Source organism: Diabrotica virgifera, chromosome 9 (genome assembly GCF_917563875.1).
Source record: "Diabrotica virgifera virgifera chromosome 9, PGI_DIABVI_V3a".
Lineage (NCBI taxonomy): Eukaryota > Metazoa > Arthropoda > Insecta > Coleoptera > Chrysomelidae > Diabrotica > Diabrotica virgifera.
Genome location: NC_065451.1, coordinates 189,560,905 through 189,705,083, shown reverse-complemented (window position 1 = coordinate 189,705,083; position 144,179 = coordinate 189,560,905). Strand labels below are relative to the sequence as shown.

At 33.6% G+C, this 144,179-nt stretch overlaps 3 protein-coding genes across 4 annotated transcripts; 2 read left to right on the top strand and 1 right to left on the bottom strand.

Moving 5' to 3' along the window:
• Window positions 1-2,242: 2,242 nt before the first annotated feature.
• On the bottom strand, window positions 2,243-5,165 carry LOC126892889 (uncharacterized). Of its 2 annotated transcripts, none has more exons than XR_007701035.1 (2): window positions 4,535-5,165; window positions 2,243-2,407 (listed from the first exon to the last, which is right to left on the bottom strand). XR_007701035.1 is itself a non-coding variant. In XM_050662708.1 (2 exons), the coding sequence occupies exons 1-2, from the start codon at window positions 3,460-3,462 to the stop codon at window positions 2,289-2,291; spliced, it is 606 nt and encodes a 201-aa protein (XP_050518665.1). In that variant the 5' UTR covers window positions 3,463-3,595; the 3' UTR covers window positions 2,243-2,288. The 2 variants fall into 2 exon arrangements, 1 of the variants encoding a protein (XP_050518665.1); XM_050662708.1 differs by lacking the exon at window positions 4,535-5,165 and adding an exon at window positions 2,976-3,595.
• Window positions 5,166-23,113: 17,948 nt separating this feature from the next.
• LOC114329004 (delta-latroinsectotoxin-Lt1a-like) lies at window positions 23,114-36,655 on the top strand. Its single transcript, XM_028278015.2, has 2 exons — window positions 23,114-23,388; window positions 30,748-36,655. Exon 2 carries the CDS (start codon window positions 30,806-30,808, stop codon window positions 35,195-35,197), a length of 4,392 nt encoding a protein of 1,463 aa, XP_028133816.2. The 5' UTR covers window positions 23,114-23,388; window positions 30,748-30,805; the 3' UTR covers window positions 35,198-36,655.
• Window positions 36,656-52,754: 16,099 nt separating this feature from the next.
• Window positions 52,755-130,478, top strand: LOC114329005 (serologically defined colon cancer antigen 8 homolog). The gene is made up of 12 exons (XM_028278016.2): window positions 52,755-52,991; window positions 72,912-73,223; window positions 80,189-80,294; window positions 84,195-84,344; window positions 86,008-86,234; window positions 88,089-88,305; window positions 92,614-92,830; window positions 105,732-105,970; window positions 106,076-106,232; window positions 116,929-117,046; window positions 124,731-124,816; window positions 128,502-130,478. Exons 1-12 carry the CDS (start codon window positions 52,846-52,848, stop codon window positions 129,134-129,136), a joined length of 2,610 nt encoding a protein of 869 aa, XP_028133817.2. The 5' UTR covers window positions 52,755-52,845; the 3' UTR covers window positions 129,137-130,478.
• Window positions 130,479-144,179: the final 13,701 nt, after the last annotated feature.

The window sequence follows — 144,179 nt, the reverse complement described above, 5'->3', positions numbered from 1 at the left end:
ACTGCCTTATCGAAAAAATACCAAGAGGTAAAAAAGTTTCAAAAATATTTAATTTAACTAATGGCATCAGAATAATAATTTATTTGAAACGGACACAAAAGTTTGGGGGGGTTTAAGGGAACAAAACCCCCATAAAATTTTTATGGGGTGCACAAATTTCACTATAATTTTTCTTTAAGATGTTCTTGCCATAAGAATGTTACATGTCCATTTTCAACAAAAAATCTCTAATAGTTTTCGATATATTCGAAAAAATCGATTTTCATTTTGTAACTTCAAAGGGCTGTAACTTTTTTTGTGTGCATATTTGTACTAAGGTTAGTTAGGTTCATTCGAACTATTTTTGGTCCCAGAATATGTGGTTTAATTTATGACCTGTATTTTTGTTACACCCTGTATAATAAAATATACCTTCTGTTATATGTAATTAGTTATTCAGTTTTTCCAAATTACATTATAAAAAGTTGTTTGTATTAATTAAAAATATATGTTTTCTTTTCTTTAAACTTATAGATACTTAATATTAGTTTGAAAATCGGCAAAAAATCGTTGCTTCAACCTCTATTTGTAATATTTATTTAGATATTAAGTCGTCATTTTGTTTACTTATTAACTATTTGTATGTTATATACAAGTATACATGAAGATGACATTCACTGAACCAAAAAAGTACGTAAATATAATGAAAAAAACATTGATTCAAAAACGGGGTACATTAATTTTCGTCCAAAGATCAGCATCATTGGTCCAATGTAAGTAGATACATTAACTAATGCTCAAAAACATTAACTTCTATGAATTAGTACGTTCATTCAATGTACTTTCTAGTTAAGAATTGATGTACCGATACATTGATTTAATGTTCCGATCCATTGATTCAATGTAACGATGCATTGATTCAATGTACCGATGCATTAATTCAATGTACCAATACATGGATTCTTAACTAGAAAGTACATTGAATCAACGTACTAATTCATAGAAATTAATGTTTTTGGGCATTAGTTAATGTATCTACTTACATTGGACCAATGATACTGATCATTGGACGAAAAGTAATGCTCCCCGTTTTTGAATCAATGTTTTTTTCATTATATTTACGTACTTTTTTGGTTCAGTGTATCGCAGCAGCTACAAGCTGAAGAATTTGACTTAGCAGTCGCCGTGCATTAAAAAGTACCAAAAGTACCAAAGTATAATAAAAGTATAATAAAAGTACCAAAGAAGAACTTAAGAACTCAAGAACTAACGACACATACCGAGAGGTTTTAGATAAGGCTAAATCTTTGACAGACAGTAGTGGTGTTGTATATGACGAACAAAAAAAAACGAAGAATGTTCCTTATAGACTCGCTGCAAGTATCTATTGTAGTGTCGACAACTGGCAATAATAATATACCGAAACAAAAGCCGTGTATGTACTTCGAAGTTATACTCGTGGAATTCAATCGTCGCTTCTCAGAAAATGAAGGTCTTTTCTCAGTAACGGATGCTCTTAAGAAAGAAAATCAAGCATTCATAATGGAAAAGAAATTAAAGCCATTCCCAGTAAGCACAAGTACGTACATAAGACATACTAAGTACGTACTGATGGGACATAAAGTACGTACAATGTACGTACTTTGCTGTACGAAGTACGTACTTAATACGTACATAAGACGTACATTTTCCAAATTATGGTACGTACCTAGTACGTACTGAAGGTACGTACCTAATACGTACTGACGGTACGTACCTAGTACGTACTGACGGTACGTACCTAGTAGATACATATTGAAGGTATGTACGTAGTACATACTATACAGTGATGAGCGCACTAATAACCGACAAAATAACGCAAAAGATGGAAAACATAGTAAGTTGTGAGATAAAAAGAGATTAACCTAGTGAAGGTGTTAAATTTAGCGATAGTAACTTGTAGATTGACATTATATTGATTGTTTCCCACCTTTAGACGTATCGGACGATTTTGAGAAATGCCACTGTCACAGTGACAGTTTTAGTTGACATACTCCTCTGATACGTCTAAAGGTGGGAAACAATCAATATAATATCAATGTATATGTTACTATCGCTAATTTTAACAACTCTACTAGTTTTATTTCTTTTTATCTCACAATTTAATATGTTTTCCATCTTTTGTGCTATGTTGCCGGTTATTAGCGCGCTCATCACTGTATATACATAATATTATGTACATACTATACACACTTATGATGATTTATGTAAATAAAAGTAAATATAGGTGAATATATCTTTATTATTTAAAAAATAAATAAATTCAATTTTTATTCTGATTCCTTTTCCTTGAAAGTTTTTAAGCGATCCCCGGCTCTCCTCAACCATCGTCCAATTTCTTGCTCCGCCACCTTCTTATCACTACATTTTTCACTTTTTATTGCAGCTTCTATAAAGAAAGAATATCAAATTATAAAACTGGATACTTTTGATAAAGAATATTTTATCACAACCATCATCAACTGAAGCATTAATTAACCCATGGAAATACACCCATATAAATAAATAATACTGCTAAATGTATGTCTGCCTTGTGTGTCTCCGAAAATCAATTCATTTTTGCAACTGCTCTAAATATTTAGAAATTTAGAAGTGGGTTGTTTTTTACAATAATTTAAAAAAATTTGTTTTAAGACTGATGTCCCTCTAGTACGATTAAATGCTTTATTTTAAGCCCAATAAATTATAGTTCACTGTATAGTACATATCTTTGTTACATAATGCATTTAATTACAGTCAAATGTAGTTTAAATACAGTCAAATTTATGCAGTGCGCAAATGAAAATTCTTCGTGTCAGGAAAACAAATCCTATTAGTGTAAACCCCTTCAATGTCACATTTACTGCAAGACATGCAACCAGAATGACCTTTAGTACATGTAATGTATGCTTTAGCAGGAGCATCACAAATAAAACCTTTAATTTTAATAAAATAAGTTCTACTTTCATATTTCACACCATTATTAATTATTTCTATGGCATCTTCTACAAATTTTTCTAAAAATAAATTAGAATCTTTGGGTTTCTCATAACCGTGATATATACCAACTATATCAACTGGCCCCTGTTTCGGATATAAACTGCATAAAATTGGATACACTTGACTGGATGAACTTTTTGAAAGTGGAAGACCATCTATATTAATTAAAATTTCTACAGTATCAAGACACTCTTCTCCAGAATACTGAGACAGTAGTTTTTGCAAACAATTTCTCAATCCAAAATGAATATAGTGACCTGAGTTTATTGGTTGTAGAATAGTTTTCCTTGGAGTGTGTAACAGAGTTCTAGCATCTCGGGGTAATTCAGGATGATATGGTTTTAAAATATTTAACAGGTCATTAATAGCCACATGTATAATATTATGTTTACAGCACCATTCTGATAAGCTACTGGTAAGACTTTTATGTAGTATCCTCCGTAGTATCACTAATACATTTTTCATCTTCTAATAATATATTCTCATATTCAAAACAGAGTGTGTCTGAAAGAGAGTGTGGTAATGGATGATGTTCTAAATTTTCAAAAACATCCATTGAATTATCATTAGTGTCGGTCATATCCATAGTTTTATTATCTAAATAGGTCTGGATCCCGCGTATGAAAAAAAAGTTGATTAATAGCAAGCTGAAAATTTGTTAATAGCTTAAGGGTGTCTAGTCGAATAAACTTTGATATGTGTGAACACTGGAACAGGGGTAGTTTTAATTGTGGAACAGGTTAAAAATTTGGAACGGTCACAGCACGAAAACGGCACATTTATTTTGTCCGACAGAACAGACTTAAACTCTTCGAACAGAGATTAAACTCTCATGCAAAAATCAGACTGCTATTTATCACCAAATGGGCGTTTTAATGAGTGGAACATGTAGAATATGTCAAATGACAGGAATTATGACAGGTAATAAATAGCAGTCTGATTTTTTCATGAGAGTTTAATCTCTGTTCGGAGAGTTTAAGTCTGTTCTGTCGGACAAAATAAATGTGCCGTTTTCGTGCTGTGACCGTTCCAAATTTTTAACCTGTTCCACAATTAAAACTACCCCTGTTTCAGTGTTCCCATATATCAAAGTTTATTCGACTAGACACCCTTAAGCTATTAACAAATTTTCAGCTTGCTATTAATCAACTTTTTTTTCATACGCGGGATCCAGACCTAAAACTAGTATTTCACTTTTCACTGAAATATTAAAACTAGATATTTTTTGCACATTCATGTGCTTAAATCGTTTCAATTGCTTTGTAGCATTTTTGTAATGTTTACTATTTGATGACATGTCTAAAATTTAAAATAGATACCTACCTAAATGATGAATTAATTGTTAAAATTACCTTTTTATTCACCAATATGAAAAAAAATTCATTTGAAGTATAAAAACAAGCAAAACTTATGACTCTTAAAGTTTGCCAAATGGTTTTGTTTTAAATATACTTATTTTTTATTTAATTTTATTTATCTAACTTCCTCGCCCACAAAATACATTTTTAAGTATGACTCTAAGTTAAAAAACACTCACCTCAATAAGATAACAGGAAACCACACTAAGCTCCAACACCAAAAATAAGTAAAAAAAAATCTAAATGAAACTGTCTTGCAATGAATTATCACATCAAAACTGTACTCGAGCTGGAAGGAAAGTTCCTAACCAAATAAATTAGGTTAGGTTAACATAACCTGACATAATAAATATGCCTTAGCCATAGATATATAATACTCTAGATTGCGCCTTACGATCTTAAAATGGGTGACGGTTGCGACAGAGATAAATGAGCCTATTTGGTCGGTAGTCTCTTTCTAATTCAAGGGGAGTATCGACGACGTCACTATCCTACTCTGTCGTCGAGTATTTTAGATGGTTTGACAGTTCGAGCGGATGGCGACGAGAACTGGTCGTTTGTCTTCGGACGTGGATAATCCTGGTTCGAATCCCGTACCAATCTTTACTTTTTTTATTTTTTATTTAATCAATATTTCGTTTATTAGATATTATTACATCTCTAAAGTAAATCTATCCAAAGAAATATATAACAAATAAGAAAAACTGTGTAGGTACCTATAGATTTTTAAAAATATAAAAGCCAATGTTATTTTTTTAATACTTAAGTTAATTGTAGAATAGTATAAAGTAATTGTTAAAAATATTCGTAAAAAATTACCAATAATTAATATCAACATAATACATAGGCGCCCATACACACGGGCAGGGGGGGGCCGTGGCCCCCCCTAGCTTTTCGGGAAAAAACAAAAATTAAATTTATATTACATAAACGTATTTTTGTCAAAAAATTATTGGATAATTTTGAGAGATAAATTGGAAACAACATAGGTATTTATTAATAAAAAAAATTCACATATTGGGTAGTTATTAATAGTTTAACAGAAAATCTTTGTGTCTGCGACAGTGGTGTATATGGAATGTGCATAATACACATTTCCCACAATCACGGTATGCTATTAACGAAAACACTGAAAGAGATTAGAGGCGTGGGAAACATATATACACTGTAATCGACACCCAAAATTATCAATTAAATGAATCATTTATAATACTTAAAAAAAAACCATATCAGCAAGAAATCCGATCTCTGACCGATAATCACTAATGAGGCATTTGTCTTTGAGAACTGGTATAAAGTAATTATATTTTATATTTTGATATAAATTCATACTGAAAAATAATTTTTAAAATTTATTGAACATAGTCAAATTTTAGTTTGCAAAAGTATTTTTTTAGTAAGTAGATTATTTTTAAAGTGTGCATTATTATGATGAACAGAACAATTTTATTTAAATGAAAAACAGGTGATCTTTCATGATGAATGAGTGTTATATACAGGGTGTCCCAAAAGTAGCGGAAAGGTCGAATAATTCGCGAAATGAACATCGGATCGAAAAACTGAAAAATACGTGTTCAATAATTTTCAAAAATCTATGCGTTGACACTAAACAAGTCCACCACTTCAACCCCTGGGTGTGGAGCGGGGGGTAACTTTAAAATTTTAAATGGAACCCCTAATTTTTGTTGCAGATTTGGATTTTCCTTGTAAAAATAAAACAAATTTTATTCGAGCCATTTTGCGAATTATGGATAGATAGCGCTATAATCCAAAAAAACGGTATATCGTGATACCATAGCAAAATTATAGAAACGGTCTAATACTAATATCTCGAGAAATATACTTCCAAATAAAAACTAAAAAACACGTGTTTAATATTTTTCAAAAATCTATAGAATGACACCAAACAGGATTTTTATTCCACACACTCTGGAGGTGGGGTGAGAGTTAACTTTAAAATCTTAAATAGGAACCCCCGTTTTTTCTTGCAGATTGAGTTTCCTCCTCGAAAAATAAGTAAAATGTATTCGAACTTTTTTAGAATTGTTGACGGATGGCGCTATATTCGGAAAATGTGATTTATTTGCGCCACCTATCAACGATTCTAAAAATGTTTGGAATATGTGTGCCTTATTTTTCATAAAGATTCTAAATCTGCAAAAATAAAGGGGGCTCCTTTTTAAGATTTTAAAGTAAAAACTTGGTTAGACACATACTCATGGTTAGTCTGCTCGCCAAAGTTGAAGGGAACGCTTTGCAAGCATTGTATTCTTTTCAAACGGGTTTTAAAGAGACATTTCCATTTAAAAACTTGGTCTAGTGTTTAAATGTATGAATAATTTCTCACAACAGGGTTCAAACTAGGTTTTTTATGTGGTTTAAACTACAGTAGACTCCCTCTATAACGAGAACTGAAATGGTGGATTAATTATCTCGTTATAAGCGGATCTCGTTATATCAAACAATAATAATATTGAAATGTTTTGATGCCTCTTACGTAGTTTATTAGGTATCGATGGTCAACCTGAACAGTGAACAATATGAGACTTCGCCGAAATAAATTGTAAATTTCATATAGTATTCAATATCGGTCGATAAACAGGCAGTTGTTTATTACAGGTGGCCGAGTTTATTACAGCACTGGCCTCGATAATAAGACAGATGTTGGGCACTTCTATGTACAGGTAGTTGGGGCATTTATTTATTTATGACCATTACAACGCTAAAAACAAGTAAAGACAAGTATTCTTCGATTTAAATTTTCCTCGTTATAACCAAATATGCCTCGTTATAGAGCGTTATAGTTCAATAGGAATTTCATGGGACACCTAATGTACCTCGTTATAAGCGAAACCTCGTTATATCCGTGTTCGTTATAGAGAGAGTCTACTGTATATATTGTCATCCGAAATATACAAAATGTAATGTGCAACATCTTCACGTTTGGCCCCCCCCTAAAAATTTTTATATGGGCGCCCTTGACATAATATACCATCGATTTATTAATTGAATCGGTCATTTCAAAACCAACATGAGTCACATATTCCTAATTTTACAGAAGAGCAAAGAAAACTAACTATTAATAGTCGAAAGATTGATGAAATGGATGACATCCAGAGTTATATTGTAGTTTTGTTGCTAATGTTTTTACTGGACTGGTGTCGTTTTTGCACACAACGTTTATCTTAAAGGAGTCTATTCCTCTCAAAAAGTTAGTTTCTGAAAATTGTGGACTTTGCTGTTTTTGAAATGACCGATTCAATTATAAGTAATTAGACATTATTTTTATTTATGAAACTATTGTTACAATTTTTTAAAAAAGTAGAAGCAAAACAAACATTCACATCATTCGAATAAGGACGAATTTATATTAATAACGAATGACTTTTATTTTACTATGCAGTTCACAAATTATGTATTCCAATATTAACTTACTATACATACATTTATTATCTGCTAGATTTACTTAGGTCCATTTTTCAGATGTAAAAATATCTAATAAACGCAATATTGATTAAATAAAAATAAAAAAAGTAAAGTTGGTATGGGATTCGAACCACGATTACCCACCTCCGAAGACCAAAGACCATTTCCCGTCACCACCCGCTCCAACTGTCAACACATATTACTCGATAAAGTGGGATATTCACGTCGTCGATATTCCCCTTAAATTAAAAAGAGACTACCGACCAAATAGGCTCATTTATCTCTGTCGCAACCGTCACCCATTTTACGATCTCAGGGCGCAATCTAGAGTATTATATATCTATGGCCTTAGCTCTTCTTTGTCATGGTACATACTTGGACGTAATAGTACGTACTTAGTACGTACTCTTCTGTACGTACTGGTATGTACCCCAGTGTACGTACTTAAAACGTACATTTTACATCATGTACGTACAGTACCAAAATTGTACGTACTCAAAACGTACTGTGCTGTTTGGGTTAATAAAAGACAATATAATTGTAAGTAATAATAATATTATATTAGTAATAGAATTGATGTACCTTTTTTGTAAATTCCAATATTATCGGGGGGCAAATGCCCCCTCCTGCCCCTATCAAATGACGCCCTTGAGATGGAACCTTGAAAAGAAAATGCTGTTAATTCGTTCAGTGCCCACGACGACAGTGTGTACGAGGACGAGGGTTTCATTAAAGGTGAGGACGATACACGAGTGTCAGCGGTAGTACTGCATTACGTAATGAACCATACTTAGTGTGACCAACTAGCCCGAAAAATCCGGGACATGGCCGGAATTACGAAGTCGTGTCCCGGCGTCCCGGACAAGGCTTCCGGGCCATCCGAATTTTCAACATTCTGGTAAAATTCCATTTTGAAGATTTTTCTTCTAAGAATTCACATCAAGTTGAATTGATAGGACGAAAAAAAAAGCCTACAATTTCTAGATTGTTATACTAATACCACATTCGAAACGCATGCATTTTATATTGTCGTATTATATAGTTCTACGAAAACTCAAACTCTAGACTTTTTCCGGTTTCTGTTTTTTTAATTATCGTCTTCTGAAAAGATGATTTAAAAAGATGAATATCAAATAATGATAATTATATAAACCCAACGCTCAATTTACAATGAAATTCAACATTAGTTGATTTTCCAATCTTTCGTTTTTAGAGAACGATTTTCGGATTGGATATCGAAACGTCAAAAACTAAGAAAAATGTAATTATCATTACAACCCATTCCATCAAAAACATTTTTGTCAACATAAAAATATTAAATAATAATCCATAAAATGATGATAATCAAGTTTTATATTAAATATTAAATATTTATTTAAATTTAAAAAAAATGGCCCGATTTTCATTGAAATGTCCCGGATTTTAGGTAGTTTTTTCAGGATTGTCCCGGATTTGACTAAATTGGAGTTGGTCACACTAACCATACTACCCATGCGGCGTTTGTTCAAGATGGGCACCGAACGAGTTTAAAGAAAAATAATAGCATTTTTGAAAAGCTCTAAATTGACCGTCTTACACCATGGTTAGGGTAAAATGACCCCGTCCATGAGGTAAAATGGACTCTATAGTTCTTTTATTCAGAAAAAGTAAAAAAACATTTCTATTTACCAAAATCGCAAATATCCAATTTCTGTTTTCCAGTTACACCCGCACAGAATAAATAATGAAACCGTTTATTGCACAAATTGCACTTAATCCAAACCAGGCTGCGATTTATCTGAATAACTCCGAGCAAAATATACAGGCGGCGTAGTCTTCATCATCAATTTTTTTTTCTAAACAACTTTCTAATTACAGCTTATCTAGCTATTTGTGATGTTGGCGCTATTATTTTTTTGTTTTTCTTTCATCAAAAGATGATTTTTGTTGAGCAGGTGATTATTGTTTAGGTTTTGAACCCCTTGCCTGAGGAGATGAATGAGTTACTGAAAATATATCATATGGAGTTACGAAGTTCCTCGACAAAAAAGTAAAATCTAGTGATGCATTGCAATCTCCAACGTTTTAAAACAGGACGGCAGAAAAGTGTCTCCCAAATTAAAATGCTTACTTTGGAAGACGCCCCCTGCCTTAGCGAAAAACAATTATTCTTCTTCTTAGCCTTCTATCGTTCACATTTGAACATAGGCCTCTCCCAACTCCTTCCATTGGTCTCTATCTTCTTCTTCATGTACCATGTCCTTTCAGAACGTTGGTTACCATCATAGCTATCTTCATTTTATTCACTGCCCCCTAAATAGCATGCTTGTATCAACACCATATACCAATCTCGCAAGTTCTTCAACCATAAGATTCTTCTTCCTCTTGGACTGCGTTTGCCTGCTATTTTTCCATGCCTAATATTCTGTAGCAACCTATATTTGGGACCTCTCATTACATGTCCGAAGTACTCCAGATTTCTCTGCTTGATGCTTTTTATGATCTCAGTAGTCTTGCTGAGACGTTTGAGTATTGTGGAGTTTCGAATCTTCTCCACCCAGAAAACTTTTAAAATTCTTCTATAGCACCACATTTCGAAAGCCTCAAGGCGATTTAGATCGATTTTATTCACAGTCCAGGACTCGACACCATAAAGTAAGACCGAGAACACGTAGCAGCGAAGTAGGCGGATCTTCAATGCCAATTTTAGGTCTCTGTTACATAACACCTTGGACATCCTTCTAAAAGCGGTTCTAGCCTGCTCTATCCTAGATCTAATTTCACCGTGACTTTCTGCGTTACAATTTAGTTGCTGTCCAAGGTAAATGATTTTATCAACTTGCTCAAGTTTGGTATTATTTACATATATAGACGGTTTTATATGCTGCTGTTTACTTATTACGAGTATTTTGGTTTTCCGTATGTTCAGATCCAGACCTGCCTCCCTACAACTCTCAACGACACTATCAAGTAGTGTTTGCAGGTCTTCTTGACTAGAAGCTAGGAGTACTGTATCGTCCGCATATCGCAAATTATTGATGACTTCACCGTTCACAAGTATTCTTGTTTTTCAGAAAGAGCTTTTCTGAAAGTTCTTTCGGAGTAAACGTTGAAAAGCAGTGGTGACAAGAGGCATCCCTGCCGTACTCCTCTTTTAATATTAAGGGCATGTGATTCCACACCATCTACTAAAACTGATGTTGTTTGATTCCAATATAAATTTGCAAGTATTCGAAGATTTCTGCCGTCCAAGCCTATGTTTTTAGAGCTTCGATCAATATAGAGTGCTTAACACGATCAAATGCCTTTTAGAAGTCAATAAAACAACAGTATATGTCTACAGATATATCTCGACATCTTTGAGCAAGTACGTTCATTCCAAACAATGCCTCTCTCGTTCCAAACCCGTTACGGAAACCAAACTGTGTGTCATCCAGGTATTCCTCGCATTTATTGTAGATACGACCATGTATTACCTTCAGAAAAATTTTCAATAAATGGTTTAACAAACTGATGGTTCTATAATCAGCACAGGTTTTTATTAGAATTAGATCAGCCATTAGGAAGTTGTCCGCTGGTATAAATGGTATTGAAAAACGAAGTTATAGCCTCTAAAATCTAAAACATTGCTATCATTTATAAGCTTGTATATTTCAGTTGGAATTTCATCAGGACCAGTCGCTTTGCCATCTTTTGATGATTGTATGGCTTTTATATTACCTCAGAGCGTGTTATTAGGGGTCCGTCGCAGTTAGTAATATCGGGAGGTGAACTACTCCTATCGTCTTCGAATAGGTTCGTAACGTAATTTCCCCATTCTTTAAGTTTGTCCTCTACTTCAAATATTACTTTACCATGTTCATCTTGTAGTAATGCAGTTTGTTTGTCTCTATCCTGAGCAACATCTTTCCAATTTGTTCCGGCTACTCTTTTAATATCGTCAACCATCTCATCTGTGGCAAGGGCGGATCCAGGGAGGGGGCCATGGGGGCCATGGCCCCCTCCGAGAATGTAAAAAATAGAAATTTAAATATTTGCCGTTCAAATGTTTTTAGTTTCAAACACATATTATATAATATTATGTAAAAAAAAGGGGATAAATATGTCTTCTGAACTAGAATTGAACAAAAGCAATAACGGAAGCTTCAAGAATGACATAGGATGGTTTGTAAATCAAAATGTTGATAATTTTACAAAGTGCCAATTGTTAGAGCGACCTTGGCAGCCATCAAAATCGTATGAATTTGCATATTCTGTACACAAAAATAATAAAAAAGAAATAAAGAGTTACACTTGGGTCACCAGCACTTAGAATAAAGTTGGTTAGTACTTTCGCACATTCAAATGGGATTGTTTTGCAAGTATTGCGTTTTATTTTTCTAATGAAAAATATGGTCACAATAAAGGGATGACAGGCCACAGCCTTGTCACAAAACCTTTAACATTTTTCGCCAAACTCATGGGCAAAGACGAAGCCATACAAACCCATGAAAAAACATCATACCACAAGGAGTGCGTTCAGGTTGGGCTGGATTTTCTACAAAGTTATCTCAACCCGCAAAAGTCAGTCATTAACCGGATAGACTCTCACAAGTCTACACAGATACTAGAAAATAGAGAAAGACTACGACCAATAGTAGAGTCTATAGTATAGTGTTCTTAGGTCGACAAAATATTCCTCTAAAGGCCATCGTGATGATGGCCTTCTACTTCTGGACGAAGATGCTGGACCTAGCAATGAGGGGAGGTTGAGGGGAGATTTAAAATCGTATCAGGAGATAAGACTCCTAAACAACACCTATTCACAGCATCTTTATATATATCCACAGCAACATAATATATTAATAGTACCAGTCAAAATCAATTGATAACATGTTGTGGGGAAGAAATAATTGAATAAATGAATGAAATAGAGTCAAAGTGCAAATTATCACTCTGCCATATTTGATGAAACGACCGACGTATCCCACGTGGAATAGGTTTTTCTAAATTTGAGATACATACACAATAACAACATTCATGAAGAATTTGTCAAGTTCATTGACGCTTATGAGAATAAAAAAATAATTAGTGAAAATCAATAAAGAGGGAAACCATGCCTGACAGGAGAAGCATTGGGAAAAATAGTATTAAATGTGTTGAAAGAACTGCACTTGGATCCGAAGGAATGTGTAGGAATCGGTACTGACTTTAATAGCGATAAGTTTTAAATGTCTTTATGGCATTCAAAAGTATGTGAAAAGTACCTTAAAACTCACTATTGTAACCCTAATTTTTAAAAATTACCCCCAGACCCCCTGGTACCCCTCCCCAAAAAAAGTTCATGGCCCCTCCCGAAAATCGGTCCTGGATCCGTCCTTGATCTGTGGTCTTCCTCTTGATGGTTTTCTTTCGTAAGGTCTCCAGTGTTGTATTGTTGCATTCCAACGTTGTTTTTTTTTTTTGTCTAAGAGTATGACCTGCGAAGCTCAATTTATGTCTGGCAACTTTTGTTTTTACGTCATCGACTTTTTGTTGTTTTTGATCTTACCCAGATTGATCTTACCTCTTTTTATCTGACAGTCGTATACCCAATATTGCTCTTTCCATTGTCATTTCTGTTGTGGCCAGTTTATTTATATTTACCTTTGTTAGTGTCCAAGTTGGTCCAGGTATCCATATGTCATGATAGGAAGGCATTGACATGCACTGGTTGAATACTTTGCTCCTCAAGTATTGGGGTACAGTTCACCAAAAATAGGTGAAAGTCTGAAATTCTAACTGCCTGCGCGAACAATGAAGTGAGAACGCATTCGGAAGGAAAAAGATAGCCTGTACGCGCGGGTGAACTCTTAAATATAGGTACAATCGGAGACACAAATATAGAAACGTAAAGTTTGAATAGTTTCTAATAGGTCCCGTACACAATTATTATTACTGTCATTACTTTTTTTCAGTATATTTTTTGGTATTTGTTCTACAAAGTGAGATGTAATAAAATATATCCAACAAAAACAGCTTGTGTTGCTATAAATTATGGCATTATAAACCAAAAATTATATTTATATATTGATCATTTATACTTTATATTACCATTATATTGACCAAAAGGTTTCGGAGAAAAAGGTCGTAAGCAGTAGGGTAATAAAGTAGTAATAAAATCCTCTAATGCCATACTAATAAAAATTAGATGTTCGGTTCCGGTGAAGCATAAATTAATATGGTGTCTTTGTATCAGTACCTTTTGTTAAAAGCGGCCTTTATCTTTGAATATTTACCCAAAGTATGAAAAAAGTGTAAACTATGAGAACAGGCCAATTTACAGAGAACTGTGTACATATTTAAAAATACGAAAATAGAATGGTAAAAAATGAGATATTTATAATATAACCTTTCTCGTTAGAACCTTGTTTGAACTATCAGACCAGCTCTTTTGGTAGGTATGAGATGAATGGACGTATGTTTCATCCATGTATATAATTGGGCGATTTGCGTTCCTGTATCGTTTCATACTACGTAAGAAATTCGGTCTAAGATGTTGAATATTGGGCTTTTCCATTAATAATTTTCTATTAGTTCTGGTTTTTCGCCAACGAAATCCCATCTTTCTAATTACTGTTCGTAGGCTTTCTATGGAACCTGAGTAGTTGTACTCCTCTGTAAATGTTTTGTGTATGCGTCTCACAGTTGGCACTTGTTTTTGTGTTATACAAAAATCCATTATATTATAACGTCGAAGACGCTCTATATCAAAATCGTCAAGCACGTTTTTGAAGCGCTTTTTTTCCTCTTTTTGTTTGGAGTTACAAATGAGGAACATTCGCCGTCTTCAATTAATTGCATTTTCCGAGCAATTTTTTGAACGCTGTTTAAACTAACACCTGTTGCCAATATTACACGCTCCTGCACTTTTTTCAAATCTCTACACGGTTCATTGTTTTTGGCTTCAGTTCTCATAAACATAAAATGAATCACATTTGCTATCACTTCCCGTGTCTGATTATTTAAAACTTTTCCCTTCAGATTCGATTTAAACTCCGTGTTTAATATAGATACACAACACAGATTTGCAAATTTGGAATTGACTCTCCTTTGCGGTTCGTAATTACAAAAAATGTTTCGCAGACTGTACCGACTTGTTCACGTCACAAACGGTTGATTGGGTGCGTTCGGACGACCATAGCGGCTGACTCTCAGCAGAAATCGGCTGAGTGGTTGTATCCAGCCGTGATAGGGAAAGCTTAGTAAATCTCTCAGCGGCTGACTTCCAGCGGTGACGTCTGACAGCTACTGCTGGCTCAGCTGTCCAGCTGCTGTGGTCGTCCGAACGCACCCATTAAGTGGACGCTCAGTGCTCCGTTGGATGACGAATGCGCATCATGGGCGTGGTTATTTTCAGACTTTCAGCTATATTTGGTGAACTGTACTTTGCGATTCTTAAGTATCCAACTAATTTTCCAAATCCTGCCCAAGCTAGTCTTGCTCTTCTCGTGATTCCCGCCCTTTGATTATCTTTGTCAAGTTTCAGGATTTGGCCAATGTAGATATATTCCTGGACTTGATCTATCTCACTGCCATTTATAATTATGCGTCTGGGGTCATCTGTGTTTGTCATTATTTTTGTTTTTCTCATATTCATTTTTAGGCCGACGTATTGGGAACTGCCTGAGAGTTCCTCCACCATAATTTGTAGTTCCTCAAATATGCTCGCTATAATCACAACGTCGTCTGCGAATCTGAGGTGGTTTAATTTGTTCCCATTAACCTTAATGCCCTACGTTGACCAGATTGTAGTTTTGAAGACGTCTTCTAGAGCTAGGTTGAAAAGCGTTGACGATATTACGTCTCCTTGTCTCACTCCTCTCTTAATGGGGATGGGATTTGTATTTTCGAATTTTCGGAAAACAATTAAAAGTGCCGAATAAATGTTTTATATACCTCAAACCTTCTTAACAATGTATAAAAAAATTATAACCATAAATGTATAATAGTTTTTTTTAATATTTAAAAAAATCTTTTTTTAATATTTAAAAAAATCTTTTTTTAAATTTAGAAAGTAAAAGTCACATTAAAAATCACAGGGACAAACCGCCGGACAAAATTTTAAAATACAGTGAGTAGAACCATGTCAAAAAAATAAAGCAAATTAAATCATTAATAAAAATATAAAAGAATCAAATGCAGAACAAAATCTGGTTATCAAAAAGACCTAGGCAGAAAAGCGTAAAAAACTATTTTTTAAATTATTCTTTAATTTTTAGTGTAGGTACGTCCCTGAGCACTACAAAAAATCCCCTTATTAACAATGGTTAAAATACGCAATAAAATTTTTTATTATAATAAATAAAAACAAATTCCATAATTTCTGTATTCAGTCTGCGAACACAACTAGATAAGATTTTATCTAAATAATCCATAATATTTGTAACAAAGTGATTGTCAAGAATTTGTTTAAGTAGGCATGATTGCACATTTTTCTTGATAGTACATTCTTTCACGGTTTTTGCTGTAAATTTTAAAGAACCGCTTGTAGTCCGTTCTTTAACAGTAAAATATTGCAAAATCTCTAAATTTTAAAGAACCTCTTGGATTGACATAAAATTTGGCATACACATAGCTAACAAGTCAAAGAAAAAAAGTGATATTGTGCCGATATGTGCTTTTGCCCTGGGGTGGTTTTCACCCCCTCTTGGGGGTGAAAAAATATTCGTCCAAAGAAAGTCAGGAAATGGATAAACAGGCTAATTTTAAGTAACTTTTGTTCTATAGAGTTTTTTCATTAAGTCAATACTTTTCGAGTTATTTGGCAGTGAATATGCTCATTTTTTCAACAAAATAACCACGCTTTTAGACGGTTTTTCGCAAATAACTCAAATAGTAAGTATTTTGTCGAAAAAACGTTTTTAGCAAAAATATAGCCTGTAAATTTTTTTAAAAATGGTGTATATGTCACGTCTCTACACCTAGTAGAAGCAGAGTTATAGCTAATAAAACATAGGTTAATATTCGTCAAATTCCAGATGGAATATTTAACGTGAAATAACCAAAAATGAAGTACATTTCGGGGAAAACTCATTACAACTTATTTAAAGTGTTTAGAAAAATCTTTATTTTTGTTTTATAAAAAAAATTTCTAGCATCAAAATTAAACAAGTTACGCTCAAAATAAAGTTAGTCTCTTTTGGTTTTGGTAAAAAAATCGGGAAAATCACCCCCTAATTTTATTAGTATCTTAAATGAACTTAATCGTTACGACTTCACAAGTTTCTTGACTCGTGTATATATTGTTTATATGATCTGTAAGTTTCATCGGTTCAAAGTCCTTATTATTGTAAGCATGAATGTATGCAAATTTAGAAACACCAAATCTTAATCAATTTTTGTCTAACAGAAAAACAAAAAAATACCTGATATTCAGAAAAGCAAATCTGACTTTTTTGTTTTTCGAGATTTTTGGTATCTCTAACAATTTTTAAGTTATTTTGAAAAAAAGCATATTTTTCAAAATTTAAATTTTAATAAATTTTACTTTGAAACCAGATTTTTTCAAAAATAAGCACTTTGAATCGATGAAACTTACAGATCATATAAACACAACATAAGTAAAATAATTTGTGGAGCGGTAACGATTAATTTCATTTAAGTTGCTAATTAGAGGGTGGTCTTCCCGATTTTTTTCTGAAAAAACAAAAGGGACCAACTTTATTTTGAGCGTAACTTGCTTAACTTTAATGCTAGAAACTTTTTGTAAAAACAAAAATAAAGCTTTTTTTAAACACTATAAAAAGGTTATAATGGGTTTTCCCCAAAAACTGCTTAATTTTTTGGATATTGCACGTCGAAATGTTCTATTTGAAATTTGGTGAATATGAATCTGTTTTTCATTGGCTATAACTCCGGTTCTACGAGATCCAGAGACCTAACGCGTACACCATTTTTTTTTACTTTTTTATAAGCTATATTTTTGCTAAGAACGTTTTTTTCGACAAAATACTTACTTGCGAAAAAGCGTCTAAAAATGTGGTTATTTTGTTGAAAAATGAACATATTCACTCGCAAATAACTAGAAAAGTGTTGACTTGGCGAAAAAGCTCTATAGAACAAAAGTTACTTAAAATTAGTCAGTTTACCCATTTCCGGACTTATTTTGGACATATATATTTTCACCCCCAATAGGGGGTGAAAGTCACCCCCAGGGCAAAAGCACACATCGGCACAATATTACTTTTTTTCTTTGACATGTAAGCTATACGTATGCCAAATTTCATGTCAATCCAAGAGGTTCTTTAAAATTTAGAGCAAAAACCGTGAAAGAGTGGACTATTGGATTGACATGAAATTTGGCATACGCATAGCTGACATGTTAAAGAAAAAAAGTGATATTGTGCCGATGTGTGCTTTTGCCCAGAGGGTGAGTTCCACACCCTTCTTTTGGGTGAAAAAATATGTCCAAAATAAGCCCGGAAATGGATAAACTGACTAATTTTAAGCAACTTTTGTTGTATAGTTTTTCACTAAGTTAACCTTCCGATGACCAACCGTTTTTTGTTACACAGATGACCATGGGGGGGGGGGGAACTGACCCCATCAAAAATGTCAAAAATGACAATTAACAAAAAAAATGAAGTTTTTTTTACGGCATGGACTTTATGTCATTCAGCCAGTCACAACATGAGTATTAGTGTCATGTGTAGTGTGTATGTTGAGTAAGTGTCTTGTTACTTTGCAAAGTCGACGGCATTAGCGTAAAACTACTTGGAATTACACATAATAGACGGTATTTTACTAAACATCAACTTCAGAATATATTTTTTATTCGTAAAATATAGGGAATTTTTTTTATTTCAAAATATGAGGATATCTAGAATTAGAATGATATTAAAGTCAAATAAAAAAATAATGAGTTAAAAATTGAAAATACTTTTGAATTTATTAAATAAAAACATACGCTGGGGTAAAAATTTCCCCCGCTTGGTCATCCGAAGGTTAATACTTTTTGAGTTATTTGCGAGTAACTATGTTCATTTTTCAAAAAAAATCCACGTTTTTAGAGTTTTTCGCAAATAATTCAAAAAGTAAATATTTTATCGAAAAAAACATTCTTAGCAAAAATATAGCCTGTGTAAAACAAATGGTGTACGCATGAGGTATCTACACCTAGTAGAATTTACCAGAGTTATAGCTAATGAAAAATTGATTCATGTTCGCAAAATTGCAAGTGGAATATTTCAACGTGAAATATCCAAAAAACTACGCACTTTTTGGGGAAAACTCATTAGAACTTTTTTAAAGTATTTTAAAAAAGATCTATTTCTGTTTACATAAAAAGTTTCTAGCATCAAATGTAAGCAAGTTACGCTCAAAATAAAGTTGGTCAATTTTGTTTTGGCATAACAAATTCGGAAAGATCAACCCCTAATTAGCAACTTAAATGAAATTAATCATTAGCGCTTCACAAGTTACTTTTGTTATATTGTGTTTATTTGATCTGTAAGTTTCATCGACTCAAAGTGCTTATTTTTAAAGAAAATTGGTTTTAAAATAAAATTTTTAAAATTATTAATTTTGAAAAAAATTTTGTTTTTTGAAAATAACTTAAAAATTGATACAGAGGTACCAAAAATCTCAAACAATAAGAAAAGTCGGCTTTGCTTTTCTGAATATTTTGTATTTTTTTGTTTTTCTGTAAGACAAAAATTAGTTAAGATTTGATGTTTCTAAATGTGCATCCACTCGTGATTAGAGAATCGTTCAAGCCCTTCTAACTACAGCCCTTTCAAAAATAGGGACTTTGAACCGATAAAACTTACAGATCATATAAACAATACATACGCGAATAAAGAAACTTGTGAAGTGGTAACGATTAAGTTAATTTGAGGTGCTAATTAGGGGGTGACTTTCACGATTTTTTTACCAACAAAAACGGACTAACTTTATTTTGAGCGTAACTTGTTTACTTTTGGTGCTAGAAATCTTTTTTATAAAACAAAAACAAAACTTTTTTTAAACACTTTAAGAAAGTTGTAATGAGTTTTCCCCAAATAGTGTTTAATTTTCTGGTTATGTTACGTTAAAATATTCGATTTGGAATTTGACGAATGTGAACCTATATTTCATTAGCTATAACCCGTTGTCCTAGGTGGCGACGGAAAACGACGCGACGCGATGCGATGCGTTGCGATGCGATGCGACCAGTAATTCACGCGACGTGTGGCTTATGTTGCGTCGCATCGCGTCGCTTTCCATCACTCAAACCAGGACAAACGTGACGATGTCAATTATTCATTCCTATTCTTAAGTGTGGGGAAGTACCTATACGGTAGTGTTACTAGAAAATTCATATTTTAAATACTTAGCTAAAAAATTCCATAAACGAAAAAGAAAGACAACAAATGTCATATATTTAGAACGACTAAATTTTGGAGAGTTTAGTCATTTATATCCGAAATTAATGAAATAATCCACGTTGGTTTAAAGAGTATTGTGGCTTATTCATTTCGATTATATCATTGCAGCTCTTAAACTCAGTATTAATAACTGAGCTATCAATAACTATCAATAAGTAATTTTCAAAAACCAAATTCTATTGAGGAGAGGCTGTTACTGACTTTAAGGTATGTTAATGAAAAAACACTGGTACTATATAGTTATTATTAGTTTTTATTTATTTAATAAACTATTGCGTAGCATAATTTGAATTGAAAAAAGCAATGGGGCGTCACACTGTCGTGTCTCGTCGCGAACAAATCAAGTTCGCACTTCGTCGCGTCTTGTCGTAGACTGATTAACCCGAAAACGTAGGCCATACACAAATACAACCATTACTTGATATTTTCGCGTCGCGTCGCGTCGTGTCGCGTTGTCGCGTTTGTCGTTCACCTAGGACAACGGGTTACTCTGGTTCTGCTAGGTGTAGAGAGCTAATATATACACTATTTTTTTCACTTTTTCACAGGCTATATTTTTCTTAAGAATGTTTTTTTTTTCGAAAAAATACTTACTTTTTGAGTTATTTCCGAAAAACCGTCTAAAAACGTGGTTGTTATGTTAAAAAATGAACATGTTCATGCTCAAATAACTCGAAAAGTATTGACTTGTTGAAAAAACTCTTTAGTACAAAAGTTACTTAGAATTAGTCAGTTTATCGATTTCCGGACTTATTTTGGACATATATTTTTTCACCCCTGAAAGGGGATGATAGTCACCCCCAGGGCAAAAGCACACGTCGACTCAATATCACTTTTTTTCTTTGACTTGTTAGCCATGCGTATGCCAAATTCACATGCCAATCCAAGCGGTTCTTTAAAATATAGAGGTTTTGCAATTTTTACCGTTAAAGAACGTACTATGAGTTGTTGTATGCATAAAAAGTTTTAATTTCACGAAAATTGACGTAAACAGATGTAATTAACTGAAGTTAAAAATGAGAGTCACAAAGTTTCACAAAAAAAGCGAATATTTCGCGAAATGAACATCAGATCGAAAAACTAAAAAATCCATTTCAATATTTTTAAAAAATCTATCGAATGACACCAAACACGACTCCCCATAGATGTGGGGTGGCAGGTTAATTTAAAATCTTAAATAGGAACCCGAGACTACAATCTGACCATTAGGCAATAAGCGTTTTTTCTGACAATGAATCTGATGACATGTAGAGTATTATTCCAATGAATAACACAGGTTTACAAAAAAAAAATAAATTGTGGACTATTTGACGTAACCATATGACAAGAGGGTTTTTGGGGTCGCTAATCACGAATCCGGGGTCCGTTTATCTCTATCACATCAGGTAAAGGTCATTTCAAGGTCAAATCAAGATAAATCGACAGTCGCTCTGAAAAAGTATATTAGGGGGTTTTTGGGGTCGCTGATCACGAATCCGCTGTCCGCTGACCTCTCTCACGTCTAGCTCAAGGTCATTTCAAGGTCGAATCAAGATGAATGGACCCAATCGCACTGAAAATGTATATTAGGGGTTTTTTGGGATCGCTGATCACAAAACTTATTTTACCTTGAAATGACCTTTACCTGACGCGGTAATGCTCAACGGACCCCAGTTTTGTGATCAGCGACCCCAAAGACCCCCTAATATACTTGTGCAAAGCGATTGTGTCGATTTATCTTGATTTGACCTTGAAATGACCTTGAGCTAGACGTGAGAGAAGGTAGCGGACCGCGGATTCGTGATCAGCGACCCTAAAAACCCCCTAATATACTTTTTCAGAGCGATTATCGATTTATCTTGATTTGACCTTGAAATGACCTTTACCTGATGTGATAGAGATCAACGGATCCCGGATTCGTGATCAGCGAACCCAAAAACCCCCTTATCATATGGTTTCGTCAAATAGTCGACAGTTTATTTTTTTTATAAACCTGTGTAATCTCTTTTAAATATATCTAAACCTAAGTTAAACATTGTTGGTATGAATTTACAATCATTTGCCTTAAAAAATTAAACTAAAGTCTGTGTGATGTAGATAGATCGGATGTCAGTAGACGCCTACGGAGTTCATTGGCATCGCGCACGTTTAGTTGGGTCCCTAACCCATTTGGGTGCACTGTCACTTTTTTACTATAGTTGACACTAAAACGATGTATGGCATCTTTGATGGATCCTAAGGGGATATCATGCTGAATGATTTCCTTACTGACATAGTTACTGACAAACAATAGTTCGTAGTACAGTGGAACCTCGATAAGTCGGATTAATCGGGACCGCGGCCGATCCGGGTTATCGAAAATCCGGGTTAGCCGGATAATATGGTAAAATTTAATAAAACACATAAATAATAAACAAATACACATTATAATTGCAAAAACATGAAATCGTATACATGGTACATCTAAATTATGTACAGTTGTATACAGTATTGTTTATTTCTTGGTAAAAAACTCAATCAAAGTGAAAAAATGTTTGTTTTGTCTGATAGAAATCGGTCCGAGTTATTCGGACTTCCGGGTTATCGGAGGCCGACTTATCGGCGTTCCACTGTACTTTATTTTGGAACCTCTGCAAAATGGATATGTTGGAGTTGCTAGCAGTTCACCATAACTGGATGCCGTGGCCGTAGGTCCACACAGGTTTTAAGATTGTTTTGTATAATAATATTTTATTGTTTATTGAGAGTTTTGATCTGCGACCGATGAGCCAATACACTTAGAGTTATAGAGTCAAGAAAGAAAAAAAAAGAAGAAGTATTTTTTTTAAATTCGCAATACACCTATGGTAATTGATTGGTACAAAAAACTTTAAGCGTGCCACAGGTTCATTTTTTGCGTTTATTCCCTACGTGTGTGGATACCTTTACTATCGTATTTATAATAACAAAGGTCATAACATTTCATACCAATTGACCAGCTTGTAGATAACATTTATTGAAACAATGAAAGACGAAGTCTCACAAGACATTTTGAATGTTTAATGGACAAAATATAAATATTTTTAAATACATGTTATATGAGTGTACCTACATAATATAACAAAAATAATACAGTTTTAGATTGAAATCATTTACGTTTAGAAAGAACAGATCTTCAGAAAATTTTTTTTCCAAAAGTGAAAGGTATAGCTCATATTTATATTTTACAGAACAAAGAAGGAGTCAGCCAAAACTATTGGGTTATCAACAAATATTAAACACAAGTAAGATATCTTTCAATGTTTTAGGGGAAAAATCAATTTATATTTTTTAATCAATTTGTAGATTGCTGAAGTCATTGACATGACCACAATATTACAAAATATTACATTTCTACATATTAGATACACTCTCAAATAAGGAAATAAGATTTTTCTCGTGACCATAACCCGGTTAGGCAAACAACAGATATTTTAAATGGTATAATACAGGGTGGGGCATTAGGGTGACAAAGTCCAATTACTCGTTTGTCGTAAGAGATACAAAAAAAAGTTATTTAGGTGAAAGTTGGGGCACGGATAGAACCGTAATTTAAAAATATTTTCAGATATACAGGGTCACCCGTATTGACAGGGTGACACAAAGTTATGTTTTTTTAAATGGAACACCCTGTATATTTTTATATTTTTGGATTCTCCTCGATTTCTTCTTTGTCAAAAACAACGTCAACTTTGTCAAAACAACAAAATGTAGGGTTTTGTAATATTATACGTGGTAGATTAAAAGATAATTACGTTTTATTGTTAATTTCTTAGCAACATTCACATACCCTGTAGAATTGTAGTGATTTGACATTAAAGTTTCTATTTATGGTCAAACAATTTTTAATATAGTCTACTATTGTTAAACATTAATAATATAGCGAAAAGTTTAATTTTAATATACAGGGTTGGTCAAAACTCGAAATGAGTATTTTCTGAGTTTTCTTAAATAAAACACCCTGTGTTTTAGTATTCTAATGAAATGATATTTTATGGTACTTTCTTATTTCTTAAGCATTCCCTATACCTAAGTGCTTTAATTTTTGAGTTATTCGTGATTCTTTAATCCAAACATTAATTGCTACAAAAATTACGTGAAATTTTATTAGGTGGCTGTGCAAATATTCAATCAAAAATAATTTTTCAAAAAAAAGTAGATATTAATCTAGACTGATTCTTAATTTATTAATATTGGATGAAATATCCAAATACCTACGTAGTTAAGATTGTTGGTTCGTAAAATATGAATAAAAGCATACAAGATTCTACCTAGTTGGCTATGACGATAAATTTGATAAAACATATGACATTATACTATTTTTATAGCTCCAGTTGCTTTGTTACCATTACTAATATTAATTATTTTAATAAGTAACTGATGAGTAACTGATTAAAATGGTTTTGTGGTAGGAGAGTATAACAAAAATGGACTACTAGCAATAAGAATTTTTCATCAGCAATTCCCTGATAAACGAAAACCAAGAAGAGAAATTTTTGAAAGTATACTAAAACGGATTCAACGGACTGGATACTTAAATTACGAGAAACCTGATCGAATAAAAACTATTGTAAATTAATAAAATTAATTAAATGTAATCCTTAGTGTAACTGAGGATCTGCATATTAGGAAGAACGTTCTTATAATCTAACTATCTAGACCTAGACTGTTCAAATCGTTTTAGTGTACTTCCAAAAGTTTCTCTACTTGGTTTTCGTCTATCGGGGAATTGCTGATGAAAAATTATTATGGCTAGTAGCACATTTTTGTTATACTCCCCTAGCACAAAAACAAAATTGATCAGTTACTCATCAGTTACTCATTAGAAAAATTCATATTAGTAATGGTAACAAAGCATTTGGAACTCTAAAATTAGTATAATGTCAAATGTTTTAGCAAATTTATTGTCATAGCCAACTAGGTAGACTCTAGTATGTGTTAATTAATATTTTACGCACCAACAAACTTAACTAGGTAAGTATTTGGATATTTCATCCAATATTAATACATTAAGGATCAGTCTAGATTAATATCTACTTTTATTGAAAAACTATTTTTGATTGAATATTTGCACAGCCATCTAATAAAATTTCACGTAATTTTTGTTACAATTATTGTTTTAATTAAAAAATCACGAATAACTAAAAAATTAAAGCACTTAGGTATAGGGAATGCTTAAAAAATAAAAAAAGTACCACAAAATATCATTTTATTAGCATACTAAAATACAGGTGTTCTATTTAAGAAAACTCAGAAAATACTCACTCCGAGTTTTGACCAACCCTGTATATTAATATTAAGCTTTTCGCTATATTATTAATGTTTAACAATAGTAGACTATATTAAAAATCGTCTGACCATAAATAGAAACTTTGATGTCAAATCACTACAATTCTACAGGGTGTGAATGTTGCTACGAAATTAACAATAAAACGTAATTATCTTTTAAACTACCTCGTATAATATTACAAAACCCTATATTTTGAGAAAGAAGACATGGATGAGAATCCAAGAATGTAAAAATATACAGGGTGTTCCATTTAAAAAACATAAGTTTGTGCCACCCTGTCAATACGGGTGACCCTGTATATTTGAAAATATTTTATGTTATGGTTCTGTCTGTTCCCCAACCTTTACTTAAATAACTTTTTTTCGTATCTCTTACGACAAACGAGTAATTTGACTTTGTCACACTAATGCCACACGCTGTATATGTTACCGGCCAAACCCGATTTCAGGATAAACTAGTTTGGCCTAGGCCAAACTAGTTTGTCCCAAACGCGTTAGGTTAAACTAGTTTGGCCTAGGCCTGAACGTGATAGGATAAACAAGTTTGGCCTATTCCAAACTAGCTTGTCCTAAACGCGGTAGGATAAACTAGTTTAGCCTAGGCCACAATGTGACGTAATAGTGACAGATGACGTTGACGTTACAGAGCCACTTTGACCGGTAATTTTAAATGGGACCTTATGGCAAGTAATATCTCGTTTGAAAGCTATTGAAAACACCTATTTAATCATACTAATTTTGTTTGGGTTGAAGTTGATTTTGGGTTGATAAATGGAAAATTGAAGTTTTGCGCTTAATTAATAGAGATTCAAACGTCCGCCTACGGTTATTTGTCAGAAAAGTTGACGTTGACGTAAAAACAACTAGAAAAACGTCAACTTTTTGACAAATAACCATAGGCCGAGGGTTGAATCTTTATTAATTGACCTTGATAGTGTGACGTCAAAACGTCAAAAAGGTTTCCAAACAAGCAAAAGTTTGACGTCTGTCAATTGATTATACACGTGATTTGTGTAATCATTTTTAATTTTATTTTGTTTTAACAATTATCTGCACATTTTTTTCTAAAGACACAATCCTTGTTAGTCATATCAATCATCATTGCTTTTAATTTTATAAATGTCCTTACACAAAATTAAGGATTTACACACTACATAGTACTTACTGCGTTTCTTCAGGTTCTTGACCAGTCCTATTTGGAAATATGGTGGGAAATATACTATGAGCATTGATTACAATCACGGGTACCCAACACATTACCATTTTGTAAAAATTAAACATCCTACAAAAATATATTCCAGTTTTATAAACGAAAACAAACACCACGTGTGAATTTTTAATTTGTTTGGCAATTATTCCAGAGTAGCCAACATTGATTTGACGTCACGACTATCACGGTCCATTCAATGCGAAACTACAATTTTATATGTATCTAATTTATTAATTTTAATTTATTTATTTATTTTTTTCGTCTAATACTAAAGCATTTGAAACAAAGGGTCTTGTGGTGTTTAAAATATGCTCACAATTTCAAAGCGATCGATCAAATAGTTTAAAAGACATTTTATTTGTTTTTACTAAACTAAAAATTAAATTTGTTTGCAACCATATAAATAATGAACTTACAGTAATTATGCGAGTATTTTTTGAAAAAAGAAGAAATGAAAAATTATTATGCAAAAACATGTCGATTTTTTGCTTATAACTTTTTAACTATTGCCTGCGAGAAAATGATCGGAAAATCGATCAGGTACATTTCCCTAGAAATCTATTCTACAAAAAACCACTGATGTTTTATTATTGGCCCAAAATTTTATTATAAAAAGATTTGGAAATAGTAGTATGAATAATAGCATAGGTAGTACCATACAATTTAAAAAAAAAACACCTAGAATATGCAAAAAAAAGGCATTGTGCCTATTAGGGATTGCAATCCAGCAGCGTTTTCAGTCCAGCTGGATTTTTGCAAGATTAGCCTGAATCCAGCTGCATCCAGCGCGGATCCAGCAAAATGTGGAATCGAAATAAAAACACGATTTTGGGCGATAAGACGATAGTCTTATCAAATAAACGTACTTCTCACAGAGCTGCACGTATAGGCTACAGAGAAAGCCCTTTCGGCCTCTACGCTGGTCGATTTTAAGGTCATTAAATAGGCATAAACCATGGACAAATGATCGCTTTTCTCTCCTTCGGTCTCATAAACGGTCATTCCTTTTTTAAAATCTTTTCGTAATCTTTTTGAGAACCAGTTTTTTTTTATAAAAATTTTCTCTCTCTCTCTCGTTTCAGATCAATCTCAAGTTCTTGTTCTAAAGTAAAATTCAAGGGCTCCGAATTAGCTGGCCCGTCTTCTACTTCCATTATGGGTGGTTCGCCAAAATAAGCGGCATATTGTGTAACTCGCTTTTTTCTTAAGTCCTTTACATACTGCGTTTCAAATTACGTTGCCAAAGTTAAGTTATACAATAGATGAATTACGCCACTTAACATTAATTTAAAATAAAGTATTTTTACAAGCATTTTATGCAATTTTAATGTCAAAATATCAACTCCGAGGCTGTAACCCACCTTGTTTTTTGATCTGTTTTATAGTATTACACACTGAAAAGTTACAAAAGTGCAGATTAGTTTATCAATAATTAATTAAAAACCCAATGTAATTTAAAACTGTCAAATTAATAACTTTCATTTTTAAAATTAAATCATAAAAATCTACTACTAAAAACTGTAATCAACTTTCTGCATCAACACCGAGGCTTCATGAAAATATATGAAAATTTAGGCCAAACTGCACTATACTGTATGGCAGGCAGCTTGACAAGAGAGGAACGCTTCAGTCTAACCCAAATTGTGGAAGAAAGTGGACGAACATGATATCGTTAAGCGATAGAAAATTTTTCAAGTTGTCTTAAGCTAAGCGTATGTTTTTATACAGTCAACACTGAAGCCTTCGTAAAAACTTAATTTTGCTAATTTTTTTAATATGTTTTTCTTTTAAGTATGCGCTATAAAGTTTTTTGACACCCTATGAATAAAGCAGAATTATTTTTAATATTTGTAGAAAGAAGATTTAAAAATGTATGAAATCATCAACACCGAAGCCATCAACTCCGAAGCCCAGTCGTGCCTCGGAGTTGTTGAAAGTGTGTGAGTGGTCCTTCTTAACCCGCGAGTAGTCGCGCGGTGAGATATAATCTCAATTTTTATCTATTTTCGCGATAACTTGATGAAAAATTTTGCAATTTTGAAAAAATTTCGTAAGTGCCTCGAGGAAGGGTGTAGTAATGCGTAGGAATTGTTTTTTTCTTCTTCTTCTTTTTGTGGAATTTATGGCTTTGGGGAGAGCAAATTAGCTTTAACCCGCGAGTAGTCGCGCCGTTATATAGAATCTCACATTTCATCCTTTTTCGTAATACAGTAAAACCTGTCAGTAACGGCCACTAAAAATGAAAGAACTATTGGCCGATATAGAAAGTTGGCCGCTATTGCCAGTTTTTGTAGTCTACATATAATTGGGAAATTTTTAAACTGGACGCTAGGACAGGTGGCCGATGTTGGCAGGTGGCCGTTAACACAGGTTTTACTGTACAGTAAAATTTGTCAGTAACGGCCACTAAAAATGAAAGAACTATTGGCCGATATAGCCAGTTTTTGTAGTCTACATATAATTGGTTTGGAAAATTTTTAAACTGGCCCTTAGGACAGGTGGCCGATGTTGACAGGTGGCCGTTAACACAGGTTTTTTTAATAAAATTGTTAGAAATATATATTTTCAATATAAAAAGTAGATAAAAATAGTACAAAATAAAAATTTGTTTTAAATTCGTATTTTGAGATAGAATCTCACACGCGACTATCGACGTTACAGAAGTGAGCGCGACTACCCCCGGGTTAAACTAAAAAAATACAATTTAAATTTAGTCTGATATAGGAAAAGGGTTACTGGGTAAGCTCTCAAGATGTTTCGGTCGGTTTGGTAATATTATCTTCTTTTTATAGAAAATGGCTCGTATACACTGGAGTACGACAGAAAAATGAAGGCGAAAACCCCCAAAATCGTTAAATAAAGATTTTATGAAAGAAAGTAATATTTTATGCAGCTATGCTTATTTCTGTAAGAATATACCATTTTGGGTAGTCTTCTCTAATATTGATAAAAGAGACATCTGTCTATGTATGCACATTATGTGAAAACATGTAGCTCATATGTGGAAGCGGATAACAAATCATTATGTTGCGCAGAAAAGACAGAAGAATGTATAGAAAGGAAATGCCAAGATTGTGTTCAAAAGCAGATTAGATTTTTAAAGTTTAATGGAGAATAAACGGCTACACATTGGAAAGTTTTGTTAACACGAAGGCTGGTCTAAATCAACTCCGACGCAATTGATATTTTACCTATTTTTCATGTTTTTCTGTAGTAGTTCATATCAAAATGAAAGTGTTTTGTATAGTTTTATTACATACCAATTTTTATTTAATTGTTACGATCATAAATTTCAATTAAAAGAGAATTACGTCAACACCGTGGACACTTAGTCAACTCCGAAGTCACATTTCCGTTTTTCGGAAAATATTTAAGAATGATCTCTGCTGGTATCATAGGAAAGTTGAATAGCTCATTTTATAAAAAATATTTAAAAATGAACTAATTCTAAACCATGTTTTAAATTAAATTTCTCTACCTCGAAATTGCCGTCTATTTTGGCGAATCACCCTTATGTCCTTTTGCACGGGTTCCACAATAACTTGTTTATTTATAGGACTCAACAAATTTTTCATCTCTCGTCACATTGCATTATTTTTCGGCATGAGGAATTACCAGGATTGTTTAGGTCTTCGTCAAACTTATTTTGATTTTGTAAGAACATTAATATACCTGTAATTTCTGAGAGGCGCCGTTCGGCGATTCTGTTGCGTAGTGCTTCCGATAACTCGGCACTAAGGCTAAAGTTCTGGCTATTTAGTTTGTCTAAGACAATTTTCATGGAGATGTCTGCCCTTATTAAAGTGGGCTCTCTTCTGCAAAAAGCTTCTACAGCCTGTTTCAAGGGTTGAAGAGTGGCGATCAAGTCATTGATTATGGACCAAACGCCAGCAGGGCCACTTGCTAGCAAAGAATTTTATCGCAGAATCAATGTCTATCAACGCTTTATCGATGCAAACTTTTAGGCTGTAGAAACGTTCCAGCCTACTGAGCAAACTGTTCCACCTGATACTGGATCCAGCAATTGCAATCACTAGTACCTATAATCCGTACTTTAGTCATTACTTACTTTACACATGATAGTAATACGATTTATTTTTTGTAGGTGCACAACCAATAACCTAACCATTTTAATAACATTCGAGTAAGAGGTGAGTTAAAAAATGGGGACAAAAGCAATGACTATTGTTCCTAAATTCTTAAAAAATTCAATAGACATTTTAGGAGCAATTGATGATGTATACGACATATTCCAACTGATAGGTATAATCCCAGATGAACACATGGAAAAAATGGAAGAAATTCTTACTGCTGTAGAAAAAAATTACGAGGCTATTGAAAACGTGGGCAAAAAAGTTGACAGAAATTTTGCCGTGACAGTGGCCATTCACAACGTTGTTACTAAGACTCTTTCAGTTCTGGAAAAGATGAGATGGGAAATGCTACAAGGGTTCGAGAAAGTTCTTAATAGCCTAGAGGAATTAAAAACAGAAGACAAAATCTCGAATTTGGTAAACTTCATTGATGACTTTAACAGGAACACTGAGATGCTGATCCCATTATCCCCTGAAGAACGAGTGATGAAGTTAGATGGAAATGATGGAATTTTAAAACAGTTAAACAAAGCAGTGGATACGAAAGGAATTTTAGATAGTAACCTAAATCATATTATTAATGAAAAGCTGGCAATTCCAAAACACCAAAACGATGACAGCGCATTTTCTGCATTGAATATTTTGTACTATGGTGTCCAAACGTACGTTTCAGTGTTATGTTTTAATCTAAAGCAATATTGTTATCTCATAGATTATTATTACAAAAAGGGCAATATCTATAAGTATAATGAGTCTTTTGACCGGTTACAGTCATCTTTCCACCACATTAAACAAAGACTTATAAGTACAACAGGTAAAGTACAATTAATTGATAAAGTTAAAGATATTCTGAAGCAAGTTTCTGAGTTAAGATTTGTCCGGAATCAGGTTAATGATGTATTCAATACTTTAGAGCAACGCATACACTATTTAGATGCAATATCAGATAATGTCAGAAACCTCATATTGCCCATCGATGTTTATCAACCAAATAAGCTGTTATCAAGTCCAAATTTTGAAAACTCTAAAATACAAGCACCTCTAAATAGATGGATTTCCAATAATACAGTCAGTTATGCATTACAGTTTGAGCACAATAATACCTACACCAAAATAAGTGAATGGTCTGAACCGGTAACCATTCAAGATAAGGCTTGTCCACTTCTTAACATTCCAGTGGATTTTAAAAGAAGAACTCGACTCATTTTTAGAAAATTTAATAATGAAATTCCTGTGTTTGTAGGAAAAATTACTCAAAAGTATGAGACGACGTTTAGAGACATTAACAGGGACATTTATAATGCAGCTATGGATTCAAATGAAGAACTAGCTATAGACAGAATTAAACTTCTGATGAAGAATGGAGGTGTTCTAAATGAAACCTTTGAAGATAATAGACAACCGATTCATGCAGCAGCTCAAGTTGGTAATATTGATGTCATTAAATTTTTACTAAATCATCAAAATGTGAGCATTAATAGTCAAGATGATTATGGTTATACGCCCATTTATATAGCTGCCGAAGCTGGGTACCACAATTTGGTCCAATTCTTAATAGCTGCTAATGCTAGCGTTAACGTAAAAACAAAACTTAAAAAATTGACACCTTTACATATAGCTGCTTATAATGGAGATGACAAAACTCTTAAGGTCTTGTTAAAGTCTGAGGAAACAATTATTAATGTAGAGGATCAAGAGGGATTTACCCCTCTTCATAGTGCAGTATTTGGTGGTCCACTTGTGCTAAAATCTTTGATGTCTTGTAATGAAACAATGGTTAATCGTAAATCGAAAGCCAATTTAACAGCTCTACATTTGGCAGCTATTAACGACTATGACGATGTGACAGATATGTTAATTAACAATTCCAACATTCAAGTAAACTGTGAGACTGAGGGAAATTTTACACCTCTACATTTCGCTTCATCTTTGGGAAATTTAAGAACTGTTCAAGTTTTGTTAAAACATAAAAACGTAAATGTTAATGCAAAAACTATCGATAACTTAACTGCGCTACATTTGGCAATTTCATCTAAAAGCAATGATGTAGTTCTAGAACTTTTAAAAAATGAGAAAACCGATGTCAATATAAAATCAAGCACAGGTGTTACAGCTCTTCACCTGGGAGCCATACGTAACGAACATGAGATTGTTGGAACATTAATCAAGAAAGGGGCAATGTTGGAAGACAGGACTCAAAATCATCTAACAGCTATGCAGTTAACTGCGATACATAATATTGAAAATGCTTTCAATATTCTGATCGATAACGGTGCAGATATTAATTCTAAAACAAATGGTTCATCCATCTTGCACTTAGCAGCCCAATATGGCCATGTTAACATTACTAGAATCTTATTTAAGAATTGTGCCAATTTTAGACAGTATGACAATTCAGGATTCTTACCCATTCACGTAGCTGCTTGGAATGGAAAAATTCCTATATTGGACATCATATTAGAAGAATTTCCAGATATTGTTGACATTGTGAGTGGCGATGAAACCAAACGTTCGTCTTCTTTACATCTGGCATCGGAAAAAGGATATATGGATGTTATTAGATATTTAGTAGAGAAAAGGTGGGCCGGTATAAATATACTAAATGCAAACGAGGAGTCGCCAATGATGGTAGCTGCTAATAAGGGATATTTTGATGTTGTTAAATACTTTTTTGATAGAGAAGGAACAAACATTAACCAAAAAAATATATACGGTGAATGTCTTTTGCATTTGGCATGCCTGTCAGGAAATGTAGATTTCGTCGACTACATTATACCAGTATATAACGTAACTTATAATAGAACTTCCTACGAAGACGCTTCTTTGCATTATGCTGCTCTATCCGGGAATTTAGACTTGGTGAAATATATAATTGATAAAGGTGTTAATCCAAATACCGAAAATAGAGGATTTTACACACCGCTGACATATGCAACATGGTACAACCATATGAATATTGTTAAGTACTTGGAAACTAAGAAGACTGAGTATATGACGCCTCGAGCAACTGGGAATATTCTTAAAGCAGCAACATTGTCAGGCGATCTGGAAATGGTGAAATATAGTTTTAACAGATACGGCTTCGATGAATATGCTTTCGCACTTGCTGCTGATTATGGATTTTTAGATATAGTTAAGTTCTACGTACAAAAAAATAGTAGTCTGCAATTTTATTACAACTCTCTTCCAATCCTTCATCGAGCGTCCAAATCAGGAAATCTTGAGCTAGTAAAATACTTAATCGAAGAGAAAAATGTAGCAATAAATAGAGAATTTTCGTTACTCAGATTGACGCCTCTTAGTTTGGCTATTCTATCGGGAAACCTGGATCTTGTTAAATATTTTACAGAAGAGAAGAATGTTACTATTCTCAACCCTTACCGATATACCTTATCTTCACTGAGCTTGGCTGTTGCTTCGGGAAATTTGGAAATGGTTAAATATTTTTTTGAAGAAAAGAAAGTTTCTGCGGAATTTTCACATGGTTGTTCGATTGAAAAGGAAATTAAAAACTTGGGCACATACCATTCAATTAGCTCATACACGGATTCGTCCATTAATGTCTTTGCTGGATTTTTTAATAACGGATTTGGAATGCAAGCTGTTCTAAAGTGTGCTACAGGAAAAGGATATTTAGACATCGTTAAATATTTTCTGGATAAAAGGCACATTTCAGTTGATATTAATGATCTAATGTTTCGAGCATTAGACGGTAAAAGATTGGATATGGTAAAATATTTTGTAAATGAAAAGAATGTTAATATAGACATAAAAAATAAAAATGGAAAGACGTTTCTAGATGTAGGTGTCGACGTTTTTGGAAAATCGATCTTCTATGGCGCATTAGATCGATTTAATACAAACAAATCGAAATCTTGTGCAAAAAAACTAACAAAAGTAGAAGTAATTAAACTGAAGAAGCGCTCAGTTGTTTCTGATATGTCCAATCACCAACAGGTTCGAATAAGCAACAAAGACGTGGACAATTGTTATTTTATTACAAAAATTAACAATGCACTGCAATGCATTACTTCTTTTATTTATCCCAGAATAGAAACAAATACTACCAGCAGTGTACATGCTTCAGAATACAGCAATGATTTTAATAGCAATCTCCTTTTACTGGACCTAGTTATTAGAAAACTGAGTGGAAAAAGATGTATTTTAAAAAATAATATGGAAATTTCAGCAGCTGATGCTGAAGCATGTGCTTTAAACATCATAGATGCAGTTGAAACGATTCTTAATTCGTCTGCTGATGATTTGTTACAGGGTTCAAATTTAGATTTTTTTAAATTGTATATGGACATTAAAAACTCTTTAGTTAGAGGAGAATTGTTTGAAATTCACGACTTCATCTTTTTCAATTTGGACCAATATCTCTCAGACAATACTACAATAAGAAATTTTGTCAATGAAACGATATATAATGAAATTAATAATATAATAAATAAATCTTAAAAATCTTAAACATGTTTCATTATGTTCTGAAAATCTGTGGTCAAACTTATATCACATATACAACTTTTAAAAATGTATATTTTGTATTTTTAGATATAGTTGTTCTACGTACAAAAAATAGTATGCCGCAATTTTATTACAACTCTCTTCCACTACTTCATCGAGCATCTAAATCAGGAAATCTTGAGCTAGTAAAATACCTAATCGAAGAGAAAAATGTGCCAATTAATAAAAAATTTTCGATATTCAGATTGACTCCTCTCAGTTTGGCTATTCTATCGGGAAAACTGGATCTTGTTAAATATTTTACAGAAGAGAAGAATGTTACTATTCACAACCCCCACCGATATACCTTATCTTCATTGAGCATTGGCTGTTGCTTCGGGAAACTTGGAAATGGTTAAATATTTTTTTTTGAAGAAAAGAAAGTTTCTGCGGAATTTTCACATGGTTGTTCGATTGAAAAGCAAATTAAAAACTTGAGCACATACCATTCAATTGGCTCATACACGGATTCGTCCATTAATGTCTTTGCTGGATTTTTTTATAACGGATTTGGAATGCAAGCTGTTCTCTATTGTGCTACAGGAAGAGGATATTTAGACATCGTTAGATATTTTTTGGAGAAAAAACACATTTCAGTTGATTTTAATGACATTATGTTTCGAGCATTAGACAGTAAAAGGTTGAATATGGTAAAATATTTTGTAAATGAAGAAAATGTTGATATAGACATAAAAAATAAAAATCAAAAGACGTTTCTAGATGTCGGTGACGGTGTTTTTGGAAAATCTATCTTCTATGGCGCATTAGATCGGTTTAATACAAACAAATCGAAATCTTGTGCAAAAAAAAACTTGACAAAAATAGAAGTAATTAAACTGAAGAAGCGCTCAGTTGTTTCTGATATGTCCAATCACCAACAGGTTCGAATAAGCAACAAAGACGTGGACAATTGTTATTTTATTAAAATTATTATTTTATTGTTATAAAATTAACAATGCACTGCAATGCATTACTTCTTTTATTTATCCCAGAATAGAAACAAATACTACCAGCAGTGTACATACTTCGGAATACAGCAATGATTTTAATAGCAATCTCCTTTTACTGGACCTATGTATTAGAAAACTGAGTGGAAAAAGATGTATTTTAAAGAATAATATGGAAATTTCAGCAGCTGATGCTGAAGCATCTGCTTTAAACATCATAGATGCAGTTGAAACGATTCTTAATTCGTCTGCTGATGATTTGATACAGGGTGTAAATTTAGATTTTTTTAAATTTGTATATGGAGATTAAAAACTGTTTAGTTAGAGGTGAATTGTTTAAAATTCACGACATCATCTTTTTCAATTTGGAACAATATCTCCCACACAGTACTACTATAAGGAATTTTGTTAATAAAACTATATATAATGAAATTAACAATATAATAAATAAACTTTAAATCTGAAATATGTTTTAAGCTTCGAACACACCATCTATCCCTCGACTCTCTCGATATCGGTATTCATCGTCATCATCCATCAATCAACCAATCGCGTCCACTGCTGGACATACTCCTCCCTCAGTTCTCTACACTTGTTCTCTTATAACCAGTTTCCCACTACACTTTTTACGTCGTCGGTGCATCTAGTCGGTAATCGTCCTCGGCTTTTTTTAGAGTTTATTCCATGATTCGTCTTGTCCATCTTGTGTTTTAGCTGTCCAGTTCCACTTAAGCGTCGTGATTCTTTCGATATGACGTCTTGAAATCCTGATATTTGCCTGATTTGTTGGTTTGTTATGTGATCTCAATCCCGTGGTTTAGAGAGGAAGTTAAGATAAAATGTGAAGAAAAGAAGAAAGCCTTTTTACAATACAGAACGAAACAAACACAACAGGCATACAACCACTACAAACGAATCAGAAACGAAACGAATACTTTAGTGAGGCAAATAAAAAGGGAGAACTGGCCGAGTTTCTCAAAACAGATGGAACACGACTTCTACGGAACATAAAAAGAAGTATGGAGAATGATCAGAGGGCAAAGAAAGGAGTTGAACGAATTAATAAAAGCGAAACACATTCAGAAGGAAACATGGGCAGACTACTTCCGATCTCTATTTGGTAAAGGCGACGATAATGAACCACCAACACCTGAAGTTACAACAAACGAAGAAATAAACATCGAGGAGGGAGAGGTAAAGGAAGCATTAAGAAAATTAAAAAATAGATAATCTCCAGGAGAGGACAGAATATCGAACGAACTCCTAAAGTACGGAGGACAAGATCTAACTAAACAACTATTAAAACTAATAAAAAAAATAATAGAACAAAACAGAATACCACAAGAATGGAGATCAAGCATCCTAATACCTCTCTTCAAAAAAGGAGACAAATCAGACCTGGAGAATTACAGAGGAATTAACTTATTAAACACAACATTAAAATTAACAACAAAAGTGATAACAAACAAATTGAATGAAATTATAACATTAGCAGAAGAACAACAAGGTCGGGAAGGTCATGCACTGACGCTATATTTATAATGAGACAAGTTCAAGAGAAATCGTTGGAATACAACAAACCGGCATATTTATGTTTCGTAGACCTTAAGAAAGCATTTGACAGGGTCACATTAAAGGACGTTATCCATGTGTTATACTCGAGAGAAGTACCTCTAGGAAAAATTAAAACGATCGAAAACATCTACCAGACCAACACAATAAAAGTAAAAGTGGACGATGAATTAACTGACCCAATTGAAGCCGGCAATGGGATAAGACAGGGGGATTCCTTGAGTACATTATTGTTCAACCTGATCATGGACGAAATAATAAAAAAAGTAAGAACTAAAAAAGTATAAATGCGAGAAAAACAACTTAAAATAATCTGCTATGCGGACGATGCAATACTAATTTCTCAAAGTGAAGATGGTTTACAACGTATGCAGCACCAATTCAACATAATCGCCAGAAAATTTAACATGTTAATTTCCTCACATAAGACAAAATGCATGGTTATAACAGCAGATCCAATAAGATGTAAATTGGAGCTGGAAGGTCAGATAATAGAACAAGTGATGGAGTTTAAATACCTAGGCATCACACTATCTAGCTACGGAAGGCTCGAAACAGAATAAAAAATATCGGAATAAAAAATAAATAAAAATATCGGAAAAGAAATGAAAGGCAGAATTTACAAAACAGACATCAGACCAATAATGACATACGCGGCAGAAACACGACTCGACAAAGAGAGGACAAAAAGATTGCTCGAAACAGCGGAGATGAAACCCCTTCGAAAAATTGATGGTAAGACTCTATGGGACAGAGCTATAAGTACAGATATACGACGGAGATGCATGGTGTATAACATTAACAACTGGGTAAGAAACAGAAGAATAGAATGGAATGACCACATAAGCCGAATGACAACAAATATGATAGTCAGGACAGCGAGAGACGGTTCCCCAATAGGAAGATGATCAGTGGGAAGACCACGAAAACGATGGAACGACAACTTATTAGAGGCACATTGAACAAACAGACAGAGTCATGTCTATACAAAAAGAAGAAGAAGAAGAAGAAGAAGAAGTAGAAGAGAAGAAGAAGAAGAAGAAGTTATATGATCTCGAAGACTCACGTCCAGCATTGCACGTTTCATGTCTCGTTGTCTAACTTTAAGTTTATTTCTATTTGCGTCTTCGCTTCACATGCTCAAAATGTGGTTTACTCCTGTAGGTTACTAAAGTCAAAAATTGTTTTGTTTATTACATCGACTATTTCACTAGACTGTTTTTAACTGATAAAACTTCATAGCAACGGATAATTTCCTACTGACAAAACTCCTTAACGACGTGATTTCTCAGCGACAAAATTATGACAGATCCGTCACGAAAGTGTCTGGTAATAACAAATAAATAAAGATTATATTTCGTTGATATTGTGCATTAATTGTCTCGTGAAATAGTCTTGTCGAATATCATTCGAGAGAAAATTATTTACCGGCAAAATTTTCTCCTGGTTTCATTCAAGTTCGTTGCCTTTTGGTAATTTTCGCTTATGAAATTTTGACAAAATCAGTGATTTAAGTCAAAATTTAATTCGCGATAATTGCCAGGCAACAAATTTTCATACCAGTCGAAAATATTGCCGGCAAAATTTTCTCTCTTGTGATATTATATACGATAAATCATTATTTTTTCTATGTAAAGTATTATCATTTCATGTTGAATGAATAATAAATATTTTTTAAATTCTTTTTCCCTGAATGTACACATCATTGCCAACTGTACAGAATGTTTTCATAAAAAAATAAACATTAACGGAATGGTGAAAACTGCTTTTTCCATCAATGAGTGCAACTAAAAATAAAATATATTAAAACCAAGAAGTTAATGCACATTTTTACACTACTAGAGCTCCGTGGTGTGGTTCAACTTTCCCAATTTTCCTCATAAACAAACAGGACTTTCTGAATTTGTGGAAAACTTCGTGCAAGGCCGTGCTTGCCGTGTTTCAGGAATTTTCAGCAGCACGAAGACCAGATGGCGGTATTAGGGAGATACAACACAGAAATAACTACAGAATTTAGAGGGGGGCCCCTTGAATTTATAAATTATGCTTTGGAATGATCACGCGATCTTATTTTTATTAAGACGAGAAAAAATAAAAGTTATCGCTAGCCGAACTTGTCATTCATGTTATTAATGTCAATATCTACGGAGTAACGTAGAAGAATAAAAAACCGGTAAACCCGGTAAAAATGAATGACGCACACAATATTCCAACTACAAAAGAGCTGATATGAATATTACCAATAATCCATCATTTTGATGGAAAATAATATTCTAGTTTTATTTTGAAAGATTTTTCCAAAAAATATGTTCTAAATTTGAAGTAAAACGCGCCACAAAAGATTGCCTTTGCTATAGTTTTAGACGGAGAGCTAGAGCCGAAGAATCATCGTCATAAGTAATATGGAGTTTGGCATGTGAAATGTGTCTATTGTATATTGACAATTATGACCCCTTTCAGGCTGACACCTCAGTGGATACAGGAAGTAGCAATAAGGGATGAAAGGGGAAAGTTAGTGCAGTCATTAAAGGTTTTCACCTCCTATTTTGTTAAACCTTCATCGATTTGCATGAAAATTGGTGACTAGTTAGAGGATACCTCAAGAAATAAAACTGATTTGGGGCCAACTTGCACTTTTACCCTGGTGGTGAATACCACCCCTTCCCGCGGGTGAAAACAATTTTATTAAAAATAACCCCACAAATCGATAGAGGGATAAATGTTAAGTAAAATAAATCAATACTTTGTGAGTTATTAAAGATCAAAAATTTGTCTATTTAAGAGCATATATGCGTGAAGTTACGGATGATAAAAAGAACATATTAATTAATTGTATGTTAGTAAAATATTATTTTTATATTATTTCGATATTTCATTGAATTTTTTCTATCAATATAAATTGAATATTTTCAGAAACTGGGGGTGTCCAATAATGGGTACATTTGACATATTCGAATACACTTTTGCTAAATTTATAATATCGAAATAATATAAAAATAATATTTTAGTAACCTACAATTAATTAATATGTTCTGTTTATCATCCGTAACTTTACGCATGTGCTCTTAAACAGACAAATCTTTAATCTTTAATAACTCAAAAAGTATTGATTTATTTTAATAACATGATATAACAAATGTTACTTATAATTTGTCCCTCTATCGGTTTGTGGGGTTATTTTTAATAAAATAGTTTTAACCCCCAAGAAGGGATGGTATCCACCCCCAGGGTAAAAGTGCAAGTTGGCACAAAATCATTTTTATTTCTTGGGGTATGCTCTAACTAGTCACCAATTTTCATGCAAATCGATGAAGGTTTAACAAAATAGGAGGTGAAAACCTTTAAAGCCTACACTAACTTTCTCCTTTCATCCCTTATGTATCCACTGAGGTGTCAGTCTGAAAGGGGTCATAATTATCAATATACAATATACACATTTCACATGCCAAACTGATACCCCGTCAAAATAGCCCCGTCAAAAAAGCTCCGACAAAATAGCCTGCAGACAAAATAGCCACGGAATAATAGCCCGCCGACAAAATAGCCCCGACAAAATAACCCCGACAAAATAGCTCCGTCAAAAAAGCTCCCTTCAGAATTCATCATGAAATAATTCCTTAAAAATACATTTTTTCGGAAATGGTAATTATCCTCTATTCAGATGTTTATCTTAACCACATTAAATAAAAATGGTCTTTTCAGAGAACTTGAATCCTGTCTTCCCTGCCGCTTGGAAGTTTGAACATTTAAGTTAAGCGAAAATCAATGTTTATTTATGATATATACATTTTTTTCTGTTTTCAGGCAACAGTAAAATGCATTTTAAATTAAATAAATTCAATACATTCTTCCTTTTTGTCAAATAATTTAAATTAAAAAAAAGTTTTTGGGCACCTTGTATAAATAATTATGTAATTCGAAGACGAAGTACTTTTCAATCCTAATAGTAAATTATTAATATTGAAAATATTAAAAATATTACTAAAAGATTTTTAAATTGAAAACTTATTGGTACACTTTCCTGGTGACACCTCCAAGACTTCTACAATTTGCAAGTCAAATGGATGCTGCAGTGAAGACGAGAGGGAAGAAATTCTACACTATGCAATTCACATCCCCCGTCTTCAGCTGGTAAAGTTCCAACGGAAAAATGCACCTAGTTACTCTACGGAGTAATACGACTATAAAATAAAAATGTATACCATTTTTATTCAGTTGCAATGCGAAGGCAAAACAACTTTTACTTTTCAATTAGAATACGGAGTGCAGTCCAGTCCATTGAATCGCGATTTTCGGCTCTTATTGGAGCCTCATCGGAAAGAACGTTCTTTCCGATGAGGCTCCAATAAGAGCCGAAAATCGCGATTCAAGGGACTGGACTGCACTCCGTATTCTAATTGAAAAGTAAGATTGTTTTGCCTTCGCATTGCAACTGAATAAAAATGGTATACATTTTTATTAAATTATGTAATTGTTTATAAGAGGCTATTTTAGCCGGGGCTGTTTTGACCGGGGCTATTTTGTGTGCGATCTATTTTGTCGGGGCTATTTTGTTTGCGGGCTATTTTGTCGAGGCTATTTTGTGTTCGGGCTATTTTGACGGGGCTTTTTTGACGGGGCTGTTTTGACCGGGCTATTTTGACGGATCACGTGCCAAACTCCATATTACTTATGACGATGATTTTTCGGTTCTAGCTCTTAGACTATTTGCAGTTTGAGACTCTTTTGCAGCGCGTTTTACGTTTTTTGGTTTGAACTCGGATTGGCCGATCATGTTTAGCGTCCTAACCACTATTTTAGACTATTTCGGTGATAATGGTTTAGTGGATAAAAATTTTTGTTTTCGATAACTTCTAATCGATTTAACCCATATTGATTACATGCATTTGAAAGGTATTGACAAAAGTAGTGGCTGATCTAGCCAAGATCAAATCTGTAGTGGTAGGGAAAAACTTTTTATGTCCAATTTTTGCCAAAATAAGATTATTTGTGTATTTATACACATACCCACACCCACAAACATTTTCTCCATTTTTTAAATAGAAATTGAGTCAAATTTCTGAGCTCAGTAACCTTTGAATGGTATATGCAATTGTAAAAATTAGACATGTGTTGGAAAGGTATTAAGTAATACTAATAGAAGCCCCAGAGGACCGACGTGAATTTTCAAAATTTTAGGGAGTTTTCGTCGGAAACGGACTCCAATAGGGGATGGCCGTAAAACACACCCTTGGACCAAAATGGATGGTTGACATGTGGAATTGGCGGGTTTTCCCTAAATGTTAAGATATACCAGGGCGGATCTGTTTTGAGGTAGATGTGAGAGGTGGCATTCGGATTTTAGCACATAAAGTTAGGTGACAACTTCAATAATTATAATTGACTTATCTCCTTCTCAAATATGCCCGGAACATTAATAAAAAAAATTTAAATATTTAAAAATTTCGAAAAATATCGATTTTTTTCTACTTTCATTGCTTATAACTTTAAAACGATTCATTTTGGAACAAAGTCGTACAAAAAGAAAATAAAGATAATTTAATTTTGTATAATATAGGACTGGTTTAAAATGTCCTAAATTATTACTCTTTCTGCAAAATAGCAATAAATGGAAAATAAGGGGGCAAAAAAGACTGTTTTTATTCAATGTTTTTTAACCACTTTGGTTGCACCTAAAACCTTCATACTTCGCTTGCAACATACTTAAACCGTCCTCCAAATTTCATTAAAATCGACCTAATAGATTTTGCATAATAATTTTGCATTCCAATTTTAAAGTTTTTTAAAACTTTCTTAGCAAAAAGTAGACCATTTAGAAGTTTGCTAATTTTTTTTACATATAAAGAGGTTCTCTACCTATCTAATACACTTTACAGAATTAAAATCGGATTATTTAAGCGGCCTCATCACTGTTTTAAAGTTATAAACAATGTTTTGGCTTATAAATAAATACAGTGAGGACGTTTGAGTTGGAATAAATTAATTTTCTTGAGAATGGGCGACTCTGGTAATAAATCCCGAAACAGATCGATTTTTATTTTTAAATTATAATTTTTTGGCATAAATATCATACTAGTGACGTCATCCATCTGGGTGTGATGATGTAATCTAAATATTGTAATTATGTATTTTAATTCAAAAAACTTTGTTTAATTCAAACCCTGTATAAATAATTATGTTAATGTTTATATTCATTATGGCATCTACACTAATAGCGGAGTGATTGCCGCACTCTTTGGGCTCTTTTGATTCATTTGTAGCGGTGAATCAATCCGCATTAACATTTTGGTTTTACAATTGGTTGTGTGACTTGGCATCTTCTACAATTTTCCTCCATTCGTTCCTGTTTTTGCTTCTGGTTATTTATATTCGTGAATACAAAATTGAATAGCCTTTCGATTGAGCTATCACACGGCACCTATTCTCTCGTAGATGACGTCACTCGTATGATATATATACCAAAAATTTAGAATTTAAAAATAAAAATCGACCTGTTTCGGGATTTATCTCCAGAGACGCCTATTCTCGAGAAAATGAACTTATGCCAACTCAAACGTCCTCACTGTATTTGTTTATAAGCCAAAAAATTGTTTATAACTTTAAAACAGTGCTGAGTCAGCTTAAATAATCCGATTTTAATTCTGTAAAGTGTATTAGATAGGTAGAGAACCTCTTTATATGTAAAAAAATTAGCAAACTTCTAAATAGTCTAGTTTTTCTTCAGAAAGTTTTTAAAAACTTTGAACTTTTTTAAGAAAAATTAGATTGCAAAATTATTCTGCAAAATCTATCAGCTCGATTTTAATGAAATTTGTACTCCGGTCAACTTACGCATCCGGAGCTACAAAAATTACCATCAAGCTGAAAATTGGCAGGATTGTTCAAAATACCATCATAAATGAAATCTAAAAAGTCCTCATAAATCCGACCCGTGCTAAAAATTTTACGCGGGGTCAAAGGTCACCAAATATGGTTTTTAGCGATTTATTGTACTGGGCGATTAGTGTATTAGGGTATTAGCGATTGTACTGGGTCTACAGACCTCACGCGTACACAATTTTTTTAAATTTTTTATAAGCTATATTTTTACTAAGAATATTTTTTTCGCTAGAGTACTTACTTTTTGAGTTATCTGCGAAAAATCGTCCATAAACATGTTTTTTTTTTGTTAAAAATGAACATATTCACTCGCAAATAACTCGAAAAGTATTGACTTAGTGAAAAAACTCTATAGAACAAAAGTTGTTTAGAATTAGTTATTTTATTAAATTCCGGGCCTATTTTGAACGTATATTTTTTCACTCACGAGAAAATATTTTTCACCCCGTATTTCCCAATTTTTGTAAAATGAAGGGGATGTAGATTTGTAAACTTTTTCGTATATAATAATAGACAATTTCAACTACCTATTTCCCAATTTTCATCCTTCCTTTATTTTTTTGGAGGTTTTCGTAAAATTGTGTGTTCCTTGATCGGGCTAAACGCCATATTTGATTTCAGAGTAGATGAAGTAATTTTGCGCCGGTTTTTTCTGTGGCTTTGAGAATTTCTGCTGTTATTATATCTGGACCTAATACATGGAGTAAGACAAGGAGACGATATTTCACCAAAATTGTTCACGACGGCTCTAGAGTCAATATTTAAGAATGACTACATGGCAAGATATGGGTATCAATGTAGTTGGAGAAAGAATAAATCATCAGAGATTTGCAGGTGACATTATATTAATCGCAGACAACTTACAAGATACAGTTTCTATGATACATTCGCTTAAAAGTCTGTCTGAGACAGCAGTATTAAAAAAAACTTTGAGAATACTAATAATAATAATATGTAAGCACTACGAGCCTAGTAGGCCCATGGCTTGATGTACTATTCTTTTCCACTCCCTTTTGACAGTCGCTTTTCTTTCCCAGTTCCTTACGTTAATTCTTCTCATATCTTCTCTAACTCCATTACTCCATCGTGACCTCGGTCTTCCTCTTCGTCTTTTCCCTGCCAATGCACTAGATAGTACCATTCTGGGAATTCTAGATGGAATCATCCTCTGCACATAGCCCAACCATCTAAGTATTTGCGCCTTAATTACTGCTAGTATGTTAGGATCTTGATAGAGCTCAGTTAGTTCCTTATTTGTTCTTCTTACCCATTGTCCATTTAAGTTTTTCCCACCGAAGATTTTGCGCAGTATTTTTCTCTCCCAAACTAATATCAACTCTTGGTGTTTTTTGTTGTAACCCATGTTTCAGAAGCATACGTTACTATCGGCATTATTACGGTCTTGTAAGTTCTTAGTTTTGCTCTTCGTGATATATTTTTTACTTCTTAACAACCCATTAAGAGCAAATATAGCGCGGTTGTCCGACATAATTCTCTTTTGTACTTCTTCTTCACAGTTAGGATCTCTTGTGAAGACAGTTCCTAAGTACTCAAATCTCTCAACTTTTTCGAATTTATACTGTGTTGCCTTCGCTGTTGTCATTGTTATGTATTGCCCCCGAACGAATTGCTTATTTGTCCATTCCATATACTTTGTTTTTGCTTCATTTATATACAATCCTTTGGTTGCTGCCCTCTCCTCGAGTTGCATGACTGTTTCTATAAGTTATATTTTGCTCCTAGCCAAGATTACCAAATCGTCTGCGAATGCCAAGCACTGATGTTTTTTGTGGTAGATCAGACCTGTTCTATTAATGTTTGCTTCCTGTATAACCTTTTCTAGTAATATGCTAAACATTATAGACGATAATGGATCACCCTGCCGCACTCCTTGTTTGACCTCAAAGCTTTCTGTTATAGTATTGTTTATCTTGACTTTATTCATTGTTCTTTGGAGAGTTAATTTTATAATTCTAATAAGATTTGGAGAAACGTTCATGTCTTGCAATGCTGTAAATAATTCGCTTCTTTTCACTCGATCGAAAGCCTGTTTAAAGTCAATGAAAAGAACCATGGTGTCTTTATTATATTCGTAACTTTCAGCCTGTATTTCTCGTAGTGTAAAGACCTGATCCACAGTACTTTTTCCTTTTCTGAACCCACTTTGATATTCTCCTATGCTTTTATCAACCTTTGTTGTTAATCTGTTTTTAATATGCATAGCCAATATTTTATACGTTATGTTTAGCAGCGCTATGCCTCGATAATTCTGACAATCAGCCATATTTCCTTTTTTGTGAATAGGACACAGTATTGCTTCTGTCCATTCCTCAGGTAGTATTTCTTGTTCCCATATATTATTAATTAGTTTATGGATTTTCTCTACTAACTGATTTCCTCCAAATTTAATCATTTCAGCCGTTATGCCGTCGCTTCCTGGGCTTTTGTTCATTTTTAATTTATAGATGATATTCTGAATTTCGCTTATAGTCGGAGCCTGCTCTTCGCTCTGTTGATTTTGTATTTCATTTAATAGATCCTCTGTTTCCTCGTTATTATCGTCTGTCTCTTCAGGTCTATTTAGAAGCTCATCAATGTACTGCTTCCAGCGTTCTAATATCTCTGGTTCACCCATAATCATTTCTCCATTTTTGTCTTTATAATGTACAGTTTTCGGTTGGTGCCCTCGTTTCTCATTTTTTATCCCTTGGTACAGGTTCCTAATTTGATTATTTTTGTAGCTTTCCTCTATATTTTTCAGTTTAGCTTCATAATGTTTCCTTTTTTTTTTCTCGTAGTATTTTTTTGGTTCTATTTCTTTGTTTAGTGTAATTTTCCTGCTCTTTTCTTGTTCCTTGAGTTATTATTTTTAATCGTAGCTTGGCTCGTTCTTCCAATGATTGTTCACATTCTTCATTAAACCATTCTTTTTGTTTTTTCTTTGTGTTGTCATTGGTGCTGGAAATATTTGCCGCTTCTTTAATAACGTCTTTTAATGTTCCCTACATGCATTCTACATTCCTTTCAACCACTATGCTCTCTAATTTGTTGTTAATAATTTGTCCATACAACGTTTGCTCACATTCTGTCTGTAATCTGATTGGTTTGTTTCTTTCGTATTTTAATCTCTTTTTGTTTCAAAGAGTTGGTACTAATTGTTTCATCCATATTCCGACCAAATAGTGGTCCATATCGGTTCCTCTATATAATATGTTCTCACCTTTGTTATGCAGTGTTCTTCGTTTTTCTCAATTAAAACATGGTCGATCTGGTTGACTGTACGGCCGTCTGGAGATTTCCATGTTCCCTTATAAATGTCCTTTCGTTGGTGGTACGTACTTTTTATTATAAGTCCCTTTTCTTTGGCAAAATCTAACCAGGAAATATCCATTTTCGTTAGTCTCTGGATGTAAACTGTGCTTGCCTATAGTGGGCATTAATATTTCTTCTCTGCCTATTTTGGCATTAACGTCTCCTAGAATGATCTTCATGTCATACCTGGGTATAGCCTCATATACTTCATCTAATTTGCTATAAAATTGCTCTTTCAGATCTACTCCCTTTTCCTCCGAGGGTGCATGTATATTAACAAATGTTATTTTTTGGTATTTACCTTTTAATCTGAGTGGGCACAACCTGTCCGAAATTGCTTTAAAGTCTGAAACAAATTCTTTCAATTTTTTACTTATTATTAAACCTGTACCCAGTAATCTGTCACTGCCTCCACTATTGAAAAATATATATCGTCGTCTATTTCCTGGCTACCCTGCCATAATTGTTTTGTCTCTTGTAGAGCTACTAGATCAAACTTACATTTCCTAATTTCGTTTATTAAATTATTCAGCTTTCCTTCCTGAGAATACTAAACTTATGAAAAATCTCGTAATGAGCGGAAATCAGTGGTGTCATGGTGTGGGAACGCGTGGGAACGCCGTTCCCGCACTGGTTAAGAAAAGAAAAAAAAATAATAGAGAATTTGGGTTTTGTAAACAAAAATTAGCAGTGCGTTCCGGCACTGCGTTCCGGCACTACTAATTTTGCCATGACACCACTGGCGGAAATATAAAATAAGCAGAGACAATCAAACACATGAAATACAGAGGTGAATAGGCCTGACATGAGCAGCATTTGACAAACTAAGTCATACTCTACAAAATGCAATTCTTATCTGAAAGCGAAAAGGTTTGCAAATGCAATTTCCAAGCGAAAGGTTTATAACCAATGTATTTTGCCCGTTCAGTCTTATGATGCAGATACTTTAACATTGATGCAAAAATCCGGAAATAAACTTAGTTAGACAAAGAGCCATGGAACGTACAATGCTGAACGTAAGCCTTCGAGACCACATCTTCTTCTTCAGTGCCTTATCCGGTCAGGATGTTGGCGATCATCAAGGATATCCTTGTTTTGTTGACTGCTCTGCGAAACAGCTCCGCGGAGGTTATCCCAAACCATCGTCGGAGGTTTTTCAACCATGAGATACGACGGCGTCCCGGTCCTCTCCTGCCAAATACTTTGCCCTGCATGACAAGTTGAAGAACTCGATATTTTTCTTCGTTCCGCATCACATGGCCAAGGTACTCAAGCTTACGTTGTTTTACTAAATTAAGCACTTCTTTTTATTTTGTCATGCGCTGTAGGACCTCAATGCTGGTGACATGACAAGATATTTTTAGAGACCACATAACAAACCAAAAAATCAGGCAAAAATCAGCAGTTCAAGATGTCATCGAAAGAATCACGACGCTTAAGTGGAACTGGGCAGGGCACTTAGCTAGAACATAAGATGGATGGTCGACATGACGAATCATGGAATGGAGGCCCAGAAACTATAAATAAATCCGGACCACCGACTAAAACGTAAAAAGAGTAGTGAGATATACTCAGATTCAGATTACATAAAGACATAAATAATATATAATTACCATATATAATAATAATATTGACATAATAATAATGTCAATAATAATATTGACTCAGCCCAACAGTGTCTGGATACATTAAAACAAAAACTCTCCGTCTATTCAGGACGATTAAGAAGGTATAAAGTTAGTAACAACCGAAAATGTGACAATGCACTTTTTGAGAACTCTGAGAAGGCGTTCTACCGAAAACTGAACTCCACCGTAGAAACTGTAGACAAGTCTTACCCAAGCCAGAAAGAGATTCATGAGTTTTGGGGAAATCAACTTTCCAGACCAGCTGCTCTTAACAACAATGCTGGCTGGATAGAAGATACGACGCACATCTGTCACCACTACGTCACAGCTAACTACGAACCATTCACTACTGAAGAGCTTCATAACTGGAAATCTCCTGGACCAGACGGAGTCCAGAACTTCTGGCTTAAGAAGTTTTGGAGCATTCATGAGTGCTTATCAACATTAATTAATCATGTTATTTCTAACCCGCAAGAAATACCATCATTTCTAACTCAGGGAACCACTTATTTAATACCGAAGGATCAAAATAACACCCAAGATCCAGCCAAGTACCGCCCAATTACTTGTCTTCCAACTTTGTATAAATTGGTCACATCCTGTATAACCCGGCGTATCTACCAACACTGTGCTCTAAACAATATCATAGAGCCTCAACAGAAAGGATGCGCTAAGGGTTCTATGGGTTGTAAAGAACAACTTATCATCGACTCAGTCATTTCTAACCAGGCATTCACCAAAAAAAGAAACCTCTTTACTGCCTTTATTGACTACAAAAAGGCCTTTGATTCAGTACCGCATGAATGGCTTATAAATATATTAAGAATATACAAAGTCGATGATAACATAGTGACCTTTTTAAGGCATATAATGACAGGTTGGAAGACTAAAATTCACCTCCAAATACCTGGTGAAAACAATATCGAAACGGAAAATATCGCAATCAACCGGGGCCTGTTTCAAGGAGACTCGCTGAGTCCATTGTGGTTCTGTTTGGCTATGAACCCTCTATCGCAGCTATTAAACTCCACTGACTCAGGTTTTAGCATTAAAAACAACAATACTGTAGTAGCGAAGCTTAATCATCTGTTGTATATGGATGATTTGAAATTAATGGCTTCTACTCGAGACAATCTAGAGCAGATGCTAAAAACAGTAGAAACATTCTCTAATGATATTAATATGCAGTTCGGCCTAGACAAGTGCCGTGTTTTGAATATAGTCAGAGGAAAGGTACAGCCCGGTGGATTCGATATGCAAAATGGCCAGAACATCGAGGCCATGGGTGAAAACGACATATACAAATATCTTGGAGTAAAGCAGGCGCAGAAAATTGACCATAAGCAAATGAAAACTGAAATAACTACTGAGTGTATACGAAGAATAAAATAGCTGCTTCGTTCACAGCTTAACAGTAAAAATTTGTTTAAGGCACTAAACACCTACGCTTGTTCCGCACTTAGCTATTCATTTGGTATTGTTAAGTGGACAAAAACAGATATAGAAAATCTTCAGCGAAAAGTACGAACACACCTCACAAAAGCACAAAAACACCATCCTAAAAGTGCAGTAGAAAGAACGACATTACCACGGAATCTAGGAGGAAGAGGACTTATGGATATAGGTGAGCAATTAGATAAACAAATTGCTAATTTAAGAACTTATTTTCAGATGCAAGCTGAGACATCTACTCTACATCAAGCTATTTGCGCAGTAGATGACACAACACCAATGAAACTGAGGGAACCAGAAATGCGCATAAACCACCTCACTAAAGACGAAAAACTGCGCACCTGGATGGGTAAACCTCTGCACGGGCGACATCCCAATGAGGTCAGCCAAGACTATGTCGACAATACAGCGTCGAACTATTGGTTGACATCAGGAAAGATGTTCCCTGAAACGGAGGGTTCATTACTGGCCATTCAGGATCAGGTTATACCAACCAGAAATTACCTGAAATATATCATCAAAGACCCTCAGGTTCAAAACGACAGATGCCGATATGGATGTCAAGCCCAAGAAACCATCCAACATCTTACAGGGGGCTGCCAGGCATTTGCTGCAACTGAATACAAGGAACGGCATGACGCAGTGGGAAAAATACTCCATCAAGAGATAGCTATCAAGCTGGGACTTCTCCAAACGGATCATCTCCCGTATTATCAATACGTCCCTGAGAGTATGCTTGAGGATGGCAACTACAAGCTATACTGGGACCGCACTGTGCTCACAGACCAAACAGTGGCACATAATAGACCAGATCTCGTACTAGTTAATAAATTAACAAGACAGACAACACTAATTGATGTGGCGATACCTAACAACAATAATCTACGTAGTAAATTTACTGAAAAGATCGCCAAGTACAGAGATCTGGAAATTCAAATACGAAGGCAATGGAGAATGCAAAGTACCCAGACGATACCAATTATTATCTCTACTACTGGAGTCATTCCGAAGACCCTCCTCGAAAGCATAAAAAAGCTGGGTCTAAATGAACACCTTTATAAGACCATGCAGAAAGCTGTACTACTTGCGACGGCCAGATGCGTACGAAAATTTCTGGGAGAAACTCCAGCATACCAAGTCACCTAGGGCTCGAAAACACGGAAAGAGTCCCACCAGAGCTCAATCCTTTTGATACTGTAGGTATCTGGGATGAGTCAATTTTCCCCTTAGAGGGAGTGTGAGCCGTATGGCTAAATCTGGATATTGACTCAATTACCATATCCAATTGTATAATGTACTCGCATTGGCAACCCTTTCATCATTCACATAAATAATAACTTATAGGCAATAAATTACCTTACTTTTCCTAACTAGAGTGTTTATTGGGTTGACTTTGTCTTTCTGTGGTTTCAATTTCATCATAGCTAATATATTTTTATGTTTGAACAATTTTTTTTCTTTAATTTTGGACTCTGGCCACTGGCCAGAGGACATCTTTAACATCTGTTTTATCGGAAACGTGTGTCGTCGCGAATAATGTTTGCAATGCTATATGATGTATACTAGATATATAAATAATCATATACATTTCAATATTCATTTCAGTACTGTTTACTTTGCCGCATACTGTACATAAATATATCAAGCCTTGATTCGACCTATCAGACCGCCCGGTATAATTCTCGTGTCCCGTACCGTCTCCACCCAAACAACCCCATCCGCTCTCTGCCCACAAATTGATTAGGGAAGTTGATAAAAGGGGGGCCAGATCTCGCGCCGCCTCCACTAGTGGCGGCACTTGCTTTAGCGAAAGATGTACAACGGCAGTAACACCGGAGGGGGCAAAAAACCGCGACCTACCACGGGATACCTAGTGAGACCCAGACTTGGTGCACTCAGATCTATATACTCCAATCGACCCTTCTCAGCGATGTCGCCTGATAAGAGGAAGAAACTAAAGTGAGTATAATAACGCTAATTTATAGCTTTTATTTTAACGTCATCGTCATCATATAATTCATTTTTTTTATCAATGTGATTATTGCTAATATTAAGATTAGTCAGTATCTTCTTTGATTCTTGTTTCAAAGTTTGTTATAAATGCAGAGGCGCACCCAAGGGGGTGTTGGGGGGTTAAACAGCCCCCAGGGCATATAAAAATATATAAAGAATAGTAGGAAAATGTAACTTATCTTTCACAAACAATACAAAAAAATTTCGGTGCCCAAGCCAACCCCCACAGGAAAATTCTAGGTGTCCCACTGTATAAATGACCCCATTATGTCAAAATTTTTATTAATATATTTCCATTATCTAAAAAATAAAACAATAAAATCTTTTGTTTTCAATACTTTAACAAAATGTATTAATAGGTCAAACCGGCAAACGAGTGTGTGTTCTCAAAAAAATTGATAGTATGTAAAAAATGTTTTATTACCAGCTGATAATAAAACATTTATTACACACTATCAATTGTAATAAAACATTTATTACACACTATCAATTTTTTTGAGAACATACACTACAAACAATTTATCAGCTGATAATAAAACATTTTTTACACACTATCAATTTTTTTGAGAACATACACTCGTTTGCCGGTTTGACCTACTTAGAAGTGTGTACAAACAAGTCTTACTGTCTTTTCCAAATGTATTAATACCATCACTGCTGTTTCGGCAGAGCGCCTTTCTCAAGTGATGTATTTTACTATGCGTCTGCACTTTAAAGTCTCTAAAAAAGATAGACCAGGGGTTCTCAATCTGTGGTACATGTACCACTGGTGGTACATTTCATTAGGAGCGGTGGTAGGTACACAAAACGCAAAACCACAGCCAAAATTCAGCATATTTGTAGTTAATTAGCAAAGTCAGGCAAATATGCAGGCTGAAAAGGAAGATATATGCGCATATATATGCATATTATTTGTATCAAATATGCAATTATATGCATTTATTTATGTCAAATATGCATGTATATGCATGTATTATTTGTGTCAAAAATGCATGTATTGTATGTACATAATATTTTAAGTATGAAAGTTGCTGTGGTACTATTTTATTTTTCACCCATTCTTTGAAACGTATAAGTGGTTCGGAAGAATCTACTGGCTTTAATTCAGCAAAAATTTCTGCATAAAACATTGCAGCCTCTAATCAAGTTCTCATCCAGTAACAATAGGTTTTAGTGGAAGACGAACATTCGGCAAATGTTCTTTATACAACTGATACCTTATAGGTGCCTTAAGAAATATTTTGTTCATATATGAAATAAAATTATTAACAAGAGGAAATTTATTTCTAATTTCTTCTGCGACCCTATTTAAACCATGTGCTAGGCAAGTTGTATGTACTAAACGAGGATAAAAATTTTCAAATTGCTTCCTACTTTAACCATGTAAGGTGCAGCATCTGAAAGAAAAATAAAAAATTTTCGTTGGGAACAGCTAAAGGAAGAAAAAAAATTGCTAAACTATCTTGCAAAAACCTTAAAACTGTTAACTAGTGCGTTGGTTTTATTCAACTTCTTGGAAGAAATTACATGCGATTTACAAGCTTGCCCATTTTTAAGAGATCCGATTAATAAATGTGCGATGTAACGTCCAGAAGAATCAATTGTTTCATCCATACATACATAAAAATAATTGTCTCCTATTGTCTCTAATTTTATGTTACTCAGTACCGCAGAATATATCTACAGAATCGACCTCGTTTCTTCTTAAGCTTCTTTCACTTGAAATATTCCATTTGCAATATTTTCCAAGAAATATTCTCAAATTTTCTTTTGATAATTTGGACAAAGATATATTTTAGCTTAACAATGCTTCGAATAAAGCTTAACAATGCTTCGAACAAATCATGGTAAAATGTCTCTTGCTCACTTGATTTCCGATTAGTTGATTTTAAGCACCTAGATATTGAATCTTGCTTTTTCTCTCCCGATTCTAATTTATTTTTTTTAACTGTGTGTAAAGCAGTTTTGCAATGCTGGACTATCTGGAATTTTTTTTCGCAGGGAATCTGCAAAAAATCCCTACAGTAAACTAAATAATTTTTAGATCGGGGGTTATTTAAAGAATTTTAAATTAAAAATGTATATTTTTTGGTTTTCTGATTATTTTCATGCAATTTAAAATATTTAGGTTTACTTTGTATTTACTTACTGCATGCTGAGCATAATAATTTTTCCACCTACCTCTACCGAAAGTATACTTTTCCGGACCTGATTGTAGGGAGCAAAGTTGTACTTTTCCTCCCTAGGGAGGAAAATATTTTTCCTCCCTAGGGAGGAAAAGTAAAAGTGACGTCATGGTATTTCATTCATAAAATGTTACTTATTGACGCCCTGTACAATATCTATTTTCTATTACGTAAGTTTCTATACATTTTAACGTTTATTTATAAAACACTCTGTATTTTGAAGAATGGTAAAAAACAGTAAATTGTTATTTTGATTTAACAATGTTTACATTATTAATTTGACTTATATTTGACAGTTGACAGTTATATTGTACGTACTTGTTAGTTTTAGTTCTAATAAATTTTGTTGGTTAGTTATATAAATAAATTAAGTAAAAATGAAAAAATGACTTGTTATTTGAGGAAGGTGGAAAAACCATATGTATAACATGGGAGTAAAGTGCCTTTTCCTCCCTTGAATGATTACTGCCCTCCGCTACGCGTCGGGCAGTAAACTTCATTCTCGGGAGGAAAAGTAGCACTTTCCTCCCTTGTTATACAAATAGCTATTCCCATATCAATGACCAATTCTGGATGCCTTGATCCACACAGAAATATTAGGTACGAAGGTATTTGAACCATGAATAAACAAATAAATTCGCTTTGAAAACCTACTATATGCACTTTATTTTTAAATATACCAGTATATGCAAAATTCAAAAGAAACTACCAAAATATGCAAATGCATATGCACTATTGCATATTTGCCTGACTCTGTTAATTAGATTATCTACCTCCGTAGACACTTCAGTTAGGTGGTACCAAAAATGATTATAAGAATTTTGGTGGTACATGGCTCAAAAACATTGAAAACCACTGAGATAGACTATTCATTAAAAGAATGATTATGATCTAGAACAGGGGTGGGCAAACTTATTTTAGTAAGGGCCACAAATGTTTGTGGTCTATTACCGAGGGCCGCAATATTTATTACCTTAACATGTTCGAATTTTTTACCAATTTGGAGGGGGGGGGGGTTGAAATCAACATTTCAAACACATTTTTGTGATTTTTGTAAACTATGGTATAATTATTTTATTATTATTTTATTTTATTTATTTCGTCATTCCCCGTTAGAGCACAGTCTAACCACAATATACTGCAGATATTTTAATAGATGCAGTTCTTCTTCGTCTTGAGTTGATTCAATTCAGTCTACTTGCAATAGCCTCTTTGATAAAGGGTAGAGACCCAGAAACACTGTGTCAGAGGATGGCAAGAGACTCGAATTGAATCAAAACGAAAACGATTATTTTCTTTTTCATTTTATTATTAATTTAAATAAACATATTCAGTACAATTAAAAGAGGCGCTTAGTGCAAGAGTGGCCTAACTGATTTTAACATTACTTTACATAATCAAAGAAAATGATCAGAAGCTATCAAAATCCGATTGTTTCAGTAATTGTATGTTGACCAATAATGATACATGGTCAACATAAAACTACTAAAACAATCATAATATGTAATGTTAAAATCAGTTAGTCCACTCTTGCACTACTTTTAAAGAATATTCAAAAAAAATTTCAAGACCAAATATTGAAAAATAAGTCACCGGTGGAAAATTTTTACAGACATCTCAAAAAATGGATTTTGCAGTAGATATCAGAACTCTTCATTTGATCATTGCAAACGAAACAAACAATTTTAAAATATTTTATTAGCATATGAGTTTCTTGAGGTAACGCTGTCGAGTTTTTTTTAGTTTGAACTATTTTTGAGTTTTTGACATCACTCAGAAGTCAAAATAACAAAATTGTTTGTAAGAAAGGGTGAAAATCAACATGTTCATTATTGGTAAACAAAAAATAAGCATAAAACAAAAAATATCCCGACAACGTTACCTCACGAAATTTCTAAAGAAAATCTATGATAAATTTTCGGTGGATCTGTCAAGTAGTTTTTGAGTTATTCACCGCCTTGAAAAAGGCAGTTTTGACAACAACGCGTTTAAAGTTTTGACAACTTTTATTTTCAATTTCTTTTTTGTTTGTCAAATCGTGATGCACATCGAAATATGTTTTTGAATGGCGGAGTAATTTACAAAAGAGGAGGGAACAGCTGTTGAACGTTTCTTACTACGCTCAAGCTGCTGCAAAGTTGGTCGAAGATATGGATATTAAAGATGCTGTATTTCTGGTAATTTTACTCCGGTCAAACTCCTATTTTCATAAAGTATTCTTGAAGTCATGTCTTCTTCTTGGCGGCTTCTCTGAAAAGATCTGCTGAGCTGCAACTATACCACCCTATCTTAACTTTCTCAGCCCGGAAATTCTTCTTCTATCTATGGATCTTTTACCCTGCATTCGGAACCTCAATATCTCATATTTAGCACCTCTGGTAGTATGGCCCAAATATTGCAGCTTTCTTGTTTTGATGTTCTTTATCACCTCGCTATCCTTTTGTAGCCTTCTTAACACTTCTGCATTTGTTACTCGTTGTATTCATGGTATTTTCAAGATCCTTCTATAGCACCGCATCTCAAATGCTTCCAACTTCTTTATATTGTGTACTTTTAGTGTCCAGCTTTCCATTCCATACAACAAAGTCAAGAACACGTAGCATCTTAAGGCTCTTATCCTCAGCTCCAGAGGAAGGTCTCGATTAACAAACATTTGTTTCAGTTTTATAAATGCTTTTCTTGTAAATGCGTGTTTTAAGTTCTCCACCTTGGTCATTGTTTTCATTTAGGTACCCAATTATGTGTACTTTTATGTTATTGAAGTTATGTACATTCATTTACCTAAAATAATAAAAAGAATCGAAAATTTCAAAATTTTTAAACCAAACCCGTCACTCCCTGCCCTAAATAAAATTTGCACTTATTTAAGCACGCTATTTCCCTCAAATATCTAAATACATATTTATTTGTTTTTATTTTATCTACAAACCTATTTCTTTTTCACTAATATTGTTCAGAAGCTATTTCCTGGAGGCATCCTATGCAATTTACTATTTCATTTGGGAATAAACCACAATTTAAGTTTGAATTTAATTTATTTGACGTTTCGATTTCCACTTCGGAAATCGTTATCAAAATACAAAACATTAATAAGTTAGCATTTATTTAATTAGCTTAATTTAGTAATGTTTTGCATTCAATTCGATTTAATTTTTTTCCGCGGGCCGCAAAAAAATATCTAAAGGGCCGCATGCGGCCCGCGGGCCTCACTTCGCCCACCCCTGATCTAGAAGGTAAATTGCATACGTAGAATATGTGTTTATATTAATGATAGCCCTTTTATGTTCTACTATACATTTGTCGTATTTGATCAAATATATCTACCAAACGGCAACGGCTAGCGTAAGACTGTCTGAACAACAAACAAATACATTCTGTATACAGCGAGGAGTACGGCAGGGAGACACCATCTCACCAAAGCTGTTCACAACCCTTTTAGAACACACATTTAAGAAGGCAGATCTAAACGAATATGGTATCAATATAAATGGAGAGAAGCTCAGTCATTTGAGATTCGCAGATGACATTGTCCTTATAGCCGATCGTATGGATGATGCAATAATAATGTTGAACAAATTATATTACGCTTCCTTAGAGGTCGGACTAAAGATTAATATCAACAAGACGCAAATAATGACTAATCTTGTGCTAAATCGTAATATTGTTGTTGATGGAATGGATATTGAGCAGACTGCATCTTATAAGTACTTAGGACATGAAATTCGGTTGGGACGAGATAACCAGACGTGCGAACTCCCACGTCGCATAGGATTAGCCTGGGCAGCGTTTGGTAAACTTAACTATGTATTTAAATCGGACTTGCCCATATGCCTCAAAAGGAAAATCTTTGACCAATGTGTGCTGCCTGTACTCACTTATGGAGCCGAAACATTAACACTAACAAAAAAGGTAGTGAACAAGATTCGCGTAACTCAGAGGGCTATGGAGCGCCAGATGTTGGGTGTCTCCCTGAGAGACCGAATCCCAAACGAAGAAATACGCCGTAGAACAAAAACAACAGACGCTGTCGAAAAAATCGCGTCGCTTAAGTGGAATTGGGCAGGACACGTCGCCAGATTGCCAGACAACCGATGGACAAAACGTATTGTCGAGTGGAGGCCGCGAGAAGAAGCACTACGGAGCAGAGGACGCCCACTAACCAGATGGGCCGATGATTTGAAACATGTTGTCGGTAACTGGATGCAAGCCGCACAAAATAGAGATGAATGGAAAGAACTGAGGGAGACCTATGTCCAGCAGTGGACGCGTACGGGTTGATGATGATGATACATTTGTCAAAAGTTCTGCCAGTTTGACCAATGCAAGTTTTTGGACAGTCACCACGTATATGTTATCGGCCAAACCCGATTTCACGACAAACTCGTTTGTCCTAGGCCAAACTAGTTTGTCCTAAGCGCGTTAGGATAAACTAATATGGCCTAGGCCAAACTAGTTTGTCCTATCGCGCGTATGCCAAACTAGTTTGTCCTAGGCCAAACTAGTTTATCCTGATATAAATACACACACTTCAGGCCAAACTAGTTTGGCCTGGGTTAAACTAGTTTATCCTGATATAATAAAGACTCACACTTCAGGATAAACTAGTACGGCCTAGACTAAACCAATTTAGTCGAGTAGAAAGAAATTTAGCGAACTTGTAAGGACTTTAACATTCTAGGAATTCCCAAATCACGCCCCAACAGGGATGGCAAAAAAAATTATACATCGATATATTGTATCATATGATACATCGAATGAAGATATTGATACATGCTATAAATCAATACATTCTTGTATAATTAAATAATATAAAAAATAATAAATAAAAGGATGAGGTTTTCTCCAAAAATTAAAAGAAAAGATACATTTCATTTACGAATAAAATCGAGTACGAATTATTCACCAATTTTGAAAAAATATGAAAACGTTGAATTATCCACGTCTGTCTGTCCGTCCGTCCGTCCGTATGTCTGTCTCTCCGTGAACTCAACTCCTTCGTCATTATACCAGGTAGAATGACAAATGAGGTGTCAAATGAAAGCAGAAAGCTTATAATCCAAGTATGGTACTAAAGGTGCGAAATTTGACCTAGGCTGTCTGTCCTTCCGACCGCGAATATAACTCAATATTATTGTTTGTTACGAATAATTATAATTTTAATAAAAATGATTATCTTTCCAAGAACAAAGTATTTTATTCAATTTATTATTTATATTAAGCCGTACTAGTTCTCTGAATTACTTTCTTCTTCTTGGCTTTTTCCCATTATGAGTTTGCCGTTTTCGTCTTCCATAGAACTCCATTCTCCCAGTTGCCATCTCTGAGGTCTCTATCTATCATAGCATTTCCTATGTGAGTTTTCCATCTCACAGCAGGTCTTTCTCTCCGTCTTTATCCCCGCGGGTCCCAGTCCAGTAATTTTTTCGGTCACCTGTGCTCCCGCATTCTTTGTACATGCCCGTACCATTTCAGGGCTCTACTTTCACTACCACAACTTTTTTGTAATTGAGCATTCTACTTCTATTCCGTTTCATATTTCCTCTGTTCTTATTCTGTCCTACCTGTAATTTGTAGACACCTTCTCATAAACTTCAATTCAACTGTTCGTATTTTATTTCGTATTATTGTTGTCACTGGCCATTCTTCCGCTCTTGTAGGGTAATATTCAGCACTATGCCCTGAAAATTCCTTTTTTGTTTTCTGTAGTTAGAGTGTTCTTCCATATCACTCCATGGAGTGCTTTCGTGGCTTGTTTTCCCCGTACTATTTTCATTTCTATAGCTTTCATACAAGTGCCATCTCGGTTTATCACTTACCCTAAATACTTAAAAGTCTTACAACTCTTAATCTTCTTCTTCAAGTGCAATCTTCGTTCCGAAGGTTGGCGATCATCAGGGCTATACGTATTTTCGAAACTGCTGACCGAAACAATTCGTTGTTGCTACAGCTATACCATTCCCGTAGATTCTTTAGCCAGGAGTTTCGTCTTCTTCCTATGGATCTTTTTCCTGCTATCTTCCCCTGCATAATTATTCGAAGCAGTTCGTATCTTTCGTCTCTTGTAATGTGTCCCAAGTATTGCAGTTTTCGTTTTTTGATCGTAAATATGACTTCCTTTTCTTTATTCATTCTTCTCAAGACCTCGACGTTTGTGACTCTCTCCGTCCATGATATTCTCAAGATTCTGCAATACATCCACAGTTCAAATGCCTCTAATTTTTTTATATCAATCTTTTTCAGCGTCCATGACTCCACTCCGTAGAACAGCACAGAAAGTACGTAACATCTCATCAGGCGAAGTTTCATTTCAAGGCTCAAATCTCTTCCACAGAACACTCTCTTCATTTTAGTGAATATGGATCTGGCTTTTTCTATTCTTATTTTGATTTCTGCTGAGCTATCGTTGTCTTCATTTATAAAAGTGCCCAAATATTTGTATTTGCTAACTCATATATATGAGTATTTGATAATTTCATTGATTACTGCTATTTGCTTAATGGTGTTCAATTATATCTCGATGTTATTTTTGACATGCTATGCTAGTCCAGTCGGGTTAGACGAATAACAGGTCTAACCTTGCATTAGGAGCTGCCCCAAATTTTATTTTTCTAATCTTTAGGGAGGGTCAATATTAGTATAAATTTAAAATCTCGACTGAATTCCACCGTTGCGTTAGCCGCCATCTTGAGTTTAAACGAGAACCGTTTTTACTCAATATCTCCGCCATTTTCAATTTTTTGACAAAAAGTGTAGAAACTGAAATTGTTGAAAATACGATTTTCTATAATTTCATTTATTATAATTTTTTTCGTGCGGTCGATATTTTCCGAGTTATGAGGGGAAAATAGTGACAGTTGGAGCATAATTATTGAATTATTGAATTATCTCGTTTATTATTAGCTCTACAACAAATATGTACCTGCACAAAAATGAAGAGAATTAAATTCTACACAATTTTGATCTCTTTCATTTTTTTGCTAAAATTAATATTTAAGGTAGTACGTATGCGGTAATGGCATGAGCGTAAGACGGGATTGATTTTATAGCAATTGTTTTTGTTCAATATCTACGCCATTTTCAACTAAAATTGTTCAAAATATAATTTCCTACAATTTCTTTTTAACAATTTTTTTCATGCGGTTGATATTTTCCGAGTTACATGGGAAAATAGTAAAAAGTGGTGGGGGGAGCATAATTATTGAATTGAATTTTGTATCCGAGCTGCTCCAAATTTTATAATTATATCCTTTAGGAGAAATCAATAGTAGTGTAAATTTAAAATCTCGACTGAATTCCGTGGTTGCATTAGCCGCCATATTGATTTTAAATGAGAACTGTTGTTGCTTATTATCTCCGCCATTTTCAACTTTTCGACATAAATGGTGGGAAAGAAAATTGTTGGAAATGCAATTTCCTACAATTTCTTTTTCACAATTTTTTTATACGATCAATATTCTCCGAGTTAAGGGGGAAAATAATGGAAGCGGAGGGGAAGCATAATTATTGAATTGTCTCATTTATTATTAACTTTACGACATAATTGTACATAAACAAAAATAAAGAGAATTATATTTTATACAATTTTTAAAACTTCCAATGAAACATCACCCAAACTAAGTATATAAAAGACACAAAAACATTATATACATTAAGTTCACTTAATTTTATTAACTAGCGGGTTTTATTGGTTGAATTTGTCTGTCGATATTTTAAGTTTTATGTCAGCTAATATATCGTGATGTTCCAACAATTTTTTTTTTAATTTTGGACCCTGTTGGGGGGAATTTTCCCATTTCCCCCCTTGTAGACCCGCCACTGCTTCTCTCGAAAAATTGTAGTAAATCGTAATTGCAACAATTTCAGTTCTTACACTTTTTGTCGAAAAGTTGAAAATGGCGGAGATATTGAACAAAAACAATTGCTACAAAATCAATCAGGTCTTACGCTCGCACCTTTACCACATACGTACTATATACGTACTACCTTAAATATTGATTTTATCAAAAAAACGAACGGCATCAAAATTGTACAAAATTTAATTCTCTTCATTTTTGTATAGGTAAATATTTGTTGTAAAACTAATAATAAACGAGATAATTCAATAATTATGCTACAACTGTCACTATTTTCCCCTCATAACTCGGAAAATATCGACCGCACGAAAAAAATTATAATAAATGAAATTATAGAAAATAGCATTTTCAACAATATCAGTTTCTACACTTTTTGTCAAAAAATTGAAAATGGCGGAAATATTGAGCAAAAACGGTTCTCGTTTAAAATCAAGATGGCGGCTAACGCAACGGTGGAATTCAGTCGAGATTTTAAATTTATACTAATATTGACCCTCCCTAAAGATTAGAAAAATAAAATTTCTGGCAGCTCCTAATGCAAGGTCAAATGCTATCCCGACTGGGCTATGCTAGGATGCTAATTTATGTTGTGTAGGACGGGATGATGAATTATGTATATTTGTGTCAGTATGGGTAGGTTTTGAGTAAAACGCACTCATGCTTGTTTTACAGTGTGGTAATTTTTAAATCTGGAAAATTGATGGACTGATTCTGTTCTGTTATACGTGTATGTAAATCCATACACGTAACGGTCCATCGTAATCCATCAAGTAACGGTCGAATCCATCAATCATCTCCATTATATTCATTTCCTGTTGTTCAAGTTAGTTGAATGTTGGTTTTAATAATAATAATAATAATAATAGCCTTTATTCCCCAACAGTTTCCCATTTGGGTTTCCCATTTCCCATCTTTTACTACTCTCTACTACTCGCGACGGCCAGATGCGTACGAAAATTTCTGGGAGAAACTCCAGCATACCAAGTCACCTAGGGCTCGATAACACGGAAAGAGTCCCACCAGAGCTCAATCCTTTTGATACCGTAGGTATCTGGGATGAGTCAATTTCCCCCTTAGAGGGAGTGTGAGCCGTATGGCTAAATCTGGATAGCCTTTATTCCCCAACAGTTTCCCATTTACAGAGGAATACAAAGAATAAGAAGTTATAACAGCACTGCATGCTTAATACAAATAATAGAACTTAAAATCTAAGGTTGCGCAACTTAAAGTAGAACAATAAAACAAAAAGAAAAAGAATAAAATATAGGTAAATATTACAGATATAATAAAACAGAAAATTTATATGCTTATATGTGGTAACTGATTAGAAATTACAAATAAGTATTGCGTTTGTTTTTCAATTCCGAGACACTACAACAAAAAATGTCACAAACAGATGAAAGTTTGTTTGCATAGCACACATCATATTAATCGGCGCTTTTAACATTAGATTTGTTTGAGCTCTTTTGCACAGAAACGTCTCATTTTGTCTTGATGCAAGCCTCGGAACAAAAAAATCTAATTGATTTAGTAACACTGCACAGTCTATGCCACCGTTTATTAACTTACCTATGTAGAAACAATACTGATGCCTGATTTCTACGTTTTTCTAGAGAGACAAAGATAAATCTTTCTAATAAATTAAAATAATTGCAACCCCTAGCAGGGTAAACTCCGTTTTAGTCTTATAGGTAGTGTATTTTAGTGTAAAATAGTAGATTTTTATGGAAGAAGAGTACAATGGTGTTTATAGCGGTGTGTTCAAAACAAAAAATATATAAATATCGATACATTCTTTTTTAGTTTTGTAAATGAATTTATAGAATAATAAGTCAACCCTTACAACTTCGAATTTAAACAACATAAAATACAAATGATTAAGCCTTGTTAAAGATTTAAGCCAGAATTGAAAACCTCAGACAAATGAAAAATGTCAAAAAGTACAAACATTAACTACATACCAAAATAGATATGTCATATCTTCGAATTACAAGGTGAAAGGATAACAAGTCCTATATTTTACTACTCTCTACTACTTCTCTTTGAAACCTAAAAAATGTATAATCACCAGAATGTATTCAGTTTAAGGGGATAGGCGCAATTTCGGCTCCAACGCTTTTTAAATGCATTTAATGTTTTCGAATCCTGAGAAAACTAATACGTACTTCTGAAAAATTTAAACTCAGAATGAAAGATTTCATTTGAAATGAAGTCAAATATTTAGGTTTACATCTTGACAGAAGATTAACATGGAGAACACATATATTTACAAAACGAAAACAATTGGGTCTCAAACTAAGACAACTTTACTGGCTTATGGGCCGAAAATCACAATTAAATCTCACAAATAAGCTCTTAATTAAAGCCGTACTGAAGCCAATATGGACGTATGGAATTCAATTATGGGGTTCTGCTAGCAATTCAAACCTAGAAATCCTACAAAGATTCCAGAACAAAGTTCTTCGAATTATAGTCAATGCTCCGTGGTATGTTTCGAACAACATAATAGAAAAAGACCTACAAGTTCAATCCGTAAAAACTGAAGTCACAAAGTACAGTGAAAAATACAAAAACAAAACTAGTGCTCATTCTAATCACTTAGTGCTCGAACTGTTTAATGACAACGATGAAGTGCGTCGACTAAAGCGTTTTAAGCCTACAGACTTATTAAACAGATTTAAATAAAATTAATTAACATTTACCACTACATTATTAACTTAGTTTGTTAATTATATGTTAAAGGAAGCCTCTCACTGGAGAGAATTCCTACATGTCATTTGTTCTTCTAATAATTGTCATAAAATTTACTTATTGTTACGAGTGATAACAGATTGTAAATTAAATGGAGCTTAAAAAAAAAGAATGAAAGATGACACGTTATTACCGAGGACCGCAAGTTGCTGAAAACTTCTATGTTTATTTTAATAAGTTACAGGGGTGAAAAAAAAAGAGAAAATTTAGTGTGATTTTTAATTTCGAATATCTCATTCAAAAGAAACTTTTTATTTATTCTAAGGGACTTTCGGCCCTCGGTAATAAGGTAGTCTTTCATTCTGCGTTTAAATGTTTCAAAAATATTTAAGTATTAGTTTTTTTCAGGATTCGAAAAAACGAACACAATGTCCGTGGTGATATTTTTCAAATCGAACATTCGCTATCTTTGTCATACAACGCACTCAGTCGAACAGAATGTGGTGACACTAGTGACAAGACAGTGACAAAACAAGGCTACCAAATATTTGACACGGTTTCAGGAATATTGATAGTGTATTTGATAAATACACAGGTTTGCGACGAAAAAATTGTTTAAAATTTAATAAGTAATTTTCATACTGTTCTCAGTGCTGATGCCGGGAAAAATAGTGAAAAAATTCCATCACGTACAGTTATTTCACAAAATGATATAATAAAGAGTTATTAGGAGAAACCAGCCATAAGTGATTTTCATACTCTTTTTAACCCTGATTTCGGGAAAAATAGTGAAAACATTTTATCTAGTACAGTTATTTCACAAAATGATATAATAAAGACTAATTATGAAAAAGCAGCAGTATTTTGTACAATACTACGATCCTGGCACAACCGATTCCATTCAATTTTCACAATTTGAACTGAACGATTTAGTAAGAGATCTAGACCTTTTTAAAGAATCGGCAGAAAGTTTTAGGATCTAGAATAAAAAAGAAGCTTATGTTGGCTCCTGATATATCCGTCTTTTGGTATCAATGTAAGGAAAAGGAATTTGTATCTTTTTTCTCCCAAAAGATGACCTGGCATTTTGCAATGATGTTCCTGGACTTACGGCACATTTCATCTAGAATATGCTTCTAATAAGTGGAGATATTTTATTGATTCTTCAAAAAGGAGCCTTCAAGCAGTACTTATACATAATGGCCATAAGTATGCTTCTATACCAGTTCGACACTGGGTTCACTTGAAAGAATGTTACGAGAACATTGAACTGGTTTTAAGCAAACTGCTATTCAGACCACAAATGTACACTATGTGGTGATTTAAAAGTGATTTCAATGCTGCTTAGTCAACAAAATGGTTATATAAAGTCCCCTTTCTTTCTCTGTGAATGGGACAGTAGAGACAGAAAGCAACACTACACAAAAAAGCTTGGCCCCTGAGAGAAAGTTACAGGTAGGAGTTAAAAATGTTGAGAGGAAAAGCCTTGTGGATCCCAAAAAGGTCTTACTTCCACCACTTCATATTAAGTTGGGGCTGATTAAACAATTTGTCAAGTCAAGGCACTGAATAAAGAAGGGGAATGTTTCAGATATCTGTGTGGACAGTTTCATGGTTTATCTACCGCAAAGCTAAAGGAAGAAATCTTTGTCGGACCGGACATTAAAAAACTAATGAGCGATTCCAACTTTGTGAACAAAATGAAAAGACGGCTTGGGCACATTTTAATTTAGATGTTACTGTTTTCTTTGGTAACAAAGAAGATTCAAACTACAAGACAATCGTCGCAGTCATGATCGACAACGACAACTTTAAGAAGCTTGGCTGTAACATGAACATTAAGCTTCACTTTCTCCACTCACATCTTTAGTCCTTCCTGGCAAACCTTGGTGATGTCAGTGAAGAGCAGAGCGAAAGATTTCACCGCAACATCAAAGAAATGGAAAGAAGATACCAAAGAAGATGGAACATGAGCATGATAGCAGACTACTGCTGGATGATGAAAAGAGATGACCCTGAACGAGTCCACAGCCGGAAAAGCAATAAAAGAAGCTTCGACAGAAAGCGAAAGCTTTATTATAAGGACTTATGAGCTTAAAGATAAATGTAAGTGTACTGGCAATGTAGTTTAGAACATGACTAATAAATAAACTAAATCATAACGTTGGAAAGAGGTGACAAATTGCTTACATTTTGTTATTATACCCAAATATACTCTTTACTTTGTGAGAAAACCTGGCGTGATAGACAAAAATGGTTTACATTTTTGAAATCAGCGCTGAAAAGTACATAAAAGTCAGTTTTCAAATTTCAAACAACTTTCAAAAAAAATTTTTGCAGACCTGTGTAATTGGTTTAACACGTGAACTTAATAAAAAGTTATTTATTGTTTATTATTTATGGAAGATCAAAGCAGAGAATACAACAGGATATATTCTGTGATCCAATTATTTTGTTGTTAAAGATGTTCAAAATTTATCTAAGCGTTCCATAGTAACAATATATTATTACAAAAATCACTTTATCACTTTTTCTCTTTTCTCTATTATTAGCTTTTATTATATAGTATATAAATTATTGTAATCACTGAATACATAGTTAGTGAAAAAATAATCATATTAATTAACTGAATTAAAAATTTAAGCGATTATACAAGTAATGGTTATCTAAGAACATTCAAAAGCACTAGAAGTTAATGATGACAATGTCATTGTCAACTAATCTCTATACCAGTGAGAATTTTACTACGCGTAATTTGCTGGGTAAAGAAGGAAAAAGTATTGATAGCCGAAAAATATTTGCGCCTACGCTCTTAATTTCACTGACATGAGATGAGTATTAAACCAGGGATAACATTACTCAAGAGAATTGCTAGCTATTATCTACCTAGCTAGCACATAGCACGTCTTTGTGGAATTAATAAAAGAATATGTGGTAAGGTTCCACAATCAAGTGGCAAAGTCAGGAAGTGTCTTTCCCGATTTAAGAAAAGATGCATAGACAGTATCTTTGGGTAAAATATTATCGTCTAAAATAATTAATGGAGGCATGCATCCACTGAAGTCTCCAAGGTTATAAATCCGAGAGAAATAAACAGAAACTTCAAAGTCAAATGTTTTAAAACTTCTAAATGTGACTTCACCCCTTCATCCACTTGTCTTTTAATTGGTAATAAGCCTATACAATATGCGTCATCACTACTATCTACAATGGTATTTTATTATTGTCATGGAAACCAACTTTGTTGTTTACTTATGTGGAATGACGGTAGCATCAATTGATAGGTGTCAGTGATGAAACCAGGAATATATTATAATTATCAGAATATCCCGTTATTCAACACTAAAAGTATGATGGTGACATAAAATATTCGACTATTGATTTTTTCTCCCATGAATAATCATGGTGGATACAAACAAATCCAAATCGCGATTTGAGGCCGTGCACCCTTTACATAATCAAGTGAGCCAAAGTAGAAGCAAGTGCTGTATCCAACAAGTGCAGGTAATTTTTTACGCATATAATTTGAGATAGGTATTGTTCTTTTTTTAATATGTAATTATATTTTTAATAAACTTAAGACTGATGTTTATTTAATTTTTTTATTTAGAAAATAACCGCATTAACCACGAAGGTCATTAGCGGGGTAACGAGAATACAATATTAATAGGTGTACAAAGTATGAAATTAGATACAATTTATTATTATCTTACTTGCTAAGTTAACGTTTCTTAAGGAATTGGAAAAGAGGTTTACAGTCGGTTTGAAGGTTAAGAATGTCTTTCATATTAACTATTCTAATATTTCTAATTGTAGGCCAGGAACCGAAGCTTTTCCCCTCGCAATTTTTACAGAATGGATAGATTTGCTTGAAAATTTGAAAATAAGTAGTAGATAGACCAAGGATTAAAATCTATATGATGCGGAAAGGCGCTTTTACCATGGGGGTGGTTGTCACCCCATCTCGGGGGTGGAAATTTTTTATTATATATTTTGACAACAAAAGTTGATAAAAACATTCATTCTAAGCAAAAAATGTTCTATACATTTTTTTTGATAAAATTAACAGTTTTCGATTCATTTGCCATCGAAAATGTTAGTTTTATATCGAAAAAATCAATGTTTTGATAGGTATACTCATTTACGATTCACTCAATTTTTGCCGTAGAACCAAGTTCTTGAGAATTGAATCACCTACAATTTTATATTGAAACATTTTTTCGTATCTCTGATGCTAATCTTTATATTCTGAAGAAAATGGCATTTTTTTACCAAGCTACAAAAATTCGTTATTCGTTTTTAACTCCTGTTTTTAAAAATTAATAATTCTAAGCCAGTCAAACATCTAGAATCTATTAATAATACATAAATAAATAAGAATGAATAAGGCCAATGACTAAAAACACCGCTAACTTACATTATTATGCTTCCAATTGGATTTCTCCTTTTTTTTTCAAAAAAATATATTGATTTTTTAATCCTAACATTTTTAATTTTGATCCTAGAAGTTTGGTAAAAAATAATTTTGTAGGTTTTTATAAGGTATATAAGGCTATTAATATTAATTCTTGGTAAAATTTTCAGTCGCAAAAAGAGGTGACTTTAAAAGGGTTGGTAAAGGTGGTTTTTGCATGTTATTACAAGTTTTAATTGTCGATAGCTCACTCAATTTTTGCCGTAGAAAAAATTTTTGCACACCACGTTTTTGGAAATTAAATCGGCTACAATTCAATTTCATATTGGAACATTTTTTCGTATCTCTGATGCTAATCTTGCCATTCTGAAGAAAGGGCAATTTTTTCCAAACTACAAAAATTCGTTATTTGCTTTTAACTCCATTTTTTAAAAAACTATTCATTCTAAGCCGGTCAAACTTCTAGAACCTATTAATAATACATAAATAAAAAAGGCCAAATAAGGTCAAGGACTAATTTTAATTAGGGTGGTGATTAGGGGGTTGCTTCCAAGCACTTTTTCGCTGAAAAAAATAGGGACTGACATTCTGTTCATTATAAGTTACTTAATTTTTGAGCTAGAGACTTTTTTTATTTCTAGAGATAGATATTTTTAATACTTTAAATTAGTTTGAACAAGTTGTCCTCGAAAAATGCATAGTTTTCTCGTCTTTTGACTTTGAAACTACAATATTTAATATTTGACGACGAAGAGCCAACATATAATAAAGTATAGCTCGATTACTATTATTGGTCTTAAAGAAAATCTAAAAACGCATTTTTGTTTATTTTTTCAAAAGGTACATTTTTGTTAAGTAAAGTTGTTTTGATAAAACGAAAACTTATTAAAAACATTGGTTTTTTCGATATAAAACCAACAGTCGATAGCGAATAAATCGAAAACTATCAATTTTATTAAAAAAATGTATGGAACGTTTTTTGCTAAGAATGAACGTTTTTACCAACTTTTGTGATTAAAATATAATAAAAAATTTCCACCCTTGAGATGGGGTGGCAACCACCCCCATGGTAAAAGCGCCTTTCGGCATGATATAGATTTTGATCCTTGGACTATCCACTACTTATTCTCAATTTTTCAAGCAAATCGATCAATTCTGTAAAAATTGCGAGGTTCTGTCCTATTTTAAGCTTCATTACTTGGACTATTGGGAAATAAGCCACAATTTAACTTGAAAAAATAATTTTATTAACAGAAATACGAGATCCTTTGTAAAAGGTATATTTAAAATTCCCTAAACAAGGGTTACATTAAATCACAGAGCGTTTTCGGATTACAAAATCCATCATCAGTGTTACTAAAAGCCAAAAAATAGCTTTATGTTTGTATAACTTTATTTTATATTCATAACTTTTCCATTATAAAAATATAAAGGTTTGGTATGTTATACAGGGTATTTACAAAGTTATAACCAATTTTATATGAAAATCGTAACAAGTTCAACTCCCTGTATAAATAAAAGTAAGCACAAGGGTAATGGTTTATTGACGTCATATTGTTTTACTTATTGTCAAAATTTTCGTAAATGATTGATATTGCTAATTTTCTTTATATTGAATACAGGGTGAGTCAAAGTGTAAGTAAATTATTTTCTCAGTAATTTTAAATAGAACACCCTGTATTTTATATCATCGAAAAGTACCATTACCATACTTTAATTTTTATATACCTAACATTCCCTATATGTAAATTTAATAGTTTTCGAGATATTTTCATTTTTCAGAGCAAAATTATGAATAATTACGGGTCTAAATCTTTACAAATGTTAAGTAAGCCATGACTGAATTGTCTAAAACTGACAATTTACGATTACTGATTATCAATCTATAATAAAAGTTGGCTACAATTTTTGTTATTAACTTTTATTACTATCTATTACTATAAAGGATCTACGGAGCTTTACCCCACTAACCAATCACACTGTATGGATAAATCGATTTTTTTAAATTTCAAACTATTTTAAAAATGTGACGAATGCAATGATATTTAAACTACGTTAATAAATCGATATCTACATAAAACTTGATGGTGACTCAGTGGCATTAGACTGCAGATCGAGAGGTCCCGAGTTGGAACCCGGCTGTTGCGTATCTTTTTTTTAACTGTTTTAATAAATAATTAAAAGTTTATATACTTAAAATTATATATACTGTTTTAAACAACCGTGGTATTATAAAAAGTACTATTTTATACTAGTGTAATTTTTGGAATCATAATTATAAATAACAAAATACACCTACTAAAAATTCATATTTTCTAAGTTAATTATTCTTTCGAAACATGTTGTGTCCTATAATATACAATAACAAAACCGTGATATTATAAAAAGTACTTTTTTATTACAGTGTAATTTTTGGAATTTTAAGCATTTTATATCGCTAAATTATTTTATATTCTCTCCTATAAATAATAAAAAGTTTTTCTATAAAAAAGTTCTTTTTTATAAAAGTGTAATTATTAAATACCTCGTACCCAGCAGTATATTTGCATCGCCACTGTTAACAAGATTGTTTTATCAATTTCTGATATTCCGGATGTCTTAGGTTTTGTTTCTTGGAGTGCAAGCAAGTTCAATTCGTATTGTTTTACATTAAAAAGTATATTTACTCCTTATTATTTCAAATATATTTACTGACTAATTACCTCTACATTTATTATTTCAGAAAATCAGCAATCCCGAAAATGGAATGGAGAAGGAAACCCGACTATGCAGAAACCGCCTATCGTGAGGCTGTAGGTAGACTAAGAATTCTTCTTGCAGAAAGTTATACTCCTTTGAAGAGACCTATAAAAGAGCTGGACAGCGCTGGTGAAGAAACTGACAATCAATCTTTAATCAGCGCCGGAAGCAGAAACTCGCGGTTGAGTAGACACTACTACCAATATAATCCCTTAACGCCAAGAAAGTACTACTACTATCCACCATTAAGGAGTCATTACCCTTTATCTAATACGGGTACAGAAAAACCATCAATGTAAGTTATTATACTAATTTTGTTAATATACGAGATGAGGCCAAGAAATTTCAAATTTACTGTGCAGATTTTTCAATCATAACTTACATTTTAAAAATATTGTAATGTTAATATGGCGGTCATTATCATCATCACGGCAAATGTTCAATATTGTTTCAATTATTATAATCAATTCATATACACTAAACTCAAAAAGTATCGCATAATTTTTGAAACAGAAAAAAATTTAAAAATAATTTTTAATTTTTAGCAGAATGTTATAATACCCCTCTATCGTCTTCTTTAGGTGTCTACAAATCCATAACATTTCAAGTTAAAGCGTATTTTTGTCGAAAAAAAAAACCGTAAACAAAACGTTGTTAAAGGAGAACATTTATTTTGGATATTTGTGTTCAAAAATTTAATCTGTGCACTGTGTCTGCTTGAGTTTTCAATGAGGAGGTGCGTTCTTACAAAAAATGAGTACTATACTATAACGTCAGAACAAGCAGCTCAAATTGTAGGTTTAATGGGAGATGGCCGATCGCAGCAATATCTTGCTGAAGTTATGGGAATCCACCAATCCAGCATTTCAAGAGCTTTAAGAAGGTATAAAGAAAGAGGAGGATAGTCAAGAAGACCAGTTCCCAGGTGCACGAACCCAGTAGATAAATGTTATTTACATCCGCAGACTTTACGTACACATCATGTTACAGCTAGACAAGTGCGAAATGATCTTTCCACAGCCCGTGGCCCGTAATGTTCGGTTTGTAAAGTGCCAATTCGGTTAGAAACAGATTAAGGGAATTTGGAATCAGAGTCAGAATGTCTGCTATGGTTCCACTGTTAACGAAGGCGTATGGCACGTTTAAATTTTGTACCAGAACATGTCGGTTGGGATATTAACTACTGGACTAATATTATTTTTACTGAGGGGTCAAGATGTGCACTTTTTGGATCCGACAGTGCAAAGTGTCTATAGGATCCAAAAAGTGCAAATTTTGACTCATCAATAAAAAGAATATTAGTCCAGTCGTTAATATCCCAATCGAAATGTTCTGGTGCAAAACTTAAACGTGACATACGGTGTGCCCTCGTTAACAGTGGAGCAGTAGCAGTCATTCTGGCGCTGATTCCAAATTCCCTGAATCTGTTTCTAACCTAATTGTCTCTATACGAACCGAACATTACGGGCCACGGGCTGTGGAAAGATCATTTTGCAGTTGTCTAGCTGTAACATGATGTGTACGCAAAGTCTGCAGATGTAAATAACGTTCATCTGCTGGGTGCGTGCACCTGGAATGTCCTGGAACTGGTATTTTTGTGTATCCTCCACTTTTTCTATATATTTATATATATAATCGGTTCATAACGTTCTACGACGTCTTCCGATTCCCAATCGCCATTGCTCTCGATCGTAGCACATGTCTTCGTTCAAGCCTCTTTCTCTGATTTCCCCATGGATTCCTTCTATCCAGCTTTTCCTAGGTCTTCCTCTTTTCCGCCGTCCTATTGGTCCCCATCGTAGCACTTGCTTGGGTAATCTGTCGTCTTCCATACGTTGTACGTGGCAAAACCATCTTAGTTGCTTTGTTTTTATATTGTCCATTATTGTATGCTTTACATCCATTATCTCCAATATTCTTGTATTTCTGATTTTTTGTATTCTTGATATACCAGCAGATCTTCTCCAGAAGTCCATTTCAGTTGTTCTGAGCATATTTTCGGATTTTTCTTTAAGTGGCCAAACTTCGCTGCCATATGTTATAATGCTCTTAACAATGCTGTTATAGATGTTATGTTTATTTTCTTTGGAGATACTTTGCTCCCATAGGATTTTGTTCAATAATGCGATAGCTTTCCTTCCTTGTGTGCACCTTTCTTGGATATTCTTGTCCAATATTCCATCTTATGTAATTTTAAGACCCAAGTATTTATATTCCTGACAGTGATTAATAGTTATTTCATTTTCCAACGCTAGATCCTGCTGTATACCTCCAACGCACATATATTCCGTTTTCTTGATATTCACTTCTAAACCCCAGTTCAGGTACTCTTCTATGATTTTTCGGGTCATATATTCAATATCATGATAATCCTGGACCATAAGAATCTGATCATCCGCAAAACATAGAGTGTATAGCATGTTATCATCATTTAGCGGTATACCCATATTCTTACATTTCCTTTTCCAGGATTTTAAAACTTGCTCTAAATATATTTTAAATAGTGTCGGCGATAGACAGCAGCCCTGTTTAAGATCCTTATTCACTTCAAATTCTGACGAGATTTCCTTGCCTAGCTTAACTTTTGCTATATTATGGTGGTATAGATTTTTTACAGCTTTAATGAGATTCAGACTGATGTTAGTTTTTTCGAGCGCTTCCCAAAGTTTACTTTGTGGTACAATATCGTATGCTTTTTTAAGTCTATGTACACTAAATACAGTTCTTGATTGTAGGCTATTTGTTTGTCTATTAACTGTGTTACACAATATAGGTAGTCAGTGGTGGATCTGCCAGCGTGAAAACCGGCTTGCTCTTCGGCCTCTAAGTCCTTGTATTCTTCTTCTATTTTATTTTTGATAATTTTTCCGTAAACTCTGCTAATGGTGCTTGTGGCAGATATTCCCTGGTAATTATCGCATATATATTTTTACTGCCTTTCTTGTGTATTATCAAAATTACAGACAATTGCCATTCTTTTGGTGTGACTTCGCCATTCATACATCTATTAAATAGATCTCTTAGGTATTCATACAGGGTGTTGCTACCATATTTGAGCAGTTCTGGTGCTATGTCGCCAGGCCCTGACGCTTTTCTATTTTTTAGGGATTTGCATGCATTTCGTACTTCTTCCAGCCTTAACCGAATCGGTGAGCCACTGACAATTACATTGAAACTTTCGTGATCTTCGCTTTTAATAAAATCTTTTCTATTTTCTACTAGTAACTGCTTGAAATAGCCATCCCACTTTTACAGAGTAGTCGGTGTTATTATATCCCTTTTGGTATCTCTTCTCAACGTTTTAAGGAATTTCCAGCTTTCTGTGTTTCTTGTCCCCCCTATATAGGCGTTAAGTTGATTGCATTTTTTTGTCCACGTTTCGTTTTTCTTCTGTGTAATTTTTTTCCGCACTCTTGCTTGTGCTCCTTTGTATAAAACCTTATCGGAATCTTTCTGTGTACTCATATATTTCCGGTACTTTTCTTAGTCCTGTCGCCAGGGGGGGTACAACGGGCTCGTTAATTCAGATGGACTTACCCAAATTTTTTTTATGTATTTTGACCCGTAGAACACGAATTTTTTGGGTAACAGTTGATCCGGATGTCGATAAGATTGTTATAGACCAAGAACTTGAGGAATCAAATAACAGCGATTTTTGGCAAAACAAAACAATATTTTGTATTTTTTGGGTCATTTTAAGCAAAAAATATTTCTACAAGTTTTTTAGTAGGATGCACAGTTTTCGAGATAAACGCGGTTGAACTTTCAAAAAATCGAAAAACTGCAATTTTTAAACCCGAATAACTTTTGATTAAAAAATAAAATAGCAATTCTGCTTAGCGCCTTTGAAAGTTCAAGTCAAATTATGTCGGTTTTGATTATTTGCATTGCTAAAAATTTATTGTGTTATTGCTAAACAAAGCTACAAACAACTAGTGCGTGAGTGATGTTTCTATGATTTCTCATTTAAAATCGAACGAGTAGGTAGAATAGGTACTAGTGCAATCAAGACTATTTCTACGTTACATGCGTTAAAACGCATGTAAAAGCACGGGAAACCCTACGTGTTTATAGCTTTGTTAAACAATAAAAAAATAAATTTTTACCAATGCAAATAATCAAAACCGATATAATTTGACTTAAACTTTCAAATGCGGTAAGCAGACTTGCTATTTTATTTTTTAATCAAAAGTTATTCGGGTTCAAAAATTGCAATTTTTCGATTTTTTTAAAGTTCAACCGCGTTTATCTCGAAAACTGTGCATCCTACGAAAAAACTTGTAGAAATATTTTTTACTTAAAATGGCCCAAAAAATACAAAATATTGTTTTGTTTTGCCAAAAATCGCTGTTATTTGATTCCTCAAGTTCTTGGTCTATAACAATCTTATCGACATCCGGATCAACTGTTACCCAAAAAATTCGTGTTCTACGGGTCAAAATACATAAAAAAAACTTGAGTAAGTCCATCTGAATTAACGAGGCCGTTGTACCCCCCCTGGCGACAGGACTATCTCTCTTATCGTCTATTTCGGTGGCTATTTCTAAGTCCCACCAGTATGGTTTATTTCTTATGTTGTCTTTGTACTCCCCCAATGCCTCATATGCAGCTTCGTGTATACATTGTGTTATATGTTTATGAAGATGTTCCGTATTTATAAATGTATATTGTCCTTTCAGTTTCTCGTCCAGTGGCTTTTCGTATAGCGTTCTTATGCTTGTTTGTTGTAAGCTTTCTATGTTGTATTTATTTTTTGGTTCCAATTTGTTTCCTACTTGTTCTCGTGGATTTAGATTTTTTGAGATTTCATTCCGGGGAACAGTACTTCCGCTTTTAGAAGATGATGGTCACTGCCGCATGTTGCTCCTCTATAAACCCCACTTTTTCTATACCTTCTTAAAGCTCTTGAAACGCTGGATTGGTGGATTCTTATAACTTCAGCAAGATATTGCTGCGATCGGCCATCTCCAATTAAACCTACAGTTTGAGCTGCTTGTTCTGACGTTATAGTATAGTACTCAGTTTTTGTAAGAACGCACCTCCTCATTGAAAACTCAAGCACACATAGTGAACAGATCAAATTCTCGAACACAAATGTCCAAAATAAATACTTATCCTGCTTTAACAACGTTTTGTTTCTTTTTTTTTTTTTTGTTCTCGGCAAAAACACGCTTCAACTTGACATGTTATGAGTTTGTCGACACCTAAAGAAGACGATAGACGGGTATTATAACATTCTGCAAAAAAATAAAAATTATTTTCAAATCTTTTTTCTGTTTCAAAAATTATATGCGATATTTTTTGTGATTAGTGTATTTAAATATTTAGTTATGATAATACAAAGCGGCATATACTGATTCTCTTTTGAGGTTGATTAGTTCTCTATCTCTGTCCAATTCTTTCTGTCTTTAGATGTTGTCTCCGAGAATGTTATTTTCATTATTTTTGTCTTCTAACTAGTCGAGAGAAAATAGATCATGCAGATGTCCAACAATCGGATCAAGTTACTTATTTTGTGGAGACGGATCAGGTTTTATGAGGTAAAAAATAGACATTTAACAAAATTTTCTCTCTTTTTGCGAGTTAAATTGGTATAATGAGAAATATAGCACAGAGCTGGGTTATGTTTGTCGGGAGAGAAATATATAGGGTGAGGCAGATAACTGGCCTATTAGAAATATCTCGAGAACTAAAGGCAACAGAATCATGAAAATTGGAATAAAGGGGTTTTGAAGGATGATCTATTAAATGAAAATATTTTCATCTCTTTTCAACTTCCGGTTATACCGGAAGTTGCTTATAACTTCGTTTTTTAAATGGGATACCCTGTATATTTTTACATTTTTGGATTATCTTCGATGCCTTCTTTCTTAAAATATAAGGTTTTGTAATATTATACAGGGTATTTTAAAAGGTAATTACGGTTTTTTATTAATTTCGTAGCAAAATTCACACCCTGTAGAATTGTAGTAGTTTGACATCTAAAACTTAAGAATCATTAGTATAGCTAAATTTTTAATTTTAGTATACAGGGTTGGTCGAAACTCGGAATGAGTATTTTCTGAGTTTTCTTAAATGGAACACCCTGTATTTTTGTATTGTAGTGAAATGATATGTTATAGTACTTTTTTATTTCTTAAGCATTCCCTATACCTAACTGCTTTAATTTGTGAGTTATTGGTGATTCAAGCTAAACATTAATTGCAACAAAAAATACGTAAAATTTTATTAGGTTGGCCGTGAAAATACAAAATCCCAAATAATTTTTCAGAAATAAATACATATTAATCCAGACTGGTCCTTAAAATTACCAATAATGGTTTAGCTATCGAAATACCTACTTAGTTAAGATTGTTGGTGCGATTAACAATTAAGCACAAATTAAAGCAGTTAGGTATAGGGAATGCTTAAGAAATAAAAAAGTACCATAAAATATCATTTCATTACAATACTAAAATACAGGGTGTTCCATTTAAGAAAACTCAGAAAATACTCATTCCGAGTTTCGACCAACCCTGTATACTAAAATTAAAAATTTAGCTATACTAATGATTCTTAACAATAGTAGAGTATATTAAAAATCATTTGAACGTAAGTAGAGTTTTAGATGTCAAACTACTACAATTCTACAGGGTGTTAATTTTGCTAAGAAATTAATAAAAAAACGTAATTATCTTTCAAAATACCCTGTATAATATTACAAAACCTCATATTTTAAGAAAGAAGACATCGAAGAGAATCCAAAAATGTAAAAATATACAGTGTGTCCCATTTAAAAAACGAAGTTATAAGCAACTTCCGGTATAACCGGAAGTTGAAAAGAGATGAAAATATTTTCATTTAATAGATCATCCTTCAAAACCCCTTTATTCCAATTTTCATGATTCTGTTGCCTTTAGTTCTCGAGTATAATCGGAAGTTGCAAAGAGATGAAAATATTTTCATTTAATAGATCATCCTTCAAAACACCTTTATTCAAATTTTCATGATTCTGTTGCCTTTAGTTCTCGAGATATTTCTAATAGGCCCTTTATTTGCCTCACCCTGTATACAGTGCAGTATTAAGAAAGAAATATGTTTTGTCGATATGTTACAAAGGCTGTAACGTCATCTACTTATACGTGTACTAACGTTATGTATGAAAAAACTCAAGTAAACTGAGATCTTAGAGCGAGGCTAGGAACTTATCAAATCTAATTATTTTCTATAAAGATCACTTATATCTATAACGTATAATGTATATAAAACGTGTATTTTTAGAGATCCTCCAAAAACGGATGCAAATGCACCCCCAGAATTACTTTCTTTTATAGAAAGACAAGAAGATTATATTGAACAACTAGAGAAAGAATCTCGTTTTTGTAGAGTAAGTATTTTAAGCATATTAATTAAAATAATTAGTTTGTTATTGATGTATGTATTATTATGCTCTCTATTTTCTCTCTGTTAAGAGATTGATCAACATCTTATTAATTCGATTAATTATTTAATTATTTTAATTACTACTCATGGAAACAAAACCAAAATTTGATAAGAATTTCTAATAAAATTAATTCTCAAGGCTAATTTGATTTTAAAGCATTACCTTTAGTTTGTGGCTTCTAGTATTCCTCGTTGCTTACTTTATCCAGGACAAAACAAGGAAAAAAAATGTACTCAAAATCCTGTAAATTCTACAAATATTATTTATTTCTACCATATGCTGTACCATAAATATATGGTTCCAAATGTATGTTAAAACTCAATTTTGTTGTAAAATTTCTTATCTAATAAATTAATCTTTAATTCTACTCTCCTTTGTTTTAACAAATTTTCCTTTAAAAGATTTGGTAGACTGTTATTATTATAAAAATAAAACAAATTTTAATTTTCATCTTTTTGAATAGATTACTTATATCTTCTATGAATTTATGAATAAATGAATTATGCTGTAAAATTGTTAAATTAAAACAAATATGGTATGTAATATAAAACAACTCTGTCCTTTTTACAAATAATCTGACTAACCTTTTTTTATCTTCTATACTTCTTATCATGGATTGTGTTGTCCTCGGTTCCACCACACGTGCTCCTTAGGATGCTGCGACGGTCCTTCTCGTCTCAGACTCGATACAAATAATATCAATCTTTATACTTCCAATATTTTTTTCTCAGCTCGATATCTTGTGCAAAATTGATAAAAACCGGCTACTCGTTCCAGACAGAAACTGGAATATATTCGGACACGAGCAGATTTTACTTCTCGACTCGATCACGATTTCGTCTCAACAGAAATCTGCTTATACGGCCACCAACTTAACCACTTCACACAGAATCACTACTTTCTGAACTGGACTGCTCTCTTCAGATCTTAATTACACAGTAAATATTTTTCCTTCATCCATCTAAGACTCAAACACTCTACTCCCCTCCATCAGTCTCCTCGCCAATCACAAGCATTCTCTCTACACATTACATTCCTACTTTCCTTTCTTAAAAACAAATAGTGTTGTATACAAATTTTCCATCTTGTAAAATTCCAGAGATACCAAAATTAATTTTTGTCTTACATGCTAGAAAAATCCTATATTCTAAACTAAACAATTTTGTTTACTTTCTAGGAAGCATCTAAAAACGTTCCATTGTCCACGTCAACCACAAATACATCCACTTTCTAAAACCGATCGTAATTTAGTTCTATTGTTCTTGAATTGTTAAGTCCGTTCGTAGAATCTTAACCACTAATGTTTTTCACTTTCCACGAAACACTGCTTAACGACTAAAATATATTATTTACAAATTTTGGCCATATACAGGGCGATGAAAAGTTACGATCTTGTGGTCTGGGATACAAAATGAATTCGCTAAATTTTCCCCATACAAATTATATAACAGTATACATAAACAAGAACAGAGTTCTTGAGACCAAAAACGTCATTTTTTTGTTTTTATTTTTTTAGGTGGGATGCAATCACTTTAACGCAAAATTCACAAGCACCGTTGAGGCTTTTACAAAACATGGGGTTTTTTGGGAAGACAAGTCTATAAAATGGAGAAAATCCCCAAAAACACCTTAAAAACACCCTAAAAACCAGTTTTTCGGTTTTTCAAAGATGGCGCAACTGACAGAAGAATCTGAAAAAAAAATTAAAAATATACAAGCCTCAAATCTGCGTGTCAATTTTTTGAAATTTTTTAATTGATATCTACCTAAAAAACATAAAAACGAAAAAATGACGTTTTTGTTGGTGGGGGAGGGAGAAGGGGGATGGTGGGTTCAAATTGCATGTCTTATCATCTTATCATTTTATCACATACAACGTAAAAAATGAAAAAAAAAAATTCAAGGAGTGAGGACATTTTTCCTATCTTAACGGGCCGTACCCTTTATTCCCTTTAGTTTGTGTATCTTTAACTTATAATACGCCAGTCAATGGGAGCAAAAATAGGATATTTCCTCCGAATTCTATCCTACTGCATCGATTTCAATGAAATTTTGGTAATAGCCTCTACATATCTCCTAATTCAAAGTCTACCCTATGCCGATGTGTGCTTTTCTCAAGGGTGGAAAATTTTTTGGTTAAAATAACTACGGAATTCGCTAGAGAATCTAATTCTAAGCAAAAAACGGTTCTATAATTTTTTTTTGAAAACTCAATACTTTTTGAGTTATTCGTGGTTGAAAATTGGTCATTTTGATTGAAACTTAACACCTTTTCGAACGGTTTTTTGCGAATACCTTAAAAACTATGTATCTAACTAAAAAACTATATAAAATATTTTTATAGGTTATAAAAAACAAAGAGACACTTACCTTCATAAACCTTCTAGTTATAACACAAAAAGAGATATGGTAGGTGAAAGGGTTTGTTTTTTGGTACATGTTCAAATTGGTGTATTCAACTTGAAATAACGGAGAAACAGTCGAGTTTAGGTGTATAATGTTCCCAATATCTTTTTTAGTGCTTGAAAAGACCTTTAAAATGAGCATTATTAAAGGTAGATTATGTTCAAACTAAGCGAGAAATATGCTGCCAACTAAATTGATAACTAATGCATTTTAAGAAAAAATGAGAAGTAATTTTAACCCTCATCCACCAGAATGTAAATGTATCGTTTTACTTCTACAATACCTTTTATTATAGTGTTATTTCTATGTTAAAAAAGTTGGATAGATTTGAAATGAATGTTTTTTGAAAAAAATAAGGTTAAATGATAGGGCGCATTTTTAAATTTTCTTAAAAATCTTCCTTTTTCTCCGTGCAACTTGAAAATGATAAGAGATACAGAAATGAAATTTAAAAACAAAATTTTCCTCTAAAAAAACCCTTTATTTTTGTGTGGTTTTTTTTCGGCTCTCTTATCATTTTCGAGTAAAATGGAGAAAAAGGAAGATTTTTAAGAAAATTTAAAAATGTGCTCTATAAATTTGATCTTATTTTTTTTTAAACCATTCATTTTAAACCAGTCCAAGTTTTGTAACATAGAAATAATACTATAGTAAAAAGTATTGTAGAAGGAAAACGGTGTATTTAAATAATTCTGATGGATGAGGGGTTAAATATACTTCTCATTTCTTCTTAAAATACATTAGTCATCAATTTTTTGCAGCATATCTCGCTTAGTTTGAATGTAATCGACATTTAATATTGCTCATTTTAAAGGTCTTTTCAAGAGCTACAAAAGTTATTGGTATCAGTATACACCTAAAATTGACCGTTTCTCTGTTATTTCAAGTTGAATACACCAATTTGAGCATGCACCAAATAAACAAACTTTTCTCACCTACCATATCCTTTTTTGTATTATAACTAGAAGATCTATGAAGGAACGAATCTCTTCCGTTTTTTATAGGCTACAAAAATATTTTATATAGTTTTTTTGTTAAATGCATAGTTTTTAAGGTATTTGAAAAAATCCGTCCGAAAAGGTGTCATTTTTCAATGAAAATGGGCAATTTTCAATCGCGAATAACTCAAAAAGTATCGAGTTTTCAAAAAATAATTATAGAACAGTTTTTGTTTAGAATTAGGTTTTCTAGCCTATTCCGTGGCTATTTTAATCAAAAAAATGTTCACCCCGAGAAGGGGTCGGAACCAACCCCAAGATAAAAGCGCACATCGGCATAGGGTAGACTTTATTTGTTGAGTTATTCGCTACTTACAGTGAAAATATCAAGTAAATCGAACTAGTAGGATGGAATTCGGAGCCAAATACCCTCATTGACTGCCCTATTAATGTTTCGTAAATTTAAGTTTGTTCAATTATATGTTTTTGATTATTTTAGGACGAATTATCTTCGTTATTAAGCAAAGTGAAAGATGTCATCAGTGAAAACGAAAATTTACACGAACGACAAAAGTCTAAATTAATCAAATCAGTATTTGATCATTTGGAAACCGAAACAGAAACGGAAACTGATATTGATAACAAAAGCGTAAGTATATAAAAAAGTACTATATTAGTCCTGTAGCCAGGGGGGTACAACGGCTTCCTTTATTTAGATGGACTTACCCAAGTTTTTTATGTATTTTGACCCGTAGAACACAAATTTTTTGGGTAACACTTGATCCGGATGTCGATAAGATTGTTATAAACAAAGAACTTGAGGAATTACATAACAGCGATTTTTCTCAAAACAAAACATTTTTTGAATTTTTTGGGTCATTATAAGCAAAAAATGTTCTTACGAGTTTTTTCGTAGGATGCATAGTTTTCGCGATAAACGCGGTTGAACTTTCAAAAAATCGAAAAATTGCAATTTTTGAACCCGAATAACTTTTGATTAAAAAATAAAATAGCAATTCTGCTTACCGCATTTTAAAGTCAAATTTTATCGATTTTGATTATTTGCATTGCTAAAAATTTGTTTTTTATTGTTGAACAAAGCTATAAACACATAGTGCTTGAGTGATGTTTTCAATGATCTCCCATTTAAAATCGAACGAGTATGTAGAGGAGGTACCTACAAGTGCAAGCGAGGATATTTCTACGTAGAATGCGTAAAAAGGCATGTATTGGGCACGGGAAACACTATGTGTTTATAGCTTTGTTTAACAATAAAAAAATAAATAATTTTTTAGCAAAGCAAATAATCAAAACCGATAAAATTTGACTTGAAGTTTCAAATGCGGTAAGCAGAATTGCTATTTTATTTTTTAATCAAAAGTTACTCGGGTTCAAAAATTGCAATTTTTCAATTTTTTGAAAGCTCAACCGCGTTTATTTCGAAAACTATGCATCCTACGAAAAAACTTGTAAGAACATTTTTTGCTTAGAATGATCCAAAAAATACAAAAAAAATGTTTTGTTTTGCGAAAAATCGCTGTTATGTAATTCTGCAAGCTCTGTGTTTATAACAATCTTATCGACATCCGGATTAACTGTTATCCAAAAAATTCGTGTTCTACGGGTCAAAATACATAAAAAAACTTGGGTCAGTCCATCTCAATAAAGAAGGCCGTTGTACTCCCCCTGGCGACAGGATTATACGAGTATCTATTTGTTCTTTGTTTCCGCTTAACGTAAGTGGTAAAAGTAGTAATATAGTTTAAATACCTGGGGGCGATAATCACAGATGACAACTACATAGAAAGAGAGCTTTCAGCAAGGATAGCTGCGGGGAATAGAGCATTATGCTTCCTATCATCAGTATTAAGATATAAGCTGCTAAATAGAAAATCTAAATTAAGAGTGAACATATCAATTATTTGCCCAGTTGTTACATATGGAAGTGAAACATGGACTCTATATCAGCGAAAATATATAAGCTGCTGGTATTTGAAAGCAAGGTTCTCAGAATAATATTTGGCCCTCAAAGAGATAAAATTGACTCAAAGAGAGAATGGAGAAAGCGCCGCACTCTGTATCGTACTGAAAACATCGTCAGACATATAAAAGCTAACCGGATAAGATAGGCAAGTCATGCGGTAAGGTCAGAGGAAGACAGAGTCTAAAGCTAGTCAAAAAGTAGAAGAAGAAAAAGAAGGTATTGGCGTATCTCAAAATTGAAGTGGTAGTCCTCATAGTAATTCACGCCCATTCTCAAATATAACATTCCTTTAATTCAAATTTTGTAAAATAATTAAATTTTTTTGTAGATTTTAAAATCTCCGAAGAGTACAAGGAAAACCAGGATCATCGAAGGACCATCCATTGTATTTGAATCAAGGATCTCTGAACTGGAAGCACAACTTACTCAGTCGAAGATAGATCTTAAGAAGGCCCAAGATGAAAACGAATCTTACAAAAGAAAAATTAATGATGGAACTATTTTAGACACAGTAGGCTATGAATCTTATAAAAAGCAAATTGACAATTTTCAAAGGTAAGATTCCAAGTATATATAATTTTTTTTCTGACATTTCTTCTTCTTCCTCTCCGCTTTTCCCTTTTTAGGGATCGCTGTTCCTTAGTGTTCTTCGCCACCTATTTCTGTCCATCCTGTCTTACCTTTCTCTCTCAAGTCCTCTACCACACAGTTCTTCTATCTTCTTCTCTGTTTTCCTTTACCTCTCCTTCCATCAACTTCTAACATCTCTATTATTCATCCCATATATCTTTTAGCTTATTTCTACGTCTAACGTGACCAAAAAAGTGCAGTCGTTTTTCTTTTCTTTTTTGAGACTATAGTCACCTCGGCTCCTTCCCTTGTCAACTCGTTCCTGATCTTGTCCCTTCTAGTTTACCCAGCGTCACCTTAACCTTTTCATTTCAGATACCTCCATCATCTTTTCCTGAATCTTCTTAATAGGCCACACTTCAGCGCCATACACCAACACAGGTCTCACATACACTTATACAATACCGTTCCTTTCAGTCCTTCCATGATTTTTCGATCACAGAGTACCCCGCTCTCTTGCTTCCAATTAAACCAACCAACATGTATCCTATATGGGTAATTTCTCAATCTAGTGTCCAATTTTCCGTTATGTAGGACCTAAGATATTTAAATTCGTCTACTCCTCCTAGTTTTTCTCCAAGCAATTCCGAAGTATGTCCCTAACCATTCCAACCCCTCTCAACCACATATACTCCGTTTTCGACATGCTAACTTTAAGTCCTCCCTCGATATTAATTCTTCTCAACCCTCCAACTACTCCTCCAACATGTCTTTGGTCTTCTCTACTAACACGATATCATTAGCAAAGAGCATTGACCAAGGAGCCCCCGCCTTTACCTTCTCTGTCAGTATAACCATAACTAGATTAAACATGAATAGACCCAGTAAAGAGCCTTGAAGCAAACCAACCGTCACTCGAAAGCTTTCATTCAATCAGACATAAGTCCTTACTTTGGAGTACGCTCCCTCATACATATCCTCAATGAGCCTTACGTACTTATCAGTAACCAATTTCTCTGTCATACATCTCCATATAGAAGGTATACGACATAGGAACTGTGAGTCATATGCTTTCTTAAGGCAGATGTAGTTCTCTTTTCTTCTCGCCGTATTTCTCTATCAACTATCTTAAGAGAAAGAAAAATATGTTGTCTTCCATCCTGGCATAAACCCAAACTGTTCTTCTCTTGGACATCCTTTCTTCGTCATATATCCTACTCATCATTTTCTACAAAACATCAACCCCTTCCTCTCCTAAAGACTTCCAAACTTCCACTCGTAGTCCATCAAGTCCTACTGCAGTACCATTATTCATCCTATTTAACACCTAGATAACCTTATCTCTCGCTATTCCAGTTATTACATTCTCATTTGTAATCCCGTATCATCTGTCTCTCCCCTGGCGTTCTTCGTTTAGCAACTTTCTAGTGTACTCGTGCTACCCCTTTGCTTTATTTCAATATCAGTTCGGAACATTCTTCCATCCACACTCTTAACCTGCCGTACATGAGTCAAGTTTTATGATGACTTGTCCCTTGCTTTAACAATGTTGTATAGCCCCTCGGGTGTCTTTACTACTTTGTATATTTCCATATCTTCCCCTCTTCTAGACCTGTCAGATGGCTTTTTCTAGCCTCTCTTTCTTCTTCTCTCTCCTTTCTCCTCCTATTTCTTCTCTCTGGCCTTCTGTTGCCGTTCATCAATCGACCACCAAGTTTTTTATCCCTAGGAGGCCCTTTGCCGGATGTTTTTTCCTAGCACAATCTTTCTGATAACTAAAAACACTCTTGCTATATAACCGCAAATTTAGCATTAACTACCTACTTCAATGCATTCTAGGGAAAAAGAAAATTTACAAGACACCATTCACAAACTACAGAACTCATTGGCCGTTCTCAGAGAGAAAGAAACAGATACCACGGATAAAGTTAAACGAAGCCTTGACGTTGCTGAGCAAGCGCAATATGAAAAAAATGCTGCCGAAGCCGAGATCAGACGCTTAAAAGATGAACTGGAACGACAACATATGAAACTCAGGGACACAATTTCGGAACAGGTAAAACATTTTTGTATGAGAAATCCTGAGACAGGTCGAATGTTATTTTTAAATTATGACTTTTTGGCAGATATGTCATACTAGTGACGTCATCCATCTGGGCGTGATGACGCAATCGATGATTTTTTTAAATGAGAGCAGGGGTCGTATGATAGCTCATTTGAAAGTTTATTTAAGTGTCTATTCAGTAATATACACTTTAACATAATTATTTATACAGGGAGGCCAAAATAATTTTTTTTGAATTAAATTAATTGAGATAAAAAGAAGAATGTATGTTATTCCTTTATTTCAAAAAACATTTTAGTGCTGTCAGAAAACAGAAAGTAATGTTCATTTGACAAATAAACATTGTTTTTTGCTTAAATTCAATGTTAAAACTGCCACCCACCTGTCTCTTGGAAGTTTGAACATTGAATTTAAGCGAAAAGCAATGTTTATTTGTGAAATAAACAATATTATCTGTTTTTATGACAGCAGTAAAATGTATTTTGAATTAAATAAATTGCTTACATTCTTCTTTTTGTGTAAATTAATTTAATAAAATATTTTTTTTGTACACCCTGTATAAATAATTATGTTAATCTTTATATTATGGAATAGAGAATTAAATAAACTTTCTAATGAGCTATCACACAACCCCTACTCTCATTTAAAAAATCATCGATTACGTCATCACGCCCAGATGGATGACGTCACTAGTATGATATATATGCCAAACAGTCATAATTTAAAAATAAAAATCGAAGTGTCTCAGGATTTCTCTTCAAATTCGTCCATTCTCGAGATAATGAATTTATTCCAACTCAAACGTCCTCACTGTATATATATTATTTTAAGAGGCTACATCACCGCATCATCAAGATGCGTTCCAAGATTGCAACTTTAATTTAGAATATTTTGTCGAGTGATTTGGTACACATATACCTAATAAGTAAAGAACGGCGGTACAGAAACCAATTTGAGAAATATGTTAGTATGTGGAAATTACTTTATAATTAAATAAAATATTACAAAAACTAGTCTGTACCGCTATTGAGAAGAACAAAAAATACAATATATTCAAATAACTTTTTATCCCATGCCTAGATTTTGTGTCACAATGGAACTACCAAAATCGATTATCTATAACAATAAATCGAACTTAACTAACTGATTTGGCGAACTTAACTAACATTTATAGACCCCAACAATTATAGAGGTATAAATCTACTGAACACTGCACTTAAGCTAACCACAAAGGTACTAACCAACAAAATCATTAAACTAACAACTTTATCAGATGAACAACAAGGATTCAGATCCGGAAGATCCTGCGTAGACGCCGTATTTGTACTGAGACAAATCACAGAAAAGGCCATTGAGTACAATAAACCAGCATATCTATGTTTTATAGACCTGACAAAGGCTTTCGATCGCATCCAAGTCGAAGACGTCTTACATTTACTATATAGAAGAAACATACCAATCAATATTATACAAACCATCGAAAACATCTGCTTTCATAATCGAATATAGGCAAAGATAAATGGAAAACTAACGTAGTTTATACCAGTACAAAGCGGAGTCAGACAAGGTGACTCATTAAGCCCACTACTCTTTAATATAATAATGGACGAAATAATAGAAGCAGTACGTAAAGGTCATGGTTACAGAATGGGAAACAAAGAAATCCAAATATTGTGGTATGCAGCCGACGCCGCATTAATCGCCGAGACAGAAGACGATCTCCAAAGATTAACACACATCTTCAATTCAACAGCCAATAAATACAATATGATAATATCAGCAGAAAAAAACAAATGTATGACAACATCTAAATACCCACTACGATGTAAAATCGAAATTGATGGGAAAATAATAAAGCAGGAAGAAAGGTTTAGATATCTGGGAATAGATATAACCAGTAACGGAGATGTTGAAGAGGAAGTACGACAACAAAGCTTAAAAGCAAGTAAAGCGGCGGGACCTCTTAATGACACAATCTGGAAGAACAAACACCTAGAAAGAAACTATAAAGCAACCAAAGAATTTATAAAGCAGCAATTAGACCTATATTTACATACACGGCGGAGACAAGACCTGACACATCTAAAACGAGACGACTACTAGAAACAACAGAGATGAAATTACTCCGACGAATATCAGGGAAAAGTCTGTTGGATAGGGAGAGAAGCGAAAACATAAGAAGATCATGCAATGTAGAAGACATAAATGGATGGATGACAAAACGGAAACAGGAGTGGAACGAACACATTAGTAGAATGGCAGAGGATAGGACAGTACGAATAGCATGAGATAAGTCACCAAATGGACGAAGAAGTATTGGCAGACCAAAAAAAGATGGTGCGATAACTTAAACAATTTAGGAGGCTAATATTGAAGAAGAAACAGGCTTTAAAGCCTACATACAAGAAGGAAGAAGAAGAAGAAGAACTAAAATTTAGCGCGCCTATGAGTATATTATTATCACAATATTGTGCCTTCGTCTTTGATAGTGTCACATACTGTCGACGCACTGTTGCCAAAGGTTCGCAGAACTTTCGAAAAACGGTGCGGCTACTATCTCTCGAATTAATATTGATGACGTGCTGATAGAGCCTCTTAATATATACTCATTAAAACTAACCATTCATTAAAATGAATCAACTTCTTCTTTACGTCTAGACTCTAGACATTACTCTGTCTGTTTTTCTACGTGCCTCCAGTAATTTGTCGTTCAATCGTTTTCGCGGTCTTTCCACTGATCATCTTCCTATTGGGGAATCGTCTCTCGCCGTCCTTACTACTCTATTTGTTGTCATTCGGCTTATGTGGTCGTTCCATTCTACTCTTCTGCTTTTCACCCAGTTATTAATGTTGTCCACCTTGCATCTCCTTCGTATATCTGCACTTTTAGCTCTATCCCACAACGTCTTACCATCGATTTCTCTAAGTGTTTTCATATCTGCTGTTTCTAGCATTCTTTTTGTCTTCTCTGTCAAGTAGTGTTTCTATTCTCTGTGTAGAGTGTGTCAGGTAGTGTTCTATTATCTGACCCTCCTCTAATATTTATATCCTAGTACATTTGCTGTTATAATATTATAACTATGTTTTGTCTTTTGTGGGGAATTAACATATTAAATTTTTTGACGTTTATATTAAGTTTGTTCAGCATACGTTGTAAATCACCTTCACTTTGAGAGATTAGTATTTAGATTTGATTCGTGGACTGTAATTTTAGGTCTGCTAATGTATTTTCATGCACTATCATACAAAATTGATATAGATAGATAAAATGATGTTCCGTTAAACACACAACTGATATAAAAAATGGGTACTCACTTTTTTTGTTGTTGTGTTTTTCTAATCTGGGGCCCCAGCACTGCACTCTTAAATGCACCAACTCAGCAACTTTTCGATGATTGCACCACGCCAATCATTGATTTTATTTTTGAATTTTTGTTACACGCGGACGGTACGATGTAAATTGCTCGCCATTTTTCGAATGTCTCTTGGTACCGTCCTTTTGGCGCTTATGCGCAACAACAATACTTTCGTACCCTGCGTCGAACTGTCAGCTGTGTGTTTTTGAAGTCAGATTTAAATTTTTAGCGGCAAAAGTGATTTGCGCTAACAGTCGTCTGCGTAGCAGATTATTTTAAGTTGTGTTTCTCCCATTTGATTTCCGTTTTTAGTTCTTACTTTTTTTATTATTTCGTCCATAATCAGATTGAACAATAAAGTACTAAGGGAATCTTCCTAACTTATCCCAATACCAGCTTTAGTATCTCCATATTTCTTTTTGTGTTCCGAGAAGTCTTGTTCCATAATATGTTTTGTAAAACTCTGTCAATGTTCCCTTTATATTTGTCTGACTAAAGTGTATGTTTCATTTCTGATTTGTTTGTGCCTGTTGTATTTGTTTTGTTCTGTATTGTAAAAAGGCTTTCTTTCTTTCACATTTTATCTTCACTTCTTCTCTAAACCATGTCGTTTTCGTTTTTGATATGTTAGGGTTCGTTGCTTTCCTCTCTCCAAGTGATTCTGTTGCTGCGTTAATTATATTATTTTTGAATTTTTTTCAGCTTTCCTCGATGTTATCGTTTTCTAAAATTTCATTCTAAGTGGACTCCGTATTTAGTCCTTCAACTCTGATTTTTATTTGTCTTGCTGCCGCTCTTTTGGCTGTGAAGTATTTCATGCTGATTCTTATTTTACATAATAGTAGGCTATTATGTAAATTAGCTAACTTTTGATTATAACATAATCTATCATATTATCAAAAAAGCATGAAAATATTATGAGAAATATTTTGTTTAATTTCAGGGTAGAAGAGTAGCAGACGAGAGATCGACAGTAGAAAGACGATACACTCAACAAATCGAGCAACTCTCTGCGGAATTGGGAATACAATGGGAAAGTACGAACAAACTGCAGATGGAAGTGGATAAACAGAGAAGGGAAAACGCCGATCTACGTAGAGATGTGGCTCAAAAACAGGCACTCATTGACGAACTCCGGAAGGACATGCAAAGCAAAATAAGTAAGACCTTTGTTAATTATGCAAACCATAACACACTGCATTCATTCTCACACTGCGTCATTACAACTTTTATATAATACTAGTGATTTTTTTCGTCTCCATGCGACGGAGGATCCAATAAATTGCCATCTACAATCACTCCACTAAGTTTTTTCTGAATTCCACCTATTTTATCGTATATTCCTCCAATTTTTCTGACACTATTAAATTTTTTCTGAGTGCCTTCAAATTTTTCTGATGCCCTCCATTTTTTCTGAGTCTATCCTTTTTTTTCTGAGTCTCTCCAATTTTATCGTGTTCCCTCTAATTTTTCCTGATTCCCTCTAATTTTTCCTGACCCCATCTAAGTTTTCCTTACTCCCTCTAATTTTTTCTTACTCCCTCTAATTTCTCCTGACCCTCTTTCATTTTTCCTGACCCTTCTAATTTTTTCTGACTCCTAATTCTTCCATGTTCCTTCTAATTTTTCCTTACTATCTCTAATTTTTAATGACTTCCTCTCATTTTCCTGACCCTTCTAATTTTTATGATTCTCTCTGATTTGTCTTGACTTCCTGTAATTTTTCCCGACTCCCTACTATTTTGTCGTATAATTCTCTAACTGTTCATGACTCCCTCCTATTTTATCGTGCCTCCCTCGAATTTTTCCTGACTCCTGAATCCTATTTTATCGTATCGATGGAGCAAACCCATTCACTCGCATTCACGGCAGTAAATCCATTTCCACTTTTACGGGAGTAAACCCATTTGCACAAATTCACGCTAGTAAACCCATTTAAACACCTTTATGGTAGTAAACCCATTCGCGCACATGTACGGGATTAAACCCACTCATTGGAGCAAGTTCTTTTTGAAGTTGTACTGCTTTAGGCGCGATTGAGATTGAGGGTGAATTTATATTGATCTGCGCGCATGCGCACACCGACAGTATTGTATTAGTCTTTATACGGGCTCTGATTGGGTGTTGAAATGATCTGTCAATAAATGTTCAATACGGAGGTTATCGGTAAACAAAAATGTATAATATTAATTTTTATTGTTGTGAGGACAGAAATAAAATCAAATTTATAATTATAGTGACTTTTTAAATAGTTTTGAAAAGCCACAGGTACGTAATTCTAAATGTTTCAATTGTATTCCAATAAAAAATTATCTTGATAGCTACCTATTTGGAAAATGTAAAAAAAAAATAATGTACTTACCTATTAATTAGTAGGCAATGCTTTAATTTACATAATCTGATTACGAACAAACTTTCCACAAATTTTCATCTAATGTATCGTTTTCTTACTCTATATATTGTTGTATTTTAATTCGACAAAAATCAAACTAATAAAAATTCATATAAACAAAATGTCAAAAAGTTGTTCAGTTTGTGTATATTCCCACAATACGCGAAGGTGGTGCAGTTTGAAATCGCTTCGACTCTCGTACGGCGGGATAAACGGGAAGTAGGTTCAAGCCCAACGCAAGTTATATCATTTTTTTATTTTTTTTTTATAGATTTTATGATTGTAAGTACAATATTATATAATTATTATCAGAAAATACGTATTTAATTAAAATTTTTGGCAACAATTATTGTTCAGAAATCATTTGTGGCATTTTTCAATGTGTTTGTGTGTGTTTTATTCTTTTATTTTTTTAATTTTTGGTATTGTTTTAATAAAAATTTTTGGAAAGTAGTAGAGAAACTTTTTAAAGTATATTAGTAAGAAGTATATTAGTATATTAGTATAAGTAAGAAGTATAACTTCTTACGTGCGTACAAAGTACACACATTCTTTTTTACTTTGGATGTAATCATTTTAACACTTACTTACTTATTCCGTGGCGTTACAATCCTTCGTGAGTTTTAGCCGACTCGACAACCTGCCTCCACTGTTCTCTGTTTTGAGCAACCTCCATTCAATTCTCCACGCCCATAGTGTTAGGTCTCCAGCTATATTCTCTCGCCATCGGAGTAGAGGGCGTCCGCGTGGTCTTCTTTCAGTTGGGACTTCTCCCCACGCCAGCCTAAATGTTCTTTGGTCAGCATGTCTTCTGAGGTGACCTGCCCATTGGAGTCTTCTGGACTTTATTTCTTGTATGATGTTCTTCTTCTTATGGAGCCTATCCGTTACGGATGTTGGACACTAACATGGCTATTCTGACTTTGTTGACTGCTGCCCTGAAAAGTCCGGTAGTGGTTAAGTTAAACCATTTTCGCAGGTTCTGCAGCCAGGATATTCTTCTTCGTCCTGGACCTCTTCTCCCATGCACTTTACCTTGAAGTATGGTCCGAAGTAGGTCATATCGTTGTTCATTGCGCATTATATGGCCCAGGTATTCCAGTTTTCGACGTTTTAAAGGGGTGATACACACGCGAGTAAATACGCGAACTTATGGCTCGCGACCTTTTTCGCGCATGTATCACCGCAAGTACGCGTACTATAAGTCCGCCAAGTAAGTACGCCGTCGATCCAACAAGTTTGAAATCTTACTCGTAACCCGTACGTGTATCACTGCCACGAGCCACGAGCCTCGAGCCATCATGTTATTGCGTTTAAAGTTACACTTATATTTTCACTAATTAAGCAAATTGCCTAGAAATAATTCAATCGTTTATTGTTGAAAGGAGACAAGTTACATTTTATAAGTTTTGGGAAAACCGTAAAACACTATTTTAAGCTATACTAAATTATTTTGATTATTTGTTTTTGAGTAAACCTAATTATTTATAGGCTGTTTTATCATCCTGATGAAAATATTACCATCTTATCTATATTTTGTTTGTTTATGCCTACCTTGTATTAAATTAAAATAGATCAAAAACAAGTGCACTACTTCACATCATGATTTTGACAGCTTACCACACTTATAAAAAATCAAATTATTCTTCTATTTAACAAAACCCGATCAAAAAAATAATCAAACTCTACTAAAAAACATAAGATTTCAGCAAAATTAGTACACAGAAAATAAAAAATTTAACCACGAGGACAGTTTCTAAATTTTTTGCTACCGACGGCGACCGCGATCTTTAAAACCGCGTACTTTAAGTCTGCCGTGTATCACCGACGGCGAGCCCAGTAAGTCCGCGATCTTTAAACCCGCGTACTTAAAGATTGCGTGTGTATCACGCGCTTTATGGTTACGACTAGTTCGCGCTCTTTACCCATTCAATGTAGAACTTCTTCGTTGGTAACTCTGTCTATCCAGAAAATCCTCAACATGCGTCTAAAGCACCACATCTCAAATGCTTCGAGTCTCTTTAGTGATGCTTCAATTAAGGTCCATGACACCACTCCATATAAAAGAACGGAGAATACGTAGCATTTTAGTAAACGAACTTTTATTTCCAATTTTATATCGTGGCTGTTTTTTTCATTTTGACGAAAGCTGATCTTGCCTTCTCGATCCTTATCTTAATTTCCATCGATTAGTCCTACTGTTTATTTAAGTTTGCACCCAAATAACAAAAGTTGGTGATTTGTGTTATAGGTTGTTGGTTAACTAGTAATTGACCAGGTGGTATCCTATTTTTGCTTATAACCATGTATTTGGTTTTTTGATGTTAGAATCAAGCCCAAACCTGCTACTTACTTCTGCCACCCTGGAGACAAGTGTCTGCAGACCTTCAAGACTGTCTGCAAAAATGACAGTATCATCAGCGTATCTTATGTTGTTCAATCGTTCTCCGTTTATAAGTATTCCCTCGTCTATGTCCGTTAGCACTAGGTTCATAATGTGCTCTGAATATGTATTGAACAATAATGAGGACAATATACATCCCTGTCGCACACCTCTTTTTATCTTTATGTCGTCTGTTAACTGATCCCCTACTCTAACAGCTGCAGTTTGTTCGTAATAGATATTGTTTAATATACGGCTATATCTGCTGTCTAGACCAATTGAATTTAATATTTTCATCAGTTCGTCATGTTTTATTCTATCGAACGCTTTCTGGTAATCAACAAAACACACATATATATCACAATTCACGTCTCCACATCTTTGAAAGAGAACTTGTATTGCAAAAAGTGCCTCTCGAGTACCCAATGCATCCCTGAAGCCGAATTGTGTGTTTATCATGTGTTCTTCACACTTTTTATACAGGGTGTCCCGAAAAGAATGGTCATAAATTATACCACACATTCTGGGGTCAAAAATAGTTCGGTTGAACCTAACTTACCTTAGTACAAATGTGCTCATAAAAAAAGTTACAGCCCTTTGAAGTTACAAAATGAAAATCGATTTTTTTCAATATATCGAAAACTCTCAGAGATTTTTTATTCAAAACGGGCATGTATCATTCTAATGGCAGGACCACCTTAAAACAAAATTATAGTGAAATTTGTCCACCCCATAAAAAAATTATGGGGATTTTGTTCCCTTAAACCCCCCCAAACTTTTGTGTACGTTCCAATTAATTCATTATTGTGGTACCATTAGTTGAACACAACGTTTTTAAAAAATTTTTGCCTCTTAGTATTTTTTCGATAAGCCAGTTTTTATCGAGATGCGGCTTCCTTTTTACTATATTTAAATAAAAAATTTATGGGGGTTTTGTTCCTTTAAACCCCCAAATGTTTGTGTACGTTCCAATTAAACTATTATTGTGGTACCATTAGTTAAACGCAGTGTTTTTAAAACTTTTTTGCCTCTTAGTCTTTTTTTGATAAGTCAACTTTTATCGAGATGTGGCTTCTTTTTCAAAATGTACCAAAAAATTTAAGTTATAAATAAATTTTCAGATTATTAACAGGTGTCTATAATCATACTGAACCATATACAAATAGGTTGTGGATTCGACAAATATTCAAAATATCTCGATAAACACTGGCTTATCAAAAAAGTACTAAGAGGCAAAAAAGTTTTAAAAATATTGTGTTTAACTAATGGTGCCACAATAATAATTTAATTGGAACGTACATAAAAGTTTGGGGGGTTTAAGGGAACAAAACCCCCATAAAATTTTTATGGGGTGCACAAATTTCACTATAATTTTTTTTTAAGATGTTGCTGTAATAAAAATTCCTCATGTCCATTTTCAATAAAAAACCTGTAGGAGTTTTCGATATATGAAAAAAAATCAATTTTCATTTTGTAACTTCAAAGGACTGTAACTTTTTTTGTGTGCACTATTGTATATAGGTAAGTGAGGTTCAATCAACCTATTTTTGACCCCAGAATCTGTGGTATAATTTATGACCAATCTTTTCGGGACACCCTGTATATTCTTTTATGTATAATTTTTAAAAAAGTTTTCAGGAGATGGCTCATAAGACTTATTATTCGATAATCTTCACATTTTTTGGCATTGGTTTTTTAGGGATTGTTATAAAAGTTGATCTTAGCCACTGTTGGGGTATTTTTCCACTTTGGTATATATTGTTGAAGATCATGGTAAGTCTTTTTACTTCGTCTTTATCCATGATTTTCAAAAATTCTGAGTAGAACTCGTCTGGTCCTGCGGCTTTTCCCTCCTTAATGTTGTTTATAGCAGCTTCTACTTCCGCTTCGAGAATAGGTGGTCCGGTATCGTCATTTTTATTTTGTGTGATGGTGACATTCCTATCGTCTTCAAATGTTGTTGTCACATAGTTCATCCATGTTGTTTTTGTTTCTTCAATATCAACTATTGGATTTCCTTGAGCGTCTGTTAAGTGTCCCGGCCTTTTTGATTTATAGATGCCTGCTGCTTCTTTGATCTTTTTGTGGAGGTTGAAGGAATCGTGTTTGCGTTCCAATATCTCGATTTCTTCACCCTGTTCTTCCAGATTTCTGTTTTTAGCTTCTCTGACAGCTTTTTTTATCTCTTTGTCTAGAAACTGATATGCAACGTAGTCTATCCGCTTGGATTCTCTTCTTCTGTCCATCATCTGTAATATACCGTCGGTCATCCATGGTTTTTCCTTTTCTGTCTTTTTCGGTCGCAGGTATTGGTCTAATATTTCCTTCCCATTGTTTTCTAAGTGGTTTATTTCTGCGTCAACATCACTAACTACTTCTGACTTAGATATGTTGTTCTTCAGATATTCCCTACTTCTTGCTTTATATCATCATCTCTTAATTGTTTGAGATCGTATCTTATAGGATTAGGTTTGTTTTTTTTTTTTAATTTCAGACGAAACTTACCGACAAGTGGGTTATGGTCTGACTTAATATCTGCACCAGGGTAGGTTTTCACTGATGTTATTGAGTTTTTGAACCTTTTATTTATTAAAATATAGTCAATCTGGTTTCTTATGAGATTTTCTGGCGTGTCACCTGGTGAGCGCTATGTGTACAACCTTCTGTATGGTAATTTGAAGAGTGTGTTGGTGATTACCAACTCTTCTTCCGTAGCAAATGTGAGTAGGCGTTCTCCTCTCTCATTTCGCTCACCCAAACCCCATGAACCTACTACTCACCATAACTACCCTTACCGATTTTGGCATTAAAGTCACCCATAACTAGCGTTACTTCATTGGTTTTTAACTTACTTAGGACTTTCCTTAAATCGTAATAAAAAGCCTCTATTACTTCGTCTGATTTGTCTGCTGTGGGTGCGTATATTTGGATTATGTTGGTTTTTGCTGGGAATAAATCCAATTGAATGAGCATGATTCTCTCGGATATTGGAAAAAAATTCGTAACGTATTTTTTTATTTGTTTATTTAAAATTATTCCGACGCCATGCTTATGTTGACCTTCTGTATTTCCAGAGTAATATATTTGGTGCTCGTTTATTTGACATTTTCCGGCATCAGGCCATCGCATTTCACTGATGCCCATTATATCGATATTCAGTCTTTCCATTTCATGGATGGCATTATAAATTTTGCCTGCTGTATGATGTTGGCGTCTGGTAAAGTTTTTCTTTGGGCAAATTTGATGTCATCATCATCAACAACTATTCCATCCATCGTCGGATTCTGTTTTTTGCATCCATTCGTGACCGACCATTCATTTGATGCTATTAGTCCATCTTGTTTGAGGTCTGCCTCTACTTCTTTTGCTTGCCCTTGGTCACCATTCGAGAATTCGCTTCGTCCAACGGTTGTCTTCCACTCTTCCTAGGTATCCTGCCCAGTTACATTTTAACATGGCAATCTTCTGGATCACAATTATTACCTTTGATCCTCTTCATATCTCTTCATTGGATTTGCGATCAGTGAGTTTAATATTGAGCATTCTCCGTTCCATAGCTCCCTGAGTCACTTTAAGTTTGTGGACTACCCCCTTTTCCTAATTGCATTTTCTATTGAGGTTGGCGATCAATATGGCAAATTTATGTCTGTTCTGGGCTTGATGCATTGTCATTTTCTGTTGTGTGGGTCCAATCTTTGATGTTTCGTGGCCAAGATTTTTTCTTTCTTTCTACACCCCTTTTACCTTCGATCTTGACTTCCAATATTACCTGGAGCTGCTAAAATTCCCTATGGCGCATTATGTGTTCTAGATATGGCGTCTTTCTAATTTTGATAGTATTGACTAGATGACGACGTGTGTTCATTCTTTTCAGTACTCTTTCATTCGTAGTTCTGCTGGTCCAGCTTATTCTTAGCCTTCTGCGGTACATCCACAATTCGAATGAAGAAAAAATAAAAATAGAAAAATTATGATAGATACTTTATAAAAATGAGGTAAACCATAAAGGGTTGGTTGCTATACTGCAGTGTCAAATGGTTTATACAGTGCCAGTTACTGTGAAAATCATATCATAATAAATAAATTTTATAAAATTCTCCTGCAGTCACAGTGGCAGCTGCTAAACTCCTCCGATATGTCTAAAAGTGGGAAACTATCAATATATGTAATGTAAATTTATAAGTTTCTTTTGATAATTTCAGATAAATTTAGTTTATTTCACAACGTATTATATTTTCCGTCTTTTACGTTATTTTGCCGGTTATTTGGAAATCTTTATATAATTATTTGGAAATTCATCAATTTTAGTTATTCGTAATAATATACACTAAGCATCAAAATTAACGCACCACCTTAAAAATGGGACATTTTTGATGGCTCGTATTTCCTAAACTTGTTATCCGATTTTAGTGATTTTTTTAGTATATTATAGCTTTATTCTTTAAGAATATCTATCTACATATTAATATTATTGCTAAACAAGTAAGCGTCACTGTATATCACCGGGTGTAACAATAATAGTGTGTTTTTCCTCGAAGTTTGGAACACCCTGTGGAATATTCTAGAGTATATAAAATATTGAAATTAAAACTCGACTATAGCCTTATGCTTTCTTAACATTTTCCTTTTTAATTCATTCGCTTATGTGGTATAATAAAAAAGTTAGGTACTTTAACAACTAGCCATGTTATTCATCAATACATGGTGTTTCTAAATAAGTGCGACAAACTTTAAAGAATAATTATTCTGCATGAAAAAATAATGACCGTTTACTTTATAATCATATGTCCGCAAATGCTTTGTTTTCGAGATAGGGGATGTTGAATTTTTTCTTACAAACTGACGATTTATTTATTGCTCTAAAACTGGTTGAGATATGCAAATGAAATTTGGTAGGTTTTAAGGGGTAGTTACTGCGCATTTTTGACATACAATCAAGAGTTTTATATTCACCATTGGCGTGCATACGGGATGTATCTAAAATGTTTATACCCGTATGCACGCCAATGGTGAATATAAAATTCTTAATTGTATGTCAAAACATGCGCAATAACTACCCCTTAAAACCTACCAAGAGAAAAGAAGTTTGTAAGAAGAAATTCAACATCCCGTATCTCGGAAACAAAGCATTTGCGGACATATGTTTATAAAGCGAACGGTCATTATTTTTTCATGCAGAATTATCCCTTAAAATTTGTCGCCTTTATTTAGAAACACCCTGTATTGATGAATAGCATTGATAGTTGTTAAGTACCTTACTTTTTTATTATCCAACGTAATCGAATGAAGCAAAAAGCAAAATGTTAGGAAATTCTAAGGCTACAGTTGAGTTTTAATTTCAATATTTTGTATATGCTATAATATTCCACAGGGTGTTCCAAACTTTGAGGAAAAACACACTATCATTTTTACACCCGGTATACAATGACACTTATCTCTTTAGCAATAATAATATTACATCGATATTGTTGAAGAATAAAGCTTGTTCTTAAAGTCCGTCTCCTATCGGAGGTTGGAAATCATCACAGCTATTCTTATTTTACTGGCGGCCGCCCTAAATAGGTCGATGGAACTGCAGCCGAACCATTCCCTCAGATTTCTTAACCAAGATATTCTGCGCCTACCGATACTTCTCTTACCCCTGATTTTACCCTGGATGATCAGTCTCAGCAGCGAGTATTTGTCACCTCTCATAATATGGCCAAAGTATTCAAGCTTCCTTCTTTTAACAGTAAGTACAACTTCACATCCTTTTCCAATCCGACGTAAAATTTCGGCATTCGTCACGTGGTCCACCCGAGGTACACGGAGCATTCTACGGTAACACCACATCTCAAAGGCTTCAATGTTTTTAATGCTGCCCATCTGCCCAAGAATAAAGCTATAATATACTAAAAAAATCACTCAAATCGGACAACAGGTTTAGGAAATACGAAACGTCAAAAATTTCCCATTTTTAAGGCGGTGCGTTAATTTTGATGCTAAGCCTACGGCTCCACGGGCGAGAAATTGACGCTAGCAGTTGCCGTAAAACGAACTTAAGGTTCCGCGGAACGAAATAGGAATAGCCGAACTGTACCGACTACAGGACTTGTGCGTAGTCGGTTCAGTTCGGCTATTCCTATTCCGTTCCCTGGAACCTTAAGTTCGTTTTACGGCTACTGCTACAGAGCCTACTTTACTTTAAATCAGGCCCGAGGCACTACACAATTTTCGGGCCCCTAAATTCATTAAATAAAATAATTCAATAATAATAATAACTTTCACTGGCGAAGCCAGTCCATGTAACCACTGTTACCATTGGTAACAGTTAAAAATCTTGCAAATAAATATTTTATGACGATGAATAATTCCACTTATCTATATTGTTACCAATAGAAATATATTATTATATTATGTGTTAATAGTACCTAATTCAGTAAATAGCCAATTACTCGTAGACACACGAAAATATTGGCGAGTTTATGTGACTCAGTTGCACTTTATTATATTCTGTTACCAGTCTCATTTGCGGTTACAATGAATGGTTATCTCGCTGTCGCTCGGGCGGCTCGGGACCGGCTAGTGTCTGAAAATTTTGAAGGCGCTACGGGCGTAAGCGCGCTGTGTATATCAGTAGGGCTGTTACCAGATTTAAATTTGGTTACAGTACCTATAAAAAGTCTGCGTGCAGTTCACCATGGATGAGTGTCGCTGCGTAATCGATCAACTACTTGAAAACTAATTCTGATTGAAAAAAAAAATGAGATTATTGAAAATGAAAGACCTATTTTAAACAATTTAAAAAAGGAATCAAAAAAAGTAGTTCGATATTTTAAATTTAGTTGGTACAGTGAAAATCCTTGGATATGTGGTTGCAAGAAAAATAGACTGTATTGTTGGTCTTCTGGTTTCTAGAGAAAAATGGGTGGACCAGGTTCACGATTTAAATAGTTTTAGAGTTTTGGAAAAGAGACATGAAATTTCTCCGTTACCTACATGTAAGATGTATATACCCAATTTGATTCAGTTTGGCAAAACAAGAATCGAAAGTTCTCTTAACCAAGCTTTTAAAGCAAATATTGCTAAACATAATGAGTTTGTTGAAAAAAGAAATAGGTATATCCTTAGCTTACTTATAATAGATACCGTATGTTTTATGGCCAAACAAGAATTAGCGTTTCGTGGTCATTTTGAGGGCGACGGCTCTGACATTCGAGGCAATTACAGGGAATTGTTAACATTAATTGCCAAAAAAGATCAAAAATTTTGCCAACATCTAGAAACATCAACTGTTTCTTCGAGATTTTCAAGTGATATACAAAATGATATTATTGAAGCTATATATACATTTAGCCATATTTTCATTTTTTTAAATAAGATTTTTTGCATCTAGTTTTGGTAACACTTTAGAAAAAGTCACGCGTCGCCACTGATAACTTTTTTTAAATGTGTTAATTATTATTTAATAGAAATATGGTTGCACCAGAAATTTTAATTTTTATTAACAATATATAAAATTTACACTTAAACAATTAAACATTAGATGTGCTACGAAGTTCTTTAAGATGTGCCACTTCTTCCACTAAATCATCAACATCGATATCGTTCTCATAATATGTATTCGGTAATATATTAAGTTTTCAAGTCTACGGTCTCACTATTGTCTGTGACAATGTTAAAACATATTATGGTAAAAATATCGTTTACAGAATAATTATTAGCATCTTTTCTTTAAAGATATCGTGGGTTTCGCACACTTCCAATGAAGATGTTCTCCAAATGATGAATTCAGAACATGTGCTCATAAAAACCATAAAGAGAAGAAAAACAGAATACTTCAGCAGTATAATTAGAGGACTGGAAGTCCAGGAACACTGGGGGGAAAGAGATGGATAGGTCGAAAGAAACTTTCATGGTTGCGTTATATTAGATAACGGTGTGGTTCCACGGAAAAAGAGTTATTTCGCGCAGCAGCCCATAGAGAAAAGTTTCAGGAACTTGTAAATATGATGACGGCCAACGTCTGAATACGGACACGGCACCTAAAGAAGAAGAAAGCTCATCTCTATATGAAGCGTTTATCGGCGATAATTTTTTAGGCTTCATGTTCAATTTCTGAAAATTTTTCTCATTAAGTTTTCTATATATTTGATTAAACTATTGTCCCCTAAAGCAAATTTCCCTACCCAAGGTAAATGTCTAGATCCACCACTGTTTGTAAGTGACAAGCAAAAAATGCTTCCTTTTTAGTCCAATCAATTTAGATGAATAGCAGGTCTAACCTTGCATGCCGAGCTATCTTGAATTTTATTTTTCTAATCTTTAAGGGGGGTCAATAGTAGTGTAAATTTAAAATCGCGAATTCCGCCGTTGTGTTAGCCGCCATTTGATTTTAAAGGATAACCGTTTTTGCTTAATATCTTCGCGCCATTTTTTTGGTTATCTTCCCGGGCCTCATCAAAATGCGGGCCCGAGGTAGGTGCCTTATGGGCCTAGTGGTAAAATAGGCCCTGTACTGCTAGCGTCAATTTCTCGCCCGTGGAGCCGTTCGCGTGTATTTTTAGTAAAAGCTCTATCGCTTCCTTGGATTGATTTTCCTTGTGACGGAGTATCCTTCTAACTTTGATACTTTTGACTTTATTTGCATGTATGGTAGTACCTACATGTCAGTTGGTACTTCAGATTTCTTTCCTAGGAGGCGCTAGGAGTTTTATTCCCGGACAAACAGCAGTTCTGTTTAACGTGTCGTCCTAGCTTTTTATTACATTAAATGTGATATAGTTCGTCCGCTATAACTTTTCCCATGCGTCACGATTCATTTTCAAACAAATTAAGTCAAAACATTAAGTGACACGAACGTCGATATGTATATACATTTTGTATACTGTATACTGTATGATTAACTATTTAGATGGGAAATAAGCCACAATTAAATTGAAAAAAATAATTTTATTAAGGTTTCGACGCCCAAATCGGGTGTCGTTGTCAAAATACAAAATAGTAGTATTTTGTATTTTGACAACGACACCCGATTTGGGCGTCGAAACGTTAATAAAATTATTTTTTTCAATTTAATTGTGGCTTATTTCCCATCTAAATCGTTAATCATAAAAATGACACAAGGAAATAGCTTCAGAATAACATGTATATTGTATATTATATACTACACACATCGGCGTACGTTTCACTTTATGTTTTGACTTAATTTGTTTGAAAATGAATCGTGACGCATGGTAAAAGTTATAGCGGACGAACAATATTTGGTAAATCTTACATGTATATCTCATTATGTGTTATATTCCAGTTAACTTGCAATCTGACATTGGCGTTAGTGGAGCAGAGAAAAGCGCATTGGAACAACAAATCGCAACTCTTCAACTTGCAAATGAAAGAAGTGACAGGCAATCTAAACAGGAAATAGTGCGTCTACACGCGGAAATACAGTCTCTAAGACAGAGATTGGACAGAGCTGACGCTGATCTGATCCACAGCCGACGAGAGAACATCAGATTGTCGGAACAGATTGCTTCTCTTGAAAAGGAGGTAGGAATAATACCCTTCCTTTTTTTGTTTTGATTCTGGCCTTGGTTTAGAAAATATCCTTCCAATTCTTCGGAAAATTTGCCCTAAATTAAATTAATGTTTTAGATTACTCTAAATGCTGCATTATCAGAAGAGAGAACCAACACCACTCCAAGAACTCCAAGAGGCGGGGAAATAGTGGCCTTGCCACCTCCTGCTCCAAAAAATGAGGAGAGGGAGAAAGAATTGGGCTCCTTGATTCATGACATGGAAAACAAGCATGGTAAGATACAAACATTAAAAAAGTTTATTCTGGATAAAGTGTAGACTTTAACAAAGTTTTATATTCCATTATTTTTAAAAGCCTAATAAAACTATGTAATTTTCGTAGTTCGTAAACTATTATAATTTTTCTAGAAAATAATATTTTTATTTGGTCTAAAAAAATGTTGTAAGTCTACATAAAATATTACTAAAATAATATCTATAAATGTTGTATACGTGGTTTTATAATTTTTTTAAGTTTTAAAATAAAATTTACGAGAAATATAATAATTTAGTTTTCATATTAAAAAAATAAGGCCAGAATCAAAACAAAAAAAAAATATATAGCGTAATTTTGTAACTTTTAGACTCAATACACGTTCTTCACAATTGTAGCAATTTATGTATACAAATCATTCGGCATTGAGATTGTATATGTAAACCTTCAATATATCGGTGATTTGTTTCTTTAAAGTCCATGTTTTCACTTAATACAGTAGCTTATAGCAGTAGCACAGAGAACACGTAACACCTCCAAAGTCTAATTCTCAATAGACAAATCTCTGTTTCCACTTAGACTTGGGTATGGTACATAATATAACGTATAACGTACAATGTACAAAAAAGTGTATATCTTTAGAATGTGCTAAACAAAGTCAAAAGTAAAGGATGCATTTTATTCAATAATCTTTATTGTATACTTATAAAAAGTTATAAAACTACGTTTATTAATAGATAACAATATGTTGTATATTATTTATATGTATCCGTCACATATTTTACCATGAGTTGACCTGGGAGAGTTGATTTAAAAACTGAGATGGTTTTTTCACTGACTTAAACACTAATTTGGAACATTTTAAATTAAAAATTAAAAAAAGTTAAAATAAAAATAAGAAAAAATTAATAAGAAATCAAGTAGTTTCTACACTTTTTTGCTGAAGTATTTTAAATTAAATATTGATTTAAGAAAACATTATTATTCATTTTGTTGTTGCTGTTAGAATTTTGAAATCCTTATTAGTCCAGAGAAATAAGGTTTTGTCGGAACACTTGAGCAGCCAGGTTGCAAATGGGTTTTTTGGGTACTATATACCTAATACATTATAAATACAAAAATGCCCGTCACTGTTGGAACGAGAATTTTAGTTATTAACAAATAAGCGTCAAAAATGGTAGTTTTTTCGTTTAAATCGCTACAGGTAAAATAGGGTAATTAAATATCTTATAGAGTATTCATTTTTTAGTAGATGAGCAAAGGTTCAAAATGGCAGTTTTTGAATTTTGGTACGATCATTTGTTGCTTCGGAAATTGCAAAATAAGACTAAAACTTCGAAAATAAAAAATTTGCTATAACTTTTGTGAAAATTAACTTAAGACATTGATATTGCATGAAAAGTTGAGACAACCAGTACATATCATGCACAAAAAATTTCAAGACGATTCATCAATTAGTTTAAATTTTATTCAATTTGTTTATCCAAAAGAGCTTTTTTTGCAATGTTATTGTTCAGAAAATAATAATGATACAGCAGTTCTGTGGAAAGCATATGAAAGAAGAACGCTTATATTTTCCAAGCATTTAACCCGCCATTACACGCGCTATGAGGGAATCCCTCACCATATTTGTTTATAACCAATGAAATTGTGTAAGCTTATACGATAACCTTAAGCACCCAGGAATGCCTTTAGCATGGTTCATGAGAGGGTATGAAAAAGTTATAGAATATTTCAGGCGGTCAGTGTGCTTTGTGATAGTTGAAAGAAGAGACATCCCTCTTCCAGTGAGGGAATTCCTCACTGCGCGTGCAATCACGGTGAAATCACGTTTCTGTTATCTCAAAGAAACTTTTAGGTTTTTATTTAATATTTAGGTAGGTTTAATTAAAATATTATTGTTTGGATTAGGTTAGGAACAGTGGCACACCGAGCGGGGGGTTTGGGTGTTAACCTTTCAGAGTTACCGTGCGGACTATGATTCCGCTTGTCTAAATATTTGTCGATTTCTGACGATTAATTACGATCTCGGTCATGGCGTGCTCGCTAGCTTCAAGTGAGGGGATACTTTATTCAGTACTGTTGTGAGAATTGTCTTAGTGCGTTTAGTTCTGCTGCTATATTGACTTGCGGAACGTGAGTCCGCACGTTATACAAGTTGTCACAAATCTTCAGGTAAGATTCAATTTTAAAATATTTTGTTTTTAGGGTAAATATAAAAATATTTATGTAATTTATAATTGGGAGTGATCTACTGATTACGTTTTCTGTATATTTGATTGATATAAACTTATTTTTGTTACAGATTTTTTAAGATGAGTTTCGAAAAGCAACTAGCATATCTTGAAAAGCTGCATACGGAATTTCTCTCTGATTCTGAGCCAGAAGCTAAACCTGACCATGATGATGCTAGTTTGGAAGGAGATTATGAAGAAGTACAGGACCACGATACCAACATGCAAGAAGACATTGAGGAGAGAATCTTAGAATCTCCGAAGATTGACTTATTTCCGTTCATTCATGTATCTACTTTGAGCAGCTCAAACATTTATTTTTTATTTAGTCGTTGTTTAGTTTCTTAGAAATAATTGTTTTGCAATTTTTTAATTTAGGTTTTTGTGATTTATAGGACTCAAAATGTGAAAAGGATATATCCGTTCACTATTTTTTTTTGAAGCATGAGTTTAAGTGCAAGTTATAATAAATCTGTTTGTAAATGTTTTTTTTGTCTTTTTATTTAAACAATTGACAAGTTCTCACACCGTTTTTCCGAAAATATTTATTTTTTGGACCTTTTCTGTATGTGCGGACTGTGAGTCCGCACGTTTCACTTTATGTACCATCATGCCACGTTATCTCTGAAAGGTTAAAATCCCACCCAGAGCATATAGAAATATATATAAAAGAAAGTAGGAAAATATAACTTGTCTTTCACAAATAATACAAAAAATTTTCGGTGCCCAAGCTAACCCCCCTCCCCCCAGAGGAAAATTCCAAGTGCGCCACTGGCTAAGAACCCATTTTTAAATTTACCTATTCTAATTGGGAAATAAGCCACAATTTAACTTGAAAAATTGATTTTATTGACGTTTCGAATTCCACCTCGGACGTTGTTATCAAAATACAAAATATGAATAGTTAATTACATAAATACCACAAAGAAATAGCTTCAGAACAGTTGTTAATTTTAATTTGTATTTTTAGTAAAATGAATTCGCGTAAAAAACGTTAATTCCTTCAGAGGCTTGCTGAAATTGAAAATTAAGAAAACTTGCTTTTGATCTATGTATATTATTTTTACTTTTGTTTTGTTAAATTAATAAAAAAAATTGGTTTACGAGACTTTCTATAATATGTGAGTACAACCCATTTTATATTTATACATGTTGACATTCATTCTTCCTCGAAATAAGTCGAACTTATGTAGGTGAGGGCGACGCTCATACGCGTGCAACCACGTCACAATAGAAGACGCGTGTAACGGCGGGTTAAAAAATCTATAAAAAGCCATTTTTATCATTCCGAAAACAATTTGCTAAAGTAGAGTAATTTTTGGCTTAAAAAAAAATTGAAAAGCTTTGACTGTAGAGTAAATCTTCTTTGGTTTGTATTTTACACGAATTTTCAAAAAAAAAACTTTTTGCCTAGGTTAATTGCGGTCAAAGTTAGCCACTTTTATTATTTAATTCACAGTTACTTCTATATACATAAAATTCTCCTGTAACAGTGTTAGTTACCATACTCCTCCGAAACGGCTTGACCGATTTTTATGAAATTTTACACGTATATCCTGTAGGACTGAGAGAGAATAGGTTCTAATCTATTTTTCATGCCCATAAATTATAAGGGTGGTTGCCCCCTTGACATTTTTTTTGGACAAAATTGTCTACTTTAATTTTCTTGTAAAAATACATACAACCCTTAATTTTCACTCTTCTATCACCAACCCCTATTTTTTAATAGCCATCTACAGTGAACTCTCCCTTGAACGGACAGTAGTCGTTCCTCATAAAGTGTCCGTTTAAAGGAGGTGTCCGTTGAAGAGAAAAAGATATGTTAACTTAAATATTTTAAAAATAAGTGCATGTATGTATGCATATATAAAAAGAGATACTAGGTTTAATATTACATAACACAAGTTGTGGATGACCAAGCAGCATTGTCTAGGAAGATTGAATATTGAACTTTTTGATTTTCTCTCTGCATTCTTCTATCAAAATACTATATTGGTACAAAATAGAATTGCGATCCTATCTTTAGAAGCCTTGCCTCCAATGCCCCTTTGTCCTTTCAGGGTATAAGTTTTCTTGGGTAATGCTCTAAACTCTAAAAAATAATCCCGTCTCATCTGCGTTAATAATAGGTTTGTTCCAACACAACGAAAACCGTTCATGTAACGATCACCGTCCTGCGCAGTAAACAAAGTAACCCATGGAACGCACGATATACAGACACATAATGCATGGAACGTATTATTTTATAGTAACGTGATCGTTACATGATGGTTCTTCGTTGTGTTTGAACAAAACTCAACGCTTAGTTACCTTGCAACTTCTAATGCCTTTTCTTGAATAAGTTTACCAGAAACAGGAATATTTTTAGACCGCACTTCACAAAACCAATCGAAAACAATTATTAGTAGGTCTAATGCAGTACCATCAGTTTTCAAAAATTTTCTTTTCGCTTCCAGGTGACCGTTCTCAGAAAACTGATTGATTAAATCACTTTTATGTTTCAAAATTTCACTGGCTTGAGGTTTTCCAATTCCAAATTTTTCAGCTAACTGTCTAATATTTAACTTATGCTTCTCTCCATAATGAACCACATCGACTTTTTCTTTCAAACTAAAAAAATCTAATAGACACAAAATTTATGATGAAATTTAATCCAAAAATATTTTTTTAAAGAAACACTTATAAAAACACAACGACATCTATTGCATAATATGCTAAATCAGACATTCCTGTTAAAATTCTTAAATCCTTGTTCCAGTCAAAACACAATAATTAACAATTTTCTGGTGTCGCATTTCGTTCATCGACCAACAAAAACATTAAATTTTTATTACTTGTGTAGTTTTGATAACGTGAACAGTATCAAATATCATTTCGAGGACATCTGTATTGATTTGAAATAATAAATGTATTAAGTATATACTGAAGTTTTATATTGTAAAATATTTGTAAAAAAATTTAAATTTGTTTCATTTACTGACCGCATATACACATCATTTACTGTCCGCGTCCGTTGTTAAAAGTGTCCGTCGAAGAGAGTTAAAGGGTACAGGTTCATATATGGCCGAATAATTTTTGTTTTAAAAATCGTCCATGTAGAGGAGTGGTCCGGCGAAGAGAGGTGTCCGTCGAAGAGAGGTGTCCGTTAAGAGAGAGTTTACTGTATATATTTGCATCTATAAAATTCTTCTGTCACACTGTTAGTTGCCATACTTCTCTGAGACCGCTTGACCGATTGTTATGAAATTATATATGTATATTCGGTAGGTTTTAGAATCGGTCGTAATCTATTTTTCATATCCCTGAGTGAGAAGGGGGGTTCCCCTAACATTTTGTAATGTTAGGTGGGGATATGTGTACATAACGTACTCTACAAGACTACGAGTACATACAAATTAAAAAAAATATGATCAAAATCCATCAACAAGCTCCGGAGATATTAATGGCGGCATATGTTTGAAGAATCAATTTCATTTTTTGAGTGCACGGATTTTAATAATTATTATTCCCCTCCACCAACCACGAATCGATGTCGTTAGGACGTTATTTTTAAAGCTTTATTAACCACTTTATTGAAGTTCAAAGTTTGGTCAAACTTTACACATAAACTACATACCTTTAGCTTCAAAATGGCGCTAGTTAGGTTGCTTAATTGTTGTAAACAAAGTAGCTGTGAATTAAATAAAAAAGTGGCTAACTTTGACCCTGATTAACCTAGGCGAAAAGGTTTTGTTTTGAAAATTCATGTCAAAATACCAGCTTTTCAAATCCCAAAGTAGTTTTGGTCTAGAGTCAATATTAACAAAGTTATTCAAATTGTTTATAAGCCAAAAATGACCCTATTTTAGAAAAATGTTTTGGGAATGAACAAAATATAATTTTAATGATTTTTTAAACGCGTTGAAAATATAACTTATTCTTCTTTCACGCGGTTTTCACAGAATTGCTATATCATTATTATTTTCTGAACAATAACATTGCAAAAAAAGGTCTTTGGTATAAACAAATTGAATAATATTTAAACTAATTAAGTCTTAAAATTTTTTGTGCATTATATGAACTGTTTGACTCAACTTTTCATGCAATATGAAAGTTTTAAGGTCATTTTAGCAAAATAGCATTTTTTTATTTTCGAAATTTTTATTTTATTTTGAAATTTACGAAGCACCAAAGGATGGGCCTAAAATTCAAAATCTGCCATTTTAAACCTGTGCTCATTTACTAACAGAAGGACACTACAAATAACATATTGAATTACCCTATTTTTACCTATAGGTAGCGATTTAAACGAAAAAACTGCCATTTTTGACGCTTATTTGTTATATAATAACTAAAATTCTCGTCCGAACTGTGACGAGCATTTTTGTATTTACTCGTATAATGTATTCGGTATATAGTACCCAAAAACCAATTTGCAACCTGGCTGCTCAAGTGTCCCGAACATGGTACATTTTTGCCTTATTTCTCTGGCGTGTATATCCTTATATAATATCCTTCATACGTGGGTTCTGAGTCCTACAGCCCCTGCTGCATCCCGCATTTCGATCTCCTCCTTTTTCGGTCGGTCCATTTCTCCTTAGTTATGGCACCATCTCTCATTATTCGTCTAATTACTTCTTTCCATTCTAATTGGTCTTCTCTTCCTACCTCTATTCCATGGAACACAGTTTAAGGCCTCTTTTGGCCATTCTACATCTTTCATTCGCATTACATGCCTGTACCATAAGATAAAAGTTGTTTGGATTCTATTGTATCTATGGCATTGTAAATCCTTCCTGTTCTTCTTCTAATTTCTTCATATGGGATGTGATGATCATCATGTGGATATCCGACACGTTCCTAGATAGTTTGCCGGGTTTTTTCTTCTCTCTACGTTTCATGTTTTATGTTTCACGTTTCTTTGGTGTGCGGTCTCTCTTAAGGGAGGCCGCGTGAAACATGAAACAAAAAAATGGTGAAAAACGAAACCGTTTCATGTTATATACTAATCAAAGAAACAAAAGTAAAATTTGTATTTTCAACAATGGAAAGTGATGATAACGAGGTCGTTGCTGTTGTGACAACTCTTTTATTACTGTCCGCAAACAAAAAAAAAGAAAACGACGTTATTTGGTGGATCCATACAATGGTAACTTAGGATAACTTTGCATACACTGCAACGCCTAATGGACCGAGTAACAACAGAAATTCGAGTAAAATACGAGAAGCAAAGAGTCAACATCTAGCCAAACAGTGTCATGACATTGAAGTACTTGAAAACAGAGACGACACGTTTAACATGTACAAAAAAAGTGAAAGAAGCGGTTGGTATCTTGCGGAAAGAAGCGGAAACAAACTGTATTGCTACAGGCTGAACATGGTAAAGTAATATTTGAAGTAGAGGGCAAACTTAAAGAATGGGAAAATTACGTTACGTACCTATTCGAAGACGATATGAGTAGTTCACCTCACGATATTACTAACTGCGACGGACCCCTAATAACACGCTCTGAGGTAATAAAAGCCATACAATCATCAAAAGATGGCAGAGCGACTGGTCCTGATGAAATTCCAACTGAAATATACCAGCTTATAAATGATAGCAATGTTTTACAGGCTATAACTTCGTTTTTCAATACCATTATTAATACCATCGGACAACTACCTAATGGTTGGTCTAATTCACTGTTTATAGCTCTAAATAAGAAGACAACAACAAAAACCTGTGCTGATTATAGAACCATCTATATCTGTAGACATATACTGTTGTTTTATTGACTTCCAAAAGGCATTTGATCGTGTTGAGCACTCTATATTGATCGAAGCTCTAAAATACATTGGCTTGGACGGCAGAGATGTTCGAATAATTATTGCAAATTTATGTTGGAATCAAACAACATCAGTTTTAGTAGATGGTGTGGAATCACAGGCTCTTAACATTAAAAGAGGAGTACGGCAGGGATGCCTCTTGTCACCCCTGCTTTTCAACGTTTACTCCAAAAGAATTTTCAGAAAAGCACTTTCTTAAAAACAAGAAGGAATACTTGTGAACGGTGAAGTCATCAATAATTTGCGATATGCGGACGATGCAGTACTCCTAGCTTCTACTAGCTTCTACTCAAGAATATCTGCAAACACCACTTGATAGTGTCATTGAGAGTTGTAGGGAGGCAGGTCTGGATCTGAACATACGAAAAACCAAAATACTTGTAATAAGTAAACAACAGCATATAAAACCGTCTATATATGTAAATAATACCAAACTTGAGCAAGTTGATAAAATCATTTACCTTGGACAGCAATTAAATTGTAACGCAGAAAGTCACTGCTAAATTGGATCTAGGATAGAGCACGCTTTTAGAAGGATGTCCAAGGTGTTATGTAACAGACCTAAAATTGGCATTGAGGATCCGCCTACTTGGCTGCTACGTGTTCTCGGTCTTACTTTACGGTGTCGAGTTCTGGACTGTGAATAAAATCGATCTAAACCGCCTGGAGGCTTTCGAAATGTGGTGCTATAGAAGAATTTTAAAAGTTTCCTGGGTGGAGAAGATTCGAAACTCACAATACTAGAACGTCTCAGCAAGGCTACTGAGATCATAAAAAGCATCAAACAGAGAAAGCTGGAGTATGTCGGACATGTAATGAGAGGTCCCAAATATAGGTTGCTACAAAATATCATGCAAGGAAAAATAGCAGGCAAACGCAGTCCAGGACGAAGAAGAACCTCATGGTTGAAGAACTTGCGAGATTGGTGTGGTGTTGATACAAGCAAGCTATTTAGGGTGGCAGTGAATAAAACTAAGATAGCTATGATGGTAATCAACGTTCTGAAAGGACATGGTACATGAAGAAGAAGAACGACAGTCTGTAGAGAATTTGAAATGAAATTGAATACAAAGAAGACAAAAACGATGGTTATCAGCAAGCACCAAAACAGAAGGGTGAAGGTCAATGTCGACGGCGCAGATCTCGAAAGAGTAACAAGAATAACGTACCTTGGAAGTAATCTTGATGAAACTTGGGACCACTCACTAGAGATCAGAATACGTCTGGAAAAGACATGTATAGTGTTTTACAAAATACAAAAAGTTCTATGCAACCGCCAGCTGGGTGTCTCATTGAGAACTAGAATACTTAAGTGCTATGTTTTCTCCACCTTACTCTATGGTGTTGAAGCCTGGATAGTGACAGAAGCAACACAAAAAAGAATCCAAGTATTCGAACTCTGGTGTTACCGTAAAATGCTCAGAATGTCCTACATGAGCCATACGATAAATGCGGAAGTCTTGCGGAGGATGAATAAGGAAAGAGAGCTTATAAAAAAAGAACGGAAAACCCAATATTTTGGTCACATCGTAAGATCTCAAAAGTAAAAAACTACTCCAACTTATAATTGAAGACAAAACCAATAGCAAAAGGGGACCAGGAAGAAGACGCAACTCTTGGCTTAAAAACCTACGACAATAAACGAATATCACCTCCATAGAACTATTCAGGGCGGCTACAAATAAGATTAAATGGGCAAATGTAATGGCCAACCTCCTTAAGAATAAGTCACCGTAAGAAGAAGATACAATGATATAAAACATAACCATCGTACATTTGATTGCAGACGAACGAAATAATCATCTTGCCAAATTTCAATCATTTTATAGAATGAGTATTCAAACATCTGCATTATGATTTATTGTGGGTCCTGGTTTAAAGAAAAAAGATATTTTCTTGTTATCGTATATTCGAGTACCTCTCCAGGTTATAATTATTGTACAACTCTTCGTTCTGCTCCATCGCAGAAACCACTGCAATATTAAATTCTTGGTCGACATTCATTTTACGCACGTGATTAATTATTGTCCAAAACAATTTAACTGAAACCGAAAAATAGAACACGATCTATTGCATGAAACATATTTCAAGATAAAATTGTTTCATGGGCATGAATCACACTCGTTTCATAGATGGGCGGACGTCTATTTATTTAGTAGTGTTTTATTTTCATGAAACATGTTTTACGTTTTATGTTTCATGTTTCACTTTTCATGTTTCTTTGGTGTGCGGTCTCCCGAAGTCGGTCTCCCGAAAAATGAATCACACTCGTTTCATTGATAGGCGGACATATATTTGTTTAACAGTGTTTTACCAAAGAATATAGACATGGGGCTATATTCCTTAGTTTTACTTCCATGAAACGTGTTTCATGTTTCATGTTTTGCGTTTCATGTTTCTTTGGTTTGTGGCCTCGCATCCCTTTAAAAGTTGATGTGTGCATTTATTTTTTTACGTTTTGAATCATTGAACCTACATCACACATCATTTAAATGCCTAACAGTTTACACAGTCGATTGACTCGATATGACACCACTCGACCCAGATCGACTTGTGTAGATTCAAAGCAAATAATAATACTTAAATCCTTAATAATACGATAAAACGATATGTTGTGCGTTTAAGTTGCTTACTTGTCGAAAACACCATCTTAAGATGAAATTGATGTTTTGCAGCGGCCACTGTAAGCGAATTAGAGGGCATGATCTTCTCTCAGAATCAACTCATGGAAAAATTGTCGAACGAATGTCATGCTCTAACTCAAAAATTGGAAGACACTACAGTCAAGCATAAGTAAGCATTTTCTTATTTACTTTTGATAACCACTATTAGTGCAGTCAATGAGATGACTGGCTCCGAATTCCGTCTTAATGAATCAATTTACTTAACATTTTTACAGTAATTAGGGCTTCTGTTCGGTTCTATGAGCGTTGATTGTTTTTACAGTAGGTAGGCTGCTAACCTTGCTCACCAACCCCCTTTACGGTGGACCATTTTTCCCTTTCAAGGGTTTTCGGAAGAACCCCAGCACAATAGATGCAATTTTTATTTATTATCAGGCAAATAGTAGAAAAGTCTATTGAATATGGAAACCCAGCATACATGTGCTTTTTAGATTTAAAAAGTGCTTTTGACAGGGTGAGGCGAAATGATATCTTAAATTTATTACAAGCTGAACAAATAAACCACCAGATAATATGGTTAATTAATGAAATTAACAAGAACAACAAGACCAGAGTTATAATGTCAACAGGAGAAACAGAATACATAGAACTGAAAGGAGGAATCCGCCAAGGAGACTCGCTCAGTCCATTGTTATTCAATATGGTGATGAATCAAATAATTCACGAAGTAAGAAAACGACATGGATACCACATGGGAGCGCATAAAATCACGATACTATGCTATGCCGATGATGCAGTACTAATTGCTGATAACGATAAAAATCTAAATCTAAATCTATCGAGAAATCTCTCAAAAACGTCCTTTTTGGGTGTCTTCTATCAGGATACTTTTAAGCGTAAACTTTAGAGGCTGAGACAATTTTAAAAATATTCCGCAATGCAAAGTAGCATGTCTACTCTTTCATAGATAGCGTGATTATTCATTTTTAGCAACAATTAAATTTGAATGTAATTGGCTCTGCCAAAGTCATTTTTAAGTAAAAAAAAATTGAATTTCATACACGGATGTTTATAGTTTTGATAATTACCAGACCGTACTGTCATAAACTGACAGTGTCATACAATGACATTAATTAACTACATCTTTTGTTTTAAAATCGATTTACAGATTAAGAATTTAAATAATTGTAAATTACGCAAAAACTATGAAACCTAGCTATAGGACATCCATATACCATTCAAAAGAGGTAAATTTGTTTAGTATAATTATGTATTAATATACATGGTGTTCCATTTAAAATAAGCATCATATGACACATTGAAAAGGCCAATAATGAAACTGTAAATTTTGAACACCCTGTAGACAAATGTGTAATAATTAATCATGAAATACATTCAACCAATATCCAACTATTTAGATGTAAAAGTAATGTTTTGGTAATTTCTTAAATAACTTGAGAATAAGCCTTCTTTTAAAACTTTACATTTTAAGAAAAGTCAACATAACTCAGAACACTTTGTACATAGGTATAGGGAAGCCTTATGAAACTATACCTTATTTTTTGCGGATAATTAAAAAATGCAATAAAATACAGGGTGTTCCATAAGAAAAAATATAACTTTGATACGTCGCCATTTATTGACACACCCTGTATATTTCAAAATAATTTTAAAATGTAGCTATAATCAACTTACAAACTATTCAATTTAAATTTTTCTCAAATCTTTTACCATTTCAATGTAATCTTCCGTCCCGTTAGTGGTGACTCACCCTGTATACTTTATTATACATTATTGTATATAATAAAAAAAAGATATTATATCTTTTTTTTTAAGAAAAAAGAAAAAAGAAAAGAGAGGCACGCAGCCTCTGTTTTCTCTCTGTTGCTTATGTTTACTCCTGTTGTCTCTCTCTTTCTATAATCTCTTTTCTTTCCATGATTTTGGTCACAGCCTCTAGCATTTCTTTAACCCTTAACTACAGACATCCGGTATTTTTTACCGGCGGGCATTCCCAAAATGTGGATTTCGTGGTAACCTCACAACTTACAAGTTCATGTGTCTCTGTACCTCTCGGGCAGTTTGTATAACAATGCTAGTCAAAGCGTGTATTGTGTATTGTCAATATTTTCTTTTCTGGTACACATCAAAAATCTTAACCGGTAAAAATTACCGGATGTCTGTGTTAAGGGAGTATTTTTATATGAGTACTATATTTGTAAATCTGAAATGTTTACATTATTTTTTTGTGTTTTTGGGGAAAAAGTAAAGAAATGGACTGTGGAAGACATCCTGGACCTTCAATGAAGGTTAAATTTGAAGATAAAAATTTTGAGGCACTTTGCAAAAATGGAATTGCCATTTAATTTTATTACAATTTTACCCCTTGCAGATTTTTTTTCATGGATGTAAAAATTTTCGTGGATGCTATTTTATATTTCCTTTGTGATTCTATATTACGTTTATTTGTTAAAAAAAAGTTTAAATTTTTGTCCATAGCATTTATGGCCGTTTGTTTCAATAGACCAAAAATGTTACCAAAATTCTGGTTTAATAGATTATTCTTCAAAAATCTTGTCATTATATTATTAAAATCACTCATTTTACCATTTTTCCCATATCTAGAGACTCCATAAAAACACATAATGCAAAAAGTTTTTGTTTTTTATTATTAACTTTATATTTTGACTCTATTTTATAACGACCGGTAAAAAATACCGGGAGTCTGTAGTTACGTGATAATATTGGGATGTCTGTAGTTAAGGGTTAAACTCCCTCTCACCCCTTGGCACTATGGCCATAGAATTGTTTTCTCCTAAGATGCCTAAGAAAAGAAGCTACAGTATCTCGTACATGTGATGCGGGGCGAGAAGTATGGCATCCTACGACTCATAATGCAGGGAAAGATAGATGGCAGAAGAAGCATCGGAAGAAGACGAATTTCATGGTTGAAGAACCTGAGAGAATGGTTTGGATGCAGCTCAAAACAACTATTTAGAGCTACTGCCTCGAAAATTAAAATAGCTATGATGATTGCCAACCTCCGTAGCGGAGATGGCACCTGAAGAAGAAGAAGAAGAAGAAGATGTCTACTTTTACATACAGCTCTGCTCTTTCGCCATTAAACTTTCTGCATTCAAACACACAGTGTTCTGCTGTGTCGCTTACTCCACAATCTACACAACTATCATCTATTGCCGTGCCTATCCTCTCAAGGTATGCTCTACTCTAAACGATTCGTGTCTCGTAAGGAATTGCGTGAAGAAGTAGTTCGTACTTTTATATTTTATATTTGTACTTCACCCACTCCTTTACGTCAGGGATCAGAGTCCTTGTCCATGCAGCCCTCCGCTCGCTTTCCCACTCTTTCTGCAGGTGTATTGGTGGTACCCCAACTATAACTTGTAGGGCTACCTACGAGGTCATTCTGTAGGCGCACACGACTCTTAATAGGGATTTTCTTTGGGCTTTCTCTAAATTGTGTTTGTACTTTTTTTGTTTCTTAATTGATGCCACACCGGTGCCGCATACAGGATTGTGGTGTGTACCACCTCCATTAGGATCCTTCTTTTCCCGTACCTGGGCCTCCTATATTTGGCATGATTATTGCCAATGCTGTTGCTCTCTGTTCTGCCTTGTGCGGAGCATATTTGGCATGTTCGCCAAATATCTGCTTACTTATAGATAGGGGGCTGGTGTAACAATACATGCTAGTGATGTAACGAATGTCGTTTTTTGAACATTCGCGAATACGAATGCGAATATCTAATAACGACATTCGCGAATGCGGATGCGAATGCGAATGTTCAGTTTTTTTAATTTGTTTCTATTTTTGAACTGTTTTCTACATTTATAATGAGAAGTTAATTGATATTTAGTGTAAATCAATCTAAATATTAAGCTTTATTACATTATACCAAATAATAAAACAACTGAAAATCTGGTTATACAAGGTTAAGTTACCTTTTTTCAATAAAAAAAAAAAGATGAGAAGGAGAATAGAGTTTGATTTTATTAATCTAACGTTATTTTCAAATTATTTTTTTTTCTTATTTTCATATTCGCAAAACATTCGCACAAATTTTGCGAATGCGAAGGCGACTGCGAATATGCAAATACATGCGGATATTCGCGAATGCGCATGCGAATACGAATATTCGTTACATCACTAATACATACTAATGTTTTAATGCGGATTTAATATGATCATATGTAGAGACAATGCTTTGACTTGCGTTTATTGAGTACTGAAAAAAGTTTTCTTGTCAATATAATTGTTATTTGTTGTTATATAGTAGATAATTAGTAATCGTACTAAAAAATAGTAATGTTTAAAATATCTAATTGACTTGTGTTTGGTAGGGACGGACCCGGCAAATCCCAAAAGAGAGTCAGATTCGCCATCAGTCCGACCAACCAAACGCAAGGAGCCGATTAAAGTCGATATCAGTGTTAAAGTGGTCCCCAAACCTCGAAAGGTTAGTTCAATCTTCAATCTTACTGTAATTTTTATGTTTTACTGTAGTATTTTATGAAGAAAGGAAAACGTAAATTGTGACTTTTCTTATGATATTTATTTGACATCTTTTAAAAACAATATACTAATCGTAAAACATGGTTTTACCAACAGCATATTTATTATAAACTAGACAACATAGAACTAGTCCTAGTTGCCTAGTCCAAAATGCCTGTGCACTGTTTAGTGCCTGTGCCTGTTTAGTGTTTGCGTTTTCATAAAACATTTGTTCCCTATTCCTATGCAGATAGGTAGTAAGGTAGTGGTCAGAATGAGAAATTAGAAGAGAGGGGTCATTTCCGTTTGCACTATTCCGATCTTTTACGATCGGTGATAAACGTGGTGGATGGTGTATTATTTTATAAAAAGCATTTGAATGTACCTAAATTACAACGATGTAAAAATACTCATGGTAAAATCAAATTGGTAAATTCATTTCAATTATGAAAACGAAATTTTTTTCGTTGCTACAAATAAATTTTTAAACTTTTTTACAATACAATTAAAACAATTTTAAGAAATGGGTTCGTCCAGGATACCTACATACATAAATTTTATTAATTATTCTAAAAATATCGAAGTTGATAATCTATAAGGCTAACATTATTCTTCCTAAACATACATATTCTTTTTAAGATATTTTAAAAGTACATACTTACAAGTAAATGTTAAGCATATACTTTTAAAGAATTTTCGATGAAGGTATATTCCAAGAATATACTTTTACGAATGGTCCGAGATATTACGTACACGAATATGTTCAGTATATTCGGTTCGAGAATATTGTTTGAAGTATATGCAAAGAACATGAAATTTAGAATGTTTTTATGGTAGATGCTATACTTGTATTACGCATATACTAAAAAGAATATACTCCGTGGAATGTTGGTAGTATATGCTTTGAACATGATGCGAATATTATTATTATGTGGGTTAGTATTAACTAATTTCATACATTCTTTCAGTGCTTCTTCTTCTGTAGCGCTTACTTCTCCTTTTGGCCACATTTTTTCTGGTTCTTTGAGCCATCGAGGGCTCTTCCACCATCGTTTTTCCAAAAGTTGTTGTCCACTACATCCTCGGATATTTATTTGATAACTTTTAAAAACAATATACTAATCGTAAACTAAACTATACATGGTTACCGACAACAACGTATTATATCTAGTGTCCCAACACTTCATACAGCTCATCAAATATCAAAAAAGCCTTATATACATTAGAGCATTATGCAATCAAATAAAAATGATTGAATTGAAAACAAAAAGTTTTATTTTGGTGAAAAAATCCACAAGTGTTTCGTTCAAAATTTAAAAAACTGCGAAAGTTTTCAAGTCTTCTAAAAGATAGCACAGAAAGAGAAATTTTTATATTTTTTCACCAGAGATCCCTCTTTATAAGTGGTACATTTTAAATTTTGACCATAGCTCTGAAGATGGCGTTGTAAGCCGAAAGCGCTCATCTAGGAATTAAATATTTTTACACACTTTTAAAATACTTTTCTTCTCAATTTATTTATTTGGTATAAGTGTGTACAAAATATATCAGTCTTTTTCAATTAATAATTAAAAAAACGAATGCAACCCACTCCACGAAATACCGATCATAGTGGAAGTTTTATTTTCTTCTTCCAAATACTTCCCTTTTTGAGTTTTTGCTTTAAATCTGGAGATTCTCCTATATTTGATGAACTGTGTAAAATAACATTTTTATTACAGGAAAAATTATTAATCAACGCCGTTTTTCAAAGAACGCCGTATAGAAGCTAAAAGCTTGCGCTAATATAGTACCCCAGGATACAAAGCAGTTAAAAAGTCGAAAAAGTACTGGCCGCTATTTTTAAACTGAAATATATGGGGGAAGTCAATAGAAAAGGTGTACCACCTCTCAAAAACACTTATTTTTTTACTTTGTATTTATACATATATTTGTTTGATTTTTATCAATAATTTAATATTTTCAACCTCTTTATACACTTAGAATTGACAGGTCAAACTTGAGAGCCAACAATATTGAACTTATGATAAGGTTAGAAAATGTTTGGGATTATCTGAAGCAGCTGTCAAATAGCCACGTCGAATCTAAGGATGATAGACAGGTAGTTATATCAAACTTGACTATGTCTCCCCAGCTAACATTTTACGTGTACCATTTTATTGTCAATTTAAAATACATACAGAATTTTTCAATAGTCATGATACTCGCTAACATTTTGTTATAAACCGTTACTCATAGAAGAAGAAGTTCACCAAGATCTACGAGAATGGTTCAATGTTACCAATTATGTCACCAAAATCAAAATTGCGTCTTAGTGATTTTTAAAAAGACGAAAAAATTCGAAGAGGAATGAATACTGACAGAAGCTGATCACGTCTAATAATAAAAGTAATTGGTCTTAAATGAGGATCTTAATCTACAGAATTTGTTAATATTTTGATTACTTATTAACCCTTAAACGTCCAACCTTTTTTAGGTTCCACGTACGCCCAAGGGTGGGTAAAGAATGTCCACCTCGAAAATAGCTAATATATTTATTGAGAGTTGTTGGAAATGGATTAAACTTAAAAATCTTATGCTTAATAAGCACAGCATTTCTAAAATATTAATATAAACAATTTACAAACCTTACAACAAAATTACAATGTACATCAAAATTAACATACCAGTAAAAGACATTAATTCAGATTTGTCGATTTGCTCCACATTCTTCCTTGCAGCCTCCTCATTGGCGAATAATTATGTCGATAATGTAATTATACGTCGATAATTATATGGATTATGTTCCTACCAACGAGAAATTATAGAGAAACCTTTAGTAACAAGTTTTACCAAGGGTGTACTTTTTATGCCCACCCATATTTAACTCAAGATATTACTTTCACTTTCAAAAATATCGGTAAAACCCAATTAACATTCGATAAAGGGCTGTATTTTTAACAACAAATAATTTTTGAAAAATTTTTAAACACGTAATAAATATGTTACAAGGGAATACGCATTAGGTGGACATTTTTTACCCACCCTTGGGCGTTTAAGGGTTAATGAATAAAAAACCGCAAACCTAAGGAACATTACATAAAAATGTAAAATGTGTGTCACATGAGATGATGCGCCCCACGTTGTGGAGAACCTTTTAAAAGATTTACATATTTCTTTAATACAACCAATATTTCCTTTTTATTACGAAACATTTGTATTTATAAATCATAATTTGTAATGATGATATTTGATGAGTTTTCGGAAAAATTAATTTTAATGTACATTTACGATATTATACTAATATCTTACCTAAATTGTTAGCTGGGTTATGTGTTTTATAATTATGTGTTGTTTATAGGGAGGAAATACGGGAACTACAAACTAACCTAGAATGTTTGAGAAATAAGTTTAGTCAGTCACAGTTCTCAACGTCCAATTTTAAAGGTACAAAGGCAACAAAAATTTAGAAATTTTTCACATTTTTGTTCATTGTACCTTTATTTTATTCTTATTTGCAATTCGTCCAAAGCAGATCATATTGCCTTAATATCAAGACTAATATACATACTGTACATTTACCAAGCTTTTTTTTCTTTGACACTTCTGAAAAAGGTCGAAAAGTTTTTGTAGGTAATTATGGTACTGCAGGAATTATTAAAGTTGCATTTCTCAGGAGTTAATAATAATAATCCTGCAGACCTACAAACAGTTATAACCGATCAAAACGCAGCTAGCAATGAAGCTGTTCTAAAAATGAACTTAGCAAAAACAGAACCACGAAGAATGAGCAATGAGCTAGTGGATATCCAAGATATAATAATAAATACCACTGTATACTTGGGACAACACACGACTATATACAGGGTGTAACACAAATGCAGGTCATAAATTAAATAACATATTCTAGGACCACAAATATTCGGTTGAACCTAACTTACCTTAGTAATTTGCACATAAAAAAGTTACAGCCTTTTGAAGTTACAAAATGAAAATCGATTTTTTTCAATATATCGAAAACTCTTACAGATTTTTATTGAAAATGGACATATGGCATTATTATGGCAAAAACATCTTAAAAAAAATAACAGTGAAATTTGTACACGCCATAAAAATTTTGTGGGGTTTTGTTCCCTTAACCCCCCCCCCCCCAACTTTTGTGTACGTTTCAATTAAATGATTATTGTGGTGACATTAGTTAAACACAGTATTTTTAAAACTTTTTTGCCTCTTAGTATTTTTTCGATAAGCCAGTTTTTATTGAGATGTGTCTTCTTTTTTATATGTTTACATAAAATATTTATTGGGGTTTTGTTTCTTTAAATCCCCCAAATGTTTGTGTACGATCCAATTAAACTATTATTGTTGTTAATATCAGTTAAATACAATATTTTTAAAACTTTTTTGCCCCTTAGTATTTTTTCGATAAGCTACCTTGTATCGAGATATGGCGTGTTTTTTAATATATTTCAAACTATACCAAAAAATGTAAATTATCAATATATTTTCAGATTATTACCAGGCCTCCATAATCGTATTTAACCATATACAAAATATGTGGCGGGTTCGACAAATATTCAAAATATCTCGATAAACACTGGCTTATCGAAAAAGTACTCAAAAGAAAAAAACATTGTGTTTAACTGATGGTACCACAATAATCATTTAATTGTAACGTACACAAAAGTTTGGGGGGTTTAAGGGAACAAAACCACCCATAAAATTTTTATAGGATGCACAAATTTCACTATAATCTTTTTTAAGATGTTCCTGGCATAATAATGCCAAACGTCCTTTTTTAATAAAAAAAATCTATAATAGTTTTCGATATATTGAAAAAAATCGATTTTCATTTTGTAACTTCAAAGGGCTGTAATTTTTGAAGATATTCTTCTTTAGCGGCGAATCGATTGAGGATAAAATTTGATTGATCCCCGCGCATGCGCACCGACAGTATGGTATTAGTTGTTATACGGGCTCTGATTGGGTGTTGAAATTTTGAAATGATCTGTCAATAATTGTTCAATATGGAGGTTATCGGTAAACAAAAATATTGTATAATATTAGTTTTTATTGATGTGTGGACAGAAATAAAATCAAATTTATAATTATAGTGACTTTTTAAATAGTTTTGAAAAGCCGCAGGTACGTAATTCTAAATGTTTCAGTTGGAATTACCTAATAGTTTCAATACCTATCTATTTGGAAAATGTAAACAAAATAATGTAGTTACCTATTAGTAGGCAATGCTTTAATTTACATAATCTGATTACGAACAAACTTTCTACAAATCTTCATCTCATATATCGTTTTCTTACTCTATATTTTGTTGTATTTTATTTCGACAAAAATCAAACTAATAATTTTATTAAATTCATATAAATTTATGGTGTAAACGTTTAGTTTGTGTATATTCCCACATGACGTATACGAGAGTTTGGTGCAGTTTGAAATGGCGTCAACTTTCGTACGGCGCGGTAGACGTGAAGTGGGTTCAAGCCCCAAGCAAGTTATTATTTTTTTTATTTTTTTTATAGATTTTATGATTGTAAGTATATTATTATATAATTTTTGAAGATATTCTTCTTTTTTGAAAGTGGTAGATAAGAAAGTTAGTTTGATTTTTAAATAAAAGAAGTACAAATAACCTTTTAAGTATATTTACTTCGTTTAAATTACTTATTATATAATAGAAGAATATCTTCTTACGTGCGTACAAAGTACACACACATTCTTTTTTTTTATATGTACATTTGTACTAAGGTAAGTTAGAACTATTTTTGGTCCCAGAGTATGTGGTTTAATTTATGACCTGCATTTTTGTTACACCCTGTATACATAGAGTATACATAGGGTAGACGAGTGTGTATGAATTAATACATAACTCTGGCTCCTTACTCCCAGAAATCAATAGGAGAAGAAAGCTGGCTTAGGCGTCTTTTGGTAAAACTGCTTTAACCTTCGGAGTACGGAGATTATTTGACTTACTTAGATTACGAAGATGGGTCAAGCGTGACCCATTCTCATTTTATTTATAAGGATGCTTTAAATAGTCAGTATTAATAAACAGTATCTTTAATTCAACAAAAAACAATCAAACATAACCATTATAATCCTAAATTATTGTATTTAAATTTTTTAAGATGGTTTCCCATGGGTATACACTAGTTCGCTGCGGCGGCCAGATTTTAATACCTTACAGAAAACGGGCATAGGTAAATTCGCTCCGGCCATATATTTGAATACGTATACCCGTAAACAGAGACGGCTGCGATTTACGTGTACCTACAAACATATTAAAAATATTTTTCGAAATCCGAAGACCGGGTCAGGACTGACCCGGCATCATAGATGTTACGTAGAGGAAAAACTGTAATTTGCATGTTCACGAATTATATACGAAAAAATAGACTGAAACAAATAAGGAGAACTTACGATCAATCGGATTTGTAAAAAAATTATTTCATAAAATATTAAGAAATAAGTGAATTTCGGGTCACGCTTGACCCAGTCTTCGTACTCCGAAGGTTAATATTCAAATTCAGAATCCTACTCCACCTGAAGAAGAGAGCATTCGATCAGTGTATGTTATGGTTTGTTCAACAGTTAATGGTTTCAGTTCAATTAGTGCGGCCGTAAATATTATTAAATTTATCTGACCTGGCCCATTGTTAATACCCACCCGGAGCAATAAGCCACCGAGGTAAACAAAGTTGGTCTTTTGCAATTAACACTGACTAGACGGTACTCCCATAATAAAGCCTAAAATAAATTTTACCTGAAACCGGCCCGTTTATACTATTATCGGTTAATCCGGGCTGTTTATAGTGGTAACTAATTGAACTTAACCATTTACTGTTTAACATACCATACCAATTATGATGTAGAAAGAAATAATTGAGAAACTCCAAGTCAGGCTAATAGATCTGTTTTGGACTCATCTCTATAGACCAACTAGTACTCACATATTTCACTTTAAATATATTATTGCACAATAGCATGCGTTATATTTTATTACATATAAAATTAGTTTTAAGTACTTATCTACTTAGTACTTATAAGTATATTTAGTACATACATTTTACATTAGTTTTAAACTTTTAAGCAACGTGTATAATAAATATGTTTATAGATGAAGAACATACTCCAACAAACATTGAAAGACCTCCACAACTTCGAAACCCTTCACAAACAATTAGCCCCACGGCACAGCCAGCCCAACCAGCTCAACCTACTACGGCAGAACCACCAGAAGCTAAACCAGAGCCTCAACCAATAAACGTAACCGACCCCAATAAAGTGTCTATGCCATCCAGACAAAACAGTAAAGACGCACTTTCATTGCAACAACAGCCCGTTCAAATAGATCAAGATAATTCTAGTCAACCAGCAGAATCTTATGAGTACCCTCCTCAAACAGTAGACGACCAGTACCAATATGATCCTAATCAGCAGTATGATCCTAATGCGTATGATCCTAGCCAGTACGATCCTAACCAACAGTACGACCCAAACCAACAGTACGATCCCAACCAACAGTATGATCCTAACCAAGAGTACGACCCAAATCAAGCGTACGACCCAAATCAGGTGTACGATCCCAATCAACAGTACGATCCCAACTTACAATACGATCCTAATGATCCTAACCAGCACTACGCTGTTGATCCTAACGATTCCAACCAACAGTACAGCACTGATCCAAACCTCACAAGCGCAGATGGTACTGTTGATACGGTAGAAGGGGCAGATAGTACGAAGCAGTAATTTGAAATGTATAAATATAACGTGTTAACAAAGGTGCTTAAAAAGGTTACTGATAAGTGAAATAACGGCAGAAGGTACGGATATACAAGTATACTTTTTTCTTTTTGTCTTGTATCATACAGTTGGAAACGTGTAGGAATATCAGTTGCTGTTCAATGTCAAATTAATCCCTTAATTTACAATCTCAATCTCACATTATTCTTAACTTCCTAAACTTATAATTTCACCGTGTATAATTGAAACATTGGGAAACATATCGCGTAATATTTTAATAATTAGAGCCTATTCAGAGTCTATATTTATTTGAATTAGATAGTTTAGCTGAATCAAATGGAAAAATTCGATGTAAATATCAGGATCGAATTGTTTTCTAATGCCCCTTTGTCCCGATCCATCTCAATCGACGATGGTAAATACATGTTTGAAGTGTGACTTTCTATAATAGACTGCCCTTAATGACAGCTACTGATAATTACACTCTAGTGACGTAACTTCAAACAATGACTTACGCACTTGTTAACGAGGTAACTATTCTAAATAGACTGCGAGTCAAAATGGTCCCTAAATTTATAATCTCATCAAAATATTCAATTCATCAATTAGTCACGTGGTCACAAAACTACGGACTTTCAATATGTTGAAAGCTTGCAACTACAGTTTAAAGGAAGCTATTGCAAAACTTCAAAAAGTTCAATTGGAAAATATATTATTTGGCAATTTATTAAGTTTGCAGGTTGAATAGATTCTAATTATTAAAATATTATGCGATATGTTTCTCAATGTTTCAATTATACACGGTGAAACTATAAAGGTTTAGGAAGTTAAGAATAATGTGAGATTACAAATTAATTGATAAATTTGAGATTGAACAGTTGCTGTTTTAATGCTTTTAGGATTTTCCTTCTTCGGCTAATTGTAAAATGGTAAATCGCTCTAGTCCACTTCTATCCTCAACCTTGCCAGTAAGTAGGTTTAGGAGATAATATAAGAAAAAAACCTTGCACTCTTTCAGCAGACTCAACAGTTTGTCATCCATTCCAGCCAGTTGTCGTATTGGTTAGCTTCAGTCCTTCAGCATTTATATATTATCGAGACCAGGTGCTTAGCCACTTTTAAGATGTATAATGGTCCATTTCCAGTCCAGTAAGGCCGCTCTTGTGAGAATTGTCTATCCATTTATTTTTAGCTTGTCGTATTTTCTGATGAATTAGTATGGTATAACTAGACCCAAACCCAGACATCCAATGTGAAAGTTTTCCTCCAACACCAAATTGTTCTATATGGTCCACACAATGTTCAGAAAAAAGTCACACGATTTTGACCGTCGGGTTTGGTGGGGAGGAGTGGGGGGGGGGGAATCGGTAAATTCGTAGTTTTTTAGGTTTTTCGTCCATATTTCTAAAACTATGTGGTTTAGCATAAACAACCTTCTATACAAAAATATTCTACAGTAAATTTGAAATAAAAAAGGCCTATGCATGATCCTTCTAAAATGAACGGTTCCAAAGTTACGGAGGTAGTATAGAATAATTGGTCCAAAAAAAGGCCTAACCCAGACATCCAAAGTAAAAGTTTTCCTCCAACACCAAATTGTTCTATATGGTCCACATATTGTTCAGTAAAAATTTACACCATTTTGAGCGTCCGGTTTGGTGAGGATATGGGGGAGAAGTCGGTAGATTAATAGTTTTTTTACGTTTTTCGTTAATATTTCTAAAACTGTGCTTTAGCGTAAACAATGTTCTATACAAGAATGTTTTCCATAAAATTTAAAACAAAAAAGGTACTATACATAATTCTTATAAAATCAACGGTTCCAGAGTTACGGAGGTTCACCCATAAGTGGAAGTTTTCGATACTTTTTATATTTTTTGGGCAATTTATAATATTATTACTGATGAAAGAAATTCGTTTTAACCGGATTGTGTTTTGTAAATAAAATTTGCTATTTCAGTGGCCGATGGTATGTTAGTGTTAATGCCCTTGAAAAAACGTCAACCTCACCACCCAAAATCATCATCAATTTGTGGCCTGCCTAAACGGTGGGCGGCATTTGTATAGCGTAAATGAAAACAAAAGCCTAGACGGTTAAATTAAATAAACAAAAAATATTTGACATAACGCTATTAGTGCAAAACATTAAATAGCGTTAAATAAAATAAAAAATAAAATAAAAAATAAAATAAAAAATAAAATAAAAAATAAAATAAAATAAAAAATAAAATAAAAAATATATTAAAACAGTGTAATTATGTAGGTCATAGGCGTGATGTTCTATTCCGCTACTTTTGGGGATGCTCCGGTAAGCTACATTCTTCAGAGATTTAAGGGGTGGGTTTTAAAATAACATTAATAATTAAAAGATAATATTGTAGGTAGGTAGATAATATTGTATTGTAGATAATAATGTAGGTTGGTACTTACCATTGCGGTCGTAAATTTGTCTGTACTTCTCTCCAACAAGAAGGAAAAGAGACAAATAAAAGTTATAACATAGTAGTCGTTTATTAAAAAAATAAAAAGATTAAAAATGAATTGAAATGATTTTGGTAAAGTTAAGTCTTTCGCGAGATTGTTCGAAAAAAAAACAAACAGTTTATTATGAGTACCTGGTGACCTGGACTGCATTGATGATTAGAGCTACATATGGATCTGGTTTAGTTCAACTGGAACTATTGTTGTTCAACACTTTTCACTTAACACTTTACAATTGTTTGAATTAAAGTACTATTTCACAACATTTTATAGTATGAGAATAGAAATCCAAAGTTTTTGTTTTATTAGCAAAAAGGTAACTGCTAATGGTTGATTATTATAGAACATTTCACATTGGAACGATATAGGCACTGTTCATTTGAAGATAGTAAAAATTTTGTTAAAAAAATGAGTTTCTTTATCTTATTATGAAGTTGGAGAAACTCGTTCCGCGAACTCTTATTTATTTCTTCTTAAGAACAACATAACGAAACTATTCTTTTTAATACACTAGACAACTAGACACAAAACATACTCTCGTGGTATTTACTATACCCAACGTTTGTTATCTAATTAAGAAAACATACTGAAAAGGTAGTCACTACATCTCATAACTCACAAAACCAAAAACTGTCTCTTAGACCAAATCGGTCTGTGACTGTACACCTTCATCGCTAGATGTTGACTTCCTTTCCGTGTCAATTTCTGAGCCGGTTCCTTCCTCAAAAAAAAAAGAATTCACCTCCCATTCTAACGAACATCAGATAGTTTTATCCAATAAAAAAACAGGGCATCTTTCAAGACCATCCCACTAGGAGTTGTAAACCAATCAGGAATACTTACTTTTTGCATAAACAAGTTTTTCGGTTCTCACAAAATTGCTGAGTCTATTATAACGGCCAAATCTTAAGAACTCAGACACTTGACGATTTTATCAATGCTTAAAGAATTTATTATATCAACATCCTAGCTCAAACATAAATATTTTCTAGACTTTTTGACTCAAAAGGCTATTAAATTCGTTTGATACTAGCCGAACACACACACACACACAACGTATTAATTCTGAGTATCTGGACCGCAAACGAAAAATATATTATCATCACATATCGTGGGATATATTAAAGAAGTTTCGCGATATAATTTTGCATATAATTCATTCGTCACCACAGGACCGGACCTGATATATTTATAAGACGTTGAATTTGAGACCGTTACAAATTGCCGAAAAAATATAAAAAGCATCAAAAACCTTCATTTTTCACCCTCCGTAACTCTGGAACTGTTGATTTTATAACAATTATGTATACGACCTTTTTTGTTTTAAATTTTATGTAGAACATTTTTGTGTAGAACATTGTTTATGCTAAAGCATAGTTTTAGAAATATTGACGAAAAACGTAAATACTAATTTACCGACTTCTCCCCCAACTCCCCCCCCCCCCCAGCCAAACTGGACGCCGAAAATGGTGTAACATTTTACTGAACAATACGTGGGCCATATAGAACAATTTGGTATTGGAGTAAAACTTTTACTTTGAATGTCTGGGTTAGGCCTTTTTTGGACCAATTATACTATACTACCTCCGTAACTTTTTAACCGTTCATTATAGAAGGATTATGCATAGGGCCTTTTTATTTCAAATTTACTGTACAACATTTTGGTATAGAAAGTTGTTTATACTAAACCGCATAGTTTTAGAAATATTGACGAAAAACCTAAAAAACTAGGAACTTGCCGATTTCTCCCCCTCTCCCCCCCAAACCCGACGATCAAAATGGTGTCTTTTTTCTGAACATTTATGTGGACCATAAAGAACAATTTGGTGTTGAGGATAACTTTCACTTTGGATGTCTGGGTTATGCCATCTTTTGGATCAATAATTGTATCATACTAAAAAATGGTGTGTGTGGACTGAACGAAAGTGGACTGAGAGCACGTAAAGAGAGGCGAGGGAGGCTAGTCCAGTTTTAAGACCCATCTTCCATTGTTTTACCAATCGATGCATGCCCTGTTTAAAGGATTCTTGTGGCTCTAGTTTTTGTATTTCTTCCTCCATCTGAAAACAATTGCCTTTTAACGACATATTCGGTAGGTCACAGATGTGAAAATCATAGAGCGATAAATCTGAACTACAGGTACCTACATCACATGTCCGAGATACTGTAGATTTCTGTCTTTAATTGTAAGTTCAACCTCCTTCTCTTTACCTATTCTTCTCAGAACTTCATTGTTCGTAACTCTATCTACCCAGGAAATCCTCATAATTTTTCTATAGGTCCACATTTCAAAGGCGTTAAGTCGTCTCATTGTCTCTACATTTAACGTCCACGGTTCCACTCCATAGTATAGTACACGTAAACGTAACATTTTGTTAGAATATAGGCGTACTTTAAGAGCTAATGTTAAATCTTTGCTGCATAGGACCTTTTTCATTCTCATAAAATTAGAACGTGCTTTTTCGATTCTGACTGTGATTTCTGCAGTGTAGTCATTATTTTCTGTTATAAGTGTTCCTAGGTAAGTGTACTTTTTACTCTTTCGATCTGCTGGCCCTCTACTATCAAGATTTCGTTAGTATTATGGTTGTTTTTACTAATTTTCATAAACTTCGTCTTTTTGATATTGAGAGAGTCCGTACTCTCTACTACACCTTACTATTTTACTTACGAGTCTTTGCAGGTCTTGTAAACTATCGGCTCTTATTACTGTAACATCTGTATATGTGATGTTGTTAACTAAGACTCCATTTACTCTTATGCCGTCTGTTTCATCTTCCAGAGTTTCTCACATTACCTGCTCAGAATAAGCGTTAAATAATAGAGGTGATAGTATGCAGCCTTGCCTGACTCCTCTGTTTATTTCCATTTCTTCAGATGTTTCTTTTTCAATTCTTACTATTGCTCGCTGATTGTAATAGAGGTGTGTTATTAGTCTTAAATCTCTTTCATCTAGGTTTTTAGTTTTTATAATTTCCATGAGTCGATCATGTTTTACTTTATCAAACGCTTTATTGTAGTCTATAAAACAGACGTAAAGAGGACGGTTAAAATCCAGACATCTCTGTGTCAGCACGTTGAAGGAGAATAATGCCTCTCTGGTACCCATAGATTGCGGAACCCATATTGAGTGTCACTAATATCCAGCTCCAATTTAGAGTGTATTCTGGCGTGGATAATTTTCAGCAGAATTTTCAAGGTATGTGACATTAAGCTTATGGTTCGGTAGTCACTGCATTCTTCATTCTTTGGCGTTCACTTTCTTTGGCAAACACACAAATGCTGATGTCAACATTTCTCTAGGGATGATTCCCGTAGTATAGATAGCGTTGAATAGTTCTACCATTATGTCCAGGTTTTTCTCGTTGACCAACTTTATCAGCTCGCTAGGTAATTCATCTGGACCAGCAGATTTATTGGTTTTCATAGAGTTTATTGCCTGACTAACCTCTGATTTGGTTATCTCTGGGCCTACATCTCCCGTTTGGCTATCTACGGATGTACTAGCTTCTTTCTGGTCATGAAATAGTTCCTCGATGTACTCTTTCCATCGTCGTAGTTTTCGTTCTGTCTCCATTATAATATTTCCATTTTTGTCGAGCAATATATTTGAGATTTTTCTATTTCCTATTCCGGCTAGTTCTTTGACTTTTTCTATGTAGGTTGAAGTTGTTATAGGTATCTGTTTTGCATTTCTTCTATTTCTTTACATTTTTTAGAGAAGTAGGTTTCTTTAGCCTCCCTAATTTTTCTTCTTATTTGGTTTTGAAGCTGTTTATAGCGGGTCTTATTGATGGTTTTGTTTTTTCTTCTTTCATTCATCAACTCTAGAATTTCCTCCGTCATCCATTCTTCTTTCTTACATTTGGTTGTAGTAAGTACTTTCTTACTTGGCTACAATATAGAGGTTTTGAAGAATTGCTACTGCTGTTCTACGTTGCATTATTTCCTGGGTTTCTGTCTAGATTTGTGTTGATTTCGTGTTTCAGATTTTCTTTTGTTTCTTCTGACTTTAATTTCTGTATGTTTATTGTTTTTGCGGCTTTTTTGCGTCTTTTTTAGTTGAAGTTGAAATCCAACAATAAGAAGACTGTGATCAGAAGATACGTCCGCTTCTGGATATCATCACCATGATGATCACCAGAACAAATCAAAACACCAGATCAAATAGACAGGCGGCGGCACGGCGCAACAACAATACTTTACAGACGATATAGAACACGTGAATAGATTCACGTACTTAGGAATAGACCTGGGTCGCAGACAATGAAGAAGAACCTGAAAGAAATAGAGGGCTCATGCTGGCAGATAAAGCCTATTTAACGATGGGCCACATATTCAAATCGCGAGACGTACATCGGAAAACAAAACTCCGGGTTTAAAAGACAATAATCAGGCCCATAGTAAGTTATGGGTGTGAAACATGGGTTATAACATTGAAATCTGCCAATGCATGAGACGCGTTTGAAAGAAAAATATTACGTATGATACTGCGGCCAATAAGTGAAAATAACAACTGGCGAATTAGATATTATAATAAAGAAATATGTGAACAATATAGACTGCCAACACTAGCACAATACACTAAACTGCAGAGATTATGGTAGGCAGGGCACGTGGTCCACATGCATGAGAATAGAATCCTCAGAAAATTGCTAAATGCAAGAATTCAAGGAAAAAGACCTGTTGGAAGATCAAAAAAGAGATGGAAAGACAAAGTAGATAAGGTAGCCAAAAACCTCCCAAAAACGCGTTCATGGAAAAGAACAGCAGTAAATCGAAATGATTGGGGAAACTTGCTGAAGGAGGCCAAAGCCCGGCTTGGGTTGTAGTGTAGTGTCATTGGATGGATGGAAATGGAAAAAGCACTAAAACGTAGATATAAAAGACGATAAAGCCATGGGACAGGTCTGGTATACCTGCAGCTGGATCGTGTGCTTCTTTTCTTCTCCCCCTCTGTCGTGGAACTGGCAATATCCACTTGGAAAAGTGCTTTAGGCCTATATTCTTCTTCTTCTTCTACCGCACTACAGCCCAAATTGAGCCTTGGCCTCCTTTATTTTTTGCCTCCACTTTTGCTTGTCTGGAGCTGCTCTTCTCCATACAACGGACTCCTAAAAGGGCTTGTGCGTCGTTGTTTACTGTGTCTTCCAGCGCTTTCTTGGCTTTCCAACCGGTCTCTTTCCCTGCGTTCTAGCATTCAGTGCTCTTTTTGGTAGCCTATCCTCTCCCATTCTTAGGCTTATATTAGGATACCATGTTATCATTTTAGATAAATGCTCGTGCCACTTGGCTTTGAGACTTTGTAGAGTTTGTTCTAAATCATCTTTCCATTTTCTTATGTGACTATTTCTGTTTATTTGTTCTACTTTTTTCTTTTTAATCCAAAATATCGCCCCCTTTTGTTAACACGTTATCTACAAAAGATAACAGTAATGTGATAACATCTTTATAAACAAAAATTCGTACTGTTAGAAATGTAGATGATGCTGTTGATATAATAATTTATTATAACTACGATAAGACTATCAAAAATGTGTTAGTAGAATATTGTTGATTTATTTGAAGTTGATAACATAAAATTTACTGTAGTGAAATATTACTTCTAGAAAATGAGTAAAAACGCCCAAATATCAATAGTTTTCTTGTAGCAGCTTTATTTCGTAAAAAAACTGAGAGTTAGTTGAGTCACTCAGAAGCACAGTGGCCTAAATGTAAAATTGACATTGTGTCATGTCGATTTGGATCAGTTGTCGATGCACAACTACCCCAGTTGGGCCGATAACTTAAAGGCTGCGTCCCACCATCAAATAATTTGATCAAACTGGTTTGAGCAAACTGAAAGTGACAGCTAGTGACGTCACATCCTGAGTGTTCATTGTGGATAATAATGAAAAATTTTAATTTTAAATAAAGTACAAACAAGTTAGACAACTCAATACAAAAAATTTGATCAAACTTGACTGATAGTGAGAGCACAGATTTTTAGAATTTCAAAAAAACTGCAATTGTGACGTCACTTTGACGTACTTCCGGAGTTTGCTCAAACTGTTTGATCAAATTATTTGATGGTGGGACGCGGTCTTTTGTACCTTCCGAAGCACAGTGAACGACTCATATCATTTTTAGAAATGAAAATGTTTAGAAATGAAGCCAGTATCTTGCCGCTGAGCTACAGCCGTTCACGTTCACGTTTAAATCCAAAAGATATGCGGACAGCATAAGTAAACAGCTTCTCTTCTGCTCAGAGTTAGCATACGTTCAGAGTGGAGAGAAGAAAGAGTGCGAGCAAAGAGCAAAGAGCAAAGAAGTGCACGTTCAGAGTGGAGCGAAGAAAGAGTACGAGCAAAGAGCAAAGAAGTGCTAAACCAGAGTGGGAGCTGGTAGTTACGCGAGACGAGAGTTCTTTCCCACTCGGCAATCATAGATAGTTGTTTTCTTTTTTTTTTTGATAGTTGTTTTCTTTTGGTTTACCAAAAACGTGGTACTTCCTAACTCGCGGAAAATGTTAGAGAATTCATCGTAAAGGCAGGTATACATATGCGCTCTACTCGGTGTGCGAGCCGATCGCGCGCAGCATGTTCGTCAGATTAGTACGTGTTTTCAAGTGGCGCACAAACGGCACGCACACGGTGCACCACAATCTAACTTCTGTCGGTTTTTCAACAAAAGCTTTGATGGTTCGCAATACGTATTTGGACGGGTTTGAGGGTGGTTATAAAATTGCATAAAGTTATAAATTTAAAAAGTCATCGTCGTCATCTGAATAGGGAATCTTTCTGATCCAATAACAGCTTTCTTTGAAACACTTCAGCTATCAGGACATCGAGATTCATTTTTCGGAAAAATAACAAATAGTGCGAACGGAGAAATCAAACTTGTTTGGTTTCGCCGCTTTGCTCTTTGCTAGCACTCTGTGTACCTCCGTTTCCCAGTAGTAGTTTGATTTCTCCACTTTGCTCTTTGCTCGCACTCTTTCTACGCTCCACTCTGAACGTACCCTTAGGATGTGGATAAAGTTAAATGTAGATGTGTGTAAAGTTAGAGATACTTCATATCTCAGTTGGTAAACGTGTTTATTAAAATCTTAATCAAATTTTAGGAGTAATATTTCAGGTTTTTATTCGTTATTGTTAGATCTAGAGAGCAATGAATAAGTGCAATACATAAATTCGTTTCTATGTAAATGTTACTGTAAACCTATATCTATGCTTAGAGGCTTGTTTTTTGTTCCCATTTTATACTAATCTACATTAAAGTTGCATATTAAATAGTCTTCAATAATGTAGATAATAATAATTATAATATAGATGTAATTATAAGTCATTTTGTATTTTTACCTAATAGTATTCGACTAAAGTTATAAAGAGTCTCATGTAATAAAAATAAAATATGATTAAGATTCCTCTTCTCACAAATTGTAACTAAGTTTCATTTACAATGAAGAGTGTAGTAAAATTTTAGTGTTATTTTAGTATATTATTTTGTTGCAAGGATTTAAGTTATTAACTGTTTAAACTATTGATTTTGTAAGAATATTTTCGTTTAGTGCAATAAAATGGACTAATTGCTTCAATAAGTAAGTATCTTAAGAAGTTTTATAGTTTTTGCTGTTTGTTAAATGATCCGAAAATAAATTTTTTACTATGAAAAATCTTGTTTGACTTCATTTTTTAGTAGACTATGCCCTGTTTTTAAACCAGGAGGAGTAAACTCAAAAGACAGATTCACACCCAATAATGTCACTAGAAAAATCATCAAATAAATCTTCTTTTTTGGTTTATCATATTGATTAGTATTATACCGAGTGTCCACTTATATTTTCCCCCATTTTAACTGCCTTTAACTAGGGATGGAAAAAACCTACCTGTTTTAACCTAAAACCGGTTTTTTTACTTCGCAATAACCGGTTTTGCCGGTTGTTTTTTGGTCCCGGTTATAACCGGTTTTTTCTTTTTAAAGTAAAAACCGGTTATTAGGTTTTTACGGTGATTAGGATTAGGTTAGGTATTATTTTGGATCACAATCATAATTATTATTCTCAAGTAATTATTCCAAACAAAACCATAATTCAAAATTTATTTTCTAAATACAGAAGCAAACTGAACGTGCAAACTCACATCAGCCAGAAACAATTAAGTTTTATTATAATATTTCGTTGAAAAGGTATTTGTAATCATAATATTTACATAAGAAGTGATCTGGTTGAAGTAGCCGCAAACATCATATATTTTTCACACTTGACTCTTGACATTGAAAGTGGGTGAATGACTTTTTCTGATTACCAAAAATATTTTTCTAATATCGAATTACCGATTACGAATAAGAATTTCCAAGGATCTCCCTACGTTTTCAAAACGATACACCCATACAGGAAGTATTAAATGAGTTCAAATGTACCTATTATCCAAATATACAAACGTGTTAAAAGAAATACATGATAAATTTTTTTTTGATGGTAGTAAAAATAAAAGATAAATTGCATTATCCAATTTATTTTTAAGTAAAATATTTATGTTGATATTTTTTTTTAAATCCTATTTGAAAGAGTCTGGGAAATTTTTTATAAGCTGAAATGGAGTTAAATTGTGTATTATGTATACAGTGAGAACGTAAAGGTTGGAATAAATTCATTTTCACGAGAATGAACGATTTTGGAAAAAAATCCCGAGACACGTCAATTTTTATTTTTAAATTAGGACTTTTCGGCATATATGTCATACCAGTGACGTTACCCATCTGTGCCTGATTTTTTTAAATGAGAATAGGGGTCGCGTGATAGCTCATTTGAAAGGTTATTCAATTCTCTATTCAGTAATATAAACGTTAACATAATTATGTATACAGTGTGTCCAAAAAAATTTTTTTTTCTTATTAAATTTATTGACACAAAAAGAAGAATGTATGTAATTTATTTAATTCAAAATACATTTTACTGCTCTCAGGAAACAGAAAAAATGTTTATTTGAAAAATAATCATGGCTTTTCGCTTAAATTAAATGTTCAAACTGTCACGAGGCTGGTGGGTGGCTGCTTTAGTATTGAATTTAAGCAAAAAAAATATTTATTTGCCAAATAAACATTTTTTCCTATTTTCTGATAGCGGTAAAATGTTATTTGAATTAAATAAATTACACACATTCTTCTTTTTATGTCAATAAATTTAATTACGAAAATTTTTTCTTGGATACCCTGTATAAACAATTATATTAATGTTTATATTACTGAATAGAGAATTGAATTACCTTTCAAATGAGCTGTCACACGATCCCTATTTTCATTTAAAAAAATCATCGATGACGTCATCACGCCCAGATGGGTGACGGCACTAGTATAAGATATATGCCTAAAAGTCGTAATTTAAAAATAAAAATCGACCTGTTTCAGGATTTTTTTCCAAAATTGTCCATTCTCGAGAAAATGAATTTATTCCAACCTTTACGTGCTCACTGTATATTAATCTTACGCTACATTAGATTTAATAATAATCAATAAATATATAATAATAATAAAATAATAAATAAATATAATCATTAATAGAATAAAATGGTTTTATTAAAAATTGTGTTTTATTTATTCGCGGTGTGCAAGTAGGTACTTGAAAGGGAATTGAGAAACGATCGTGCGCGAATAGCGGAGAAATATTGCAACTTTCTTAAATAATTGATATTGTCAATTGATCAATTATTGTCAAATTGACGTACATTTCATATCTAGTGTCATTGAAGAAGAAAAATTATATGTTGCTCCACAATATTGATATGATATGCAATTATTATATAAAGGTAAATTTAATTAATTGTATTTTGCTTGCAGTACTGCATTTTAATAACTAATTTTATTTACTACATACAATTGTTTACGTTTTAATAACATAACCTGAATCTTATTTTTTCTTCTTATTATTTTTTTGGACTATGGCCTTGACAATTATCCAGTAACCAGGACTAATACAATTGGCCAATATAATTAAAAGTGCGAATAAAGTTGCAGAAATAGGTGTCGCTTTACCGAACTTGCACGGTCCCAATATTGGTATTGATGTTCTTTTGATAGTACTAATTTTGATCATATTGATATCGAGTATCGAATCGAGTGGAGTATCGCAAACTAAAGTGCATTGTAAATATAACATTGTAACCTATTGGATTAAAAAAACCGAAAACCGGTTTTTCCAAAAACCGGTTTTTTGGCCGGTTATAACCGCCAGGTTAAAAACGGTGTTTTGTCAAAAACCGCCATCTCTACCTTTAACTTATAAACGGCTTAAGATAGAAATATGAGGTTTTCGCTGAAATGTTTTATTTTAGTGAAAGTTTTGTTTGAATGGATTAAATTTTTTATATCGCTTTTGAAAAAAAAAGGCGGATTTTAAAAAAACCATTGTTCGATTTTTTTTTAAAGAAACACCCAGTATATTTTTTTGTAAATTTAAAGAACGGTCATTCACCTATCCAGCGATATAAAGTTTTTTAAAATCGGTTGTCAAATGACTGAGTAATTAATTTTTAAAATGAGAAATGTAATGTGGCAATCACATAACAGAATATCAATTTGTTTAGATATTTTAATCATGTTATTTAATTATGAAGAAGAAATAAGAAATCTGGCTCTTTGTAAAAATAATTTTCTCCCTCGTTGTAAAAATAGATTTTTACAACGAGGGAGAAAATCATTTAATTTTTGTGGGTTTCTAATTTAAATTTTAGAGCAAATAATAGCTATTTGTATAACTAGTGAGCAGAGTGCTACTTTTCCTCCCGGGAATGAGGTTTACTGCCCGACGCGTAGCGGAGGACAGTAATCGTCAAGGGAGGAAAAGGCACTTCACTCCCATGTTATACATATGATTTTTCCACTTCCCTAAAAAAAGAAATCATTTTTTCATTTTTAAATAATTTATTTATATAACCCACAAAATTTATTAGAGCAATAAAACTAACAAGTATGTACAGATAACTGTCAAGTTATATCACTGTCAAATTATTAATGTAAAAATTGTTAAATAAAAATAACAATTTACTGTTTTTTACCATTTTGTAAAATACAGGGTGTTCTATAAATTAACGTTAAAATGTAAATATACTTAAGTAATAGAAAATAGAATATAGTATAGGGCATAGTAGGCTATTGATTATATTCAAAATAAGATAGCTAAAAGGAACTACAACGTTAACAGGGTTTTATTATTTTATATGGTCAATGGACATCTATATATGAAAAAACCGCAGAGTGCTACCATTTAAAGGGGTGCGTTTTTGAGAAATGGGTTACAAATACGTCTACATAAAAATTGTTCCTCGTTAAATTTCCTATCTAAATATAACTTTTTAAAGTCAAAGATACTTTTTCTTACAAAAATATATTCAAAAGAAAAAGCACAAAGAAACCAAAAGAAAGAAATTTTGTTTTTTGTCCCATAACTTTTGTCCACGGGGATATAGGTATAGACATTGCTTCACAGAAAAAAAGCTTAAATATTTTTTCTTTAAAATTATGTTTCGTAGAGGTCATTAGGATTTACAGTTTTCGAAATATGATTTTTTAAATTTCGCCACTCACAGCAATTTTGGGCAATTTTCCTTATTATTTCGCAAATATTGTTCTGTAGCTTTTTTCTACGTAACTTTAGGTTTATGCAATGGTACACGTAATAGGAATAGAAATCAATTACCTTTAAAATGGTCTACTGTATAACGTTGCACGACTTTTTTTTAAAGAGATTATGGTTTTTCAAAGTTTTATACTTGTAACGATTTTTTTATGATATAATATAAAAATAAAATTAAATTATTATATAATATATTATATATTATATAATACCTAATATAAAAAAAATATTATTTTTTACACTTTTTACGATTGTTTTTGAAATTTCTCATTATAATTTTTTTTCTTGTACATGAATATACTATCTATATATTGCGCAACAAAGAGGGCTTACGTTCTGTTCTTTAAAATGGTGTATCATCTATATTTAAATACATAATGGAAACCGAGTGATTCTTTGATATTTTCTTACCTGTATTATTTAAAATTATTTCTTTTCCAAAAATTTCATAAACATTAGTTTTAAAAAACATCACTTTAGTTAAAATTATTTAAACGTTGACATTTAAAAAATTTTCAAAATCAAAGTCCATCTCTTCGTTAGCATTAGCTTCAATATCTTTCTCTGACACCTCAGTTATCTTAGAGTTACCACAATTAGTACCCATGCACATGCACCCTTTGCAGAATATTGAACAACTTATTCCTATCTTCCTACAACCGCAGTTTTTTGTACATCCTTTGGTACATTTACATGCTATTTTTTCAAGCAAAGCTTGTGGTGCAGGAGCTTTGACATTAAATATTGGAATTAATCCATATTTTGAAGTTTGCCCCGCCGAGTCAAGTGGATCCAAATATTACCTATAAAAAATAAGATTCAATCATAACACACAATCACATAAAAAAGTTATAATGAGGAATTTAAAAAATAATCCTAAAATCAAAAATCGTTGCAAGTACTTATTACAATTTGAAAAAGTATATCTTATTCAAAAATAACCCTAGAATTTTTTCT

Bases quoted from the DNA above. Each gene is read 5' to 3' on its own strand.
- LOC126892889 (XM_050662708.1), bottom strand. From the start codon at position 3,462: ATGAAAAATGTATTAGTGATACTACGGAGGATACTACATAAAAGTCTT. The intron at 2,408-2,975 runs GTGTGAAATATG...CTTTCTTTATAG, and splicing joins CATAGAAATAATTAATAATG to AAGCTGCAATAAAAAGTGAA.
- LOC114329004 (XM_028278015.2), top strand. From the start codon at position 30,806: ATGGGGACAAAAGCAATGACTATTGTTCCTAAATTCTTAAAAAATTCA.
- LOC114329005 (XM_028278016.2), top strand. From the start codon at position 52,846: ATGTACAACGGCAGTAACACCGGAGGGGGCAAAAAACCGCGACCTACC. The intron at 92,831-105,731 runs GTAAGACCTTTG...GTTATATTCCAG, and splicing joins GGACATGCAAAGCAAAATAA to TTAACTTGCAATCTGACATT. The intron at 124,817-128,501 runs GTACAAAGGCAA...ATATGTTTATAG, and splicing joins CTCAACGTCCAATTTTAAAG to ATGAAGAACATACTCCAACA.